General features: G+C 48.2%; 7 protein-coding genes across 10 annotated transcripts; 2 read left to right on the forward strand and 5 right to left on the reverse strand.

Moving 5' to 3' along the window:
- Window positions 1-2,109: 2,109 nt before the first annotated feature.
- LOC134497470 (twisted gastrulation protein homolog 1-like) lies at window positions 2,110-8,127 on the reverse strand. The gene is made up of 5 exons (XM_063303129.1): window positions 8,074-8,127; window positions 7,004-7,132; window positions 5,090-5,183; window positions 3,520-3,735; window positions 2,110-2,633 (listed from the first exon to the last, which is right to left on the reverse strand). Exons 2-5 carry the CDS (start codon window positions 7,115-7,117, stop codon window positions 2,407-2,409), a joined length of 651 nt encoding a protein of 216 aa, XP_063159199.1. The 5' UTR covers window positions 7,118-7,132; window positions 8,074-8,127; the 3' UTR covers window positions 2,110-2,406.
- Window positions 8,128-11,864: 3,737 nt separating this feature from the next.
- On the reverse strand, window positions 11,865-15,959 carry PPP1R3E (protein phosphatase 1 regulatory subunit 3E). Its single transcript, XM_063303130.1, has 2 exons — window positions 15,319-15,959; window positions 11,865-12,360 (listed from the first exon to the last, which is right to left on the reverse strand). The coding sequence occupies exons 1-2, from the start codon at window positions 15,769-15,771 to the stop codon at window positions 11,878-11,880; spliced, it is 936 nt and encodes a 311-aa protein (XP_063159200.1). The 5' UTR covers window positions 15,772-15,959; the 3' UTR covers window positions 11,865-11,877.
- A 6,630-nt stretch (window positions 15,960-22,589) lies between these two features.
- On the forward strand, window positions 22,590-27,996 carry PABPN1 (poly(A) binding protein nuclear 1). Its single transcript, XM_063301565.1, has 7 exons — window positions 22,590-23,033; window positions 24,177-24,291; window positions 25,161-25,228; window positions 25,323-25,429; window positions 25,749-25,836; window positions 26,120-26,274; window positions 26,961-27,996. The coding sequence occupies exons 1-7, from the start codon at window positions 22,605-22,607 to the stop codon at window positions 26,998-27,000; spliced, it is 1,002 nt and encodes a 333-aa protein (XP_063157635.1). The 5' UTR covers window positions 22,590-22,604; the 3' UTR covers window positions 27,001-27,996.
- A 2,165-nt stretch (window positions 27,997-30,161) lies between these two features.
- Window positions 30,162-46,982, reverse strand: SLC22A17 (solute carrier family 22 member 17). The gene is made up of 11 exons (XM_063301566.1): window positions 46,865-46,982; window positions 45,799-46,137; window positions 40,632-40,735; window positions 39,529-39,683; window positions 37,191-37,356; window positions 35,282-35,415; window positions 34,569-34,674; window positions 33,868-34,091; window positions 32,790-32,901; window positions 30,852-32,077; window positions 30,162-30,759 (listed from the first exon to the last, which is right to left on the reverse strand). The coding sequence occupies exons 2-10, from the start codon at window positions 46,126-46,128 to the stop codon at window positions 31,762-31,764; spliced, it is 1,647 nt and encodes a 548-aa protein (XP_063157636.1). The 5' UTR covers window positions 46,129-46,137; window positions 46,865-46,982; the 3' UTR covers window positions 30,162-30,759; window positions 30,852-31,761.
- Window positions 46,983-49,247: 2,265 nt separating this feature from the next.
- On the reverse strand, window positions 49,248-63,416 carry EFS (embryonal Fyn-associated substrate). 3 transcript variants are annotated; one of them, XM_063301568.1, is made up of 6 exons: window positions 61,920-63,416; window positions 57,416-57,748; window positions 56,822-56,920; window positions 53,834-54,499; window positions 51,930-52,019; window positions 49,248-50,791 (listed from the first exon to the last, which is right to left on the reverse strand). In XM_063301568.1, exons 1-6 carry the CDS (start codon window positions 61,929-61,931, stop codon window positions 50,378-50,380), a joined length of 1,614 nt encoding a protein of 537 aa, XP_063157638.1. In that variant the 5' UTR covers window positions 61,932-63,416; the 3' UTR covers window positions 49,248-50,377. The 3 variants fall into 3 exon arrangements, with proteins under 3 accessions (XP_063157638.1, XP_063157639.1, XP_063157637.1); XM_063301569.1 differs by having other exon boundaries at window positions 49,251-50,794; window positions 61,926-63,414; XM_063301567.1 differs by having other exon boundaries at window positions 49,251-50,794; window positions 61,920-63,414.
- A 20,174-nt stretch (window positions 63,417-83,590) lies between these two features.
- CMTM5 (CKLF like MARVEL transmembrane domain containing 5) lies at window positions 83,591-86,082 on the forward strand. The gene is made up of 4 exons (XM_063302906.1): window positions 83,591-83,707; window positions 84,525-84,677; window positions 84,990-85,085; window positions 85,915-86,082. The coding sequence occupies exons 1-4, from the start codon at window positions 83,609-83,611 to the stop codon at window positions 86,080-86,082; spliced, it is 516 nt and encodes a 171-aa protein (XP_063158976.1). The 5' UTR covers window positions 83,591-83,608.
- Window positions 86,083-89,648: 3,566 nt separating this feature from the next.
- LOC134495914 (myosin-6) lies at window positions 89,649-128,790 on the reverse strand. Of its 2 annotated transcripts, none has more exons than XM_063301571.1 (39): window positions 128,590-128,790; window positions 127,469-127,612; window positions 124,742-124,898; window positions 123,975-124,002; window positions 123,725-123,833; window positions 122,472-122,564; window positions 122,142-122,205; window positions 121,485-121,583; window positions 120,146-120,249; window positions 119,837-119,975; window positions 119,395-119,513; window positions 114,829-114,978; window positions 114,550-114,720; window positions 112,847-113,156; window positions 111,864-111,931; window positions 111,354-111,441; window positions 110,063-110,180; window positions 109,278-109,401; window positions 108,072-108,208; window positions 106,647-106,773; window positions 105,933-106,061; window positions 105,584-105,826; window positions 104,824-105,000; window positions 104,242-104,387; window positions 103,686-103,776; window positions 102,602-102,991; window positions 101,783-101,909; window positions 101,545-101,663; window positions 101,242-101,438; window positions 100,224-100,407; window positions 99,049-99,214; window positions 98,790-98,914; window positions 97,497-97,805; window positions 97,089-97,292; window positions 96,390-96,515; window positions 95,346-95,621; window positions 93,845-93,940; window positions 92,183-92,317; window positions 89,649-89,773 (listed from the first exon to the last, which is right to left on the reverse strand). In XM_063301571.1, the coding sequence occupies exons 1-39, from the start codon at window positions 128,788-128,790 to the stop codon at window positions 89,753-89,755; spliced, it is 5,811 nt and encodes a 1,936-aa protein (XP_063157641.1). In that variant the 3' UTR covers window positions 89,649-89,752. The 2 variants fall into 2 exon arrangements, with proteins under 2 accessions (XP_063157641.1, XP_063157640.1); XM_063301570.1 differs by having other exon boundaries at window positions 111,864-111,937.
- Window positions 128,791-139,415: the final 10,625 nt, after the last annotated feature.

Raw genomic sequence — 139,415 nt, forward strand, 5'->3', positions numbered from 1 at the left:
CCCGCGGGAAAGCGGCAGGAGAGCCGCGGCGAGGGCGGGCGAAAGCAGCGGCGCGCTGGGGAAAGCCGGGCCGTGGCGGGAAGGGGGGCGCCGGCCGCGCCCCGGCCACTCACCCGCTCGGCCGCGCTCCGGCTCTGCGCCTGGCGAGGGGGCGCTCGCTGCCGGGGCGCTGGAGAGGTTGGGCTACCGGCGGTGCGGCCGCGGACCTGCCATTGGCTGGAGGAGCCCGGAGTCCTCGGGGGAGGAGGCTGCCCGCCGGGCTCCTGGGGGCTCCGCGGAGCGGAGGGTCCGGCCCGGACGGCTCCCTACTCTGCACGTGCTCAGAGGCCGCCCTCCGCTCATTGTGGCTTCACGCGTTCCGGAACGTTCAGGGCGGCGGCGGCGGGGGAGAGGGAGGGGGGAAGAGCGGCATCCGAGTCGGAGGCTCCGTCGCAAAGCGCCCGGATGGCGAGCTGGACGGGACGGGACGGGACGGGACGAGGCGGCGCTGCCCGCTGCGTTCCCGGCCCGTTCTCCCGAGCTGTGGCTTCCCGGTGGCGCAGGGCCAAGCTAAAGCGGGGCTGGGGAGCTCGGGGTTCTGGGGGTTGTCAGAACGTAGCCATCGTCTCAGCCTTTTGCGCGAAGCAAGTCTCTGCGACCCCGGGACGTAGGTGGTTCACCCGGGCTGTCTCAACTCACCTGCTTCATCGTAGCAGCTTTTGCGATGGAGGAGCCGGAGTTCCCCTTAGCCCGAATTCTCATGCATCCCCCAAGCCATGGTTTGCTGAGCTAGCCCCCATTGTTTGTGTTCGGATGCCCTCAGCCATAAACTATGGCTGACAAAGTCCAACAGCAGGTAAGCTTGCATATGCTCTCATTTTAACCATGGTTTGGTGCCTTTTTCCTAATCCAGTTTATCAGCATGGGAAGGCATTTTACACATGCTCAGAGGGCTCATTTAAGAATTGTACCTGTGGACAGCAGTGAAGCCAAGGGGCATCTGGTGGTGAAGCTTAGTTCGCTGTTCATGCTGCTTTTTCTTGTGCAATGTAGTGCAATGGAGACCAGCCTCCTCGTGGTGCACCCCGGGCAACGTGGCTTGTCACGGCTAAATAGTCTACACATCTGGCTGCTGGACCTCACAAGGGTTTCCCAGCGAGAAAAAAAAGCAGCATGAACACCGAACTTAGCTCTGATTAAACCTTGCTACCTTCTCACTCTTTGGGGGAAGGGCCATCTCCCTTGGCAGGGTATCCCACATCCACTTAGGAAAATATCTACTGTGGTTCTTTGGATCATGGTTTTCAAACTGGATTTATGGCTGGAGGTATATCGTGGTGGTGAAACAAGGACCACAGTGATCTCGGGCGAGTCTCTGATCTCATAGTTGTCAGCTTCGGCACCAACCCGTTGTGCTAAAAAAGGCCAATCGAGGGACATTAACCAACATCAGGAGAGCAAGCCAAGAACTGTGCAAGCCACGTGTGGAAATCTTTGAATCTAGAGCTTAGTGTTTCTGCAGCCACTGTTAGAATGAGTCCAGAAAATCAGAGATTTGCAAGCAAAAACATCCATGCAACCTGTACACCGAGTAGCTTTCAGCCATTGTCTCCTGTTCCTCCATCAAGAGCAGGGTATCTGGGGGGGAGTCAAAAAAGTCAAGCTGGCACCCTCCATTCCCCCTTCCCCATGGGCACCTCTGATCAGTAAGCTCCTTTTAACTACTGGGCTATGAACTGCACGTGGGTCAGGTTCACACAACTCACTAAACCCAAAAACACACGTGTGTTTATATACAACGCCCCAAACAACACAGGTTTACCAGTAGGATAGCCGGGTCACCCAGTAGGCTGAACCACAAGCTGCCTAACCCTCATTTAAATTAGTCTAGCAAAGCATGAACTTACCCATGCTTGGCATATGGCAGATCCTTGATCTGCGTGAGGGACCGTGCGCAGCGTCTGGACTAAAACCACCTTTGGGCCTCCAATACTGTCAGGCAAGCCTGCGTTTCCCCTGTTTTTCTTTATTACTACAAAATGCTACAGAGAGATATTTATCATTAAGACAGGGGATCTGAGAATTTGCGCATAGCATTATGAGGCAGAAGATTTGGGAGCTGAGAAGCAGGGCATCCGAGCCGATTTCGGCAAAACTTGACTGGTGGGGGGTAGGAAGGAACAATGTCCAAGGTAAGGTGCCCTGGACGGAGAGGCTTAGCTGCAGAGGGACCTCCAGCTGCAGCGCGAAGGGCTGGGCTCATCTGTGCCACCAAAGGGTCTGTTAACTCATTCTCGCTGCTGAAAATGTCTGGGCTTGGAAGAGAAAGAAGGGAAGCAACGAAGGCTGCATGCAGTTTGCAGGGAGCTGTGCAGAAAAGTGAAGGTGGGTGGGGTGCCCTGTGCCAGGGAACGAGAAGCCAGCTGCTCAGTCCTGGCAGTTGGAGCAACTGGCACGGGCACCTCCGTAGCCCTGGCAGTCAGGCCCTAGACATTGGCAACAAGCGCTGTGGAACCAGCGGTAGCGCCAGGCTCCCACTGACTGGCAGGCTGCGCGGCACCGGCTCATGGACAGACAGTCGTTGAAGTAAATGGATTGGCAAGCTGGCGCCGTAGCATTGGGGCCCTTGGCGTCGGTGTCTGGGAGTGCCAAGTCTGCCAATGAGAAGGAGAAAGGTTTGCTGTTGTTGGTCACCTGGTACCCCTACTGCCATCTCCCCATTTTTGCAAGCATTCCTCTTCCCCCATTCACGACCCCCCTCTTTTGTTTGGTAATGTGGATCAGCAGCCACAGGCAGCAGCTGACGCTGGTGAGCAGCAGCAAAGTGGGAGGCCACTGAGCTGAGCCCCCAGCCATTCCCCTTAGAGGGCCTTGGGAATTTGTTAGCAGGTGCTACAATGTTGTGTCAAGACTTGCTAATAACAGCAGTGATAGGAATTAATAGGGCCAGGGGTGGGTTATCTAACTACAGCAAAGGATTAGATGTGGGCCACCTTGAAAGAAATCTAACAATCTCAAGCCGCGTTTCTCAAACTTGCTGGCTGGAGAATTCTGGGAATTGAAGTCCACACATCTTCAAGCTGCCAAGGTTGAGAAACACTGGGTTACGGCATCAGGCTAGAAACCGGGAGATGGTGAATTCTAGTCCCGCCTTAGGCACAAAGCCAGCTGGGTGACCTTAGGCCAGCCATTGTCTCTCAGCCCTAGGAAGGAGACAATGGCAAACCACTTCTGAAAAACCTTGCCAAGAAAACTGCAGGGACTTGTCCAGGCAGTCTCCGAGAATTGGACAGGGTTGAATGGATTAAAGAATTTACTTAATAATTTCACCCTTTGAATGCATTCAACACTGCACCTTTGGGGTGGTCTTCTGGGGGTTGATGCAGAGCTTTCAGCGAGCACACGGAACTAAGGACTGAGGCCAAACCCTGGACATGCTGAGAGATTTCGATGACTCTTCCTTGAGTTTGTTGACTGGAATGGATTCCTCATTCCCCAGACCGGGGGAATCGGAGGCGATCCCTGCTGCTCCAGGCATACCTGTATGTGGTCCCAGCAGAAGGTGTCCCATCTCCACGTGGTTTTGCCGCAGTTCCTCTTCTAGTGGCAGAGTTACAATGCTCCAGCCCAGGGCGGGATTGTTGTTGGACAGGGCCAGGAGTGCCCGGAAAAGAGATGGCACGGGGGACACCAAGTCGTGCATGGAACTTCGCTGGGCAGGGCGGGGGGCGGATGAGACACGTTCATCGCACAGGCCTTGAGACGGAAAATCCAAGCGAGAAACGTTTTAGGCCCAGGCGGGGTGGCCTCTCCCTTGTTTAGCAAGGGGATTCTCTGCAAAGCCCACTTCTTAAAGTGCCCTATCAACAACGGAGAATGAAGGCAGGCAGGGCTATTCGAAAAGTGGGAAAGTCAACTGACGGGTATTCCCAAAAGTGGGAAAGTCAACTGACAGAACTTGATTTTTTTTTTTTTAATTTGGGGTATCAAGTGGAGGACAACAATGAGGAAACAACAAGGGGAAAAGGGACACTTGAATGCCAGCAGCATGGAATGGTTTGTTCTCAGCTGGTGATTGCCAACTGCCAGCAAAAAACAAACCAGCTGGACAGGCTGGTCTGTCTTTTGCTGGCAAGGGAGAAAGTAGATAGGTTTTCACAGCATCTAAGCATCCGTGGTGATGTCCCTACCCAAGCCCTGCATCACAGCGGTGTCAGAAAAGGAAGAGCTTGCCACCTCTTTTTCTGGTTTACTGGAAATACCCCACTTGGAGCCATAGGATTAAATTTTGGGATCTCTGTTCCCAAAGCAGATAGCGGTAGCCTTTTGGCCTGGGATCAGAACCCATTTCCTGCTCCAATCACTGTTTAAAATAAGAGGTAAACTTCTGGAAACTTGTATCTTCCTGCTTCCTCAAGTCTTGTAATAATATGTGGGAAAGACCTTGGGAGATGGGGCGAAGAGATGCTGCCTAGGGAACGGTCAGATAAGAGAGGGCATAGCCCACAGTTGCATAATGGACAGGACAAGAGGCTCAGAAGGGACTCTCCCTAGTTTCTCGGGCTGTAAAGGAGACTTGCAAGATGGTTGTCAGCCATCCCAGGTAGACCAGACAGGGAACATGACCAGATGAGCTAATTCTTCTTTATTGTAAAGCTACGTTGACAGAATCTTGCAAGTCTGTAAGTGCAGTTCTCCCGCCATCTCCTTTACAGCCCGAGAAACTAGGGAGGGTCCCTTCTGAGCCTCTTGCCCTGCCCATTATCCAGCTATGGGCTATGCCCTCTCTTACCAGACTGTTCCCTTGGCAGCGTCTCTTCGCCCATCTCCCAAGGTCTTCCCCACATACCATTACAGGTCTAGGACAGTTTTTCCCAGCCTGAGAGTGTTGGGAAATTCAAACACATCAGGAAGATGCCATTTTGGAGGAGCCTGGCTGGAAGTTTGAGAAAACATGGTAGGAATTCCTGCAGTTCCTGCATCCCATCTCTTCAATACTTATTTATGTATTTATTATTCACATTTCTATCACCACCCATCTCCCCGCAAAAAGGAGGGAGAAAAGAGGAAGGGAATTGGCCCGTTTCACCCAGCTGGGGAATAAGCTCACCTACGCAGTCGCAGCATGGCTCCCAGAGTTTGGCCAGGCAGAAAGCACACTCCTCACAGCAATGGGTACGGTTCGCTTTGCACTGGCACATTTCCTGCCAAGAGAGGTCGCGGGGTGTTGGTTACAGCAGCGGCAACCTTCTCCCAGAAGGACCCCACGCTTCCGTGCACACGCCACTCGCGTCCCCAAGAGGGGCGTCATAAAAAAGGGAACTGAAATACAGGTAGGTCACAATTGATGTGGGTTCGAATAATGCAATATTCGATTTAGTGCAAATTGTAAATTGATGCCAGGTCGCATTTAATGCAACCCAAAATTCGGTTAAGGCTAGCGTGTGCACAACTGGGGCTAGCCCAGGGGTTTTAGAGGCTGCTAATCTGTGTGTGTGTGCAAAACAAAGAAAAGGAAGTTCCGTCAAAGGAAAACAGTATGAGTTTAGCACGGTGACTTTGTGAACAATAAATTTAAATGGTAAGTAGATTCTTTTTATCCTTTAGTGTAACATTTCATAAATAAACGTAGAAAAATTTACACTTCAAAAACGTTCATTGCCCATTACTGTCAAGCTGGGACCAATGACCATATTTTCCATAGAAATATCAGTTTGAATAATGCAAATTTGAATAATGCGACCCTTTTGTGGGATTCATTAACCACACTAATCAAGACCCACCTGCAAGTCACATTTGGGGCTGTTTAAAAAACCCTGAAAGGTTTTCGGGTTGTGGTTTTTTTCTGGTTTTTTTTTTTTTTTGCCATAAACATAAAACCTGAGAGCTTTTGCTTATATTTATCAGGATTCACGATGTGCAAAATCTCTTGATGCAACCTTGCTTCTAATTGGCATCCAATTTCTAGAAAAGAGGGAATCTGCCACCGTCACCCCCAAACTCTCGGGGATGGGTTGACATGCTGGTGTGTCATGCAGAAACACTTAATGCGGATCAAGAAATACGATATTTTTATGTGTGATGACTGCCCTACTCAGCTCACCATTAAATTTAATTCATACTAAAGTAGAAATCTCTTTAATGGAGAGTAGTATGCAGTACAGTGAAAAAGTTGCAAATAAAGGTTCCTGCACTTTCTCCAAGTTAAACAGTCTGATGAAGCCAACCTCCTCCCCCTTCTTTGGTATGCCGCCCCCCTTCCCATGCCAGTTCGTTCAGCGCTGTGCAGCTGTCTCCAGTGGCTCGGCAGCTTGACCTTGAATGCCAGAGATAGTCCAAACAAGATGCTTTCACCCCCTCCCACTTCTGACCCATAAGTCCTGACATGTGTTGACTTCATTCATGCATGCGAGTCTGATCAGATGTTCTGGAAACGCTTGATCTGGGAGCATGACATTATGATGTCCCAAGACATGCGCTAACCTCCCCAATTATTTCTAAATTTGAGGGTCATACCAATAGATTTTACGTTTATTTCTTTTTAAGGGATGCTGACTCTACACTCACACACCAAGCGGCCAAATATTTTTATCAAGCTATACCATTCCACAAAACTTCTAATAAGATTTATTGTTTCACTGTTTTATTGTTTTTCCTTTTTCCTGACAACGAATTGTTGGATTAAACTATTTTATTGTAAAGGCTGGTCAAAGACCGTAATAAAGATATTCAGGATTCAGGATCAAGGAATAGTGGAATATTAAAAGCCAGGGGGTTGTGATTCTCCTTCCAGAAAAGGAGGTTGCCTGCTGCCTCTCTGCGTGATGCTCTGACCCAACCACAGCTCACACTATTGACTGGTAATATTGCCTCCTCTCTGCCTGGTGTGTGCTTGGAGCCCTGTCCCTTCCTGTATGGAGATAGCAAATTCACCAAAGGAAAAATAATTATTACTCATTCGTTTCCCAAATCTAAATATTTGTGCCGAGGTCACGGCCCCAGCGTGATCTTCGCAGTGCCTCACCTGCAGCAAACACTTACTGACATCGCTGGCACAAAGTGCTTTATTGCACCCCATAACGGGGGCACCCACAGCCCACGTGGCTGCCATGAAAAGCAGAGCCGTGCACCAGGGCATGGCTTCCGGAGGTACCTGGAAGAGGAGGAAAAAAAAAAATCAGAGGGTGGACCTAATGCTCATCGGTTGCAAAGGCCGCCAAAAGTTAGTAAGTAAGCTGCAAAGTCAGATACTCTCCTGCTGGCACAGGGATGCCCTTTGGAAAGTCATTTGTGCCACGAGGAAAAAGTCACCCTTTTGCTAACAGGAGGACTTTCCTCTCTATGGCAGTGTTTCCCAACCTTGCCCACTTTAAGATGGGTGGACTTCAACTCCCAAAATCCCCCAGCCGGCATGGGATGCATGCTGGCTGGGGAATTCTGGGGGTTGAAGTCCACCCATCTTAAAGTGGGCAAGGTTGGGAAACACTGCTGTATTGTACGCAAAAAGGGATGTCTTTTTAAACATCCCTTTCCTTCTTTCTTTCCAGAACGGGAGCGGGGTGAGTAACTCTGAAGGGGCCTCTGGCCTGGGGAGGAAAGATTTACTGAGTGGGGGGCAATCAGTCCCATCATCATCAACAAAAAAAATCTTGTGACATCTTAAAGAGGTCCCTGATGGTACACTGTAACGCTGTGGAGTAAAATATATATTTTAGCTGTTTGAACCCTCTGTGATTCATTGTCTCTTTAAAACTTTCTTTTCCTCTCCCCCACGCCGCCCGTTTTTCCCCCCTCTTCCTCCTTTCCTTTCCACACCTGGCCTTTTGTAAGCCCGGATTTGGGGGGAGCGGGGGTTAGTCATCTGATGTTAGGTTACAAATCCCCCCCGCCCGAAATTCTGCAAACAAAATAGCGGGAGGACTGGGACAAAGAGAGAGACCCCCACTAGAAGAATGGGCTGACCAGATGGGAAAAGACCCCCCCTATTCTCCCTATTTCCCCGGCTTAAATAGGGGGAGGGCGGTTGGAAAGAGTTGGGAAAAGTCGGTGCAGACACGATGCCCCCCCCCCCCCCGCTGCTCTGCTGCTACTCACTTCCGGGAGGAAAGATTTTGCGAAGAAGAAGAAAAGTTGCTTAAGCGCGGGCGGAGTTACCTGGGGAAGCGGGGACTCTGCGTCCGTCTTTTGGGGCGGAGGAGGGGAGAAGCTCAGTCGCCCCCCCCGTTCTTTCTCGGGGAGGAGGCGGGGCGGGGGGGGCGGGCCCGGCGCGCGCGGGATGGGATTGGGGAAGGGGGGGTGGGGAAATCTCCCCCCCTTTCCCAAATCCGGACGATCGCTTGGTGGCAGCAAAGAGGAAGCCCGATGGGAAGGTTGGGGGGTCGTCCCGCTTTTCTCAATTTTATGCTCTTTCTGCAAGGAGCGGCGGGGGGCGGATCAGTTTCACTAACCGGACAAATTTTGAAAAATATTCAGAAAGCATTAGATTCCTTCCTTCAATACCCCTTCCCTTCTTCCTTCCCTTCTTCCTTCCCTTCCATCCTTCCTTCCTTCCTTCCCTTCCATCCCTATCCTTTCATTTCTCCTTCCCTCCCTCTCTTCCTTTTCCTTTCCTTTCTCCCTCCCTCCCCTCCTCCCCTCCCTTCCTCTTTTCTATCTCCTTTCCTTTCCATTCCCCTTCCCTCCTGCCTTCCCTTCCTCTTTTCTATCTCCTTTCCTTTCCCCTTCCCTCCCTTCCATCCTCCCTTCCTTCTTCTTTTCCATCCCTTTCATTTCTCCTTCCCTCCCTCTTTTCCCTTTCCATTCCCCTTCCCTCCTGCCTTCCCTTCCTCTTTTCTATCTTCTTTCCTTTCCCCTTCCCTCCTTCTTCCCTCCCTTCTCCCAGCTGCATCATCCTTTGCTTCCTCTTTTCCTATCCTCCGCTCAACAGTTGCCCATCTCAGCTGATGCGCACACTTTTCCCTCCAGTGAGGCCTCTCTATTTGCACAGCCAGCAGCCGACAACTCTGTCTGGCAAGCCAAGATCTCACACCGGGAGTCCCCCTGGAGAGTGGGGCAATGCTGGCACTCCAGGGCAGAAAACCAGAGGGGCCACCAGTTCTGCGGGGAAAACAGGATTGCCTTGAAAATCCCCATTCTATTCCGGTCTCTTCCAGGATCCCCTTGATTCAACGAACTGCAGGTCTTTATGCCAAAAAGTTTGTTTTATGTGTATAAAATGTGAATTAGCACTCTAAGGAATCTCTGGGTTTTCCTTCCATGTTTATTTCTTTAGTTTGAGAGATTATTCATTTTTCCCTTCCTTGTTATTAACATGAATGAATGAATTTAACTTTCCTTGTTGTCTAGGCAACACTAAAAACATAACAGACCAATTCCAATCTCTGTCTTAAATTCACTGCTCTCACAGACACACAAATACACCAATAATCCAATGGTTGGGCAGGTCACCAGTTTTATATAGCCTGATAATTATTCAGGACATTTTCAGCAATTCGGCTTTTTCTGCAGGTCAGACCATGGTGGGGAAACAGCGAGGTCCGCTAAAAGATAAGGCAAACTGCTTCTGTCTTGCGTCTTTGTATGGATACGTCTCCAGGGCTTGTTTCCAGCCAGGCAGAGGTTATACACAGTCAGGGGTATCTGTGGGTGTGGGTCAAAAAAGTCAAGATGGCATCCGGAACCATGCAATTGAGCCCCTATCCCTGTTTACATATTCCGGTCACATGGTTGTGTCCACCATCTTGACTTTTTTGACCCGTAGACACCCTGTAGACAAGTTTGTGTTCCCGAGGACATGAACTTGGAGCCAAAGTCCAGAACTTCACTCAGACGACTGAGCAGGAATCACATGCACACCACAGTTTAAACCACATCAATTAATTGATACAACTCTCTAAAAGGAGAGGAAGACAACAAAATCATTAAGTAAATAATGGAATTTAACTCGTGATTTCGTGGATACGTCTGCATTATTGTCTTGGTATCAGTCTGGATGCAGTTGGCCGTTTGCCTATTCCTGGGACATTTTTTCAACTTTCCAGACTGACCTAATGCCTGAGGATTTCCTAGTGGTCTCCCATCCAAGTCCTAACCCAACTCGGCTGCCAGTTGCGGAGACCAAAACATTAAATTTGAAGCCACCCAAATTACCCACTGCCACCGGTGAGCGGATGTAGATAGAGGCTGATAATTCTTACCAAGCCTTCAGCCTTTACCCCAATAAATTTGGGGGGATTCTTTTAATATGACCTGCATTTAATTGGAAGCATTTTAAGAAAATACAGAAGCGATGTGGCTTCCACTTTGTTTGAAAGCCTCTCCTGGCCGTAAACGGGTGTTTGGTGACCAGCCAAGCAGAGCAGGGTGATGGTCTGGGCCTGTAATGGGTTCTTAGAATTCCAAATAGTGCCCCCCCAGGGAAGGGCCCCCATCCTAAGTCTCACTTTTCAAGTTACAGAGAAAAAATGCAGAAGAATCCAAAGGGTGTGGTTACCGAGTCTGCAGTTCCTAAAGATCTTCTGATGTCCATTGGGTCAAAGTGTTTATTCTACCTATGGCACCTTGGCTTTTAATTCCCAGAATTCCCTAGCCGGTATGGCTGTTGCTGAGAATTCTGGGAACTGAAGTCCACACTTCGGGAAATTGCCCATGTTGCAAACACCTGGGAAATACCTTTACACACTGTTGTGTGAGTGCCGTCCACACATTATTAGGTTCTTTTTCCAAGATGTTTTATGCTGGGGAAGAATCTGGACATCCATTAAGCATAGAACTGATTAAAATGTTAGTTCTTTTTTTCCCCACAAATGCACCGATCTGGAAGCTGTGCTAAAAGACGGCCTGCCAATTCTGCAATAACCTTTGGGGGTTTTTTAGACTTTTTCTGTGTCTAAAACACATCACACTGAACACAGACCATGATGCCTGGATGAAAATAAGGAAAACCCCATCAGGAATAACAAGGGTGAATTTTTCTTTAACCAGCCAGCACAGAAGCAACAAAATAGGATGCAAACGGAAGTGTTAATACATTCCAGGTTTCCTGTGCGTTCATGCAGAAAGATAAGGGGGGGAAACAGCATGTGTGAACGAGTCGCTTGGAAGGGGGACCCGGAATAACACCCCGGGGCAAGGAAAACAGAAAAATCGAAGAGAAGGTCTGTCCTTCATTCACCCAGATGTCGATCTTGGTCTTCTTTTTCAAAGTTCTCGTATCCGGAAGACAGAAGTCTGCTAAACTTCACTAGGGCCGTCAATTGTTTGCAACGTACAAGCTGTGTCTTTGCAAAAAGCAGGGATGGTTTTTCTTTTCCATTCTCCCAAAGGTCCAGGGTATGAATGTTAAGTTTTCGGATGGGTGAGTGGAATTCAGATCAAGTTGACATGAAGTTACTGGAACCCCTTTCAAGCTCTCGCTCCCATCGGGACCGAGGGTGGATTCCCTTGGTCTTCGTTGTCTGCAGGCTTTGAATGCATGCCTGTGGCTGCCATCTTGGACTGTTTCGACCCCTGTGGACATCTCTGCCCTTTCTAAATTTCGTAGAGACCCCGTGGGGTGACTTTCCCACTCAGCCTCCACATGGCAGGCTGGGTTGTGGTTGCAAGCCAATCAGCAAGCCTTGAGAAACGTGGGGCACATTTCCGGGTGACGGCATAACGTCAGAGGTTGTGTGAAGGGCCTGTCGGAGATCACAAAAGCTGTTTTGGCTTAGAGAAGGGCATGCTGGGGAACGGGGAGCAAATCCAGATTGTCTGAGCCAATGCTGCTGGGTGTGTGTGTGTGTGTGTGTGTGTGTGTGTGCGCGCGCGCCCAGCCTTCTGGTTTCAGACTGGATGTTCAAGCTCTAACATCAAACTTGGGTTCAGGCAAGTCTGCCCATCTTTTCTTCTCTCCTTCGCCTACAGGAAGTGTATCCAGCCCGTCTCACAGCAATCTGGAATGGGGCTGGGCAGTTCATCCCCCTCCACCACACAGGGAGGAGGCCGCAGAGCATAGTTGCGCCCCTGGTTATTGTCCCAGAACTCCTTCCCCCCAGCCAGGTAGCAGAGGGCAAACTCAAGCACGGCGTCTGCGGGTAGCGGGACCGGCTGCGGCAGGCGGAAGGCAAAGCGGTCGGCGTGGTCCCGGTCCTGCCCTGCAGGGGCAGCGTAGGACGCGCGAGCTTCATGCTCGGTGGCCCAAAAGTCCCAGGTGTATCGCACGGAGACTCTTTTCTCGTAGGCCAGGTTGAGCACGCGGATGGTGCCGGAAACGCAGGGCCCCTCGGCCCGGACCCCCTCCAGCAGCACGCACTGGGCCAGAAGGCGTGGGAGGAAATCAGGCATGCTCAGAGGATCCGGGAATGTCGGTTCCAGCAGCCGAGACTTCAGGTTCAAAGATTCCTGGAGGAAGAGAGCGCAAGGATTAAGAAGCGGACAAGCCAGGGCGTTGCCGCAGTATTAGAGGAGGGGCGGGTGCAGGGGAGGGTCAAAAAAGTCAAGATGGCAGCCACAGGCATGTGATCAAAGCCCTGCCCCTGGGATTGGAGCGGTGATTCTTAAATGGGGGTCATTTGGGCACATCCTGGCAGTAATGGAGCAATTGGAAATGCTTGTTGGTGTGTCAAGGATCCAGTTTTGGGCTGGGGCTGCTGAGACCCTTGTGTAAAACAAGCGTCTGTTTATTTGGGGAGGGGGTAATGATATTATTCAAGATATCATCGACAGCGGGGAAAGAGGTAATTGGATCAAACAGTTTAAGAACCACTGGATTAGAGGGAAATGGGGTCGGTGAAAAAAAAAAACAGAACAGTAAGGATACCACAGAGGGAAAGTTCTGTTAGTGGCCTTCGGGATGCATCAGATGAAAGCCAGTTTGGTGTAGTGATTAAGGCAGTGTTTCTCAGCCTTGGCCACTTGAAGAGGTATGGATTTCAACTCCCAGAATTCCCCAGCCAGCAAAGCTTCTGGGGAATTCTGGGAGTTGAAGCCCACACCTCCCACAAAAATTATGTGAGTTGAAGTCCACACCTCTTCAAGTGGCCAAGGTTGGGAAATACAGGGTTAAGGTACCAGGCTAGAAACTGGGAGACCGTGAGTTCTAGTCCCGCCTTAGGCACAAAGCCAGCTGGGTGACCCTGGGCCAGTCCCTCTCTCTCAGCCCTAGGAAGGAGGCAATGGCAAACCACTTCTGAAAAACCTTGCCGAGAAAGCTGCAGGGGCTTGTCCAGGCGGTCTTTGAGAATCAGAGACGATTGAATGGATAAAAGAAAAAAAAAAGATACTTCAGTTAGGAAGGGAAAAAATAGCAAGGGGGAAAACGATGAAAATAAGCCTTCTAGGAGAGATTGATGGAAAGGGAAGGAAGTGCAAAGCAAAGGGGAAAAAAGAACAAATTATCAAAATCCGGTCTAGGAAATATAGAATAAGGAAAGCAGAGAGAACCAGAGGGGGCTGCAAGGAAAGAGGAAAGATCAGGAGGAAACGTAGTGGAGAAGGATTTAAATGGAATAAGGTGATGGGGACCATCAGAGGAAATAGATGTCAGGGGGAAAGCTGGAATAAGGGGAATCTGCCTACGTTTGAGCAGGGACGCAAGCAGGAATGAAACCCACCCCACGGGAAGCATGCCTTCCAGCTGGCGCATTTGTCGGGAAGAGGATGAAAAAAGGTCTGGAGATGATGCAGGAAAGAAAAGGAGAAAAAGGGACGTGTTGGGAGAGATAAAAAGGGAGGAAAGCAGGAAAACGAAGGGAAGATGGAGGAGCTAAGAGGCATCAAGTCGGCAAAGGGAGGGAGAAGATGGAAACCTGAAAGAGAGAACATGATGGCCAGTCTTTTTCCCTGAAGCGCTGTAAAGAATTATTACATGTTACATATTTCTGTTTGGGGCAGATTTTCAGGACCTGGGAGCCTCATGTGGGGAGCAGAGAAGAGGGCATTTCTAAGCCAGCATGATAGAACAGCCATCCTCAAAGCCCAGCAGGATTGATAAAGCTTCTTGCTTTCCCACTTTAGCCAGAGTGACTGAAGATCCAGCAAGATCACCAGGGCACTGGGAGCCAAAAGAGATTGGTCCCTACCATCGGCATGGCTCAGGAGATCCTAAAATTCCAAAGCAGAGCTAAAAATCAACAGAGAAAATGTAGAATTGCTAAACCCAGGCCTTTGGTGGCCAAAACTGTGGCTGCTGGCATTGTTACAGATTTCTATTCTATTCTACTCTACTTGTCATATTTATATGGCTGCCTGTCTCACAGACAAGTGACTTTGGGCGGCGAACAACGAGGCTAAAAACAATATATACTGTTCCTTATTGCTGTTCCTAGTTGGGAAATGATCCACCCCTTTGCCTTACTGTCTGTACAACCCCCGTAACCAGAATCTGTACAGCCTTTAAATGTTCTTTGTGTATTCCTAGGAAATGACTTTGCTTTTCTTCCTAACTCACAAATCTTTTGCAACAATTCAAGGCCGGGCTTGCAGTGTTGAAATGTAGAATGACTTCTAATTAAGACACATGGTGAATGACACGTGTCTTAATTAGAAGAAAAGGAGGCTGCCTTCCTCAGAGCAAGGCTCCTGATTCAGCCGTAACTTCCGGATGGTGCATTATTCAGCAGGTTTAAATTTGCTAGCCCTTTTCCATGACTTTGTTGTTTTCTCTCTAATGGACTAATCTGGCCTCCTCTGGCCTGGCCACTATTCAGGGGCTGCAAAAACCGAGATCAGCAAAAAGATAAGAAAATTGTGGCTGTCTCGTGGATGGCTAGGTTTTTGCAGCCTACCTTCTGTTCTACACGAATTAAAGATTACTCCAACACATGTAAACTTAACCTGTAAGATTTCACAGGGGCGGCTGCAAGGTATGGTCAAAAAGGTGAAGATGAGGGCAATGTGCATAAAAAACAGGGCAGAGCTTCAACCACACCGCTGTAGCTACCATCTTGACTTTTTTGACCGTCCCCTGTGGACACCCCTGTAAGATTATTTTGATACAGGTGAACTTAATATTTTGTTGACTCAAGATTGGGCAGAAAACACCAGACCCGCTAGATCTGGAGGGACCAGCCACATGTTAATCCACCCTTTTCAGGTGGTATCTGGCCACAGCTGGCTTGCCACATCACCTCCATGTGGCCCGTGGAGGCAATGCTATTCCTGTTGCGGGAGGAGAAGGCATTTTTGACCACCCCAAGCCTGGCTAGAAAAGGGTCCTGGCTTTTCTCGAGGGAATGGACTCCCCATTCTTCTCATTGGCTGGGGAAAAGAAAACTCGGAATCGATTGCACGGTCCCAGTTTTTCTTACGACTCGCCCCAACCCACCCTGAGATGCTCCTAGGTGGGGCCAGCCCCGTTACCTTCACTGACGGGCAGAACGGCAGGCAGGGCGCAAAGTGGCTGAGCGAGTCCCGCCTCAGCTGGGTATGGACCCGCTCTGGAACCTGCGGGAGGTCGTTGGGCCAGAACTGCCGCACGCTGATGAGCTCCAGGCCCAGCGAGTCGGCGAAGCGGACCCTCTTGCGGGTCCCGGGGCTGCGGCTGCGCGACGCCCCTCGGCTCCTGCCCTGAGCCGGGGCCGAGCGAGTCCGACGCCTTCCCCTCCTTTTTGGCCCCCCGAAGAGATGGCGGCGTCTCTGGGGCCTGCCCCGCGGCTTGCCCTCGGACTCTGACTCAGAGCCTTCGGTCCCCGAGTCCTCCGCAAGGCTTGGGCGGGCGGTCCGGTAATAGGCCCGCTCATACAGGCCAGCGATGTAGCTTAGATTGCGGGGGATGTTGCTGGGGGTCAAAGGAGAGGGTGGGGCACGGGCCATGGGGGCCAAGTTGCCAACCCCCCTGTGGCCCGGCTCAGCTGTACCGTCCAGGTCGACCGTGATCTTTCAGCCAGGGAGTCCCGTCCTTTTTCTCCCCTACCCTGAGGCTCTTCCTTCTGTCACGGTGCTTGGGAGCACTGCCCTATGCCTCCTCTGTTGAGGAGGACAGTTGCCCCTTGGTTGTTGTCTTGCCCTCTTGCCCGTCTTCCGATCTTTGGAGCTCCGAGGCCCCCTCGCATCCCGTTACATCCTCCAATCCCTGCTTCTACAGTCTTCTGTCGGTATTTCCCGGAGACTCCACAGTCACTCTGCCTTTTCACGGGAATTCACAAGGGTCTGCTCTCTCCTGTCAGCATCCTCTGTTCCCCCATTGATTCTTCTGTCTGGTTCCTTTCTAGAGAAAAAAGAAGAGGAAAAGAGGGGTCGTCTGGATGGGATCTGTTGCTCCGTAGCGTTAAGATCCGTCCGTCAGGGAACGTCCCATCATCCGTCTACCCTTTTGGTCTTTCTATCATATTGGCTCTCTAACCCAAATCTTTCTTCTGCCTTTTGGTTAATCCCCTTCCTCTAGCTTCTTCGCACTGTCGCCTTGTGCAGATGCTCAGCCTCCATACTCCCTCTCTGTTGGTCTATTGATCCAATGGGGTGGGGGGCTTGTCTCTTCCCCAGGGCTCCATCACTCGTTTCTGCTTGCCGGCTGTCACTCAATCCGTCCAGCTGCCTCTCTCTCTGGCCCGAAGCGAGTCCTCTGCGGGCAAAGAAGTATTTTCCTTGATAGCTTGCAAGCTTGCTAGCTTACTGAGTGCAGCCCAGCCAAAGGTGACTCAGAAATTACTCTAACCCCTGCTCCTTGAAAGCCAGCCTTCCTTCCAGTTTCTGACAGATCGATGCTCTAGTGAGAAGCCTTGCAAGAAATCCCATAATCGCACCCAAAAAGAGAGATTTGGGAGGGTGGGGAAAAAAATGTCTCTACTACTAGGCTTCTAAAGGCTTTATTACTTCTGCAAAAAGAGCCCCAAGTGCCAGGGACAAAATGTCTCTTTAAGAGGTATCCGTGCCCAGAAATGTTTCCACAGAGATGAATAATTCAGAAGATCAAATGGAGTTAATGCACTGTCAGAGTCAGAAAAGAGAAAACCTCACACCGATCAGGGAAGTGGGTGGGCCAGGAAGTGAGGCGTTGACCAGTTTGGAAACAGGAGCTCAGAAACGGGATACTGGGATGGGTGGTCCCCACGTTGGCAAAAACAGAGCTGAGGGGTCAAGCAAAGACTCTTTTGTGGGTCCCAAAGACATCCGTGATCTCCCATGTCAAGAAGAGGTGTTGGCTTGGCTTGGTGGAGTCATGAACTGGGAGCCTTTGTTTACATATGAATCATCAAGATTTATTTGTCCGGTCATGAATAATGAATTTGGACATTTTGGAACGTCTCCTGAGCTCTTCATCACGCAGCATAAAAAGGGTTGAGCTACCTACAGTAGTTCAAAAAAGCTCTTCTTCTCTCTGATACAAATTGGCAAACTGCCTCATGCCCACTAAGACCAGGCCCTCATCTCAAACCAGGAAGAGAAAGTTCATGGCAACTTCAGAAAGATAATTGAATCCAGCCATTTCATTCAGTGCATCAAGCTCTGGAGAGATGCACATTTTCTCTTGGCCACTCTGCAATTGATAGCAATTGAACACTCTTTTGTAACAACTCCCTTCTTGGCTTCTGTTGATCACAGTGGTCATCTAGCTTGCTTAAAGATCATGGCTAAGCATATCACTGAACTTGGGTTGCCAGGCCCACGTGTAATGGAGCCCACAGATCCACTGGCATGTTCATCTTTCAATGTGCATTGCACATCGTAACGTTTCGCATGCCAAGGCGCTGACGCGCATATCTAGTTGGGAAGGAGCTGCTGAGGGACCTTGTACCAAGCTCTCTATCTGTACTCGTTAAGATGGAATGTGTTTGGGTTATCTTCTCCGTTCAAGGTCTGTTTCCCGTTGATCAGCAGAACTCGTTAGGAGCACCTGGTATTGTGAATTTGAGACGATTGTAAGGGGGCGGTGGGACTTCATTTGTATCGGGGGATATTTAGTTTGAATTTAGGCGCGCTTTTCTCATTCTCAGCTTTCTTCATGTTTGCACTCTATTCTACAATAAAACCAGATTTTATGAAGCTTTGGCTTGTGAGTCTGAGAATTATTTTGGAATAGGCATTCGTTACATCCGCACGTGTACACATTCTCAATTTTAAAAGGTCTGGCATTTGAACCCAGGGCCTCTTCTCTCTTAAGCAAGTCCTAACTACCCATAGTCCTAGCAAGCCTGGGTTGCTTTTAAGATTGCATAGAATTTCTGTAAAGTCTGTAGACCCTCAGTTGCATTTGTGACAAGTTGATCTAGAGATGTGGGATACCCAAGCAGATGGAGGGTGGATTCACAAGACATGTGACTCAGCTCAGATGGGATTGGGTAGTTTCTGGTTCAGAGAACTCAGTCATTATCTAAGCATGTTGTGTGAATCAGACCATCATGATTTGTGTGATGTTACATGAACCAATCTGAGTTTGGGTTGAGACTTCAGACTTTGGAAGGCCGTAGACCTCACCAGAGAATCCAAAGAACTCAATAGCTTTGTTCTCCTCCTGACATTAACCTACCATTAGTAGAATTTTAGGCTTTATTATTAGCATTTTAATAAAGGAGATATTAACATTTTAGCATGGCATCCGAGCCTCCTTTTGAAGATCAGGAAGCCGTGTTTTTCCTCTGAGCCAAAGCCATTTCCTTGGATGTGCAAAAACCAGCCTTTTCAGCAACCAGACAATAGGACTCTGAAGTCCTTGACTGAAGTTGCAAGCGTTAGAGAAACAAACCCGGGTGGGAAAGGAGGCAACGCATCATATTTTCAGGGCATCTGTCTTTTCTCACATCTAACCACCCCCCTCCTGACAGCACGAATCACAAGTACTTCAGGCAAAGTGAACAGTGTTTATTAAGGGGGTGTTGGAGGGAAATCTTACCAGGTCCGTTCCGAAAGTTCTCAGGCGATTGCTTGAACAGAGACAATTTTATTTTCCAAGAGCATGTACAGAGTCTGCTGGTTGGAGGTGGCCACATCTGCATTTTCCCACAAGCCCTTTATATTAAGAAAGCTTGGCTATTGCGATGCAAAATTCCAGGTAACATTCCCACCCTCTAGGATATTCTGGGAAGGCGCACTTGGCTGGTTTCTTGGCAAGGGGTGGTCTCTAGGAATCCTAGGAAAGGATAAAATGGACATTTGGAAAACACCACAAACCGGTATACTTCAAACCCACTGGGACAGAGGCTTGTACACCCTAAACATCCAACACCGAAACAGATGAGGAGCAACGTAGGGTCTGCAATCCAGGGCAGTGAGGAGTGTTCTGAGCTCTACACTGGGGAAACCAAACAGCCTTTGCAGAAGAGGATGACCCAGCACAGGAGGAGCGACGCCACAGGACCAGAATCAGCAGTTTACCTTCCTCTCAAAGAAAAAGGGCACTCATTTGAGGACTACAGTGTTCACATTTTGGACAGAGAAGAAAGGTGGTTAGAGAGAGGGGTTCAGGAATCCATTCATGCTAAAGTGGAAAATCCTTCCCTCAACAGAGGTGGAGGCCTCAGACACAGCTTGTCCCCCATTTTTCATGCTGCTCTTTCATCAGTCCCCAGGAAGGTTAAGACCACCAGGAAGGCCACTCTTAACGATCCACTTGGGGATGAACAAAGGATCGAGGAGTGAGACATCCCAAAGACAATCCACACCTCCATGGCACAATTAACAGCCATTCAGGTGTAGGGAAGATGCAGCCACCCTGGAAGACATATACGGGGTCCCCTCACCAACCTTTGCCTAGACTGAAGAAGCTGCTTGGACAAGCAGTGAAATGTTTCAACCAAAAAGGAGGAAGTCCAGTTGCCATGACTCAACCTACAGACAATTCCACCTGGAGGACTGAGAATCTTCATCGACATCTAGGAAAGTGCAGTTTACCGGAGTTTGGAGAGGGGGCGCTCTATGGCCAGGTCCCTTGCTGTTTGTGTCTCCTGTTCTGATGGTCCACCTTCCCTGCTGGGCTTGGAATGTTCACCTTGGAAGGGATCTTTTATGATTGGATTATGGAGATCTGTTTGGCTGGGGAAGAACCTTTACCTGCATGGCCTCTGCTAAAGTCTGTGAATGAGTGGCCTTTTGTGTTCCAAGGTTTCTGAATGAATCAGAAGGGAATCCTTTGTTTAAACAGTTGGGCTCGCTTTTACATATTAATCTCTGGCATCCCCTTTTGCACTGAACCCATTCTATTTTGTAACTTTTAGCCTTTTACCTAGGGACACGGTGGCGCTGCAGGTTAAACTGCTGAGCTGCTGAGCTTGCCGATCGGAAGGTCGGTGGTTCGAATCCGTGTGACGGGGTGAGCTCCCGTTGCTAGTCCCAGCTCCTGCCAACCTAGCAGTTCGAAAACATGCAATGTGAGTAGGTTAATAGGTACCGCTTCAGCGGGCAGGTAATGGCGTTCTGTTTAGTCATGCCGGCCACATGACCACGGAAGTGTCTACGGACAAACGCCGGCTCTTCGGCTTTGAAACAGAGATGAGCACCGCCCCCTAGAGTCGGACACGACTGGACTTCATGTCAAGGGAAACCTTTACTTTTACCTTTAGCCTTTTACCTTGCTCAAGGAGGGGAAGCCGTGTGGCGGGAAACAGTGTTTGAGGAGGACAGCATGGTGGGGAGGGGGAGATCTTTTAATAGAAAACATTGATCACAGGTAATATCCCAGAAGTGGCAAATTTATGGATTACCACTCCCTACTTGCAAGTGTGTTCAAGGACTTTCAGAACACGCTCCCTATTGTTTGGTTGCTGAAAAGGCTGGTTCTCACATGCCAAAAAAAAGGGCCTTGGCTCAGAAGAAACAGATGCTTTCCTAAAGACAGAAAAGAGGCCTTGCCTGCCATGCTAAAAGGCTAATATCTCCTTTCCTAAAAAGCTAACAACGAAGCCTAAAATTGCAGGCAACAGCTGAGTTCACCCATGTTATACGTATTTAAATTAATACCTTTTGTTACTTGGAATTTTTAGGCTTCATTATTAGCTTTTTAATAAAGGTGATAACTAGCATTTTAGCACGGCATCCATGCCTTCTTTTGAACTTCAGGAAACCATGTTTTCCTTTTACCCAAAACCCTTTCTTTCTTTTACGTGCAAAAACTCGCCTTTTCAGCAACCGAACAGTAGTATATTCTGAAAGTCCTTGAATACACTTGCAAGTTTTAAGATGATACAAGCCTGGCTGGGAAAGTGAGTGACATAACCCATAAATTTGCCACTTCTGGAATGTTATCTGTAACCAATGTCTTTTATCGTTTGGTTACTCACGTTATGACGTATCACAAATATGAAATGAATGTATCATTTGCCTCTGTGCCCCATAAAAGGACTTGAACCCCCCCCCCCAATAAATGCTTTTGTTTTTGCCTGAATTGCTGTGTGATTCGTGTTTTCGGGTAGGCAAAAAGCCACTTTGCAAAGTTAGTCTCTCCCCCAAATTCAGGGACCAAGTTTTTATTAGCTCCATGCCAAACTCGGGGCGTCTGCGTTTCTAGGCAACGTTTTGATTTGCCATCTTGGATTTTATATTTTATATTTACATTTTTATGAATAATTTTGTTCTTACGGTGTTTTAATCTGTAGGTATTTCAATTTTATTGTAAACCGCCCAGAGTCACTCTTAGTGAGATGGGCGGTGACAAAATAAGAAGTATAAATCAATAAATCAATGTTAAATCATAAGCCATGGTTTGTACACCATAACTGCTAGGCTAACAGAAGATTCCAGGTGTCAACCAAAGAAGGCTTCTTAAGGCCTAGAGAAGTGAATGTTTCCCCATGAAAAGGAAACCGGAAGTTGTGCGGAGGGACTCTTAAGACTGTAGCCCTGTGGCTTACACGCGGGAGGGCGGGGGACAAAAGAGCCGTTAAACGCTCTTTCCTTAGGAGCCAATCAGAAATTTCGGTTTCCAACGGTGTTGTGGAAAAGGGCAGGACCAAAAAGATAATTGACCAATTAGAATAGAAGAAAAGGAATGCCCTTCTACCCAATAGACTAAACCGTTTGCAAGATTTACATAACGTCACCCAATTATGTACCGTACTACACGTGATTGTTTGGTTGATTGGCTCAAGGCAGGAGAGGATGCCCAATGAAAATATCCGCAGATATGATTGACAGGTTTCGTTTCAGCCAATAAGCGAGAGGCCAACTATTTAAAAAAAAATCTGCTTGACAACCAATCACATGTCGAAATCCAATTGATTGACGACTAATAGTGGCGAGGAAAAGGCGGGCAAAGTCCACCTTCCTGCCTAACCACCCCGTTTCGTTCTTCTACGCGCCGATCAATCCTTTCCACTTTCCTAACAGACTGACAGCGGCCTCCTCCATTCAGCTCCACGCCACAGCAAACAAGGGTGGAAGCCTTTCCCACTTACCCAATCAGCGAGGAGCACGGTTGGGGGCGGTGCCGGGATGCCCTTCGCTCCAATCCGTCTTCCCCGGGTCCATTTTGGAGGGGGGGCCTCCCTCTCCCTCCCAATCACCGATGGACGTCTCTTGATTGACACCCGCCCTCCGCCAACGAGAGGCCAGGATGAGGGCGCGAAGAAGAGGGCCGCCTCCGGACCAATGGCCGAGGGGCCGCCGACCGCGGAGCGAGCCAATGGGAGCGGGCGCGAGCGGGTAGCCAATCCGAGCGCGGCAGCGGCGGCGGCGGCGGGCGGCTAGTGGCGGCGGCGGCGGCGGCGGCGGCGTCCATGGCGTCCGTGAAGGGCACGAGCGGCGGCGGGCGAGGCGCCGTCGCGGCCTTGGGGGGCGACGGGGAGCCGGGCGGGGGCCCGGGCGGGGGCCTGACGTCCTCGTCCCAGTACGGGAACGGGCTGGGGGGAAGCGGCCCCGGGGGGGAGCAGGGCGGGGGGCTCCGCGAGGAGGAGGAGGAGGAGGAGATGCAGGTCGAGGCCGCGGCGGGGGCGGGCGGCGGCGGCGGCGGCGGCGGCGGCGCGGGCGGCGGGAGCAGAGGCGCCGGCCCGAGGGGCGCCCTCTCTTCCTCCTCCTCCTCCTCGCTGCCCTCCCGGGTCGGCCAGGCCGGCGTGGGCGCCCCCCACCACCACCCTCACCCCGAGGAGCTGGAGGAGGAGGCCGGCCTGGGCGAGGGCGACCCCGGCGACTCCGCCATCGAGGACCCGGTGAGCATCTCCCTTTCCTGGCCGGCGGGGGAGGCGAGCGGACGGGCGTGGGCTCGGAGGGTTTCTCGCGGGGATGGATGGGTGGATGGATGGGCGAGCTCCGCGGCGGGAAGGCGGCCATCCTCACGGCTACGAATTTGGCTCCTGCTCGGCTCTTCTTCCCGGAGGAGCCCCAGATGATTGCGGGAGAACAATAGACAGAGATTTAAGGCTTTTTATTTATTTATTTTATTTTAAATTTTTAAGCGAGTCATGGCCCTTAAAAGAGCAAGGGAAGGATAGCGAAATTCGATTGGGAGGGACAAAAATAATGGGTGGAACGGCTGGGATTTTGCGGGCGGGGGAAGAAACAAAAGGAACGGGAAAGCCGCCTGGCTTCTCGGGAGGAAAGGTGCGATTTGAAAATGGGGGTAGTGAAAAACGCGGCGGGGGGAGCATTTAACATGGTGGGATCTTCTCCGGAGGGACGCCGAAGCAGATCCTGCACGGAGGGGGGGTCTGGGAGACGCGTGGCTGTTCCGGGAATGCCGGTAAGCGGAGGCTGATTTGCAAAAGAGCCTTCGTGCCGTTTTGGATGTAGGAGCTTTTCTGGCGGTGGGAGAACACGAGCCTCCATTGCGAGCTGCTTTCCTCTACAGCCGGCACGGAGACAAAGAACATTAGCCGAGGGAGGGAGCATTCCCTATTTTGGCAGTCTGTTCGGTGAAAAGACAACAACCAGCTTCTTTTAACAGCTAAGGTGTCTTCCGCAATGTGGAGCAATGGAGGAAGATGGATTGGGGGCAGCCTAGATGGAGCAGAGCGTTTGTGTGGGATGTAAAACCTTCTGAGGCAGGACGCCTGCGCCCTTTGGAAGTGAAAGAAGGCTTCTTGGGGTTACTGGGACAACTCAAACGGGGTGTCTGTTTTGGATTGATCTGGGAGGGAAGGATCGGAAGGAAGCAAATGGGAGTGGAGCAGTTTGGGATGGTGTATTATCCATGAGTGGACCCTAACTAGTAATAGTCATAAAACGTTAGTTTTGACCACTCGTAAAATGGGTAACTTCTTGAGAAGTAGCCTTTGGGTGGGAACAACTCAAAAACCACTGGAACGTTTTCTAACTTGCTTCCTGCTCATTCCTGGCCCTCTTTCCCTGCCCAGGAGCTGGAAGCCATTAAAGCCAGAGTACGGGAGATGGAGGAAGAAGCAGAGAAGTTGAAAGAGTTACAAAATGAGGTTGAGAAACAAATGAACATGAGCCCCCCACCCGGCAATGGTGAGCCCCTCCTGGAAATCTGAATTTCAGTTTCCTTCTCAGTCTGACAAGCACTGTAATTAATAAGAACTGTAATAACACAAACCCCACACACACAATTTACACACACACACACAACCATGTGTTTGTATGCGTGTGTGTGTGTGAACAGAATATACCAAAAGTCAGGCCCCACAGGCCAATCAAAATATGTTTTGATATTTTTTTTCCAGAGAAAATGTTATTGTGCTCAGAAATATTCAAAGGTCATGCTTCTGACAAAGTGTTAAGGAAGTGTTTAGAAGAAAATGGCAACCCATTTGAATATTTAACATAATTTATAAAATAAAATCTTTATGGGGCCTGGCTTCTGGTACATCCTGTATATGTCTGTGGGCATGTGTGTATGTGTTTGTGTACACACACCCATACACACACGGGCTAGATTGTCTTTGTCCCTTGGCCTCCGCTGAGGCCCTTGAATGCTGAGCTGCCTGAACCACATCTTTGCCCTTTTAGGCCAGGACAGTGGGATGGTGTTAGAGGACACTTTGTCCACTGGGAGCACAGGAAGGACTGGCTCTGCGTGACTATCCTGTGTTTGGTTAGTCCCAATAAAGAAGAAACACATACCTTCCTGAGGAGGAGTCAAAAGTTCTTGTTTGTACTTGCTAGAATCCCAAGTTTGACTGGGAATTTAGGGTCCTGAAACAGAGGAAAAAGCATTGTATTGTTGCCTTGGATGTTAGGTAGAACTGCTGCCTTCAAAGCCAGGGTATCTTGCATCAAGTCACGCTCATCTTTTCGCCAGGGCTGTTCCCAAGTACCGGTAGGCTTGGAAAATTCTTCTTTCCACATTATTTCAGCTTATTCTGCCGCTCTCTCCCTAGCTGGCCCAGTCATCATGTCTTTAGAAGAAAAGATGGAAGCTGACGCCAGATCAATATATGTAGGAAATGTGAGTTCCGCCCCCACCTCCCACCCCATTTTTCTTCAAGCAAGGACAAAAAAGGGTAGCCCTGTCTCCTTACTGGACACATCCTCCATTTCAGGTAGATTATGGGGCCACTGCGGAAGAGCTGGAATCCCACTTCCATGGCTGTGGCTCAGTCAACCGTGTGACGATCCTCTGCGACAAGTATACGGGCCATCCCAAGGGGTGAGTGAGAATCAGGGGCCCTGCCAGACACGGCGCTTTTCACGGTGACAATTTGTCTTCGTCCAGCTTGAAAGCCGCCTTAGAGCTTGGGCTGGCTCAATAGAACAGTGTTTCTCAACCATAGCAACTTGAAGGTGGGTGGACTTCAACTCCCAGAATTCCCCAGCCAGCCAAGCTGTCTGGGGAATTCTGGGAGTTAAAGTCCACCCACCTTCAAGTTGCTATGGTTGAGAAGCACTGCAATAGAATCAGCATCTAGCTAAGTAGCACAGACCTCTTGCCTTCTAATCATCGAACCTCCTTCTGCCATCCTCTCAAGGTTCGCCTACATTGAGTTTTACGACAAGGAGTCAGTGCGGACTTCCTTAGCGCTAGACGAGTCCCTCTTCAGGGGGAGACAGATCAAGGTGCGTATGCTATTTTTGGAGCCCCTCCCGCTCTGTGCCTGACTCCAACATAGCCTTTGCAGCCCACCCTTGGATTGAACCACCTAAGCCTCAAGAAGGTGAGGTTTCTGTTTCAGATCTCTCCCCTTCAGGATAATTCCAACGTGGAAGGCCCTCCCTTCATTAGGGTGAGGTTTTCCCATTCCATAGGGCACAAACCCAACAGTTAGGAACCGTCATTGTCCAGCATGTGAGTGGCCCGCCTTTTCCCCAAGCCTGACCTGCAAGATTGTCTTGTCTTTAGGTGATTCCTAAACGGACCAACCGCCCTGGGATCAGCACCACAGACCGAGGCTTCCCCCGGACCCGGTACCGAGGGAGAGGATCCGGCTACAGCAGTTTCCGGGCCCGTTTCTACGGTGGTTTCAGCAGCAGGCCGCCCCGAGGGCGTGCTTACAGGTCTGACGCAAAGGGGTTGGCGTATTGGGGGAGGGGAGGCGGGCCAATCATCCATGGGTGAGGTCCAAACTTGTAGATGGCCGGAGAGTGGATCTACTGGATTAGAGCAGCGATGCCAGGCTTAAAATGTCTGGCATCTCTAGGCCTGCAGTGTGGTACAGAAAGCGAGAAAGGGATCCTGGTAGGCAGAGTAGTCGATTTTGGAAAGAAGGGGGTCTGAAAGAGATTAAACGACAATCCCGTGAGAAAGAATGTTAATATCACATGGGGCGTTGGCTGTTGTAGAGGCTGTTTGGATTTAGGCCATGAAAAAGCAAAGAACCCAATGGATTTTTAGTGTTTCATTGTCACGTACTGACAAACCACCTCGGTCAAATTTCAGAAACTTCTGAAAGCCAAAACATTGCATTTTGACTTCAGTCAGGTTGTTCTTGAATGAAAAATTGAGTAAGCTTTAAAGTTACCTTCAGGGTGCGGGAGCCCAAAGCAAGAACAAATGTGGAAAACTCCTGGGGAGCAAGGTTGCCAGAGATTACAGCCACCCCGTTTGGAAAGGCTGAGGCTCCAGACACAGTTTTTCCAAGCTGAGGATCTCATCCACTCGGCCCCTTCTGTAGTTTTGGGTATTTAAACATGCTTTTTTTTCATACCTCTTTCATTAACCTGTTTCCTTCTTCTCTTCACAGGGGCCGGGCCAGAGCGACCTCATGGTATTCCCCTTACTAAAAACAAAAACAAAAAAAAAGTGGTTGTTTTAGGAAGGAGGAAAAAAAAAAAGAAAAAAAAATGAAGATTGTTACCATGATGGAAAAAAAAATACTGTTGGCGGGAGGAGAATGTTTCTAATGCTGTGCAGAGAAAGAGGGTTGACGTATATGGGAGGGGGGCAAAACCAACCTGTGGGGGGGCAAGCTGTTGTTAAACGCCTGGTGGTATTGTTGAAAGTTACCCCCTCCACCCTTCCCTTCCATTTGCAGATCTGGGGATATTGGGCTGTTCTTCCTCTGTGTGTTTATGAGGGGGCAGTTACGGGGAGGCTTGGGAAGATGTCCCCCCCTCCTGAATTCTGCAATTGTTTTGTTTTTCTCCTGCACCCCTGCTCCACTGTGTGTGTCTGTGTGTGTGTGTGCACATCCCTGTGCTTGGTTCCTTCTGCCTTGTTTTCTTTCTCTCTGCCCTGCTGTCCCCACCCCCAGACCCAAACAGATTAGCCGGGAAGAAGCCGGCATTTGCGGCTTCATTGCTTCCATTTCCAGGCATCGCCCCGTGTTTGTTTCTGCTCAGGACAGCCTCAAATGCCTCACCCTGGTCTGGCTGGGGGTCGCAGAAGGGACCCTTCCCCGCGTCCACCACCTCCATCGCCTCTTGGCCCTTTCCCGGAATGCCGTCCTGCACCCAAAGCGTTGCTCTAAAACAAGGCTGGGGTGACTCTTGCTAAAAATGGTTACCCCGCTGCCATTCTTGTTCTTTCCCCCCATTCAGGTCGTAGGTGCTCTGCTCCCCCCGTTTCTCCCCCGTGTCTCCCTGGGGGTATGTTACATGCCTTGTTTGAGTGTCTTTATCATTACAGGTTCCTTTACTTTTTAGCCTGAAGAGATACACCGAAACCTGAAGCTGTAGAGACCGGGGCAGGGGAAAGGACTCGCTGGAGGGTTTGGGGGGTGGCGTTGGGAACCAGATTTCCATGTGGGAGAATGACTTTAAAAAAAAAAGAAAAAAGAAAAAAAAGGGGGGGGAGGGGGGAAATTTCAGGTTTGGGGGGAGGGTACAGAGGAAGAAGCAGAATGTTATAAGGGTGGGGAAAAAAAAATAAAGATGTTTTTGGAAGAAACAGTGGGTTGTGTGTTTTGTTCGTTTGCTGCTGTTTCCGGGTGCAGAAAAGCAGAGGCTGTTCTCTACGTTGGGGGGCTGGGTGGGGAGTGGCTCTGATTTGAGAGGGTCAGGAATTTGGCCTTTAGAATGATGTGCCTGCTTGGTGACTGCTGTTACTCAGGTGGCTGAGCTGCCATTGTCATATTTCCTTGCTCCTGCTTGGAGAATGTTAAAAGATGCGTAGCTTAGTACAGGTAATCCTCGGCTTACGACCACAGCTGAGACCAGAATTTCCATCGTGAGTTGTGGTTGTAAGCCAAACCGCACCACGTGACCAAACCCAATGTTACATTTTTACGGCAGCCGTTAAGCGAATCCAGCTTCCCCAATGGGTGTTTTTTGCCAGAAAACATTGCGATTACATGGCTCAGGGATGCTGCGACTGGTCAGAAACGTGAGCCAGTTGCCAAGTGCCAAAATGCAATTGTGTGACTGCAGGGGTGGTGGTGTGATGTTTTGTGACACTCAGAAGTGCTTTACAGGCAATAAAGCACCCACTCGAAGGCTGTCGCAACTTTGGACTGCCGTTAAACAAATGGTGACACTTTGAGGACTGCCCGTTAGTGCTTATGGTTTGCGAAGTGACCAGATCCCTGTTCTAAATGCTGGGAAGGGTTTGAGTGCTGAGTTTGAGAGATGCTTGCTGGGGAATTCTGGGAGTTGATGTCCACATGTCTTAAAAGTTGCTGAGATTGGAAAGCAGTGTTCTAGTCTAACTTCCTGGTGTTATGTAGACTGCAGTGGTATCGTCTATGTTCACTCTTCAACTGGAAGATTAAAGTGGGTCTACTTGCTGGACATATATTTAACGTGCCATGGAGCAAGGATGTTGGTTTTTTGCATTTAGCCACCAACCTGTTTTCCAGGATGAAAGTATGACCAGATCCGTTGCTGGAGGGTGGCAGAATTCATACTGAAGGCAGGGATGGTCCCCTTTGCAAAATTTTACCGTTCAAAGGATCTGTTGCGTTCTGATAACGTCTGACATGCCTGGGCAGCTTCATTCGCTGTCCCTTTGCAAAAGGGCCAGGTGTTGGAAGAATGGAAAGCCCAGCCAGGACACTTCGAAATCTTGTAAGAAAACTGGATTTGTTTTTGCAGTCACTAGGAATGAGTTGAAAACATCCCCCCCCCCAAAAAAAAAACTTTACAAAACTTACGGGAAAGGTGATAAATCCTGCTAATGCTTCAAGTGGGCAGTTTTGCTGCTATCAATTCTTTAATGGGGAGGGTTTAACTTAGTTTACTGATCAGTCTAATGGCCATATTGTGGGGAGCAAGGTGGCATCACTGCCCTTTTGAATATCCCTGTTGGGAATGAGTGCCGCAGCCATACCACCTTGGGAGAAAAGCCAAGGCGACAGGTCCTTGGCAGACCCAGGAGAGCCAACCCCCTCTTGTGTCCTACTTTTTGCACCGCCCATCCCAACCCGGAAGAACTGCTGAAGGCCCCGTGCTGCGCCGGTGCCTTCCGAGGGTGGCGGTTTGCCCTTGCCTGCAGAAGGTAGCCCAGTGCCAGTTGCATCCCTCAACACAACCAGGAGCCTCGAAGCTAGAGCTCCTGAGGTCCCAGAAACGCTGGAGAGCACCAGGCCCCTGCAATTGCTCCTTGCAGGGCAGCCCACCCAAGACGGGTCAGGGCTGGCCAAGCAAAGAACCTGGGACTTGGGACCAGGAACCTTTTCACCATGAGCCCATCACATGCTTTCCCTCCCTCCTGGGGAGACAAACTCATTTCTTGACCATCTACCCTTTCGGAAAGGAGGCAGGTAAGAAGAACCTGTCCCTGGAGAGGACATCCCAGAGCACGGTTTCTCAACAACTTTTAAGATGTGTGGACTTCAACTCCCAGAATTCCCCAGCCAGCCAGGTTGGCTGGGGAATTCTGAGAGTTGAAGTCCATACGTCTTAAAAGTTGTTAAGGTTGAGAAACGCTGCCTCAGAGACTTAAGAGTGCAAAACCCTAAACTCTTGCCTGGCACTCCTAACAAAGACTCTGAAGCTTGGCTGTGGGTTTTTCCTTTTATTTAGCTTATTAACAGTCAGTGTTTTATTCCCCTTTAAGATAAAAAGCAGTCCAAAATATTGTGAGCCTCCTGGAAGGGTTGCATGTTTAACTCCTTGGGGAGAAGGGGTAGTGTGTGCGCACGCGTGTGCGTCTGCCTGAGTGGTCCCTCCCTGCGTGCCATTCCTACAGCGATCATCCCTCTCCACCTGTTGGTGGTAAAACCTGGCTTTTATTCTGAGCCCAGAAAAATTGGTTGGTAATGGACGAGAAACTGCACACGTATCCCAGAATTGGGATGGGGAGCAAATATCCGAAGCCGTCTCCCTACACGGCCATCTCTTCGTTTCTCTCTGCCGCTGCAGAGCTGAGCCAATATTGCTAGACTAAAAGATTCTTGGTTGGAGTTCTGCAGATGCTTAAATGAGAAGCTGGCCAAACGACCAGCGCCCTGACAGGATGTTTTCTGTGCCCAGACGAAAGACACTGGCTACCAAGAAAAGCACTGAAGATCAGAGCTGTCTGACCTTGTCATCGTTTGGGGGCGGTGGGGGGGGGCAATCATGCATTTGAAAGAATTCAAAGATTCCACTTTTGAATTTGGTCGCCTCTAGTGATGCAGCTCAGAGCTGAGGGAGTAGAGAACGCTCATCTGCCTGGAATGCGCTCTCTACTCCCTCAGCTCTGAGCTCCATCACACCACTGGCCCAATGTCCTGAAAGCCCTTTGCAAATGGAGGTGTGTCGTTGACACCGTTATTAGAAATGGGACAAATGCATAGGCTGAAGACTTGGATCTTGCCTCTGTAACTACTCCAGAGATTCCTGGCACTAGCTCCCCTTTCCTAGATCTGTAAAACAGGAATGAAAATGGAATTTTATATATATAATTATATCCCAGTATGATGCCCGCCCACCCCCATGGTCCCTAGAAGAACTTTAAAAATCCGTGAGGGATTTTAAAAACCGGAGGAACAGCCCTACTAGCTAAGCACTTTCAGAGACATACACAGCCCTCGTCTGAGGAAATCGGATGCCGCATCCTTCTTGGCATGCAGCAGTCCGTAAGCCCGAAAGCATTTCCGTTGCCAAGAGGTGCGTTTGTAGAAAGGGTATAAAGATCCTCTTCCGTGGAGAAAGTTTTCAGATTCCTGCAAAGCCTCTACTTCCTTGAAAGTCTGTGGGCGAGTCATCTGCGGTTCTGGCTTGGTCCTAGTTTTCAAATTTAATCACAGGCTGGAATGACGTGTGGTGGGTACCCCAACGGTCTTCACCGGGTTTCCCTGCTGCTCTCTAGACACTGTGGGAGGACCGGCTGTGAATTCTGGGAGTTGCATCCCCAAGGCATCGGGAAAGGCAGCGGATCTAGTCGGCCCGTTTAAAGAAGCGATCGGCGCTGCTCGGGTTTCTGCTAACGGTGCCGCCGAGACGGAGCTCCTGCTTTCATGCGACATCGGAAGCAGAAAAGGCGCACGCAGAGATCCCTCGGGCGTCCTTTCAGCCCTTGCGTTTGCTTGACGAGCCAACCCTCACCTCGGCCGGCCACGGCCCGGTGGGAGAGCCTCACATTAGCCCACACCGAGGCAGACCGGCATGGCCGTGGCAGCGGCATCAGCTCGCAGGGTTCGGGGTGGACAGCAAGGGCACGTCGTCACGCCGCGTCACGCCCTGGGGGTCCCGGCCCGCAGACTCCCCGGCCCGCCGGAGCAGCGAAGGCCGCCTATAGAGTTCTCCGTCCTGGAGGCCTTCGGGCAAAGGTTTCCGCTTGCTCTCCGGCAGCAGCATCAGGCAGAGGAGCGCCAGGATGTTGAGGGAAGCCAACACAATGTGTTCCAGGAAGGATCCGTGCTGCTCTCGCAAGCGGAGCAACGGGGCGCTCAGCCCTCCGAGAGAAGCCAGGCCCAGCGTTAGGCCGAGGCCCTTCCCTCTGCAGAAAAAACGGCCTTCGTTACACTAGCAGGACTCTCGCCTTGCGGCGGCGTTATCCTGAACGTAACAAGGGGCAAAGCTCGGACATATTGCTCAAGCCGAATTAACAACCTCCTTAATGGTCGTCGTGGGAGACGAAAGTTCACCCCAGGCATGAAGTTATGGACTCCCACGTTAGAAAATGTCAGTTCTCCCACCCACAGCCTCTCTCGATCCCTTCCGATGCCAGCGTTTACAGTTTCAGCACCCCTTGACCTCGTGTTTTCAAGTCTTAAGGACTGGAAACGTGTGACTTTAAGGAAAACAAAAAAAGAACCAGACATCGGATTTTCAGGTGGCTAAAATTCCATGCCGGACAAGAGAAAGGGATGAAGGAGAGGGGTTTACTTTGCAAAGCAGTGCAAACACAGGTGACTTTGTAGTCAGTGAGGAAGGAGGGAGGGGGAGAGAGAGGGAGGAAGGAGGGAGGGAGAGAAGGAATGAACAAAAACTGTAACCATGAGGACTAGAAACATGAAGACAAAATGGCATGTGTGGGGGCGATAGCTCAACTTTAACCAAATAATGTGAGAATGGGTGGACTGAAAGATAAAGAAGGAAGTGCATTTACAATAGAGATGCCCCCCACCCCCAGTTGTATCTTTCCTTTAATTCTTCATCTTTCTATCCCCAGACCCCTTTCCTACTATCTGGGCCTTTTCCTGTCTGACCTGATAACGGTGGGGATGACTTCGGCAGCAAAGAAGATGCTGAGGGAGCCGGCTGCATGGGAGGTGAAGAGGCCGAGAATGGAAAACGTTCTTCGCGCAGCGTTGTTGAGATCTGCAACAGGAGATGAAAGGGGAGGTGTGAAAGGACAAAGGGTTGCAGAAGGGAGGGAAGGGGAGGTAGCTAGACCACTGGTGCCTATTTTGATCAAGAACTTCCACAATCCCCCGACCCTTGGCTGCATTGGCTGGGGCTGCTGGGAGTTGTAGTCCAACAACTGGACAGCCACAGGTTCCCCAGCCCAGGATGAGCCACAAACAAGCCATTTGTAGTTATTCCACCTGAGAGAGAGAAGGCTTTTGATAAAGTTAACGGGCAAATTCCAGTTCCTTTCATAACTCTTTCAAAATTTTCTTTTCCTCAGGAAGGCTTAAAATAGATTTTATTTTTTTAAATTCTTCTCTTAAGATTTAAGTGAGGATTAGCGAGATGTTATCTTTGAAATAAACTTATTTTACTTATACACAGATTTATATCCTATCCTACTTCAAATAACTTAAGGTGGTTTATAATGCAAGCCTAATATAATATATATTTACGATATAAACTTGAGTTAATACAATTAATTCATGGCGTTGGAGCCTTTTTTTATTATTATTATAACTAGAAATTGGGCTCAATCTGGCACTCACTACTCTTCATTAAAATCAATTTTCTCCGGTCCATTCTAACGGTATCCGGAGACCCTAACTAACCTTCTGCAAAGAGTACCTAGAAATATGCATCTCAGACCATTAAACTGAATGTAAACATGTTATTTATCTAATACATTTGGCAGACAGGCCTCACCTAGAATTACCCAGGGCTATTTTTGGTTAAAACAAACTTCCTGGGTTTCTTGTGTGGGTCAGCTGTCTGGGTTAAGGTGTCCACATAATAAACTACACCCCACCCTCCATGGTTCAGTTAAGCCTGTTGCATGAACAGCCCCAACGAGGCTGAACTCTTTGCAATGTGTCTTAGGAACCCTAATCCAAGGAGATTCTCCTTGTAGGCTTTGAAGCCCAGCTGGGGCCTTACATTCTCCCAGGCCCAGCAGGATAAGAGAGGCGATGCCAGTCAGGGTCGTGGTGAGCAGCAGAATCCCACGACGTCCATACCGGTCTACGGTGAGGCACAGAAAGAGGCAACTTAGACCCGCACTGCCAGCAGACAACAGGAAGGGGAGGTAGAACTTGGCACGCGGATCCTCCAGGGATTCCCAAGCCAGCTGGTAGCAGTGGCAGATAGCATGGGCTATGAATCTGTGAGGCCAAGGAGAAACCGTCGTGGTTTAGCTTATGGGCTTAGTGCCTCAAAAGCACAAGACCAAACCAGGACACCCAATGAGCAATTAGAATGGGAGGAAGAAACTCATCCCCACAACAAAACCGTCAATAAGCAGCAGCAAAACTAAAGAACAGCCTTGAACATCTGGACATAGCAGGTGACACCTGAAAGTTGAACTGAAGTTTGTCCTTACCCTAAGTTTATCTTCTCCGCCAAGAGACAGGTGGTCATATCCTGTTGTTATTCGGCTTGGCATCAGACTCAAAATATACACGTTTCAAACCAAGAGCTCCCTAAAAATTTGTGCTAGCATTTTGTCTCCCCCCCCCCGCCGATATTCAGTGAGTTTCCTCCTCCTCTAAGGGTTTATATACCTTTCTCCCCACCCCCAATTCCACCCTGCCGCTCCTGCAATACTCAGATGACCCAGTAGCACACAAAGGTCAACTTACGTGGTAAAGCCAAGGATCAGAATGTTTTTCCAGATGTTTCTGCATGACAGGAGGGTGTGGAGTGAGATCTGAGCGGCTGCAGGGAGGTGACAAGCATTGTCCAGCTCTTCAGGGGTGGCGGAAGATGGAGCGACCAAATCAGATTGGGGAGAAAGGAGTTCCATCAGTGGAGACTTCATCACACCATCCTTGACATGTCCTCGTGTCAGGATGGATAGAGACAGAGGGGACCCAATAGTCTAGAGCAGTGTTTCTCCACCTTAGCAGCTTTAAGATGTGTGGACTTCAACTCCCAGAATTCCCCAGCCAGAATTCTGGCTGGGGAATTCTGGGAATTGAAGTCCACACATCTTAAAGTGCTGGTTGGGGAATTCTGGGAGTTGAAGTCCACAGATCTTAAGGCTGCTGAGCTTGAGAAACACTGCTCTAGCACTGTGATTCTGAAACTGTTTGACCGACTTACCCCTTCCCCACTCTTGAGTAAGACCACCACCCCCACAAAAAAGCCAGGCTCTGTTGTTTTACACAAGCCTCTCAGCAGCGGCTGTCCCAAACCAGATCTTCAACTCACCAAGGAGCAATTACTGATTGCTCCATTACCCCAGGAGGTGCCCCGATGACCCCCAGTTTAAGAACCATTCTTCTAGAGTAATACTGTAAGGCCTAGTCAGCCAGCTGGGATTAAGAGGTTTTGGGCAAGCTGCAAAACTCACCCTCCAGCGCCTCCCGAGTCTCGGATTCCTGGGCATTACCATCCTGGCACAGGGCTAGCAAGACATCCTTGGCCTGAGCGGTTCGACGTGTGGCCAAGAGCCAACGGGGTGATTCAGGGTACAGTCCTGGGCAGCTAGGGAGGAATTTTGAAAACAAAGGAAGGGAAAATGAAAGAGGAAAAAGGAGGAAGGAAGGAAGGAAGGAAGGAAGGAAGGAAGGAAGGAAGGAAGGAAGGAAGGAAGGAAGGAAGGAAGGAAGGAAGGAAGGAAGGAAGGAAGGAAGGAAGGAAAAATGAAAGACGGAGGGAGGGAGGGAAAAAAGACAGGGAAGGGAGGGAGGGAGGGAGGAAGGAAGGAAGTTTAAAAACAAAGGAAGGGAAAGTAGAAGAGGGAAAAGGAAGGAAGAAATTGGAGAAGGAGGAGAGGAGAGGAGAGGAGAGGAGAGGAGAGGAGAGGAAAGGAAAGGAAAGGAAAGGAAAGGAAAGGAAAGGAAAGGAAAGGAAAGGAAAATTTAATAGTACTATTAGATAGAGATCCACAGGAGAGAAGTGGGCTAAGTCAGACTCGTACCATCTGCTAAAATGTCATGCACTCAGAAGATTTCTTAACAGCTGGGGCCAAACTCAACTATATTCCAGAATACTGATGATCAATTTTTTCTTATAAAACAGAGAAATTCAGTGGACTGGCTCAACACATCTTTGTAACTTACTGTTTTTGAACGAGCACCCACATTTGTAATTTTGACGGCATCTTGTGGGCACCTTCCCAAGATGGTCGCCAGAGAAGTGGGTTACCACGCAGGCCCAAAAGACCGATTTCATAGAATCACAGGGTTGGGAGGAACCTTGGAGGTCATCCAGCCTACCCCCCTGCAATTAACTTTGGCTCACCCTGGTCCTCACGGCCAGAAGAGTCACCGAGTGGGAACCTCTTAAGTAGCCACAAAGCCGCTAGCAAAGCTGCACCCTCCCTGAACAGAAAAACAGCCGAGAGAGACTCAAGAAATGTGTTGGGTGTGGTAAGATTACAAAAAGCCTTTCCCAAGAAGCACAAAACCAGAACCAAGGAATTCTATTTACGCCTCCAATTATCACACCCTGTTCAGTGCAGGGATCCAAATGAAGCATCTTTGATCTTTTAATCTATCCTCACTCACATTTAAGCAAGCTATGCTACGTCTGTTTATCACTGGACTTTCTTTTTCTGGTGGGGGAGGGAAAGTGCTGTTTTTCTAATCTTCTGTCTCACTCTACCAAACTACCACGAAGATCTGATTATGAAAAAACTATCCCATTTTTTCACAATCTCTTTTGTAGGTCGCAATGCCATTGATTTTCGTGCCCTCAGGATGTTTCACAAAAGGGCACTGAGCTATTTACCTTTCAGCGGATTTTCTTTCCTACGCCTTTCCAGTTTATGTTATGCAGTCACTCGATAGTGTTTGCGAATTACTGTTCGATAAAAATAAAAATGAACTAAAATGGTGGGAAGGAAACTCTTGTCCCAAATAAAGAAATATCCTAATAAATGTGGAGAAACCGGTCTCATCCAACGAAGCTGAACAGATGAAGGTTAAGCATGGCAGAAGGGACTTTCTTCCCCAAGGTTTCAAGATTTGGTTGTTATATAAAATAAAGTAGCATTCCTGGGATCCTTGTGCGGTTTCCTGGCCTACCTCGAAGGACTGCCATCAATCTTGCAAGTCTCCCAGGTTCCTCTCTAACGTTTCTTATACCGAACAGAATCAAGGGGGGGTGATTTTGAAATTTTTTCTCGCACTTTCCCCTCTCCTGGGGCCGGGGTGCCGTTTCTCCTCCCTCGATGGCTCTGGCATTCCTTCCTCAAGGTTCTCTCTATGTGCCTTGACCCAGTTTGGAGAAGGTGGAGCGATGTTGCCGAAACTTACCCGTACAGCAGGCAAACCCCCAGTCCGGCTGATATCACCCCTTGCAGCACCCGCCAACTGCCGCAAGCCAACGCCAGACACAGCAGGAAGAACTGCCCTCCAATCAAAACCAGGTCTCCTGCCATGGCTACTGTTAGCCGCTGTGAAGGACAACAGAGCTCCAAGCCTAGGCAAGGACAAAAGGCAGGCAGATCATGAAACAGAGACAGAACAATCCAAGGATAAGTTTCCAAACTGCAGTTGAAAGTTTAGAGCAGTATTTTCCAAAGTTGGCCACTTTAAGATGCGCAGACTTGAACTCCCGGAATTCCCCAGCCAGCTGTGCTGGCTGGGGAATTCTGGGAGTTCAAGTCCGCGCATCTTAAAGTGGCCAACTTTGGAAAACACTGGTTTCAAATCTACCTTGAAGCAGCATTTCTGCTTTGCCACCTAGTCAATATTTTGTATTTTGTCTGTTATTTCAATTTCAGTTATTTTCAAGGCAGGCCACAGGATACCCAAGGGCAAATAACATTATCAATCCTAATGAAAAGGAACGAAAATTACCATCATTAATAATTATTAGGCTAATGAAAAAAAACACACACACACAAACAGCCCTTGGGAAAGCCACCCTGAACTTCAGCATGCAAATTTTAAAAGGGCAACGGGCAGCTAAGTGCTTCCCTGAGCTTAACAATAAAGGCAGGGGATGATGGAGGTTGTAATCCACATCTGGCGAGGCATTTCCCAAACCTGCCTGGATTTATGAGTGTGTAAAACATCCCCGTTTCGAGCCTGGACTATTTTGCGAATTGCTGTTTCAAGGTTGGACCATATTTCTGGACCACGTGGAACAGCCAGGTTTTGAGACCAGACAATCCAGGACCACCCATTTCAAGGCCAAAAGCTTCCATGACAATATTCTGCACTTTCCTGCTCAATTTTTTACCAGTGATTGAAACCTATAGGAATGGAGCATCAAACAGCCATTCCTAGAAGAGGGATTGCAAAACCAGTTCAGCATGGAGACAGCCACATTCTGAATCTGTTTCACTAAAGTAAGGTAATCCTCACTTAACAACCGTTCGTTTAGTGACAGTTCAGATGACGCTGAAAAAAATGACTTCCAACCACCCCTCACACTAAAGACCATTGCAATGTCCCGCAGGCATGTGATCACGATTCAGGCGCTTGGCAAACAGTTCGCATTTATGACCGTTGCAGCGTCCCGTGGTCACGTGACTGCCATACTCGACCTTCCCACCCAGCTTCTGGCAAGCAAAATCAATGGGGAACCACATGATTCGCTTAACGACCACATCATTTGCTTAATGCCCGTGATTTGCTTAACTACCGCTGCAAAAAAAGGTCATAAATCAGGTCAGATTCACTTAATGACCACTTCGCTAAGCAACCGAAATTCCGGTCCCAACTACAATAGTTAAACAAGGACCACGTGTACAGGTAAGTGCTTCTGAAGAAATATATTATGCTTCATGTATTGTCAACTTTTGAATGTACCAGACAACCCTGCGACCCGTTGGGCCACCCTTTGAGAGGAAGGTAGGGCAGTCTGATGTAACCAGAATGAACATTAAATTTTAGGCTGACCGTATTTTTTTTTGCCAAGGCTGGACTGTCCTTTAATCATCTAAGAAGAGTATATCTCTATTAATAAATAGAAAAATAACTGTAGTGGCAAATGAACTTCAAGAATTGTCAATTATTTCCTTACCTTGACAGATAAAAGAATGACCACGGATGGGCAAAACAGCAGCAGGTGCGGGAGCGACTTCCGATTTTCTGCCGGCTTCCCCACGGACTTTGCTTGTGGGAAGCCGGCAGGGAGCATCAGAAATCATGACCACATGACCGCGGGGATGCTGCAACGGCCACAACTTTGCAAATAAAACTGGTCTGGCACAGCGCGGAAATTTCAATTCCACAGGAGTGACGGGTCCTGGATTTTTTACGCGTTCCTTAAGTTAGCGGACTTTAGGTTCCTTGATTAAAAAATGGTTGTGGTATAACGCACCGTTTAGGGCTACAAACAGTCCAACAGATAAACACAGTGAGAGTATATAGTATATAGATATAGTATATAGATCAGTATATAGTATATAGTATATAGATCAGTGTTTCTCAGCCTTGGGCATGTGCTGGCTGGGGAATTCTGGGAGTTGAAGTCCACCCATCTTAAAGTCGCCGAGGTTGAGAAACACTGGTCGAGATTTACAGCTAACGCTTAAATTAATAAGCCTCCCTCGTTGGTCTCTTCAAGTGGGCGGTCCAACACAAATCAAAAAGTTTGTGGAAACGGGAAGTCGAGGCGTGGCGGCCCGAGGCTGATACTTACGGCTTGCGTAAAGGGCGAGCTGCATAGCTCCCAGCATCGTGCCCCAAAGGCATCGTCCCAGAATGAAGACAGAGGGGGAAGCTGCAAAGGCAGCCAGGAGGCCTGCGGGGCAGCCCAGAGCAAGAGCCAGGAGGAAAGTACTACGCCGCCCCACGCTGCAAAGAGTAACAGAAGTCGTGTGATTATTCTGCAAAGCGCTTATTCTCCTCTTCCCGTTCTGAGCTGGCCCACGTTTCCTCTCCACCTCTTTCAAGGGCACAGCTCTTCCGCAGAGAATGTCCTGCGGAAGAGGCAAGCCGCTCCGAGGAGCAAAGAGGGAGGCTATCCTTTTCAGCTGAACAAAAGTTTAATGCACTTGAATTTCTGAACTTAATAACAATAGAAAAATCAGAAGTTAGGCACGTAACTAATGTTTGGGAGAAAAAACGCTCAAGCTTTTTTTTTTTTTTTTTTCAAATTTGGTGACAGGTCACCAATAACCCTGAAATGCCACTTTCTTTCATGAGAGCCACTGGGCAAGTTGTGAGATTTAGGCCGAAATCTTAACCCCAGGAATATGCTCCATGCAACAAGGCAACACATTTCTCTGTACACACACGTGGAATGACAATGTACAGGTAGTCCTTGCTTAACAACCATTTGTTTAGTGATGGTTCAGACTTACGACGGTACTGGAAAAAACAACTTACGACTCACACTTACGACCTTTGCAGTGTCCCTGCGGTCACATGATCGCAATTTAGGCGCTTGGCAACCGGTCCACATTTATGACCGTCACAGTGTCACGTGGTTGCCATTTTCGACCTTCACGGCCAGCTTCTGGCAAGCAAAATTAATGGGGAACTGCATGATTTGCTTAATGACCACACGGGTTGCTTAACACCTGCAGTGATTTGCTTAATGACCACTGCAAAAAGGTCATAAAATCTGGTTGGATTTGCTTAGCAACTGAAATTCCGATCCTAATTGTGGTCATTAAGCGAGGACTACCTGAACATTGCCTTGAGCTCTTATACCTTAACACATAAATAAAAAACTGTTCTTCCCCTTTCCCCAAGAACTCTGATTTTTTTCCTTTTTCCCATGAAAAGCTTCTACCTTACCTGTCTGCCAGGTGACCCAGGAAAACAGCTCCTGCAGCAAAGCCCAGGAGAAAACAAATTTGCTCTAAGGGGACACTCCAGCTGCAGGAATGATCCAGGGACCACTGCGGAGAAAAAGGATAATGAGCTTTCAAAAAGCTAATCACGTCGCAGGATGAATGAGCCCATAATTTAAACCTGAAATTGGAAGAAGTCTGGTTGCATCTTTTCAGTCTAATGTGTTTTGTGGGATTGGGCAACAGTTCCTGAGAGAGAGAGAGATGCAAGCAAAGGCACTCTGCTAATGCTCAGAGGCTTCCGTTCAGATTCAAATTAAACCCAAAGCAGTAACAAAAATAAACGTGTATATGGTCTTTTATAATTAATTTCAAACAGGAGCAGAGGACAAGATACCAGCGTGCCCTGAAATTAACTATGCCTCCAGTCCAAGAGAAGAACAAATCCACTATAGATCTGCTTAGGGATCTTTTACATCCTTACCCACTGTTCGACAGAACCAAACTTTCTGGCTAAGGAACATTAGGCGGAGCACAAAGGAAGTACAGGAAATAGTAAGCCAAAAAAATTAAAGGCATGAGATAGGCCATAGAAGATGAAATATAGATAACATGGTTTTTGTTGTTGTTGTTCAGTTGTTCCGCTAATACTATTTACTGGACTTCTCCATTCAAACTATCCTGGCTTCAAGCACGCTCACATCCTGCTTCCTACCTTGCCTTTTGTTTTTTAAACTTCTCTCTCTCTTTCTGAGGATCTCATAAACTCCTTTCAACACTGGGAATGGGTGAGGTACCGATAAACAAAATCAATCAATCAATCAATCAATCAATCAATCAATCAATCCATGACTTGGACCTTCCCTTCCTTGGGACCCGTTGGCTCTTCTTGATGTCTTTGTTTTGCAATTCAATCCTTATTCTTTCTCTCACAAGGAACAATTCACCTCAACATGCTTCTTTTGTACTCTATTAAATCTTTATTCTTTTCACACCATTCATTCCTGACTCGTTTTTTCGCTGTGCATGCTTAAGTATCTCTCTTCCTTATAATAAACATGCTTCTACACCACCATTTTTGCTTCTTTTGACAGAGGTGCATTTCTCAAATACTACCAAATACCCTTCTACCAGCATTTGCTCATCTTAAAAGGTTCTCAACCTATATCCCCATCTTTAATAAATCTAAAGTGCACAAATCTATCTATCTGCTCAATAATTTGCAATTATTCACCAATTTTGCCTATTGAATACCATTACCTTAGTCTTTGATACATTTTTTTTCAGATTTATATTCCTTGTTGCATCATACAATCTATCTAATATTTACTGCAAATTTTTCAAGTGCTCAGCCAACAGTGTGGCATGGCACCACCTACATGCAAAAGTACATGTACATTCACATTCTAAGGCAACACACTCTCAAGTCAGAAGTATTCCTCTATAGATTGATCAATAAATATATTAAACAACCAAAGTGACATTACACATCCTTGTCTTACTCCCTGCTCAGTGTTGAATTATTCACTAAGCATCCCATTTATTCTCATGTATGCTTTACTTTCATCATATATCCCTTTTACCACATTCAGCAATCAAATTTCAGTTCTCTATTCATACAAAAGAGTCCATAATTTGAGCTTATACATCTTATTATAAATCAAGAAGTATGCAATAAACTTACTGTCATTCCTACATTTCTCAGTGACCTTCTGAAGAGCAAAAATCTGGTCTATTCACTTCCTGGTTGGCATAAAGCCACACTACATTTTCTAAATTGTGTTCAGTTGTCACCTCTTGTTCCTTAAGAACAGAATTCTGAAAAGTTCTTTGCTGATCACAGCTAGCAAAAAAATCGCTGTAGCTTTTTCAGTCCCCTTTCTTTTCTACAGGAAAACAATGACCACATTCTTCCCATTGTCACGCCCAGATGCAGCCTCGACACACATTTTAAGCAAGACCACAAACAAACCATATCTATATTTCAACATTTTTCAAGCTGCATCATCTATAGCAGTGTTTCTCAACCTTGGGAACTTTAAGATGTGTGGCCTTCAACTCCCAGAATTCTCCAGCCAGCCTGGCTGGCTGGAGAATTCTGGGAGTTGAAGGCCACACATCTTAAAGTTTGTTTTTCAAATTTTGCTACCGCCCATCTCCCCCAAAAGAGGGACTCTGGGCAGTTTACAATAATCTAATACTATAATAATAAACAGTTAAAATCCTAAAGTTCCCAAGGTTGAGGAACACTGATCTATAGATACAGTCCCACTGTTTTTTAACATTCTCACAGCATTTATGACTTTTCATTTGTTTTTCCTTGGACAGCCCATTTTACTTATGTATCCATTTACGTTTACAGCATACGTTTCATTTTCAATTTTCTGCACATCACACTCCTTCCCATACATTACTCCAAAATACTTCTGGCCTTTCCACCATTCAGCTTCATCCCAAATCATTTTATTGCCTTTATTTTTATTTTCATTCACTCTGCCAGACACTCATTTAGCCCTCCTTGTTTAGCCCTCAACCCATGTTGAAAACCACTTTTTATTTCCATCAAATCACTCTGAATTCCCTCACCTCTTTTAACCTTAACCATTCCTTGCTCTTGCTGACTACATTCTTGGTAGCTGTTATTTTTATTTGTATATAGACTCTTTTTTTTGGCAGCAAGACTTCTTGGAGAATTTCGTTTCCATCCACAGCCTCTTTCACTTCATCACTCTGCCAATGTTCATACTTCCCATCACTTTTTCCCCTTCCACGTCTGTTTTTCCCAAAATTTCCTTTCAACACTCCCCAGAAGTGGTCTCTCCTCCATTCTGAACATCTCACTACCCTGGTCTTCTCCAGAAACTCTCTCAGTCTTTCAGCATGAACAATCAAATCAATCACATTTTTAGATTTATATTAATTCCTTTGCCTTGTGTTCCTATAAACAGACTTATGCTAAATAAACAGGCCTTTTTCTAAGCCAACTCCTAACTCCCACTAAGCCCCATTCTCATTCATTCTTGAGTCTCCAAATGGCCCAATCTCTCTTTTTTTTTAGATTTTTTTATCCCACCTTTATTAGGTTTATAAATAACTCAAGGCGGGGAACATACCTAATACTCCTTCCTCCTCCTCTTTTCCTCACAACAACAACCCTGCGAGGTGGGTTGGGCTGAGAGAGAGCAACTGGCCCAAAGTCACCCAGCCAGCTTTCATGCCTAAGGCGGGACTAGAACTCTCATACCACGCCTGATTGGCGCTTGGGCTGAGAGGGAGGGACCGGCCCAAGGTCACCCAGCCGGCTTTCAGGCCTAAGGCGGGACTAGAACTCTCCTACTATGCCTGATTGGCTCTTGGGCTGAGAGGGAGGGACCGGCTCAAGGTCACCCAGCCGGCTTCCAGGCCTAAGGCGGGACTAGAACTCACAGTCTCCTGGTTTCTAGCCTGGTGCCTTCACCACTAGACCAAACCTGTTCTTGTGCATTCTCATCCTGTTCCCACCCACTCATATCACTCAGCAAGAGAAAAAACAATCTTCCTAAATAATATTCTTTCAAAATGCTGCCCAACTTCGCTCCAACCTTGTCTGTGGTTGCATTATCAGCACTCCCTGCAACAGAACATGCAGTTATTGCCAATCTATGGATTCTTGCTTTCATACATCCCCACAACAACTTAAGAGGACACTGATTCAGGTTTTCTGGCGCACATTCCATTCATAATTAAATCTACACCTTCACCTCCTCGGAGGCACTCCTCAGCTGCACTCAGTAAGGTCCATCTTCATTTTGGTCTATTACATAGTTCAGACCCTTTCATTTAATTTCAAATACTCAGCATATCTATTTTTTTCTTTTGTTTCATTCATCAGTTCATACTCTGAGCATGGAGTCATGGATGCCTCTATCGCTGGAGGTCTTCAAACAAAGGCTGGGACGGTCTAAGGCAGTGTTTCTCAACCTTGGCAGCTTGAAGGTACGTGGACTTCAACTCCCAGAATTCCCCAGCCAGCCTTGCTGGTCTAAGGTATCTTGCCCTGGGCAAAGAGGTGGACTAGAAGACCTCCAAGGTCCCTTCCACCCTAGGATTCTATGATTTCGGCCAGCAAAAAAGGTTTTTTTAGGTCAAGTCAGGAAACAGACAGAATAAGGAATATAGGACTTTATTGTTGAAGGGTATAACAACAGAAACCTGAAAGCCAAAGAGAATCAAAGTTGGGTTCTTTTGAGTTTCTTCCTTGGGTTTCCCATCTTCCCAGGACTTAGTCATCTTTTATTTTCTTTCAACGGCGCCTGCATATTTCCATCAAGATGATCTCTATTTTCCTCTACATCAATGCTTCTCAACTCTGGCCACTTTCAGATGTATGGACTTCAACTCCCAGAACTCCCCCGCCAGCCATAGGGAATTCTGGGAGTTCAAGTCCACACATCTCAAAGTGGCCAAGGTTGAGAAATATTGCTCTCTATCAACATACTAGGAGGTCCATATAGTCAAAGCCTAGCTTGAAATAGTCTAAGGGCTGATGAAATAACATAGACAAGGACAGAGCAAGAAGGTAAGATTGCAAGCATGTCACTCTTGTTTTTTAAAATAGGAACCAACAGTCTTTGGCCCAATAGACTACAGGTAGTCCTCGTTTAATGACCATTTGTTTAATGATGGTCCAAAGTTATGACAGCCTCAGAAAAAGCGCTTTATGACCTGTACTCACACTTATGACCATCGCATGCTGTCCTACCACCCCTGCGGTCACATGATTGCAATTCGGGCATTTGGCAGCCAGCTCGCATTTACAACCAGTTGCAGCATCCTGTGATCACAATTTGCTACCTTTTTTGCCGGTTTCTGGCAAAAATGTCCACTGGGGAAGCTGGATTCGCTTAACGGCTGCAGTGATTTGCTTAATGAACATTGTAAAAATGATCGTAAAAGTGGATCTGGTGACATGGTGACTCACTTAACGACGGTACCACTTAACAACCAATTTTCTGGTCTCTATCATGATCATTAAGTGAGGACTATCTGTACTATAGAAAGAAGACAAAACCATTTTCCCCAGTGAGGATCTGAAATGAGAAACCCAGCAGCTGGTGCAACTCTCCCTTTACACTTTGGTACTTCTGAGGAGTATCAGGATGGCAGGAAAGGCAGGAGGTGGGGAAACTCACCTCGGTCACTGGGTTGCTGGTGAGGACTGGGAGTTCTCCAGACTGGCAGTGGGGGCCGTGGCAGGTGGCGTTCTCGGGCAGCCCGGTGCCATTGGGGTCCCCGCAGTGATGCGGAGGGATGAGAGTGAAGAGGGTGTCCGAGCCCAAGGCGAGGCCCAGGAGGAGGCAGGGCAGGCAGCTGAGGGCCAGCAGAAGGCGCTGCCGGCGTTTTCCCCTCGCCCCCAGCCGCCCCAGCAGCCATTCAAAGGACGGGGGGCCCAGCTCAGAGGCCGAGGAGGCAAAATCCCTTCGGGGTCCCCCAGGATCTGGGATCGGGGGGCTGGTATCCATGGGAAGGGTCTGTGGAAAGGGGAAAAAAATGGAATTAATAAGGTATTCCAAGAAAGAACTGCAGGAGAGGAACGAGATGAAGGAGGAAAATGGAGAGGGAAGAAAGAAGGGTTTAAGCCCGCGTTGCTCAACCTTGGCCACTTGAAGCTGGGTGGACCTCAGCGGGCTGGCTGGCTGGCTAGGGAACTCTGGGAGTTGAGGTCCACCCAGCTTCAAGTGGCCAAGGTTGAGCAACGCTGGCTTAAAGGAATGGCTGCATCACTTCAACAGCCTTGCCTTGCCGACTGAACAGAGCCGTCTTCTTGGACGGCCCAACAGACGGAGCCATACCTCCGCCCAGCACCCTGCCGAGACGGGCGAACCAGGTTAAAGTGAACCCAGAGCCCGAGCGCGCGGGGAGAGCGGGCCGCGGGAAGCAGGCCGCGGGAGGACGGGCCGGGGGCCGGAGGACGGAGACGGGCCGGGGGGCGTGCGGCGGGGAAGCCGCGGCGCGGAGGGGCCCTGCCCGCGGGGTCCCGGGGCGGCGCCGAGGAGGGCGGAGCGGGCGCGCAAAGGGCGAGGGCGCGGCGGCGGAGAGCGGCGGCCGCGGGACCGGGGCCCGAAGAAGCGACGGGGAGGCAGCAGCTGAGCGCGGCCAGGGAGGGAGGGAAGGAAGGAAGGAAGGAGGGAGGGAAGGAAAGAAGGAAGGAAGGCGGGGACCAAGGAGGGCGATGCGGCGGCCGCCAAGGCTGCTCACCAGGCGCGGCTCCGCGGGCGCCCCGCGCGGGATGCGCCACCGACCGCCGGAAGAGTCCCCGAAGCCGCTCCGCCAGCGCCCGGGAGGCGCAGGCCGAGGGAGCGGGCAGTCTCCGCCCCGCGGCCGCCCCTCCGCGCGCCGCCTCCGCCCCCAGCCCGACGCAGCGCGGGGGAGCCTCGCCCGCCCTTTCGGAGGAGCGAATCCGGATCCGCAGTCCCGCCGGGGGGCGGCCCCGGGGCCGGCTCGGCTCCTGCAGGGAGCGGGGCGGCGCCGAGGATGGGGAACCGGGCGCCCGCCGGAGATCTGGCCGCCCGACCCGGCCATCCTTGCTCCGGCCCCGCTGGGCGAGGCTGCAAGTCGGTTCGGGCGACGGGTCGTCGGAAGCAGCGCTCGGGGCTTGGGAACCGTAGGGCAGAGCCTCGCGCGGTGCGAAAGCCGAGGCCGGCGTGGTTTGGGCTGAAAGGGAGCCTGGCTGGGCGCCACGCGCGACTCCCGCTTGTGAGTGATTTGGCGCGGGCGAGGGGAGACCTTGGCTCAAGCGCGCTTGGGTGGCGGAGCCCTCTCGGCTGGACGCCGCCGGCCGTCGGGGTAGGAGCTGCCTTCCGCGGTGGGTGCGCGCCGGAGGGTGGCGAACTACCCGCCCGGGCAGCCTCGGTCAGCGTGGCCAATGAGGAGGGATGCCGGGAGATGTAGTTCAGAAGATCCGGAGAGCCACATCCAATGGTATCAGACGCGGAAATTTAAATCCCCGTTTGGCCCTGACTCGCTGGCTCAGTGTTAAGGTGCACGGACTTCAACTCCCAGAATTCCCCAGCCAGCCTTGCTGGCTGGAGAACTCTGGGAGTTGAAGTCCACACATCTTAAAGTTGCCAGGGTTGAGAAACACTGCACTGGCTTAGACACACACACGCTCTCTCTCTCTCCCCCCCCCCCCAAGTGGGTTAACAAAATGCCAAGGCACCAAGCTCCCACAAGATGCTGAATCTCAAACTCCCCTCCAGGTCTTAGACCAGTGTTTCTCAAGCTCAGCCGCTTTAAGACCTGTGGACTTCATGCTGGCTGGGGAATTCTGGGAGTTGAAGTCCCCCTGTCTTAAAGCAGCTGACGTTGAGAACCATTTGCTAGGCAACAGCCTCTACTGTCCCGAAGACAGGTATGGTACCACATGAGGCTCCTGGGAAAAAGACGGCATGCAAAAAATTTTGCATAACTCAACATGCATTTTGAAAAAAGGATGGAACAGCCACCTTTTAAATGAAAAGGCGGGTAATTGTCTGAGTACTTGAGTCTGGCACATTTTTCTCAAGTGATGCAGTGCAACGCTGTCTGCCTGTCTGCTTAGTGCTACATCCCATTCACTCCATGAGACAACTGCAATCAAGCCATCTAAGGTTTGATGGCTGGTGAAATGATTCTGGGTGATCTTTCTCATGTTATATTCAAAGAGGGGCACAAACAATAGGCTTGAATTGGGGCGTTCTAAGCTAGCATTGGCAATATTGTTTGGGAAGTTATTTTTTTAACAAAATGTTACCAATCCAAGTTAATAAAATTAATAAATACATTTTGGGAACCTTCCTCCCTCTGATGTTTTGGACTTCCTTTTTCCAATTACTGTATGGTAGCAAAATCTAACTTTCTGCTTGGACTTGATAGACACAATACGCTAAACCACATGAAAACAGGCAAACACAACAATCATAACCATCTGTTTGGGTGTTCAGACTTATGATGGTGCTGAAAAAAAATTGTGATGAGTCCTCACATGACTGTTGTAGCATTTGCCCCAGTCACATGATCGCTATTTGGGCACTTGGCAACCGGTTCATATTTATGACTGTCACATTTATGACTGTCACAGTGTCCCATGATTGCCATTTTCAACCTTCCCAGCCAGCTTCTGGCAAGCGAAATCAATGGGGAACTATGTGATTTGCCAATGACCCTGTGGTTCGCTTAATGACGTGATCTGCTTAATGACCACTGCAAAAAGGTCATAAAATCAGGTCAGATTCGCTTAATGACCACTTCGCTTAGCAACCAGAATTCTGGTCCCAGTTGTGGTTGTTAAGCGAGGACTACCTGTATATAGAGGTTTGTAAAACATCCTTTTCATTTTGCAGTTGGAAAACTGAACTTCTTTTTGAATGATCAGAAGCTGTAGTAGATAAAGGGGCATTTTCCATCCCAGGCCCCAGGCCCAACCCTAACCCTAAAGCAGCCCCTTATTTTTGTGAGCCACCAAAAACCAGAATTCTGTATGCCTATGTGATTGAATTATGTCATTTAGAGATAGTTCCTGGTTTTAACAAAGAGCTATGCAATTATTTTGATTACTTGTAAAATCTGCACACTTTTTTTTTTTTTTTTTAAAGCCTCAATATTCCAATCATTAAAAATAAAGCCAAAAGCTTTACAAGAACAGTGCTGAGAGGACATCCGGATAGAGAAGGAAGGAACGCACCAGAACTTTAAAATGTTACCTTTTAACACACAGCCTTTTTTCCACCTATTTTATTATCATCAAACCTAGAGAGATTGTGGCAAATATTTCCTGAGAAAGATACTTCGGCCCCGTTTACTTCCTTGGTGAGGAAGGGCCGGGGGGTGGTGGTGGATAAATGCGACACTGGGCTGGTTATTCTCCAAAATGAGGATGACTTTCACGGGGAGGGAAGGAACAGACGTTGCTGGACAAGCCGATCAAGCTGAATAGCTTTCGAAATTTGTTCCAAGTTGTGTCTCCCTTATGGAGAAGCTGGTCTGGAGTCTGCTACTCCTGCAGTTTCGAAAAGACCCCCTCATGCTTGTGGCGAAAGTCTTTCTGGAGTTTTATCTTCTAATTACTTCGCCGCCCGGCTCACAGACTTTAATCTTGTTTCTCCTTCCAGCCTTTGACGCAACAGCTTTTATTGCAGACTACTGGGGGGCCGGGGAGGGGAGCCCCAATTTCCCAGCACTTTTCTTCTTCCTCCTTTCCTGTTAAGGCTCTGGGGGTGGCTGGGGAGAGCTGGGCCCCTCATTTCTGCCGGGGGGGGTGCATATAGAAGCAGTGAAGGCCCCCCGGCCCCACCCAGTCAGTTCACGTACCCGGGCTACGGGGTCCCCCTCCCATCCTGGATACGGAGTCCGTGCTGAAGGTGCTGCGACGGAGGCCCCGAGGGTGAGAGGGCAAAGGTCAGGGGCGTTCTTTGGCTAGAAAAGTCAAAGATTGCAGGCTATAACAAAGGAGGCAAAAATTAGGTGCTTGCATGGAAGTTCGAGGTGCGGAAGGACTTGAAGCAGAGAGCAGAGCTCAAGGATGGTTGCTTTTGGGCACGGGCATTGGCTGCCGATGACCCCAGAGCAGGTCTGGTCTTGACCGATGTAGGAACCGAGCTCAAGCTGAACTTTTGTTCCAACCTCAGGACAGGCGCTGGCCAGGATGCACCCCGCCAACGTCCTCGGGCACCCTGTGCAGAAAGAGGTCCGCCTCCTGACAGGGCGGAGTCGTGGCTGTCCCCGACTCCTGGATCAGGAGGGTGCCAGGGCGCCCAGCAAGGTGGTGAAGGCCAGGGCTTGGCGGGACAGCTCGGCCACGCAGCCCTGCATCTCCTGGGCAGCGGGAAGTGAAGGGTAACGCAGGGCAGCGCTCTTGACCGAGAGGACGGCTTCCTTCAGGGCTTGGCACAGGGCGCTGCTGGCAGCCCCCACCCTCGCCCGCACTGCCGCCGAGGATGCCAGGCGGGAGACCGTGTCGCCCACGAAGACCAGCTTGTGCGCCGTGACAATGACAAATTTGCCGTGGGGCACAAAGACGCGGGGCGGCTGGTGGGCACCGGCGCTGGCCAGAAGGGCCTCGATGGCAGAGAGGAGGGTGCAGTAATGTGTCTGGCACTGCCCCGTGTAGAACTGCAAAAGCTGGCTGTCCTCCGGGGATGGTGGCACCTGCTGAGCAGAGGGGGGACATCAAAGAGGACCTTAGGAACTTGTTGCCACTGGTGATTTTCAAAGCTATGTTTCCTGCCACTCACTGCCCTCCAGCAGTTGAATGCTCCCACGGAGCTAAGTGGGTTTTATCAAAAATATTTCAATGCGGTGGTATCCACAGTGTGTGGTCAAAAAAGTCAAGATGGCAGCTGCGACGGTGTGATCAAAGCTCGGCAGTTTTTTAATGTGCATCAAAAACACAGGCTCAGCTTTGATTGCATCCCTGCAGCCACCATCTTGACTTTTTTGACCACTTCCTGCAGGCACCCGTTTCAACAATTTGTTGGGGTCAAATACACAATAATTAGGATAAATCAGCCCAAATCCCCCTTCCCTTGTGACCATCATTTGTGGGCAGCAAACTTAAATGGTATCTTAAACTATTTCCAGGGGAAGTATGCTAAACACCAAGACCAGGAGGAAGGGGCGGCTGCGGGATGGATGTGAGTTTGATTGGGTTTTATCAAAGAGCTTTATTGTTTTAAATGATCATTTTACTTTATTCTATTTTTGTTTTGCTCCCTACCCAGAGTTCTTTTTGGTAGGTGGGCAGCTATATAAATTTGCTCAATAAATACATATATACAGACACCAAAGACTGATCTTGAAAAAATAAGAAGGGTGGAGCTGGTTAATCGCTGAATGGGAGACCACCAGGAAATCACAAAGCTGTAACGTAGACTGAGAATTTAAAAAAACCATATTCATATGGCAAAAGTCATGGGCGTGTCTGTTTAATCACCCGGCGGCAAATTTGCCTCAAAGGACAGTTGACTTTACTCAACCTTTCCAGAATAGTTTCAGGACTGGAAGTCTTATTTTTGGAGCATTTATGGGACTTTTTTTTTCTACCCTGTTTCCTTAAGACAGAACTTGTGCATTTCAAAGGAAAAAGCATTCCCTGCAGATAAAAGCATTTATCTGTAGGGGAGAAACCAAAGGCTGGCTCCTGTTTTTGCAAGGATGGCTTTGAACAAATGGCTCAGTTTCTGCTTTTTACACCGCTCTGACAAAAAGGAGGGATCCACTCACAGAGATCATAAACTCGGGGAGGACATAGTGAGAGCCATGGATTACAAAGATAAAGAAGAGGTACCATTTCTTCGGTCTGAGTTGGGTCTCCTGGGAGTGGGAGCGTGGGGCTCGCTTCGGGTGTTGTTGCCTTTGGCTGGATTTTATCGGCCCCCTAAGAAAAGGAAAGAAAAAAGAAGAGACAAGAAGAAAAATAGAAAAGAAGAAAGAAGAAAAAAAGAAAAGAGAAGAGAAGAAAAAAGAGAAGAGAAATAGAAAAGAAAAAAGAGAAGAAAAAAGAAGAGAAGAAATGAAAGAAAAGAAAAAAAAGAAACGAGAGAAGAGAGAAGAGAAGAAAAAAGAAAAGGAAAGAAAAAAAAGAAAACTGCATTTATTTGGTGAGTTTCATACAGGATAAATGAGACAGAAAACCAAATGCCTGAACACAATGAAGAAGGAAGCTATCTTGAAAAACTCAAGCAATGAACAAACAAGATTAATACAGATCAGCGCAGGGGAATTCTACGCTACACTTTGGATTCGGAACACACAGAGGTGCCCATTCCCATTTATCTCCAATTCTTTCACCAAGCTCATCTTTTCCTGCAGTGCTGCTAAATTAAGCTAATCCCAACTGAGAGGCGGAATCCCATTCCAAGGAGCTGCATCTCCAATGTTTCTCCTTGCCCTCCAAAGCACCTATTTTAAATTGCAATCCAAAAGCCACTCACTAGGATCTGTATTATTTCTGTGTATGTACACAGGGGATTGTTTCTATCGGTTAGGATATGAGATTTGAAATGACCCCCTCAGGCCACAAGGTTCCTTACCCCTTATTTGAGTTTTTGGTATGCAGCTCTTCTGCCCTGCAAATACCTTTGCTAGCTAGAACAAGCAAAACTGATCCCTGGGCTGCTTTGTGTTTTAATTGCAAAAGTTTGCTGTTTCCACCCTCTTCTCTCCTCCGCCAATAGACTGCTGGGATGCTGTCTTCCCGTAAAATGCAGTATTTGAATAACCAAAGCTATGGCTTGGTGCAATAGTCCAGCTCAGTTCACGCAACACACTAAAGTACAAACTCATTCAAAGAACATGCAGCCATTGTTTCAAGGAATGTACTCTTTACATTTAAAGTGATTCTTACAGATCGGTGCTGGGCTTCAGTCAAAGCTCTTTTCCCAAATCACGTTTCAAGTCCTGCTCAAGTGAGTTTTGCCCACTAGCCATTTTGCAACGTATAATATTGATATCATTTTTGGTTAACATTCACCTTTCTTTTGAGGATTAAAGAATGGAAATATTTTTAGGCTCAGAGCGTGTTTACAAGAATGAAAAGTTAACCTGATTTCATAATAAAATCAAACATGCTTGAAAGTCTGTTCACCTTTCGAATTTATACGAGGCACAGAGTAACAGCTTCAACGCCAGATTTAAGTGAGGATCTCATCCTTAATTACAATTTCATTTTTTTAAAAGCACATGGGTCTAGAGACAAAGAAGAGAATTGGGAAGGAGTCTGTAATGTTTGAGGAGTCAAGGGCTGCAATTTATCCAAGGTTACATGCGTGGGAGGTCAAAAAAGTCAAGATGGCGACAAGAAATGGTGAGACTGAAGCCCTGCCCCTTTTGGTGTGTTGCATGCAAAGGGGGCGGGGTTTCAGTCTCACCATTCTTTTGTCCCCACCTATAAAGGGCTGCCCCCCCATCTTCCTGAAATAATCGGAAAGAGAACTGGGTAAGCTTAATTTGGGGGGGGGGAATCACACCTGGACTGCTGAAATCCAGCTGTTCCGCAGCTGAATTTCAGCAGTGAGATTTTGGCTTGTGGGGAGGCACTTGTAGTAGGCTGCAGCCCGTGGGTCGCCTGCTCCAACACAGAAAAGCCAAAGGGCTGGGCATCCGTTCAGAATAAAAGCAAAGTGGCATCTGGATCGTGTCCCAGTGTCAACAGCTGGATCGAGACTTGCCCCGTGCTGGGGCTGCCCTTACCTTCAGATGAACATAATCGTACTCGTCGGCCAGACGGATCCCCTCGTATTCGTTCTGGACATCATCCCTGCCTTGGTCCAGCGGCTCTCCTGCCCCGAGACCCCCCAGTCGGGGCGGAGGGGGAGGCAGTGGGCGGTCCTGGATGCTGCCTTTCCGGACGATGCTGGGCGACGGAGGGGGCAGCTCCCCCGAGAGACGTTCCTCGCTAGGAAGAGCGGGCAGCGGTCGACGGGACAGGCTCTCTGCGGAAGGCAGCCGGGGGCGGGTGGGGGGCCCTGGGTCCCTCAGGCTGAGGCCTTGGAGGGCCCCCTCCAGGGGCGGGGTGCTGGGTGTCAGCAGAGGAACATCATAAATGCCTCCGTCCTCCTCTTCCTCCTCCCTTCCTTCTGCCCGGACATCCTCGGGAGACTCGTACAAGTTAAGCAAGGCAGAAGCACGGCGTAAATTGGATGGGATGGCATAGATCAGTGGCCCTTCGCGGCTCCCTTCCTCCTCCTCTTGTACCAGGGGCTTCTTGAAGGCAAGCGGCACGTCATAGGCCTCGTCCAAATTCGGGGGGGCTGTGGGCTGGGGGGCCACCCGGGCCACTTTCTTGGCACGCGGGGCAGGCGAATCGTAAGTGTCTGAGTGCGCATCTCGGAGCAAGGACGAGGGCACATCGTAAACCTGCGAGTGGAAAAAAGGATAGAGTCCCAAAAGTAAGTGCATTTGGGGTCAGATATCATGCCATAAGAGGGCTGGCCTGGTTTGGGGCCCGCATGCTGGGTGAATCCAGTTGCAGGTAGTCCTCGACTTACAACCACAATTGGGACTGGAACTTCTGTTGCTAAGCAAGGCTGTTGTTAAGTGAGTCACGCCTGATTTTACAACCTTTTTTGCTCATGGCCGTTAAGCAAATCACCGTGGTGATTAAGCAAATCCGGCTTCCCCATTGACTTTGCTTGTCGGAAGCTGGCTGGGAAGACTGCAAATGGCAATCATGTGACTCTGGAATGCTGCAACTGTTTAAGTGTGAGCCGGTTGCCAAGCTCCTGAATTTTGACCACAAGGACGCTGCGATGGTTGTAAGCGTGAGGACCAGTCGTAAGTTACTTTTCCCAGCACTGTCGTAACTTTGAATGGTCACTAAACGAATGGTCGTAAGTCAAGGACTACCTGTATTGCATTATGTGAAACACAGTTTACAGCTCAGCACGTTTGAACCATACAGCATGGCTTGATAAGCAGTTTGAGTGCTTAGCATAGAGATAAACACAGCCACTGTGGTCTGTAAAATACAGTTTATGACTTAGCATGACAAGTGATCCCTGCCACAGTGGTTTATTCCATATACCATGGTTAAAACGAACCATAGCTTACATTATGTGTGAATCTGCTCATTTTGATTAAGATAGTGCAGTGTTTCTCAAACTTGGTCACTTTAAAGTGTGTAGACTTCAACATGCAGAATTCTCCAGCCAGCCATGCTGGCTGGGGAATTCTGGGAGTTGAAGTCCACACATTTTAAAGTGGCCAAGTTTGAGAAACACTGAGGCAGTGGATGAAGACGTTAATCTATACATTCAGCTAAATCAGCATTCTCCATTCTCATGTTCTTAACCAGAACCACAAGTATAAGCCCCCATATTTTGGTCCTTCCCCATTCCATCTTCTTCCCCCCAAAAGATCAGGAATAAGGATCTAAGCCTCATCTTCTACCCAATGTTCTTGATTTCTACCTATAGGACTTCTAATGAAACATTTCGGTGGAAACATCCAAGCATTTATTGGTCCCTGCAAGATCCACCACACCGGCTCTGACTGATGGCCATCAGGCTCTGTTTGAAGAGTGGCTTGTTCAAGACTTGGCTTCTCCCTAATCTTGGCAGCCAGATGCCTCTCTTGCACTGACCGATGTCCCTGGCTTCAAGGACCTCTTCCGAAGTATTGTTCAAAGGGCACCAAAGAAGACCCAGGTCCCGGGGAGGGATGCTCTAGCTTTACATTTTAAACCTGACCAGCTGCTACCTCCAGATTCTCACCCGTCATTCCCAGCCGAGTGTTCGTCCATCTAAGGCAATCCCTGCCTTGGTGGGGGAAGGAAGAAGGCCCCTTTGCATGCAGCTGTCTCTTTATAAAGGCTCAGATACAATTACTCAGGCAGCAGGACAGGCGTAGCATCTAATCCAACAGGCGCGCCCGGTTGTCCCCCCTGGAGGCTTTGCCACCAGCCAACAGTCACACTGGCCCATTGCAACTTGCACAGAGATCAAATGTGCTCCCAACCCAGCTTGGAATACCAAAAGGGTTGTGTCCAGAAACAGACAACGCTGTTTTGGCAAGGAAGGAGAGAGAGCGCTCCCAGGCCAGATTTTAATAGAAACCAGCTGGACAGTGGGCAGGAGGCAAAAAAAAATAATAATTATGACTCCTGCCGTGCCATCTGAGTTGAGGATAATTTACAAACACAACAGGTCCCTGCCCTGAGGATTTTATTAGGAAAGAGGACAGATCCAAGAGAGATAATCTGGAAGAGGAAAGTAATGAAGGTGACAGACAGACAGACAGACGATAGACGCATGCTGGTTTTACGTCTCTGGAAGTAAGAAAAAGCGTTGGACCTTTTCCTAAATGAAAACGCAACTTTTGGTGTTTATAAATCTTGGACCAATTTGCATAAGGCAACAGAGAGGGAGTGAAATCTGGGATTAAACCCATCCTCAGCTCTGCAGGTAACCCCAGGCTGGTCACCTCTTCTTGACCCAATCATTGAATTGCAAGAATTAGCGGAAGTGGCAAGACGTTGGGTGTGACTTCCCAGAGTTCTTCAACCTGGTGCCTTCCAGATATCTTGGGTCCCAGAATTCTCCTTGGGGTCTAGGAAAGCTGAAAATTGCAGTCCCAGCATATCTAGAAAGGCCAAGGTTGGAGGAGGCTGTAACCAGCTATGGCCGTCCATGAAAACATAGTCACGGCCATCGTCTCATTTGGCTTCTCCTCTCAAAGCACCTCTGTGGTATCTTCTTCTCTTCTGGTACCCCGAGGCACCCTGTAGATCCCCTCTGGGGGCAGCGGGCAGGGCCGTGCAGGTGGTGGTACCTCATACACCTGGGGTGGAAGAAAAGGACAAGGAAAAATCAGACTTGGAGGTCAGGATTCCAAGGGAGGACAGCAGGTCCCTGGGGCACCAATCCACACCTGAGTTGAGTTCACCCAACGTGCTAGACTGGGCTAAAAGGGATGGATAGATTCTGGTTTGGTGTTCTGGGAGGAACCAGCCTTCATCTTGGGTTGGCTGGACTGGACCGCAAAAGCAAGGAAGTTTTGGGTAAATAGCTGAGAGGGTTTAGAAGAACAAGGGCTTCCTCCTCAACATTGTTCCTCTAGGCATCGTTCTCCAGCCAGGGGGCTTGTAGGTATGGTGGAGTACAAATCCCATCACCCATGCACAGCCCAAATGGAGGGGCATCTCAATGCTTCTGGAGCATGGCAGGCTGCTAAATGCGGCTCTGGTGGAAGAGGAGAAGGGGTCTCGGGATATTAGGAAGCGAGGCGACAATGTGGAGAGAAAGGAGGAGGAGGAACTCCCGGCACCCCCCTCACCTCCTGTTCTTCTTTCCTCTGATCTCTTCTTCTCCACTCATCCGTGGACCCATCAGAGATCCTTCCGACCAGAAGACCCTCCTTCTTCGGCACCTGGTAGACATCGGCTGGGGTGTGATTCGGGTGAGTGGCCGGCCCGGGGGACCCCGACTCGGGGAGGACCCTGACCCTGTTGGCGGGCACGATGCCTTGCTGGCCATGCAGCGAACACAAGTGCCAACCTTCCAGGCCTGTCCCTTCAGGCTGGAGGAGGACCATCAGGTCTCCCTTGTGGAACGAGAGTTCGTCTGGACACTCGGCTATGTTATCGTACAGAGCGCGGCACAGCTGGGCCTGCGGGGCGGAGAACAAGGCAGACGCTCAGGACTCAAGTCACACAATTCCAAAGCTCGAGTGCTTTGCTTTAAGCCAGTGTTTCTCAACCTCGGCCACTTTAAGATGTGTGGACTTCAACTCCCAGAATTCCCCAGCCAGCTTGGCTGGCTGGGGAATTCTAGGAGTTGAAGTCCACACGTCTTAAAGCCACCGAGGTTGAGAAACACTGCTTTAAGCTGTGCTCTCCAGACTACAGTATGATGCCCTGAATTCCCAGATGACAATTCCCAGAATTCCCAGACTATGAATCCCAGAATTCCCAGCCAGCATGGCTGGTTAGGTTACCCATGACCAAGATGCTGAGATGACCTTTCTGCAATACGAGTTGCAAACAACAACCTGTAAGTTTTAATGTTTGTCTGAACAAGCATTTCCCCTTCTATTGAATGGAGTACAGGTAACCCTTGGTTAGCGACTGCCTCATTTAGCGACCAGTTGCAGTTACGATGGTGATGAGAAAGTAACTTTGCAACCAATCCTCGCATTTATGACCTTCAGTCTGTAATGCAAAGGAAAGCTAAAGGATGATTATAAAATCAACTTTTGCTTAGTGACCATTTCACTTAATGACCAACTTGTCCTAATTGTGGTCACTAAATGAGGACTACCTGCTCTAGGCTTCCCAATGTGCTAGATCTCTACTTGTGGGGACATTTAAAGTTATATATGAATTTTTTACAACTACAGCTCCCATCATGCCCAGCTATCATGATCAGGAGCCTACAGAGCAGCTTTTCCCAACTGTATCCTGTAGATGTGTTGGGCAGCAACCCCATCATCATGTTCTCTGAAGAACCTAGAAGCTGTTGGCTGAAACAGCTTTGGGGACATCTGATTGAGAAAGGCTGGAGCAGGAGGAAGAAGGACTGCAAGTTTGGCCTCCCCACACATAGAAAACTAGTGCATCAGGGAGAATGTTAGCACTTCATAGGCAGGGAGTTTTGAACGGGACTCATTCCAGCCATCTTCCCTTCCCTGGTGTTCTGAAAGGGTGCGGTCCACTAAGCTGGACTGTGGGCTTTCTTAAGGCTGCACCGGTAAGCCCCATTTTTAAATGCAAGCTCTTCCATGCCTGGATTCCCCTGAAAAATACTAGGGAGGAGGTCAAAAGACTTCTTGCTGGGAACTCTGCCCAAGAACTGGGAACAGGATGAACCGGGGAGGCAAGCTTCGGCATTGCTCAGCGTCCCCATTTTCTAAGCAACCGCCAAGATTTGCAACCGAAGCTTGCGGCCTTTCACCAAAGGCCCAGTTTCTAACCATTCCCCAGACTGACCTGCAATAGTTTTTACACGTCCTGCTGGACATAAAACCCCAAGGAAAGTCTTGTCATTTCCAAAAGGAACAGGTTGGACTCAGACAGAATTCGCTGATCCTGCTAAGCCTGGGTTTCTCTTTCTGGATTCACACAACAGACTCAACCAGGGCAGTGCAACTTTAGTGCAGCGAAGAAGCTTCTCTCCCATGGAAGCCATAAGTGAATGGCTGCATTTGGGACAAAAAGAGCAGAAAACTTGGCCTGCCCACTTGGAGGGCCTTGGGGTGGGGCTTGCCTGATGGGTGATATGAGTTGCCGGGAGTTCGTGGGGCACCCATGCTCACTCCCTGAACCATGATTCACACTCCACAATACCAATTCTCAACAGAACAAACCATGTTAGTTTACTGCAGTCTACGAATCAGCCTTAGGGCAAAATTATTCCCCAAACACTTTAATTCTACTGAGTTAAAGAGGATACAGGAAGTCCTTGTTTAATGACCACAACTGGGACTGGAATTTCAGTTGCCAAGTGAAGCTGTCATTAAGCAAATCTGACCCGATTTTAGGGTTTTTTTGTGGCAGTCAATAAGCGAATCACGGTTGTTAAGCAAGCCACATGGTCATTAAGTGAATCACATGGTTCCCCATTGATTTTGCTTGCCAGAAGCTGGCCGGGAAGGTCGAAAATGGTGATCATGTGCACCTGCAATGGTCATAAACATGAACTGGTTGCCCAAATCATGATCATGTGACTGCAGGGATGCTGTGATGGTCGTAAGCATGAGGACCAGTCGCAAGTTGGTTTTTCAGCACCCTCAGTCTGGAACATCACCGAATTAATGGTTGTTAAGCAAGGACTACCTGCACCCCAAGTCTTGTTCACCAATCACACTAAATCCCAAAGTGGCTGAATGCTTTGGACTGAGCAGGACCATTTATGGGTGTCAAAAAAGTCAGGATGGCAGCCATAACCATGCAGTCAAAACCCTGCTTTTTTTACCTTTGTCTGATACCCTGTTATAAGCAAAATTATGGTCTTTTTTTTAAACCTTTCAATTAAAATTGAGCAAGATATGCGGAGGGCAAACAACCCAATCCAAAGTTAGATTTGACCATAAACCCTTCCCTATTTTTCCCAGCCTTTGCTTAGCCTTTCCCAACACTTTGCAAATATTAATAATCAGGTTAAAATACAATATACATCTTGAGCCATAACAGGCAAAGTTCTTTTTGATGGGGGGAAAATACTGTTGACGGTAATTGGCCGGTAATTTGGCCGTCAAGGAGAAAGCACAACCACCCATTTGGGTGTTGACAAATAAAGCTTTGCCAGAGATGACCTCATTTTGGGGAGTTTGGTTCACAGCCCTTGACCAGAAAACTCAGAGTTGATACATCTCAGCAGGCCAAAGGTTTTCACTATTTATGGGAAGCATTTCATCATAAATGGAAAATCTAATCTAACTTCGGGCCCCAAAGAAGCCACAATGTTTTTCAGACTGGAGAGGAGAGCCAGCTGTAACTGGGTCAAGAGATTCCTTCCCCATAAGCCATCCATTTCCCTTTAATTAGCCGTGACACCAAAGGGGTCGCCATCTGTGGACTCCCAGAAGGCCAGGTTGACTAATCTGCTTGTGGGAGAAGGCAGCGTTACGCTCACGCAGGGCCAGGGCGTGTTGGACAGTGGGATCCTCAACGTTCAGAAAGAGGCCCTTTGCCCCATTAGGATGGACATAGCTGCTAAATTTCACCTCCAGCAAAACAACTCAGGTATAACAATAGCTGCAAAGCATGTCCTGATTTGGGAGGAAAATTAAAGACATTTCAATTAGCAGAAGTATTCAGGAGAACACTGCATTTCTCTCCCCCCCATACCTTTTCCTGCACCCCTCTTAATGCAGGAGCCAATACATCAAAAGTATTCACCACCACCTTATCAGTATCCAGATAAAAATAACCCAATAACCTTGGAATGCAAATCTTTTCTCTAAGGTCAAAAGAGTTCTCAATTCCTATTTTACTACAGGACTGTGGTCATGGCAGCTAGCCTTCCCCTTCCCTTTCTTCTCTTTCCCCTTCCCTTCCTTCCCCTTCCCCTTCCCTTTCTTCTCTTTCCCCTTCCTTCCTTTTCCCCTTCCCTTTCCCTTCCTTCCCCTTCCCTTTCCCTTCCTTCCCCTTCCCCTTCTTCTCTTTCCCCTTCCCTTCCTTCCTTTTCCCCTTCCCTTTCCCTTCCTTCCCCTTCCCTTCCTTCCCCTTCCCTTCCTTCCCCTTCCCCTTCCCCTTCCCTTTCTTCTCTTTCCCCTTCCCTTCCTTCCCCTTCCCCTTCCCTTTCCCTTCCTTCCCCTTCCCTTTCTTCTCTTTCCCCTTCCCTTCCTTCCTTTTCCCCTTCCCTTTCCCTTCCTTCCCCTTCCCCTTCCCTTTCTTCTCTTTCCCCTTCCCTTCCTTCCTTTTCCCCTTCCCTTTCCCTTCCTTCCCCTTCCCTTCCTTCCCCTTCCCCTTCCCTTTCTTCTCTTTCCCCTTCCCTTCCTTCCTTTTCCCCTTCCCTTTCCCTTCCTTCCCTTTCCCTTCCTTCCCCTTCCCTTCCTTCCTTTTCCCCTTCCCTTTCCCTTCCTTCCCCTTCCCTTCCTTCCCCTTCCCCTTCCCTTTCTTCTCTTTCCCCTTCCCTTCCTTCCCCTTCCCCTTCCCCTTCCCCTTCCCCTTCCCTTTCTTCTCTTTCCCCTTCCCTTCCTTCCCCTTCCCCTTCCCTTTCCCTTCCTTCCCCTTCCCCTTCCCTTTCTTCTCTTTCCCCTTCCCTTCCTTCCTTTTCCCCTTCCCTTTCCCTTCCTTCCCCTTCCCTTCCTTCCCCTTCCCCTTCCCTTCCCTACTTACACTTACAGACATGTTTGGCCTCCAACATCAACAAAGGAGCAAAAAGTCCTGAGCAGCCCCAAAACGACACCTTAATATATTAAGACTCTTGAAAAAACAATCCCAGTCTTTAGAGGCATTCTTGTCCTCAGCTCTGTACGTTGTGCCCGGAGGAAGGAAAAAAAAAATCCTGAGAAATTTAAAATAGATTTGTCTTTATCTTAAACAAGCAAACAAACCATAAACATAAAAGAAGCTATAACTTTCTGAAGTTTTCTTGGACAACGTTGGCAAGGTGGTTCCCAGTGAATATTCCAATGCAAAGTGAAAAAAAAAATAAATCTCCAAATACAGTAAGGGGTTCCTATACTTTGGCTGCAAAGAATGTGGTTCCTCAGAAGTTCGGCCAGCTGCAATTTGCAATTCCCTATTATTATTTCCCCATCAGTTTTTGTGAGGTTTTCCAAATCTCTGGGTCAGCAAAATTAGCCTAGAAAAGTTATCTCAGTAAGTCCAACTGCTTCCAGGCTGAATGGATTGAGGGAAGAACAAGAACACAACAAGTTGGAACAGACATCCACAAAGCGAGCAGAAAGTGGAAAGGCAGCCCAAAGACATTTAGTGTTTCTTTCCAAAGCTGTTTTTTAAAAAGTGGAGAACAGCCACAGATTTTGCAATGTCATGAAATCCAAACAAGAAAAAAAAAGGAGAGAAAGAAATCTAAAGTTTCCTCTTGGCAGTGAAAAGGCCCAGATTAGGAACAGTTCACGGATTCACCTCGGCCAACAAACTTTTCCTTTTAGATCCAAAATAAAAAAGTGTCAATCCAGAAGTCCCTTTAAAAATATCCAGCAGGCAGTTTTTCTTCCTGAGAACAAACAATATTTACCAGAGATATCTTTATATTTTGCAAGTTTTCTCCACTCCTCCAGACTTTGTTAAATACTGAGGTTTGATTCAAACCTTCTCCCAACTCCAAAAGACCCTTGTGTAAATCCAGTCAACGTGCAAGAAAATTCCAGATCGCCAACTAATCTCTGATGTGTTTCAAACAAGCGTTGGCAAAATGAACTCCAGCAACTGGGATGCCCTTCCAAATACACTTAATTCTTCCAGAAAAGCCAGCTCGTTTTTCCCTTCAAGGCTAAAAGGGTGAGGTGAAGTTCCAGACAATTTTGATTCAAAGCAAGGTTGCCTGCTCCCGAAATCCAGTCCTCTGCAAGCGGTGAAAAGATTGCCACATGATCTTGTTTTCTCTCTCCCCAGCCCCAAATCAAGCACAGGCAGGAATGCCGGAGGCCGCGGTGGCACATTGCGAAAATCCCGATAAGCGCGTGTGTTGGCCCAAATATTTATTTCAGATCAGAGGCAGGGCTGCCTTCACAGCAAATTTCCCCAAACTCGCAAAGGTGGCAGAAGAGACCTGTTCCCAGGCCAAAGGCAGCAGCAGCATGGGCACCATCAGACCAGTTGCCGGTCCCCCTCCTCACCTCCTGAGAACGAAGTACAAAGAATTACCACCGCGGGGATCTGTTTCCAGCCTTAACTTAACGCCAGTGGCTTTCCCGAAACCCAGCAGGCTGCTCCGTGCCCCCGCTGGGATCCCACCCGAGGGTCGATTTCTTGCCTGCTGGAGGATGGCTAAAGGGTCTTGCCCTTTCCTCCGCTTTCTGCAGGGGGTACCTCAAGGGCTGTTTCCCGAAGTTGGCATCTGATGCCCAGTTCGGCGGGGCCGCCCGTCCCGCAGGGCTGGCTTCGGAGCCCGGCAGACATGCCCACCCACAGTCCGCCCAGCCGGCTCTCGCGGGTCCCGGGGATCCAGGCTCCCGGCGAAGCCCGTAGTCAGAGGCTCCGCCGCGCCGCTGCCTCCCCCGCGTCAGCAGATCAGCCGAGCCGGGGCGGCCGGACGGGGCTCCGCGTCAGGGAGCCGACGCGTGGCTGGCGCCGGGGTGGGGCGCGGGGTGGGTGCCTCGGCTGGGCAGCGAAGGGGCGGCGGGGCTGGAAAGACAGACGGGGGAGAGGGGAAGGAGGGATCGGGGCGGGGGAGGCTCCCGAGGCTCCCCAGCGGATTCCCCCCCCGCGCGCGCCCCCGCGATCCGGGCCGGGGATGCTTACCCCGCCGGCCCAGCAGACGCGCCCCCCGCGCCCGGCGGGCGCCCTCCGCGTCGCCTCCCGGCTGCCGAGTCGGCGGCTCAGCCTCTTCTGCGCTGGCGCTCCGGCTCCCCGCTCCCCCCCTCCTCGCGCAGGGTTGCCCGCACGCCGCTTCCCCCGGCCGGCCGGGCTCGCCCCGTCCTCCTCCCGCCCGGGGCTGCGCTCCGTCCCCGCCTCGGCGTGGCCCCCGCGTCCCCTCCGGCCTTCCTCCCGCGCCGCCCGGGAGCCCGCCGGCTCTGCGGCGCGAGGGGGGAGAGGGCGGGCGGCGGGGGCTGGCCGGCGCCCAAGCCCCCCTCCTTCTCCCCCCAGCGACCCCCCCGGCAGCCTCTTTCCCCGCCGGGCACACACGTCCCTGCCTGTCGCCTCCCTCTGGCCCACTCCTGGGTCCTAAAGGGCCTCCGCGAGCCAGGGTTTGGGGAAAGGTGGGAGAGACGCGCCAGGCGCCCTCCCGCCCCTCCCGGCCTCCGTCCCCGCCACGCGCCCGGGGCGGTCCTGCCCGGCTGGACCGAGCGGGCAGCTGGGGAAGAGCGCCTTGAGGACTAGCGCCACGGGAGGCGGACGCTTCCCCCAGCCGGCGGAAAGGCGTGTGTCCTCGCGTGGGCTGGCCCGGCTCCTGCAGGAGGCATCCCCCGATTTCCCCCTAAGGGGGACGCTGGGCTTAATTTCTGCACCGGCTGGATTCGGGCTGGAAAGGGGTCCGAGTTGATCTGCATTCGGGGGAGGGGTCGTTTGTCTCTCGACCCCCTTTTGGCCTCGCTTGTTGCTTCTGTCTTTGCCTGCGAAGGGCGAGAGAGAGATAAAGAAAGACAAAGAAGAGAGAAGACAATGCTTTCATGGGGGGGGGGGCTCCCGCAGAAGCCCCCCCCCCCACCGCCAAGCCCTTGTCCAAGATACTCCATTCCCCCACCTCCAACTGGGACTCTGAACTGTGTCTGGAAACCCACCTTCCTTTTTTCCCCACCAGCAGGTAGCTATCCAACCGGCAGAGCCCTCCCTGGCCACGCATCAGGCACCCTGGGCCACCCTAACTTCTTCCATTATTATTATTATTATTGGAAGTCCAGTGTCAGCCTCCAGCCAGATCTATTTCCTTTTTTAAAAATACACTTTTATTAAAACTTTTAAGAAAGAAGATAGAAAACTGATAGAAACTAAGATGGAGTAAGAAAAAAAGAAAAAGAGGAAGATGAAAGAAAGAGTGAAAAGTGCAAAAGAAAAGAACGAAAGAAAATACAAGGCAGTTTCCAATTTTCCTTACAGCAGTTATAAGTACAATTATAAATATACCTCTTGCTGTAACATAATTCTCTTCTTTCTATAATCTATCCCAGTGTTTCTCCACCTTGGCAGCTCTAAGATGGCTGGACTTCAACTCCCAGGATTCCCCAGCCAGTGCTGGCTGGGGAATTCTGGGAGTTGAAGTCCACCTATCTTAAAGTCGCCAAGGTTGAGAAACACCGATCGAGATTTACAGCTAAAGCTTAAATTAATAAGAATTTAACTTACCACTGGTCCTCACACTTATGACCTTTGCAGTGTCCCTGCGGTCACATGATCGCAATTTAGGCGCTTGGCAACCGGTCCACATTTATGACCGTCACAGCGTCACATGGCTGGCTGGGGAATCCTGGGAGTTGAAGTCCACCTATCTTAAAGTCGCCAAGGTTGAGAAACACCGATCGCGATTTACAGCTAAAGCTTAAATTAATAAGAATTTAACTTACCACTGGTCCTCACACTTATGACCTTTGCAGTGTCCCTGCGGTCACATGATCGCAATTTAGGCGCTTGGCAACCGGTCCACATTTATGACCGTCACAGCGTCACATGGCTGGCTGGGGAATCCTGGGAGTTGAAGTCCACACATCTTAGAGCTGCCAAGGTTGAGAAACACTGAGCCATCCTGTCTAACCATCAGATCCATCACTCCTAAATTCATATTTTTTTCTAATTCACGCAAAAAGTCTGTAAGGGGTTTCCAGTCAGCAATAAACAAAGATACTGTTTTTTTCTCTAACCATAAAAGTCAGTTGGGCCATTTCCACAAGTCCAGTCATCTTCGCCAACCATTCCTCCATTGTTCTTTCCATGTTTGCGCGTACAGTATAATAATCTCGCTGCAGCAGCCCGATCTATTTCCAGTGAAGCAGCTGGATCCCAGAAGAGTAACTGGGAAATGAAAAAGACGCCAGGCTGCAAACTGACTCTTTGGTGGGAATTCTGCCCAGAAAAAAAGTTAACTGAGAAAAGGGGGGCATCCTGCAAGGAGGGGATAGGGTTGGGTGGGAGTGACAATACAGGTAGTCCTTGCTTAACAACCGTTCGTTTAGTGACGGTTTGGACTTACAACGGTGCAGAAAAAAACGACTTGCAACTGGTCCTCAGGGCTGTTGCGGCATCCCTGTGGTTACGTGATCATGATATGGGTGCTTGGCAACCGGTTTGCATTTATGACCGTCACAGCATCCTGTGGTCACGTGATCGCCATTTTTGACCTTCCTGGCCAGCTTCTGGCAAGCAAAATCAATGGGAAACCACGTGATTTGCTTAATGACCACATTGTTTGCTTAATGCCCGCTTGATTTGCTTAACGACTGCTGCAAGTTGTAAAACCGGGTCAGGTTTGCTTAATGACCGCTTTGCTTAGCAACCTAAATTCTGGTTCCAATTGTGGTCATTAAGTGAGGACTACCTGTAGCATGCTGGCATATCATGGATTATTTTCCCCATGGACACTGCAGGTGGCAGCACTGAGCCAATTTTGAACTTGGGAACTAAACAGCATTAAAGTTAGTTGGCACTTGGAGGGGAGACCACTAAGAAATCCTGGGGTTGTTACATTCTGGAAGAAGGCCCTGGAAAAGCAATTCTACATTCTTGCTAAGAAAACTATATAATTGTGCCTAAGAGCCACCAGTAGCCAAGTGTGACTTGAGGGCACCTTTACTTTATGGCTCCTATAAGACCGCCTATGGGCAAGCCCATCCCTGGCAGCCATTTTGTGAAGGCGCCCAAAAGAACTACCAATGTATAATTCCTTGCATTTAGACAATGCAGCTTTGGTTTCCCAACCTTCTGTTTATTTTATTTATTACATTATCCATTACTTTATTCAACTGTAACGTAGCCCTGATTTACTGCTGAACAGATTGGGTTTTTTTTGTATCCCTAACATGTAATCATTTTAAATTTAACTTCCTTTTGGAATTAGCGAACCACAGTCTTAAAAGAGAGAACATGATGCTTACTGCATTTTTTATGGTCTTGCAAATGTTCCAGCAGCCTCAGGTTTTTAAAGGATACTTTGTGGATTCGGAAAATTTTGGCATATTTGTCTGCAAATCTCCATAGATTTAATTAACTAACAATGAGATCCAGTGAAGAAAAAAGGCCTACTGAATTACAAGTAAGCATTCATAGAACTGCAGTCTTGAACTCGTATTTTTCATTATTTAAGTTTTTTTTCAGACACATATTAGATCTAACCTAGTTAAAGGCATAGTCGTTGCATTCACACATACAAAAGTTGTATAGTTTTAAATTTGGTGGTTTCGTTTTGTTTTGTTTGAGGCTTTGTGTGTTGGGCACACCGGGCCTGTTTGATTCTCTGTATTGTGTGAATCCAGAAAATGAGTCAGGCCAGTAACTAAATTAAGCTTTGAGTGCTGCATCTCCAGGGACCACAAATAAATGAGTTATAATTCAACCTACAGTGAAATTTACTGGGGTCTGAGTGCAACAGAGCAAATGCTGGCTTGCATGCCTGAGGGTGTATGCATGAGGTTCTGCTGTTTCCAAAGATTATCTGGACAATTGACATCATTTGTGAAATGACACGGTTGATATCTTTACACATTACAACATTTCTCTTCAGCAAAGGATCGTTACCTTGCCGTGGTGCGGGAGCTTGAGCACCTCAATGATGCCATGAGCTAAACCGTGAAGGGCCACCCAAGACGGGAAGGTCGTGACAGAGAGGTCAGACTAAATGCGATCCCTGGGGAAGGTCATGGCAACCCACCCCAGTATTCTTGCCATGAACACTAAATGGATCAGTACAACCAGAGATATGTTGGTATACCATCAGAAGATGAGACCCCCAGGCCGGAAGATGGTCAAAATGCTACTGGGGAGGAGCAGAGGATGAGTTCAACTAGCCCCAGATGTGATGACGCAGCTAGCTCAAAGCCGAAAGGACGGCTAGCGGCCGACGGTGCTGGTGGTGAACGGCGAATCTGATGTTCTAAGGATCAACACACCATTGGAACCTGGAATGTAAGATCTATGAGCCAGGGCAAATTGGATGTGGTTATTGGTGAGATGTCAAGATTAAAGATAGACATTCTGGGCGTCAGTGAACTGAAATGGACTGGAATGGGCCACTTCACATCAAATGACCACCAGATCTACTACTGTGGACAAGAGGGCCACAGAAGAAATGGAGTAGCCTTCATAATTAATAGTCAAGTGGCTAAAGCAGTGCTTGGATACAATCCAAAAAACGACAGAATGACCTCAATTCGAATTCAGGGCAAGCCATCTAACATCACAGTGATCCAAATATACACCCCAACCACAGATGCTGAAGAAACTGAAGTAGAGCAGTTCTATGAGGATCTGCAGCACCTACTGGACAACACGCCTAAAAGAGATGTTATTTTCATCACGGGAGACTGAAATGCTAAGGTGGGCAGTCAAATGACACCTGGAATTACAGGTAAGCATGGCCTGGGAGAACAAAACGAAGCAGGACATAGGCTGATAGAATTTTGCCAAGACAACTCACTCTGCATAACAAACACTCTCTTCCAACAACCTAAGAGACGGCTTTATACATGGACTTCACCAGATGGACAACACCGAAATCAGATTGATGACATCCTTTGCAGCCAAAGGTGGCGGACATCTGTACAGTCGGTAAAAACAAGGCCTGGAGCTGACTGTAGTTCAGATCACAAACTTCTTCTTGCACAATTTAGGATCAGACTAAAGAGATTAGGGAAGACCCACAGATCAGCTAGATATGAGCTCACTAATATTCCTAAGGAATATGCAGTGGAGGTGAAGAATAGATTTAAGGGACTGGACTTAGTAGATAGGGTCCCGGAAGAACTCTGGACAGAAGTTCGCAATATTGTTCAGGAGGCGGCAACAAAATACATCCCAAAGAAAGAGAAAACCAAGAAGGTCAAAGGGCTGTCTGCTGAGACACTAGAAGTAGCCCAAGGAAGAAGGAAAGCAAAAGGCAACAGTGATAGGGGGAGATATGCCCAATTAAATGCAAAATTCCAGAGGTTAGCCAGAAGAGATAAGGAATTATTTTTAAACAAGCAATGCGCAGAAGTGGAAGAAGACAATAGAATAAGGACAAGAGACCTCTTCCAGAAAATTAGATACATTGGAGGTAAATTCCAGGCAAAAATGGGTATGATCAAAAACAAAGATGGCAAGGACCTAACAGAAGAAGAAGAGATCAAGAAAAGGTGGCAAGAATATACGGAAGACCTGTATAGGAAGGATAACAATATCGGGGATAGCTTTGACAGTGTGGTCGGTGAGCTAGAGCCAGACATCCTGAAGAGTGAGGTTGAGTGGGCCTTAAGAAGCATTGCTAATAACAAGGCAGCAGGAGACGACGGCATCCCAGCTGAACTGTTCAAAATCTTGCAAGATGATGCTGTCAAGGTAATGCATGCTATATGCCAGCAAATTTGGAAAACACAAGAATGGCCATCAGATTGGAAAAAATCAACTTATATCCCCATACCAAAAAAGGGAAACACTAAAGAATGTTCAAACTATCGAACAGTGGCACTCATTTCACATGCCAGTAAGGTAATGCTCAAAATCCTGCAAGGTAGACTTCAGCAGTTCATGGAGTGAGAATTGCCAGATGCACAAGCTGGGTTTAGAAAAGGCAGAGGAACTAGGGACCAAATTGCCAATATCCACTGGATAATGGAAAAAGCCAGGGAGTTTCAGAAAAACATCTATTTCTGTTTTATTGACTATTCTAAAGCCTTTGACTGTGTGGACCATAACAAATTGTGGCAAGTTCTTAGTGGTATGGGGATACCAAGTCATCTTGTCTGCCTCCTGAAGAATCTGTATAACGACCAAGTAGCAACAGTAAGAACAGACCACGGAACAACGGACAGGTTTAAGATTGGGAAAGGAGTATGGCAGGGCTGTATACTCTCACCCTACCTATTCAACTTGTATGCAGAACACATCATGCGACAAGCTGGCCTTGAGGAATCCAAGGCTGGAGTTAAAATCTCTGGAAGAAACATTAACAATCTCAGATATGCAGATGATACCACTTTGATGGCTGAAAGCGAAGAGGAACTGAGGAGCCTTATGATGAAGGTGAACGAAGAAAGTGCAAAAGCTGGCTTGCAGCTAAACCTCATAAAAACCAAGATTATGGCAACCAGCTTGATTGATAAGTGGCAAATAGAGGGAGAAAATGTAGAAGCAGTGAAAGACTTTGTATTTCTAGGTGCAAAGATTACTGCAGATGCTGACTGCAGTCAGGAAATCAGAAGACGCTTAATCCTTGGGAGAAGAGCAATGACAAATCTCAATAAAATAGTTAAGAGCAGAGACATCACACTGACAACAAAGGCCTGGATAGTTAAGGCAATGGTGTTCCCCGTAGTAACATATGGCTGTGAGAGCTGGACCATAAGGAAGGCCGAGAGAAGGAAGATTGATGCTTTTGAACTGTGGTGTTGGAGGAAAATTCTGAGAGTGCCTTGGACTGCAAGAAGATCCAACCAGTCCATCCTCCAGGAAATAAAGCCAGACTGCTCACTTGAGGGAATGATATTAAAGGCAAAACTGAAATACTTTGGCCACATAATGAGAAGTCAGGACACCCTGGAGAAGATGCTGATGCTGGGGAGAGTGGAGGGCAAAAGGAAGAGGGGCCGACCAAGGGCAAGGTGGATGGATGATATTCTAGAGGTGACGGACTCGTCCTTGGGGGAGCTGGGGGTGTTGACGACCGACAGGAAGCTCTGACCTGGGCTGGTCCATGAAGTCATGAAGAGTTGGAAGCGACTAAACGAATAAACAACAAACATTTCTATGCAGAAGACACAATTGGCACATGTGATATAGTGTAAATTTAACGTTCAGTTGGAATAAAAGGCACCCTTGCCCCCAAATTAGTTTATTAAAAAAAGTTCTTATTGTATGCAAATTACATATGTTCCAGTTTCAATGGACATATGGATTTAACTGACATCGCTTCCCTGCAAATGGTCCATTAAACTGAAGTTTTACTATATTGAAATGTAAATCACAGAAAGTTCACTCATTTAAAAAAAACATGGTCATGCTACAAATCTTGACAGTTTTGCTTTGTTTTTTTGAGTTGGAATAGAGCAGCATAGCTAACCTGCTGTTTTTGGACACATGCTTATCCTAAATTTTATATAACGTCTCTAATAGGATCACTTAAAGACAGAAAGAACAAAAAAACAGGGATAGCAAATTATTTTAAATCTGATAAATGAAAAAGAACCATAGAGGAAGAATATTTCAGAAATTCGGATATATCTTAAACTGTGAAAAGGGAAAAGTGCAGAAAGTAGCTGCTGCTGCAGTGTTTTCAACCTTGGCAGGTTTAAGTTGTGTGGACGTCAACTCCCAGAATTCCCCAGCCAGCAGGGCTGGCTGGGGAATTCTGGGAGTTGACGTCCACACAACTTAAAGTTGCTTTTGTTGAGAAACACTGCTCCAGATGGTTCATCTTGGGTTATTCCTACACATATCTGGGGTTGGAAATCTACCTTTGAAGCAGATTGCAAGGTGAGATTTGAGGGCCAGGCCTAGAAAAAATAGGATTTGATGACTATTTTTCTGTTTCCTGTCTTCTGCTGGGCCCCTCTCTGATTGCCCTATGTATACTTTGCTATGGTGACCTAGTCTGTTATCATCTAACCACACAGGCATTTTCCTCCCATTCATGCATTTCTTTTGCCCATCTAAATGAGAGGCAAATTCACCCAGGGAGATGCAAATGCCTTGCAATTCCCATGGAAAACCAGCTGCGATTTCTCTCCAAAACAAAACAAATACTCCGGGATGTAGGTACCAGGCATCTTCTGTGTACGTGCAGACTTTAGGACTAGATGGAAGAACCCCCTCCCTGTCTTCTCTATTTACAGAAACAAATGGCATAACTGCACACACACTTCCACCCTGTTGGAACATCATTGAACCCCTGAGATGGAGAAATTAAAAATATGGGGAGAGGTGCAGAAACGGGAATTTTAAAGCCTAGTTTCCACATCCGTGGGTTGCCTACAGGTAGTCCTTACTTAATGATCACAGTTGGGACTGGAATTTCGGTTGCTAGGGAGCGGTCATGAAGCAAATCAGACCTTTCTTGTGGCAGTTGTTAAGTGAATCACTGCAGGTGTTATGTGAACCACATGGTCATTAAGTGAATTACGCGGTTCCCCACTGGTTTTGCTTGCCAGAAGCCAGCCGGGAGGGTCGAAATGGCGATCAGGGGATCACGTGACCACAGGACACTGCAAAGGTCATAAATGTGAGTCAGTTGCCAAGCATCCAAATAGTGATCACGTGACCACGGGGATGTTGGGATGGTCGTGTGAGGACCGGTCGTAAGTGGGTTTTTGAGCATTGTCGTAAGTCCAAATCGTCACTAAACAAATGGTCGTTAAGCGAGGACCTGTATACGATACGCTAATATATGGAAAGTATCTGGAAATTGCATATGAATATTTGCAGATGCAATCTGGGAAATTTTAGCCATTTGGTTAGATATTTGCCAATAGTTAGACGGGGGGGTTGTGCACATGCGCCATCTTCATTTTGGACTGGCCCTCTGGCAGGCAGCTGACCTTGGGTGTTGCAAAAAGGCAGAACACGGTTGTTTAATTTATTATTATTGCTTGGCAAGAATACAAAAGTGGTTTGCAACTGTCTCTTTCAAGGATTGTTTTTTGATTTCCCAGCCTTACTGACAACCCCCAGAGCCAGTTTGGTCTAGTGGTTAAAGCTCCAGGCTAGAAACTGGGCGGCTGTGAGTTCTAGTCCCACCTTAGGCACGAAAGCCGGCTGGGTGACCTTGGGCCAGTCCCTCTCTCTCAGCCCACCCCACCTCACAGGGTTGTTGTTGTGGGGAAAATAGGAGGAGGAAGGAGTACTAGGGATGTTCCCCACCTTGAGTTATTTGTAAAAATAATAAAGGCGGGATAAAATAAATAAATCAGTCTCCTGGTGGTCTCCTATCCAAGTACTAACTAGGCTTTTTTTTTTTTGAGGGGAGATCTGCCAAGGTTGGCTAAGGGTTGCCAGGTGAGCTGGGCCAATTAACTGGTCAATTCCCAGTTTTGAAAGTCAGTATTGCAACTGAGGATCTCCCTAGCTTGCCAAGAAGTTACAACTTGCTTTGCCTTCAAACCACTTGTGCGTGAAACGCACAAAGACAAGAAAACGTCCTTTTTTTTCCTTTTTCTAGGCGGCCCAAGCAAAGGGGCGACTTCTCCCTGTTCCTCAGCCATTAGAAAAATACTTCACACTCCTACCTTGGAAACATGACCGTACATACATTGTACTTTACATATTTGCCTGAATAACTCAGCCAAATCTTGGGCTGCGGAATTCCTATTCAGGTCAGGTTGCAGCGTCTGGTAAAAGCATGGGTGGGATTCTGGCTGACTCACCCCGGCCCCTGCTGGGGGCTGCTGCTGAAAGACGCCCATTGTCTCCTGGGTGACTCAGGACAAGGGTAGACCTTGTGGAAGTGAGGAGGGAATCCTGGAAAAAACAACTAGAACTTTTTTTTTTTCCATAGCCACAAGGAAACCCCTTGCGGTGGGACGAACCCCGCCCTTCTGCCCACTTCCTGCTGAAGAGGGCAGGTGGGAACCTTGGCTACTGGATACTAGCAAACAGAATACGGTTTGCGGTTGATGTTTCTGCATTGCTGCCTGGCAGCAGCCATGCGTCCCATTATTTTATGGTGTTTGCCCTTGCTGACTTTGGTATTCTCTATCAGAGCCAGGAGGGCCCTTGGACCCTTTTCTATCTCACTCTTATCAACAACGCCTCGGCTTGTGACTGCTAAGGAATCCTGATCAATTGCTTCTTTAGAGCCATTATACTTAGAATTCGGCGTGCCCAAACGAATCTGAAAGCTCGTTTTTTTGGTGAAATAATAACTCATTTGGAATCGGGGGTAGTCAATCCTGGGGGTGGCCAGTGCCTTAAAGTGGTTCCCGCGTACTTATGAATTTAAATCAGAACTTTTAATATTGCCATCCAGGATGCTAATTTATATCTATATCTATATCCATATATCTATAGCTATAGCTATCTATATTTAAGATATCTTGTTTTTATTGTATTTTAATCTCTTTTTAGCTTTCCTGTAAACCGCCCAGAGTCCCTCTTTTGAGGGACATGGGTGGTGATGAAATTTCATAAACAAACAACAAACAAATATTCTCACACACACATACACACACACACTGGGGTTGTTGCTCTGGTCACAGTGGGTGGACTGTCTGGGAACAGCTGTCTGAAGGCATGGGCAAAGGCAGTGGCTAGGAACACAACCCTGCAGGGTAGGCCACGCTGGTTATTTTTATGTTGCAGGTAGCTTGAGCTGAGCCATGGAGGTTTTTTATTTATTTATTGATTGATTGATTGATTGATTTATTCAATTTGTATTGCCGCCCATCTCAAACCAGTGACTCTGGGCAGCTAGCAACAATAAAAACAGTCATAATGTAAAACAATGAAAACCATAACAAAAATTAAATATAAATAGATTGAACTGGCAAGGAAGAGGATTGGGCTGGGATCCACCAATACGTAGAACCAACAAGGTCTCTCTAAATGGGAAGAGAAAGTGGATCTGCCATTAAGCCTGACCAGGTTAGGCGATGTGGTGGGCAGGCCTCATCATTGCTAACAGCCTCACCAGCTTCTTGACACATCCTGCCCTTCTGCTGGGAGAAATTCATATGTGAGTGCAGATACTCCCTTGGCATCCCCAGCTGTCAGGGGCTCCCAGTTGCAATCTTAAGTTTTCCCAAGATATTTCTATTTATGGAGGTTGGCAAGCCCGCAGGGAACAGCTCCTCCGCCCTTTGCAGAAAATAAAACAGAGCTTTCCTGCCAGGCGTTGGTTTCAAAGAGGCCTCGCCCGTCCTGGGAAAGAAAAAAAGCAGCAGGGGGAATCCTTGGGGGCAACAGGGAATGGCCATTTCGTGAGTGTGCCCCCCCAACCCAGCATGGTGGCCTCGCATTGGCAGCCATGACCACCCATGGGGAGAGAGAGTGCATTTTGTGAATGGGCAAATGACGTAGCCCTTATGCAAATGAGTGGGCTGTGCCCACTCCCCAAGGGGGGCGTTTTGAGAATGGGCAAATCCCGCCTGGGGCAGCCTTTATGCAACTTGTAGGCCCTGCCCGCCCACCCATGCACCCCAGCCATCTTGGGAGAGGAAACATGTGCCCATTAGCCCCAAAAGATGGCCTATCCCAGCTCTAGCATCCTCAAGACTGCTCAATTCCCAAAGAACTGAGCAGTGTTTCTCAACCTTGCCAGCTTTAAGATGGGTGGACCTCAACTCCCAGAATTCCCCAGCCAGCCATGGGTGGAGTTGAGGTCCACCCATCTTAACGCTGGCAAGGTTGAGAAACACTGGCATTGAGATTGCAGCTCTGAGGCCTTGCAAGAAGGGAATGGGTACCATTATACTCCGCATAGCTGGGGCCCTAGGGAAGGTCCACACTTTCTGTCCTCCACCCCCTTGCTGAGTGAGCTAGGATGTGCTAAAGAGCCTCCAAGTCCAGTGGCAGCCTACCTGTCAATACCCAGCAGGGAGGTCTGTGACTCTCATGCCTTGCATTTCATTCATTCATTCATTCATTCAATTTGTATAGCTGCCCATCTCAAACCAGTTACTCTGGCTGGCAAACCATCATCAAAACAATTAAAACGGTTAAACACAGTACAAAAATAAATAAATAAATATTTATTTTTGTACTGTGAAAAGTTATAACCACAGACATCAATAGAACCAGGAAAGGGGGCCCTTAACACACTTGGGGCCCCAGGCCCGGGCACAAAGCCAGGTCTTCAAGGCCTTCCGGGTAGCCAGCAAGTCAGGGCCATCCTAATCTCAGAAGGGAGGATGTTCCCGAGGGCAGGCCCTAGGGCAGAGAAGGCCGTCTCCTGGTCCCTGTCAGCCGACATTCCTTGGCTGACAGCACCAGGAGCATGCCCAACCTGCCACACCAGACTGGATGGGTAGAAACAACTGGGAAAAGATGGTCCCTCGGGTAATTTGTCCCAAGCCATGAAGGGCTTTAAAGGAGACAACCAGCCCCTTGCGCCCAGAAACACACTGGCAACCAGCGCAGCTCACACAGTAGTGGTGTTATATGTGTTGAGTACCCAACACAATGGTGCAGCCGCATTCTGCACCAGTTGAAGCTTTTGAACATGTATCCGAACACGTTGGGTTAGGTTTATCTTCAAGGGCAGCCCCATGTAGAGCACACTGCAGTAGTCCAGTCAGGAGGTCACAAAGGCATGAGTGACAGTTGCCCACCAAAGACTGGAACTCACTGAATGAATTTGGCCTGATCCAGCCGGTTTCTTGAGTGAGATCCTGCCATGGGCTCCAGCCTCTCCATTACAGGCAGTCCTCATTTAATGACTATTCGTTTAGTGATGGTTCAGACTTATGACAGTGCTAAAAAAATGACTTACAATCGGTGCTCACACTTATGACCGTTGCAGCATCCCCGTGGTCACGCGATCATGATTTGAGCGCATGGCAACCGGTTCACATTTATGACTGCCGCAGCTTCCTGTGGCTATGTGATTGCCATTTTCGACCTTCCTGGCCAGCTTCTGGCCAGCAAAACCAATGGGGAACTGTGTGGTTCGCTTAATGATCATGTGGTTCACATAACAACTGCTGTGATTTGCTTAATGACCGCTGAAAAAGGTCGTAAAATCGGATCGGATTTGCTTAATGACCACTTCATTTAGCAACCAAAATTCCAGTCTCCATTGTGGTCATTAAGCGAGGACTACCTGTATTCACCCATGGATGGTGAGAAGGGGAAACCGGAAGCTGTTCTCACAGTTGTTGGAGAGCTGAAAATTTGCCTTCAGATACCACCTTTGAAATAATCACCTTCACCATGGCAGCAGCAGGGATTTGGGGTGGACTGGGCCCCCCTCCATGACCCTCGGTGGGGAGGGTCGCCTGCCCCCATTGGAGACATCCTGCAGTTAGAAAGCAAATTCTCTCATTTGCAAAACAAAACGTGGATTCTGCCCCTCGCCCAGAGGCCCCCCCATGGGGCTCCCCAGGCTTTCCCTCCCACCCCACACCTCAAAATCTGTCAGCGGCTGGAGGGAATCGACGGACGTTTTACTGCCTTCATCCAGGAAGGGATCTCCCGCGGCGTTTGCAAATCAGCACATGATGAGTGGAAAGTTGCCGGCAATAAAATAGGGATTCCCAGCTTGGAGCGGAAACGAACACCCGAGGTCCCCGGAGACACCGGATTGCTCACCATGGGCGCGCTCCAGCTGGTAAGTCCTGAAGCGCCTTCTTGAGCCTAGCAGACAAGCCAAGACAAGCCAAGACAAGCCAAGACAAGCCACGGTGCTCCTGAACTGGGGTTGGGTCTCGGCCTGAGCTTGGCGGGTTGCTGGGAGAGTCAGCTCAGGAGGCCAGCCCGATCCGCCTGGAACGGTCCATTCCGGACACTCCTCGGACGCACAGGAAAGATCCTGGTGGCCCTGGAGGGGGGAGAATAAAGCTCGCTCCTTCCTTCCTTCCTTCCTTCCTTCCTTCCTTCCTTCCTTCCTTCCTTCCTTCCTTCCTTCCTTCCCCCCCCCTTCCTTCCCTCCCTCCCTCCCTCCCTCCCTCCTTCCTTCCTTCCTTCCTTCCTTCCTTCCTTCCTTCCTCCTTTCCTTTTCGTTCTTTCTTTTTCTTTCTTTCTCTCTCCTTTTCTTTCTTTCTTCCCTCCCTCTCCCTCTCCCTCTCCCTCCCCTTCTGTCTTCAACTCAGCCTTGGTCTTAGCAACTGCCTGGACTAGTCCCTGCAGTTTTCTTGGCAAGGTTTTTGGAGCGGGGTTGCCCTTACCTTCTTCCTAGGGCTGAGAGAGAGGGACTATCTGAAAGTCACCCAGTTGGCTTTGTGCCCAAGGCAGGACTAGAACTCGCCTCCCGGTTTCCAGCCTGGTGTCTTAACCGTGACACCAAGCTGTCCCACCCCCCTCCTCCAGGATGACTTGACCAGCTCAGACTCTTGCGGCTGCCTTCCTGCCATGCTCGGCTCTTTCGGGGTGAAGCTTCTGCCTGTGTGGGTGTGTGTCTTAACGCCTTGCATCAAGGCGACTGAATCACCTGGAGGTTCAGCGCCATTTACGAACCCCGCAAAGAGTTCATTCGGTCTCCAAGTGAGGTGTGTGTTATGGGAACTCAGCAGCTTCCCCTCTTTTTGGGATGGAGGGAGGGGCGTTCTGGCTGGGAGAGACAGACGGTCCCCAGGGGATCCTGCCCATCATCTAAACTCAGCAGCAGTTTACTGGGGTGGGGCAGGGTGGGGCAGGGTGGGGCGGGATGCTCCCAAACCTCTGGAGGACCCTGATCTGCACCATGCAGCCCTTGCCCCATTGCCAGCCTGCCTCCTCCACCCTCTGCTCCCTCTTCCCTCTTCCAGGCTACCATCAGCATCATGTTCATAGCTTCCCTGCCAAGCCAGGCTCAGGGGTGCTTTTCAAAGTCTGATTGCTGCAGTCAGAGCAGATTCCAGGACCTTGAGAAAAGTTTCCGAATGCCTCATCCCATGTCCATGTCTCCTTCCTCTACGGATTCTGCTATGGATTGCCAAGCGTCCTCTCGAGGCCCCGTGGCCAGACGATCCATCTCTCCTTGGGGATACAAGTAAGAAAGCATTCCTTTAAACCACTTTTCTAGCTGTCCCTGCCAGCATTCCCCACCCTGGGCCCCTCTGCAGGAGCGGGACTCTGAATATTCCCATAATTCCCAGCAGTCGGGCTGGCTGGGAACGATGGGACTTGTAAACAACCTGGTCTGGAAGGCACCTGGATGGGGAAAGGTGCTCCACGCCATCCCTCCCTCCGTCAACTGGGGGTTAAGGAAAAAAAAGATTGCCTGGGTTTGCAACTAGGCACCCAGCTACAAGCTCACCAATTGTGTGTAAGCCCAGCTTGCGTTGTAGCTTCACGATTTGGTGAACTTCAGACAGTTGCTACACTTGAGTCAGCCTGGAAGGACCCAATCGTGATGAATTAATTAATCATGGATAAGCTTAGCCTGGCAGGAATGCCCTTGGGAGTTTCTTCCCTTCCAAAATTATGCGCAGACTGATAACTAACTTTTAAATGTTAACTTGGGCAAAGAGAAGCTGTCAGAAACCATGAACAGCAGCTCCCAGCTGTTGGAGCTAGGGGTCAGGGCCAGGGGTCCAGAGGGATGGAGGTCTTCCCCCCTTTTTAAAAATTCATCCAATGGAGGTGTTCATTAATAGTAAACTGGCTACAAACCAGAGGGTGCTCAACAACTAAAAAGCCCATCTTCTACTCATCTTGGTTGACTAAATGTCAGCCCTTTCAGGCAGGCCAGAGTCTCTGGGAGTTGGATGGCATAAAAATTTAAATAATAATTAAAATCATTATTATTAATAATAATGAAACAGGCACAGTGGAGATTCCAGGAATGCTCTTTAGTGTGTTAAGGTACGATCGTAGAATCTTGAAAATCTGTTGTTCTCTGTTCCACCTGATACTAAACCAAACCAAGGTGGGTTTATTTTGAATTTCTTTCTCACCTGTCCTCTTTGCTCAGAGGAGAGCCATATTAGCCTATGGCAGGCAAAAACCCACATTTTATTTAAAAGGCAGCCTCTGCCATGATCTGCAGCTCGCTTTGTCGGATGCATGGAATGGCGAGACCATGAGTTCTTAAACTGGGGAAAATCTGGGCACCTCCTGGGGGTAATGGAGCAATTTATAATTGGATGTAAATTGAGGTGAGCCAGGGTGGGGAAGACGGGTTGGTTAAGCAGATGCAATTTACACAGGAGACCGATTGCAAGTACCTAATCCATTAGCAATTGTCAGGTGCTAAAACCGCATTGTGTTTGGCCAGAGACCTTTCAAGAGATGGCCTGAAACTTTTTGATGTATGGGTAGTCCTCACTTAACAACCATTTGTTTAGTGATGGTTCGGACTTATGACGGTGCTGAAAAAACTGACTTACGACCAGTCCTTGCACTTATGACCGTCACAGTGTCCCTGCAGTCATGTGATCATGGTTTGGGAGCTTGGCAACCAGTTCACATTTACGACTGTCGCAGCATCCCATGGTCACGTGATCGCCATTTTCGACTTTCCTGGCTGGCTTCTGGCAAGCAAAATCAATGGGGCACTGTATGATTCACTTAATGACCACATGGCTCACATAACAGCTGTGGTGATTCACTTAATGACCACATGGCTCACTTAACAGCTGTGGCGATTCACTTAACAACCACTGCAAAAAGGTTGTAAAATTGGGTCAAATTCATTTAATGACTGCTTTGCTTAGCAACTGAAATTCTGGTCCCAATTGTGATCATTAAGCGAGGACTACCTGTACCTGGCAACCTCTCATTCAAGGATGCTGTTGAAATCTTGTTTTCCTGCTCCATCTGTAATGATTGCATGCTGGCTGGGGAATTCTGGGAGTTGAGGTCCACACATCTTCAGGTTGCCAGCTTTGAAAAACACTGAGCTAGCTGCACTCTAGACAATGTCATCTCTTCCCCGAGTCCCCCCTTAACAGCTTGCCCATTCCTTCCCTGTCCCCAAGGCCAGTTCCCAATTCCTCTCCAGTCAGCAAAGCTGAGCAGGATCAGACTTGGAGAGGAGACCACCAGGTTGCAGGCTGGGTTGGAAGTTTGAGGCAACAATGAAGACCAGGGCAAATCTCTTCCAGAACCACGTTGCATCCAGGTGGACAACTGGGGTCCAGGGTGGTCCTTACTTAACTGCCCTTGCCTTTTGCAGGAAAGATTTCAACAAAGAACGATATCCCCAGGACCTCTGGCAGGCTTCATGCTCCTGCGAACACTGCCTGTCCTTCAAGTCTTCTGTTCAGCGGCACCTCAGGACCTACAACACCTTGGAAGTAAAAGGCAACTCAGTTGCCATCCAGCACAATACCATTGTCTTCTATCGGCTCGAGTGCCCCGGGAGAAAGGGCTGGTTCTACCTGGAGCCCCGTACTTATGTGGTCAATGTGTCTTGCGCGTGCGTGGTGCCCAGGTACGCGAGCTAGGTGAATGAAAATGCAAGCTCTTAAAAGCAGCTATTCCTTCTCTGGGGGACTGCCCCCCACCCCCGCAAGATCATTCGGTTGGCAGGCCTGGAAATATTCCAGCCTCCCTCCGGCCAAGACTGCACTAGGTCCTGAATTTGGAGAGGCATTCTGTCCTAACAGCCAGGAACCATGCTGAGACAAGGAACAGGTCTCTAGTGTTTTATTGCTGCTACATAACAGGGAAATCCTAACAAACTGAAGAAGCGTGGGAAAAACCCAGACATATAAACCCCAAAGGCTAAGGCGGGCCCGATCGGTGTCTCTTGGAATGGCTACCTAATTCCTCAGTGCTATGCATGCACTTTACAACCTGGATGGGAGCCCCCTACTCGCCATCCTTACTCATGACACATTCAGAGACAGGAAAAAGAAGAAAAGGGCCGCTCTGATCATGTGCAAAGCTTCTTCCCTCACCAGTCAGTGATCACCCACCCACCCAGATCTGGCCACTAGGAGGGTCTGTTGGCAGGTCACTTCTAGGCAAAAGAAATGGGTGCCTCAGGACCTCTGCCACCCCTGAAAAAAAATACAGGTAGTCCTTGCTTAATGACCATAGTTGGGAGGGGAATTTTGATTGCTAAGTGAAGTGGTCATTAAGCGAATCCAACCTGATTTTACAACCTTTTTTGTGGCCGTCGTTAAGCAAATCACCGCAGGCATTAAGCAAACCACGTGGCTGTTAAGCAAATCACATGGTTCCTCATTGATTTTGCTTGCCATGTGACCATGAGACACTGCGATGGTCATAAATGTGAACCAGTTGTCAAGCCCCCAAATCGTGATCATGTGACTGTGGGAACGGTGCGACAGTTGTAATTGAAGACTGGCGGTTAAGTCGTTTTTTTCAGCCCCGTCGTAACTCTGTTGTAACTCTGAACTGTCACTAAACGAGTGGTTGTTAAGCGAGGACTACCTGTAAGCAAAGCAAGGCAAAACCTCAGGACAGCTGAATGAAGAGGCTAGGATTTGCAATAGAAGTACTGTAACAGTGTGAGTTATTTTGTGTTATATTGTATTCTATTCCATTCTACACAGGGACCGGATGTGGCTTCTTTTGTGTTTGCTTTTGTACCTTGTTTCGAAATTGTGGCTTGTTCAATAAACCATGGTTAAGCTCTGAGCACCACCATTTCAACTGGGTTGAAAACTTACATGTTAGCCTTAAAATACGGAATAAAAATAGAATGCAACTTCTTTATAATGTGCACGTTTTCTTTTTGAATGCACTTTAAACAAGAAAAAAATATCCCTCCAAATCAACCGTCTTTGGTCCTTTGGGGCGGTTAACATTTACAAGGCAGGGAGAAAATACTTTAGCAGTTTAAAAAAAAACCCTCAACCTTAGATGTCCAGGCCGTGACTGCCTCTTGCTTTTTCTTTCCGTGCGTCCCCTGCAAATACGGACGCGCAGGAGGCTTGCTCCGTCAGGACTCCGGCAGCGCTGGGTCGCCCCCTTTCTCCCCTTGCCCCCAGGCCCAGTCGCGCCCGCGGCCCGATTGCCGGCCCTTAAATAAAGTAACTTCTCCAGGTCGGGCTGCTGAACGCGTGTAAGGAAAGGGGGCAAGAAAAAAGGGGGTTGGCGAGTCCGCAGCGGCCCTGGCGAAGCAAGGAAGAACCCGTCACCCAGCGGAGGTCCTCATACTTGCAGACAGATCATTTGCGACCCGACCCAAACTTCTGGCGGGCTTCCCCGCTTCGCGACGAACCCTCGGCGCCCCCTCCTGGAAGCGGGGGGAAGCGCAGGCGCTGCGGCTTTCTCCCCGCCGCGCTCGGGCGCCCCCTGCCGGCCGGCCGCCGCCGCCGCGCCCCTGCCCCGGGGCCCCTCGCTGCCCCTCGCGCGGCCCGAGACAATCGGGCGCCTGTTCTCCGCGCTCGTCGCCTCCAGCCCCGGCCGGACAATCCCGCTTTGTCCGGCTCGGGATGCCAGCGCGAAGGGGCGGGGGGCGGCCGGAGGGGCTGCCTCGGGGGCGGGGAGAGCCGCCGTGGGGCCGGCGGCGGCAGCGGCGGCGGCTGGAGCGCGGCGGTGCCTGTGCGCCCTCGGCTCTGCTCCTCCTGCGCCCGCCCGTCTGCCCCCCAAGTCCCCCCGCCTCCCCCCCCGCGCGTGGGGACGCGGACCCCCCCGCTCCTGGCCTCCCCGCGCCCCCCGGAGGCGGTAGGATGGGCGAGCACGACCCGGCGGCCGGGGAGCTCGAGGGCTTCGCGCTCGACAAGGACTTCCTGCGCTCGCCCAAGGGGGTGCTGATGGGGGCCGAGCTGGTAACAGAAGAGACCCCCCCCGCGCGCACAGCCCCTCTCTCCGCTCCTTTGGGGGCTTCACCCTCATTCTCCACCCTCGATTTCCTTTTTGCCCTCTGCCTTCGTCCTCCCCTTCCCTCCATCCTTCCCTCCTTCTTCCCCTCTTTCGCTTCTCCTTCTTCCCCACCGTTTTTTATATCTCCGCAATCGCCAACTCTGGTTTTTTTATGAATGTAGCCTTACTGCCTTTCCCCCCCCTCTGCCTCCCCCGCCCCCCCCGCCTTCCCTTAGCCTTCCCCAATTTGGCGATTTCCTAACTACACTTCCCATCGTCCCCTCCCCATCATGGCCAGGTGGAAGAGCTGGACTCTGGAAGGCTGGGGAATGGGTGGATCTCTTTTTTTCCCAAATGTGTAGCCCAACTTGGGGGGAGGGCACAGAGAAATTGCGGAGGGGGGTGGACGGTGGGGGAAAAGGGATTCAGCCCCCCAATATCCAGAGGGGGGCGAACGGTTTTTCTTAGTGCTGAGCCAGGCTTCCCATCCTGTGGAGCGTTGGTTGATCATCTGGATGGGGCTGTGTGGAGTTTGCATCTGGAAAGCAGCAAGTTCTCCTCTTGAGCATTGGCGCGCGGGGGGGGGGGGGAGATGGAAAAATACCCGATGCAGGTAAATTGCTGCAACTAATAAACTGCCTGGTGCTTTTTTTTTGTAAAGGGTGGGTTCCCCCGGTTCATCAAAAGCCTGCAGCCCCAGACTCAGGATGTCACTGAAGAGGGGGAAGGCGCATTTCCCTTTTGAACGGGGTCCTCCTCCTCCTCCCTCCCTCTCTCTCTCAGGGTCTCTCTTTCCTGGTGTTCCTGCTGCTCACGGCCTCTGTCTCGGCCTACATGGGTGCCGCCTTGCTGGAAGTCTTGGTGACCCTGGCGTTCCTGGCCCTGCGAGCCACGCATTTCCATGAGCGCCTGACCCGGGTCAACTGGCCCTGCCTGGTGGGTAACCTCTCCCTCCATTAGGGTCAGCGATATCCCTGCGGTCCCTCAGCCCCTCCCTCCCTCCCTCCCAAACTGCATTGGAGCCAATTGAACAGCACTAAAGAGCACTGAAGTGCGTGCTCCCAAATTTCCTGCTGTTCCTGGGCTTTTCTAGCATTTTAGGTAGCATAAGGATTTTTCCTGTCTCGGTGATGGACTTTGGGCAACCCTGTGCTGGACCGACATCCGTTGGGTGTGCCGAGTGTTGCCGCAGCCCCACCGCCGCAGCCCCCACACTCACTCGGCTGTCCTTTCTGTCTTGGCCTGTAGGACTTCCTTCGGTGCGTCAGCGCAGCCATCGTCTTCATTGTCGTGGCCTTTGCGGTCATCGCAGCCAATCATGAGGGATCGGCTGTGTCGGCCTTTGTGAGTGACTGTCGTCCTTGTCCCTCCCGATCGATTTCCTTATATTGGGAGTTTGACTCCCAGAATTCCCTAGCCCACACCTAGGGAATTCTGGGAGACCTTATTCCAAATATAGGTAGTCCTCAACTTATGACTGTTTGTTTAACAATGGTCTGAAGTTACGATGGCCTGTAAAGCTCTTCCGAGCATCGCAAAATGTCACACCTTCCCGGGGTCACATGATTGCATTTCGGGCGCTTGGCAACCGACTCACATTTACAACCAGTTGCAGCGTCCCATGGTCACATGATGGCTTTTTGTGACTTTTTTGCCATTTTCTGGCAAAAGAACGCCCATTGGAGAAGCTGGATTTGCTTAACGACTGTGGTGATTCACTTAATGACCGCCATAAAAATGGTTGTAAAATCATGTCCGGTTATCTGGTGACTCAGTTTATGACCGCAATGACTTATGATGGAAATTCTGGTCCCAACTGTGGTCGTAAGTCGAGGACTACCTGTATCTGATCCGCCCACATGATGGGTCAAAAAATTCCATTTGGTGGCCACAATCTTTTTACATGCGTCTTAAATGCAATTCATATAAAAAAAGGGGGCAGAGCTTGGCTGAAACAGCTGCCATCTTGAATTTTTTAACCCCTTCCATACCAGGCTGGGAATCCACTCCCAGGTATTTTTTTTTCCTATGGGAAATCTAAGAGAATTCACCCACAATGGGAGTTAAATGCCCATGAAAAGCTGATTTTGGACTTAACTTGGAGAAAGAAAGTTTTATCTGAATCTGAGAGCCCTTCAAACCCCCAGGCCTTGCTTCCTCTGTTTCTTTCCAGGTTTTCAGCCTTATTCTGATTGGGGTTTTCTGCTTGGACGCATACAAAACCTACCAGGCGGAGATGGGATCTGACCAAGGTGAGCAGAGCAAACTAGCCTGTAGAATTCTTGCTAATTCTGCTGGTGGCAGGACTGAGCTGGGCTTGAAAGAAGCCAAGCAAGATTGAGCGCTTGGATGGGAGGCCACCAGGAGGTGTCTGGACCGTGGGCTGTGCTGGGAAGTTGGAGGGCAGCGGTGCAGAAGTGGTGGCAGCAAGCCAAGAGGGAGGCATGGATCTAGTTTGGAGAAGGTGCAGCTGCCTTGATTGATATTTAATAGTCATACGTATCAATAAAAATTGATACTCTGCAACATGGCTGGCTGGGGAATTCTGGGAGTTGAAGTCCACACACCTTAAAGTTGCTGAGGTCGAGAAACACTATTCTAACGTACCAAACAGGGACATGTGCTAGGAAGGGGTACAAAATAATCAAACTGGTGGCCCCCACCCATGAACCTGAAGCCACTCCCCTTTTTAACATGCATTATGTTGCATTTTGACTTTTTTGACCTCCAAGGTCAAAACCCACCAATCTCATCTCCCCCCGAATTGCTTTTCCTTTACAGACCCAGATCATAGCTGAATTTGGACACCCGCGTGTCCCTCCTTACTCCAGCGGTGAAAATCCCACCTCACGCCTGCAGCTTCTGTCCCTGGCCTGGTCTCCGAGCTCACTGCATTCTCCATCTTTCCTCAAAACCTGCCGCAGGCCCTCCTGGGTTGGGAAGCCAGGCAGGTCTTCGGCGCTTGTCCCTGCAGCCCCTGGAGAATCCGGACCCATGATTTCGGGTGGTTTCTAGATTTAACTTGCCGGAAAGACAAGATTAAAAATGCTTTGGATGTGGTGCAGTGGCCTTATGTCTCCAGAGTGTTGACCAGAGGCTGTGTATGCATGCCGGAATGAGCATAGATGTCTGCTCATGTGGGTGAACCTAGAATCCTAGAGTCTCAGAATCAGAGGGTACCTTAGAGGTCATCTAGTCCAGCCCCTGCAGAGTAGGATTCACTGGAATGTTCCTAACAATGCCCGTCTAGCTTCTGTTTGAAGAACTCCAGTGAAGGAAAGCTCACCACTTCGAGTGGCAACCTGTTCCCCCACTGATGGTTCCCCCATTTGGGAGTTTCCTCCTAGTTTCTAGTCTCTACGTCCTTGTTGTCATATTACCCCTGTGGCTTGAGTCCTGCCCTCTGGGGCAACAGAGAATATTGCCATTCCTTCTCCCTATTTTGTATTTCTTCAGATGGTAGAAGACTACTACAGGGAGTCCTCGACTTACGACCCAATTGGGACCAAACTTCTGTTGCTAAGCGAGACAGTTATTAAGTGAGTCGTGCATGATTTTATGCCCTTTTAGGCAAATCACAGTCATTAAGTGAATCATGTGGTCATTAAGTGAACCCAGCTTCCCCCATTGACTTGTTGGAAGCTGGCTGAGCTTGTCGGAAGCTGGCTGGGATCACAAATGGTGATCACGTGACCCTGGGATGCTGCGACCATCGTAAATACATGCTGGTTGCCAAGCACCTGAATTTTGATCATGTGACTGCGGGGATGCTGTGACGGTCGTTAAGTGCGAGCACTGGTCACAAGTCGCTTTTTTCAGCCCTGCTGTAACTTTGAACGGTCGCTACTTGAATGGTCATAAGTCGAGGACCACCTGTATTGTAAGTTGTGCACCTGTGCCACAAATGGATACAATAAGTGTACAGAAGTATGAACGTGCGTGCAAGCATGCACAAATTGAAGGTTCAAGTGCCCCTTAACCCTTGTGCAGATCAGGTGAAGCAAAGGGGGCTGAGTAAAGGCATGTCTGTGGTTGTATAATATTAAGCATACCCCAAACTCAGGGGAGCCAGAGTGGAGCATGGCTGTGAGCACATCGTATGCACATGTCTGGAGGCGTGTGATTGAGCCTGAATGGCCCTCTGTGTGAAGCAGTGGGTGCGATGCCTGGGTGTGGCCCACATAATGAGTGTGAGTTGAGGGGCAGGGGCAGTGGAAATAGGGTTTTCAAACTTTTTCAGGCTGTGGAAGCTGTTAAAAAATTCCCAGAATTTTCCCTGATGAAGAGGCAAAGCTGGCTGTGCTGGAGTGAACGTTTGAATTTCTTTTTGATGGAACTCCACCAAGTCTCATGGAACCTAAGGCTGCATGAAGCAACTTGGTCTAAAGCAGTGTTTCTCAACCTCGGCCGCTTTCAGATGGGTGGACTTCAACTCCCAGAATTCCCCTGCCAGCCTTGCCAAGGTTGAGAAACACTGCGCTACACCAGGAAATCAGAGAGAGAAGCTTTTTACCCCTTGAACTCATACATCTGAACTGCGTGGAGGCACCTCCACGCCATCGTCCCCCTTAGCCCAGCACCTGTTGGGCTGAGTGAAGCACAGTGGCCCTCTCTGTAGCAAGAACTTCCTCTGCCCTCAGGATGTGACGCAGAACCAGCGGGAGTGTTGCTTCAAAAGCAAAATCTGCAGGACAAGCTTTTCCCATTCCCTCCGGACCGATTGGTAAGCTGCCTTTCTGATGCAAGGCAAGCAAGACCTTTTCCCGCTTCTCCAGGCTGGCCGAGCGTACACGCGTCCTCAGAGCAAGCGGCCCTACAACCGCAAGTCCGTTTCTCAGTCCATCAGCACCGGTCTGTGCCAATAGAAGAGAACGTCTGTGCGTAGCAGTTAGAAAAATCCCAGAACTTAGAAAACCCCAGATCTTCACAAGTTCCTTCCTCCTCCCTCATCATGTCAGAGGCACAGCTCTATCGCAGAATGGGGACTGATTGGGGATAGTACGGTGCAAGAGAATTTGACCTCTACGTGGAAGTAGAGCCAGAGAGCCTGGGAGAGCAGAGGAGATCCAAAGTTAAAAAGGAAGACTGCAAGATCTAGGCAGTACTGTACTGCATTAGTGGACAGCTGATTGACTTAAAAAAAAAAGGAAATATTACTGGGTTAAGCCAAGGGCCCAAACGGTGCCCAAAGTGAGTTTTTCAGGAAACACGGACAGGAAAGTTATATCCCTCTTCAGTTACTACTTCCCACCAGCTCGCTCTTAAAATATTGCCTTGGATAGCTGGATCCACTGTGAATTTCTCACCTAAATTGATACCTGCCACCAATCAGAGGGCAGCAAATTTCACTGTTAAATTATGCAGGTCCCCTTCTGCCTGACTGGAAGGGGCTAACCCCACTTTTGATGCGAAATTCATTCCCCTACCCCCTCCAACGTTTCTCCCCACCTGGAAGTACGGAGAACTGGCGGCAATGCTTAATATCACCACCAGAGGGCACCATCCTATAGGGAATAACTCCTGGTGGGCTCTAATTTCGTCAGCAGGTGCCAGCTCTGAGCACCAGGGGGCACCATTGTGATTTGCACTAACTAAAGGCTACTCCATGATTCTGCAACTCGGGATTGAGAGAGATGAACCAAATTTCTAATTTTTAAGTAACAAATAAGGTAGCTGGAAATGTAGCTCAAAAGCACACTTGTTTAGCAAAGTCCCAATAAATGCATGAGCTAAATATGAATTTTGGAAATTGTTTTCTCCATGGACCAACATGATTCTGATGTGTTTTTATTTTAACAGGGATGGGGAAAATCTATGCTTGTTTGATGCTTGCTTGTTGGTTGGCTCTTAAACACACATTTCAGGTTTGAGCAATAGAAATGTTTGGCAAAGAGAGCAAAAGGAATACTAGTTGCTATTCAGATTTATTCACCACTATATTCATGTTATGGCCTCTCAAGGCGAAAATCATTGATTGCTGGTTTGGCTAAATTGAGTTTTTCCAGACTTCCTCACTCCTCATCATGAAGCTTCTGGAAAAGAGAAGCAGAAGGGAAAAGCATGAAAAAGTAAAATTGGGAAGGCAGAAATCGATCACAATTCTTTGCTACCATGATTTTTTTTCCTGTTCGTTCACTCGTGTCTGATTCTGAGAGACTGCCTGGACAAGTCCCTGCAGTTTTCTTGGCAAGGTTTTTCAGAGTGGTTTGCCATTGCCTCCTTCCTAGGGCTGAGAGAGAGGGACTGGCCCAGGGTCACCCAGCTGGCTTCATGCCCAAGGCAGGAGGACTAGAACTCACTGTCTCCTGGTTTCTAGGCTGGTACCTTAACCACGACACCAAACCGGCTCCATGAAATGCACATACATTTTTTTTTCTATTGTGTGATCACCTGGGGATGGTGAAAAGTCATAAAAGTTCCTGTGTGTTAAACAAATTCTGGTGAGAGGATGCATTGGCCAATGCCCCGGGCAACTGTCAGCCACACCATGTAGACCAAACCAAGAAGCCCATTTCACAAGGGCTAAAACTTCTTGTATTAATAATGGCTATAGTAACAGAAGGTGGGACGCGGTGGCACTGCGGGTTAAACCGCTGAGCTGCTGAGCTTGCCGATTGGAGGGTCGGCGGTTCGAATCTGCGTGACGGGGTGAGCTCCCGTTGCTAGTCCCAGCTCCTGCCAACCTAGCAGTTCGAAAACATGCAAATGTGAGTGGATTAATAGGTACCGCTTAAGCGGGCAGGTAACGGCGTTCCATTTAGTCATGCCGGCCACATGACCATGGAGGTGTCTACGGACAAACGCCGGCTCTTCGGCTTTGAAATGGAGATGAGCACCGCCCCCTAGAGTTGGACACGACTGGACTTAATGTCAAGGGAAACCTCTACCTTTACTATAGTAACAGAATCCTGCAAGTCTGACTGGGCTTTATCTCCCTGCCCCCCCCCCCAAACACCCTTATACTCATGTAAATGAAGGAGGTGTCTGTCTGAGCCACTTCTGCATACTTCCTGCTTGTTTTGGATTTAAGATATGTTTTCCCCCTTTTCCCTTTGGTAATGGATCTGGTCTATCTCTGTCAAGGTCATCTTCCTTACTCTCTACAGCAGTTTCCCCAACCTTGGCCACTTTTAGTTGTGTGGACTTCAACTCCCAGAATCCCCCTTGCTGGCTGGGGAATTCTGGGAGTTGAAGTCCACACACCTGAAAGTAGCCAAGGTTGAGAAACACCGCTCTACAGCATCCGCAGGAGAAAGAATTGGATGCAAATGTAATTGCACCACTCCAATATTTGGGACAGCCCTGCAACTTTGAAAACATGTCTGATTTGTGGGGGGCGGTGGATGACTAATGCGGAAAGGCTGCCTGGTGGAGTCATAAATATGACTTTGAATCCGAGTTCCATTTTCCAGCTAGAGAAGGGAAAGAGAAATGAAGGGCTGCCAGGACAGAGAGAGAGAAATAACACCAGCTCAGATACCCATGATCAAACTGGGAATAGAAGTGTGTGATTGTGGGGAAGAAGCAGGGATGTTCACAGGGAGGAGGTCAGAGAGGTGAAGAGGTGAAGCCACAACTATGTGATGGAAACCCTGGTCTTCGATCGCATAGCTGTGGCCTCCATCTTGACCTTTTTGACCTCCTGCCTGCGAATATTCCTGGGAAGGAGAATTCTGGACCAGGCAGGAAAATTCAGTGGGCAAATGCTACTGGTTTGGCCTCACATTTTTTTCCAGGAAGGAATAACTAATGGCGGTGAAAAGGAAGATGAAAGCATATGTATGCATGTATGTGTGTGCGTCTATCCATCTATCATCTATCTATATCTATATCATGTATCTCCTTCCTTCCTTCCTTCCTCTCTTCCCAGTGTCTCCCTCCCTCCCTCCCTCCCTCCCTCCCTCCCTTCCCAGTGTCTCCCTCCCTCTCTCCCTCCCTCCCTTCCTCCCTTCCCAGTGTCTCCCTCCCTCCCTCCCTCCCTCCCTTCCTTCCTTCCTTCCTCTCTTCCCAGTGTCTCCCTCCCTCCCTCCCTCCCTCCCTCCCTCCCTCCCTTCCCAGTGTCTCCCTCCCTCCCTCCCTCCCTCCCTCCCTTCCCAGTGTCTCTCTCCCTCCCTCCCTCCCTCCCTCCCTTCCTTCCTTCCTTCCTTCCTCTCTTCCCAGTGTCTCCCTCCCTCCCTCCCTCCCTTCCCAGTGTCTCCCTCCCTCCCTCCCTCCCTCCCTTCCCAGTGTCTCCCTCCCTCCCTCCCTCCCTCCCTCCCCTCCCAGTGTCTGTCTCCCTCCCTCCCTTCCTCCCTCCCTCCCTTCCTTCCTTCCTTCTCTGTCTGTCTCAGGAGATGGGAGAAAGCAGTGAGTAAGTTGAAACAGAAAATAAGCACAAAAAAAGAGGCTAATTTCAAGCGTTTGCTAGTTCTGTCTTTCTCCTCTGGGCCAAAGATATTCACCTTTCCTCCCACATCACGACTTTTGGCCTTCAGCTTGTTGACCTGGGACTCAGCAATGTCCGCCCGCTCCTCGGCTTCGTCCAACTCGTGCTGGACCTTCCGGAATTTGGCAAGGTTGGTGTTGGCCTGTTCCTCCTGAGGAGGGAGTGGAAGAGAATTGAGGGACGTTTGTTGAGTGCTGGTTGTTATTGTGTTATTGCTACTCTGCATCTCTTCCTTTGGAGTCCTCTGTCCAGTTGTGGGCGCTACACTCCAGAAGGGACAGGGGCAAAGGGGATCCAGTTGAGAGGGGGCTACCCGGATGGTGGAGGATCTGGAAATCCAGCCCTATGAACAACCATTTGAAGGATCTGGATGTGATTAGCCAACAGAAAAGACAACCAAGAGGAGATAGAACAGCAATTTTCAAGTATCTGAAGTCACACAGAAGACATGGCTTTGTCCTCCACAGGTAGTCCTCAATTTACGACCACAACAGGAACTGGAACTGCGAGGCAGTAGTTAAGTGAGTCACCCCTGATTTTATGACCTTTTTTGACCAGTTGTTAAGTGAATCACGTGATTATTAGGCGAATCTGGCTTCTCCTATTGACTGCTTGTCAGAAGCTGGCTGAGAAGGTCGCAAATGGTGATCATGTGACCCTGGGATGCTGCAGCCATCATAAATCCATGCTGGTTGCCAAGCACCTGAATTTTGATCACATGACTGCAGGGATGCTGCGACGATCATATGTGTGAGGACCGCAAGTCACTTTTTCCAGCACCATCGTAACTTCAAGCAGTTGCTAAATGAATGGTTGTAAGTTGAGGACTGCCTGTATTGCCCCAGAGGGCAGGACCAGAACCAACAGAGGTGGAAGGAAATTCAGGCTAGACATCTGCTGGAACTGATGCAATGGACTTCTTCAAACAGAAGCCGGACAGCCATCTGTTAGAGATGCTGTAGGTGGATCCTGCTCTAAGCAGGGTGTTGAATTAGATGACCCTGACAATCCCTTCCAACTCTCTGATTGTAAAATTCGATCCCAGGCAGGTCCCTGCCAAGATTGTAGCCCAAAGAGGGGAAGAGATCCAGATCTGGACTGGAAAAATTGCCACACAGCAAAGACTGAAGACTTTTCTGCATTTCTTGACTGCTCTCCTTACCGTGGTCAAATTAATGGCAGCCCAGATCTGGTCACCCTAAAAAGGACATCTTTTTTAAAATTTAGAGGCAAGGGAGATGGGAAAACCATCCTACAGATTGTTTCTAGAGAGAAGATTCCCTGTGTGATGAATCAAGAGACGTCTTAGAGCAGTGCTTCTCAAACCTGGTCACTTTAAGACGTGTGGACTTCAACTCCCAGAATTCCCCAGCCAGCATGTGCTGGCTGGGGAATTCTGGGAGTTGAAGTCCACACGTCTTAAAGTGGCCAGGTTTGAGAAATAGAACATGGAGTTCTTCTTTAAGTACAAGGAAAGATACCTGATATTTAGCTTGCCCAGTCTTCTGTAGTTTCAATCAAGGGTTATCCAGGGCTTAAGGGGTCATTTAAAGTCTGGTAAAGCTTACTCACAAGATTGACAAAATCTTTGCTGCTGGCTCATTTTTAAAATCCCCAGCTTGCAAGACCAAAAATCTAGGCAGTTTTGCTAAACGTTCAGCAACAGCAAAAGACTCACTGCTTCTTCGGCTTGTCTTTTATAGGCTTTGACCTTGAGTTGCAATTTATCTACCAGGTCCTGGAGTCTCAGCAAGTTTTTCTTATCCTCCTCGGTCTGCAAATGAAGAAAAATGGGGAAAGGGTGTGTGTGTGTGTGTGAAGAGCCATCACTATCCATCCACATCTCCTTCTCTACGAGTGAATGGTTTCGTCATGATGTCTGAATCGTATCATGCCCTGCGTAGTTTGCTAGCGGCTATCAAAACAGTCCATCTGAAACCGTTTGCAAAAAAGGAGTTTGTAGATCACCTTTTGTTATGGAGGTAAGCTGACAAACCAAGATGTGGGACATTATGGGAAAGGAATTATCCAGGACAAACCACAGTTTGCTTGAAGTTTGGAACCTAGATTATGACTTGGAGTGTAAAGGCAAATTTCAGGAGTTAGGTCTAAGCCAGCTCTGATTTTTTTTTATCTATCTATCTATCTATCTATCTATCTATCTATCTATCTATCTATCTATCTATCTATCTATCTATCTATCTAATTAATTTGTCCCCGCCCATCTCCTCCCATCGGGGGACTCTGGGTGGTTTACAACAATCAATTAAAACAATCATAAAATATACAGTATAAAATTACAATAATAAATAATATAAATAAGAGTAAGGTATTTACTCATAAAGAGTAAAGAATTTAACTTTTTACGGCTAAGATTATTCTTTGTACATGAATATGGGTCAAGAGCCAGTGGATCTAGACCGGTGTTTCTCAAACTTGGCCACTTTAAGACCTGTGGACTTCAACTCCCAGAATTCTGGGAGTTGAAATCCACAGGTCTTAAAGTGGCCAAGTTTGAAAGACACTGATCTAGACTTTGGCACTGAGTTCTATAGTAAAGAGGCTTGGTTTTTTTTCAGCCCTTCTTTCTCTCCAACTCTCTTTCTTGGAGGACTAAGTAGGCAAAATGGATCAGCTAATTTATTTAGATTGTGACACCATGATTGACTTGATGGAGTTAGTTAGTTTAACCTTGTGCGCTAGTGGTCTGTTTTAGGTTGAACTGACTCCCCTTGAGATTATTTGACTGGGTCAATTAGCCCATTTTTGGGGTTCCCACAGAACATTGAACACCCAATTAATTCACAGGGCTAATATTTGTTTCCTATCCACACAAACACACACACATGCACACACACAATGAAATTTCAAAAGCTCATCATAATCATAACCATTCCACATTTTGAAATCTGGAAGGTATGCACACTTTTAATGTGCCTGAAGTTTTGCACAAGGGTTGGTGATTGGTTGACCATGCTGTTTGGATGGAAGATGACCTGAAAATTTCACCTCCCCTGCTTGGAGCTCCATGATGAAATGAAACCAGGGTGTAGATGTAATAAAAACAAACTCTATGCTTCCTGAATTCAGAGAAGCCACAGTGTTTCCTTACCGGCATGCACATGTTTCCATCCCAACCACCCAAGAAACTGGCCCAGAAGAACGTAAGACCTGCTGACCTGGTAAGTGAGCTCCTTGATGCGGCGCTCACACTTGCGCATGCCCTTGATGTTCTCCGCGTTGCGCTTCTGCTCCGCCTCCAGCTCGTTCTCCAGCTCTCGCACCCGGGCCTCCAGCTTCTGCAGCTGCTTCTTGCCCCCCTTCAGGGCCAGCTGCTCCGCCTCGTCCAGGCGCATCTGCAGGTCCTTGATGGTCTGCTCCATGTTCTTCTTCATCCGCTCCAGGTGGGCGCTGGTGTCCTGCTCCTTCTTCAGCTCCTCCGCCATCATGGCCGCCTGCCCAGGTCAAGAGGACATCCGCCGGAAAGAGGGAGAAGGACGTTGGGTTGGGCAGACCTCCCACCTGCTCTACTCTTCACACCGATTGGGGACCGATCCTAAGCTCACAGGCTGCTTATTCACGTGAATATTCTGGTCGGGGTCCTCTTTTGACCCAGGAGGCCTCTGTCCACCAGCGGGACGGTGGACCAGAGCAAAGGAGAATCTTGAGATGTGTCTCATTTCACAGACTTTGGGTCTCCTTATTGAAATCAGGAGAAGGAGGAGCTATTTTTGTACTACATGGTCTGTGATGGAGAGAGAGGGAGGTCCTGCCCCATAGGGGCCGGTTGGACAGCCTCCCTGTGTCCTTCACACCCAACACTTGGCCTCTTCCTCCCTCCCAGGATCTCCTGAACCAGCTCTGTGGATGTGAGGAACAGAGAAGGGCTGGAGGATATGCATGTAAAAGGGAGAACAGAAGCCCTCATATCTAGGTCTGAAATGATGTGGTCACAAATAGTTCAGGAACGCAGAGATGACATGTTTTTTCTAGTTATGGGTCCTTTTAGAAAATATAACATTAGACCCTTGTGAGAATTATCAAATTCTCAGTTTTCAACACTCTGTTTATATTTTCTCTCTGTTTCAGAAAGAAGGAGAGAAGATAAGAGGACTTTCTTTGAAGGCCTGGGTGGCTCCATTTTGGATAATGGGATAAAAGGTAAAATTGTCACTGTGGGCCATTAGTTGCCAACCCCTGTCCATGATATCACTCTCACGCACATCTGTGATGGCCTTCTTGGCCTTCTCCTCAGCGTTTCTGCACTCCTGCACAGCTTCTTCCACTTCTGACTGAAGCTGGGTCAGATCAGTCTCCATCTTCTTCTTCTGGTTGATGAGGCTGGTATTCTGGAAAAGTGACAGTCAAAATGGTTGTGAGTCAAGCCGCTAATGGGGAGAAATGAAAGAAGCTCAACTGATTCAATGGCTCCATATGGTTGGTGTGTTCACGTAGCGTGGGACCTATGAATTTCAAGGATGGCTTGCAGCAAACATCAAGAACCTACTCTCTTCTAGGTGGGTTGGATCTAACTCCCCGAATCTCCACCTTGTGTGCAATATTGCCTGAAAGCATGAAAAAGTGCTCTGCATTGTGCACAAGCATGTTTGAATCTGTCAGCCAACGAGGTGGACCAGATCAGGAAACACGAAGATTAGAACTCTACTTTATTGAGGTGGTCTCTAATAATAGAACCTTCCAAGTCTGCCTGTACAGTATTTTCCCTTCCCTCCCTCTTATGTGCCAGGGAGTAGCCAATGTGAGTCTTCTCCTAATACTTTCCCACTTCCCCGAGCTGAGTGCATGCTTCTGCACCTGTTGTTGTCTGAACAGGCTCTGGATGGCTTCTCCAAGGTCATCTCTGGCACTCTGCAGAATCTGGTTCAAAGAATCATGAGGAAGGTCAGTTGGTTCTCCTTTACCTGGGAGTGAAGGAGCTGGACCCTCTCACTGGCCTCAGTCAGTTCCTGCTCTGCCAGTTTCCGTCCACGCTCCGTCTGCTCCAACACACTGCGTAGCTCTTCCAGCTCAGCCTGCAGCAGAGTGTTCCGCCTTTCCACAATGGCAATGTTCTCCTTCAAGTCCTCGTTGGCTCGTAGGGCGTCGTCCAGTTGAATCTGGTTGTCCTGGGCAATGAAAAACATGCAGCCTGGAGAAAACCCATGTCAGATTGGAAGCATTCCACAGGAATACCTTTTTCAAAAAATCCTTTTGTGGTTATGCTTCTCCACGCTTCTCCACTGTGTCTTGATGATTAGGGCGGTTCTACTCCTTCAGCCCCTGAAACTATGGGCTAGTGAGAAAGGGCTGAAGGCTTTGGATCTCGTTACCTTGAGGTGGGCATGAGCAATTTTGAGGTGCTTTTGAACCTCAGCGGCCACCCGATTAGCTTGGCTAAGCTGGATCTCCATATCGTTGAGGTCGCCCTCCATCTTCTTCTTGATCCTCAGTGCCTCGTTGCGGCTGCGGGTCTCGGCGTCTAAGGATGCCTGGAGCGAGTCCACCATCCTCAAGTGATTCCGCTTGGCCTGCTCCATTTCCTCGTCCTTCTCAGCCAACTTGCGCTCAATTTCAGCCTTGATTTGGTTGAACTCCAGCTGAGCTCGGAGGATCTTTCCTTCCTCGTGTTCCAGAGAGGCCTGTGGGGTCAAGGAATTATGGGTAAAGTGAAAGTATAAATGATGGAGGAGGAGGAGGAGGAGGAGAAGGTAGTACTGAGACCTGGGATCTTTCTTAGCTCACATCAGAGTTGCTTATTTTCTAATGGACCAAGGATTTATGTACTTAGTGGCTTCCTTCCTTGCCCTTTTTTCTGAAATTCCACTTTTTTTTAATGGAATCCAGACTGTGATATCAGTGTGATACCCTGCAGTGTTTTTATTTTACTTTTTTCCAGACAGTCCTGATTTGCAGTCACCGTTTTCTTTCTTTTTTCTTTTCAAAGACAATAGAAGCGCTAAACCGACAGGAAAAGCAGCGCTGAAACGTTTAGCTCTCTTGTGCCTTTAATTAAGTGCTTCCTGTTTCAGATCCTGTTCAGTTTACAGGCAGTCCTCGCTTAACAACCATTTGTTTAGTGATGGTTTGGACTTACAACGGTGCTGAAAAAAATGACTTGTGACTGGTTCTCACGCTTACAACCATCACAGCTTTCCCGCGATCACGTGATCACAATTTGGACTCTTGGCAACCAGTTTGCATTTATGACCATCGCAGTGTCCTATGGTCACATGATCACCATTTTTGACCTTCTTGGCTGGCTTCTGGCCAGCAAAGTCAATGGGGAACTATGTGATTCGCTTAATGATCATGTGGTTTGCTTAATGCCCATGGTGATTCACTTAACCACTGCAAAAAAGGTCATAAAATTGGGTCAGATTCACTTAATGACTGCTTTGCTTAGCAACCAAAATTCTGGTCCCAGTTGTGTTCATTAAGCAAGGACTACCTATATTGCCTTTTGCTGAGAGTAGGTGAAATCAGCGAATAAAGCCACCACCTGGGGACAGGAAGGGACTCTAACTACTGCTTCCCTCCGGATGTTTTAAATGCCTTTCATAGCGAAATAGGAAAGAAATGGGAAAGGGGAAGACTTGGTGTCTTAGGAAAGGTGCTTGCCTCACCTCGGCCTCCTCCAGGGCTGCCTGTAACTCCGCCTTCTCAGACTCAAGCTGCTTCTTCGCCTTCTCCAACTCATGCATGCTTTTGGCCCCTTGGCCCAGCTGTTCCGTGAGGTCCGAAATCTCCTCTGCGGATTGAGAGGAGGAAGAAAGGGGTTTGGCTCGCTCCCGGCTGAGAGGGAGGGGGAAAGGCAGGGGGGCTCCCCCGACGTCTGGGCGAGGCGGCGTTGCTGAGCCCCTTCCCCACACCGGCTCAACCCACCTTGCAAATTCTTGTTCTCCCTTTTCAGTGTCTCCAGGTGCTCCAGGGACTCCTCGTAGGCATTCTTCAGCTTGAAGAGCTCCGTGCTGAGCGAGCGGGACTCCTTCTGTGATGACTCCAGCTCTGCCTGAGATTCTTCGTTCTTCTGCTTCCATTCAGAAAGAATCTGAGGGGGCAGAGGATAAGAGAGGCAGAACATTTGGGTCCTCCTTTCCCTTTTACCCCATTACCTCCTCCCCCCCCCGCCCACTTGCACCCATCTGCCTTTCTTCCCAACTGGGAGAACCGCCACATGCAGGTAGTCCTTGACTTACGATGACAATTGGGACCGGAATTTCCATCGCTAAGCGATGCAGCCATAAAGCGTGACCACATCGCTTAGCGACAGCAATCCCTGCAGTTCTGGTTGCTGTCGTTAACTGAATCCCATGGTCGTTAGACGAGGCAACTTCCTGCTGGCTTCCCACAGCCAAAGTCAGTGGGGAAGCCGGCAGGAAGTAGCAAGTCCCAGGCCAGGAGGCAGGTAAGTGGTGCTGCTGGGTGTGGGGAGGGAGTGAGGGGGTGCATGGGGGTGGGGGGAGGGTCAGTGTGTGGGTGGGGTGTGAGTGGCCGGTGCAGTGCGAGCGCAGAGGGGCTGGGGGAGGGTGCGTGGGTGGGGAGAGTTACCCCAGTGACTTGTGACCTTCCCTGCCAGCTTCCCCATTGACTTTCTGGGGAAGCCGGCAGGGAAGTTGGCAAATGGCAATCACATGGCTGTGGGGTGCTGGGATGGCCGAAACTCCAAGGACCAGTCGTAACCACCACTCGTTCAGCACCATCGTAACTTGGAGCGGTTGCTGATCAAATGGTCGTAGGTCGAGGACTACCCGTAGCCACCAACTTCCCTCCCCAACCCTCTGAGCCAACCTCTCAATGCCGTTGATTGTTCTTATTGCGTAAATGTAGGGTTAGGGTGAAGAATGAGCCAACCATCATCAACCCTAACCCTCCCACTGACCAGTAAGGAGCTGGGAGGCAGAGATTGGCAGGGGGCCTCGCCTGCTCTGAGCCCAGATGGCATCAGTGTTTGCAATCCGAGTTGCGCTGCAGCTGAGCTGGAGCCGGATCCACTGTGGGATCTGCGAGGGGTGGTGCTGATGCCAGAGGCCGTGAGTGGATGTTCTCCGAGACCTCACCTTGTCGAAGTTCCTTTGCTTCTTGTCCAGGGCAGCTGCAGCCGCGTTTGAGCGCTCCACGTCCACCATGAGGTCTTCAATCTCGTTCTGCAGACGGTGTTTGGTCTTCTCCAGGGAGGAACATTTGGCATTCACGGCCTCCACCGCTTCCTCGGCCTCCTGCAGCCGCTGGGCCAGCTTCTTCCTGGCACAGGAGGGCAACCGAGAGAAAATTACCACCGGAAGAGGCCTGCTCCTTCCCACAGCTGATGGGGAAAGCTTATCTCCCATCCTTCTCTGGACGAAGGTCCCAAGGGTGGCCAGCCAGCTCAGGGTTGTCATCTCATGCTCTGAGAAAGGGCTTTAAATGAGTCTTAAGGTGGGACCAGCCCAGAACTGCAAGGACAGAAGTCAAAGTTTGGGGCCTAGAGGTTGCATTGCCAACCCTCGCTCATTTTGGCTTCACAGGTCACCGATAAACTGTCTGGTCCTCAGGACACCCCCCAGCGAAATGTCCCTACCCACCTACCTTGGTGCTTTTTAAGTGGGGATTTCTCCTCCAACGAACAAGCTTTTTGCTCGTCTTATACACTGCCATTTTCAAATATAACTCGAGCCAAAAGCTTCTCCATTAGAGGAAGCACCTGTGAAGAGAGATGCCAGCGGTCTTGAGGGGAGTACTACTGGGAAGTAGGAGGCACATAGCATGGGGTGCATGTTCATGCGGGAGAAGGACATGGAGGCCCGATGCTCAGAGCAGGCCCCAAATGAGGGTTTCAAGGGCTGTCCAGCCCAAATGTCCTTCCTCAGTGCCAGGAAAAAGAACAGGATATAAATATGTTGGCCTCCTTCTTGAGGTGACATCAGAACAATTTGATTGTTCTTGAGGTGACATCAGAACAAAGCTGTTTGATTGAAATACGCAAAGGATTCATTCCTTCAAGCACAAACCCCACTCTCAAACTCATGCCTGCTGGTTGTCCAGTTTATCCGTTGTGAAGGTCGGGGTGTGGCCCTTGAGTTCGGCTCCCTCACTTACTTGGCCTCCTCCAGCTCCTCCGTTCTCTGGATGGCATCAGTTTCGTACTTGGTTCTCCACTGGGCCACCTCGGAGTTGGCCTTGGAGAGCAAGCGCTGCAGCTCAGATTTGGCCTCCATCTCCTCTTCGTACTGCTCTCTCAGCAGGTCACAGTCATGGCGGGATGACTGCAGAGCGTGCGCCAGAGCGTTTTTGGCCTGAGTACGTCAATGAGGAACGTGTGTGAATTTGGAGGACTTCCGCTGCACCTCCTACCCTCATCCCTAAGCCCTGACCCACAATTCCCAAGCGACGTTCCTTCACCTTGGACTCCTCTTCCAACTGTCTTTTCAGGTCCTCCATTTGCTGGGTGTAGGACTGTTTCCCACGAGTGAGCTGAGAAATAAGCGCCTCTTTCTCTTCGAGCTGCCGAGTGAGTTCTCCTGAGGGCAGGAAAGAAGAAAAGCTCAGGTCCAGAAGCTACATGGAATAAAAGTTTCCTCCTTTGCTGACCTCACAAAGAGGAGTGGAAAAACAAGGGGGAGAAAATGATGGCAGGTACCATTTTCAGTCAGCAGCTTCGCTCTCTGCGTGTTGGTGTCATTGAGAGTCCTCTGTGTTTCTTCCAACTTGGCGCGGTAATCTGCAGACTGGTCCTCCACCGTGCGGCACATCTTCTCTAAGTTTGCCTGCCAACAAGTAGGAGGATTGAAAACAAAGAAGGCCCGGCAGCAGCTTGGAGCAAGTTCCCCAGTGAAACCACTGCACATTTGTGGTTAACTTCACTGAAAGGACCTGCGCATGGAAAGTGCCTTCAACCGCTGGAACAATCCCTGGAACTTGGAGTCAGCATGGCCAAAGAGTGAAGGAGCCAGTAGATTTACTTCCTTTCCATAACTCAGTGGCATATAAAATAAAGCCAGGCGTATCCCAAATCTGTGTCTACAAAGTACACGCTAATAATATAATGATGGATGCAAATCCCATCATAGTTGAGGGCAATAAGTATTATTATCTTACAAGAAGCCTTCCAGGGTTGGTTAGAAAAGATCAGGCTAGCTGGACCAAGAATATGGCTTTGGCCAGGTACGAGCTGAGTGGTAGAATTTCCATGTGCAGATTAACAAATCCATGGGTTCTGAGGTGGTCCTGCTGCAGGCACATCTTACTAGTCCTACATCAGCTGACCGCAGGGGCACCTATGATATTTAAGATCCTGAAGCCAGTCCACTGGCTTCTAGTGGTAACTGGCTTCTAGAGGTTATTTTCCTAACACCTCCCAGCGTGCACCTGCAGATGAAGTACCCATAGCACCAGTCTACCCAAGAATGGGTTTGTGCATCCATGGCCCTTTGGACCCTCCCCTCTTCCACTAACACACCTTGGCCTTCAGAATCTGCTCCATGTTGGAAGCAACGTCATCCAGTTCTAGCTTCAGCTCGCTCTTCTCCTTCTCCAGCTTCTGCTTCACGCGTTGCAGGTTGTCGATCTGCTCGCCCAGCTCCGCCACAGAATCAGCATGCTTCTTGCGCAAGGTGGCCGCTGTGGCCTCGTGCTGCAGTGTGGCCTCTTCCAGGTCACGCCGCATCTTCTGGAACTCGGTCTCTCGCTTCTTGTTCAGCTCAACCTGGACCGAGTTGGCTCCTCCGGCCTCCTCCAGCCGCTCACTGATCTCCTCGAGTTCTCGTGAAATGTCAGAGCGTTGTTTTTCGACCTTGGCGCGGGCCGTGCGCTCCGCCTCAATCTCCTCTTCCAGCTCCTCAATCCGTGCCTGAGCGATGGAAAAAAGATGGATCTGTATGTCCTTCCATCATTTCAACTCTTCTAGATGTATGCAAGATGGAGGGTATATATGTGAGGGGCTGACAACCTTGGCAACTTTAAGACGGGTGGACTTCAACTCCCAGAATTCCCCAGCCAGCATGGCTGGCTGGAGAATTCTAGAAGTCCACCCGTCTTAAAGTTGCCAAGGTTGAGAAACACTGCTTTAGACCATCATTAAACCTCTTCAGAGTTTGCAACCCCATCCTTAATGAGATGATCTTGCAGAGAAGTCCATCAAAATCTTGCATGGTTTAGCAGTCTCATATCCATCCATTTTCCTTAAAGTTATTTTTATTTAATTGTTGAGGCTTACAGAAGAGGTGTAGATGTATCACAGTGCCTGGTCATGTGTAGCTATCCCCATCGTAGGTCATTTGGGACAAATGTCCTGCTAATTTTTTGTCCTAGAACTTGGCCACAGCTATCAAAAGCTCCTTCACTCAATAGCAACCCTCAGAATTTTTTTGTAGGAAATTCTAAAGCTAGAACACAGAACACAGACTCTGAAATCAGGGAACTCTCTAGAGCTGAGCAGTTTTTTAGACTTTTCTTCCCATGGCTTAGGAAAGGGCAAAAAGGCTAGTCTAGACTCTGGGGAATTTCTCTCTTGCCCTGGGCAAGAGTCAAAGATCATTTGGTACCTGTAGCTCCTTCAGTTTCTTCTGCAACTGTGAGGCCAGAGCCTGTTCGTCTTCAATCTTGCTGTTCAGCTGGTTGATGTCAAACTCTTTCCTGCAAAGGGAATTCTGGAAAGTAAACACTTTTCTACCTCTAGCATCTTTCCCAGGTCCACAAGATATCCATCTGACCACTTCCTAACTTACTGGGCCTTCATAAAGCATGCTGTAGAGTCCAACCATCAGCAGCTACGGCATCCAACTTTTCAACCAGACCAACGGTCTCCACTATATTCTATATTTCTTTCATAAAACTTTAGACTCCAGAGCCCTATGAAATGTGTTCCTGGATTCCAGTAACAACCAGCCATTCTCCAATTTGAAGAAGGAAACTTTAAGCAAGCAAATTTCTTCCCAACCAGTTATGGACATGGCACCGGTTCTGTTGGGATGATAGGACCAGTTTCAGTTTCATCTTTATTTTGGAGGTAGATCTGAATGTGCCTTGAGTTTTTCTGTGCTGACCCCCAGCTACCCCTGACTGAAGAACCCAAATGCACAGAATTGCTATTTTCCTTACTTTTTAATTTTTTCTTCCAGCTGTTGTTTGTCATTCTCTAAGTCCATAATGTTCTCTTGTGCCAACTTAAAGTCTCCTTCAAGCTTCCTCTTGGACCGTTCAAGATCCATCCGCATCTTCCTCTCCTGTTCCAGAGAACCTTCCAACTGTTTAGGAAAGAAGAGAAGAGACTTCGAATGCAAACTGAATGTCACCAAGTGTGCCTTCAAATATTATGCTATGGATTGTGGAGCATGCCACTAGCCATGGCACCTTTGCCAGCTGACCTTCTCTGAATGTTCTGGGTCTACAGTCCCTAGAACTTGGAGTCAGCATGGCCAAAGCGTGAAGGAGCCAGTAGATTTACTTCCTCTCCATAACTCAATGGCATATAAAATAAAGCCAGGCATATCCCAAATCTGAGTCTACAGATGTCAAAGTACAAGCTAATAATATAATGATGGATGCAAATCCCATCATAGTTGAGGGCAATAAGTATTATTATCTTACAAGAAGCCTTCCAGGGTTGGTTAGAAAAGATCAGGCTAGCTGGACCAAGAATATGGCTTGCTGGAAGGACACCTTCTGCCTTTGTTCACTCACATCATCTGCTTGTTGTTCCAGCTTCATTTTGGCTTTGGTGAGACTGTTGACTTTGTCTTCTTCAACTTGGAAGTCATCTAATGCTTGCTGGTGGGCCTCCTGCAGTGATTTCTTCTCCTTAGTAAGTTTTGCAATGATCTCATCCAGACCAGCCATTTCTTCAGTTAGGTTTTTCACCTGAGGGGAGAACAAATTGACAAATCCTAAGATATGAGTAATTGTGGGAAGGAACAACTCTGGAGATAACTATATGTGTGTGTCCACAAGAAGATTTTAGCTTGAGATCAGTCCATTGCATAATACCCAAACTCAGCTGACTAGACTAGAGTGTGATCAATGTTGTCTTCTCAAACAGGTGAAGATACACTCAGGAAATACCCACCAGACTTTGGAGCTGTTAGTCCAATCTAGTCTTACTTAATTATTCCAGTTAAGCCATATATTGTTCTTATTGTCCACCAGCTTTGTGAACGGTCGCCCCAACACAATTAGTCATGTGACTACTCAATCCAAACTGAGTTGAATGAGATTCCAAATCCACTTGAATACAGGGATGCCAAATTTCCTTAAACACAACCACCTCTACTATTACTAATAATAATTTCAACCAAATTAATCAATTTTGGAAATGCTTGGTGGGCAACATTCAGACTCAATGCAACTTGCTCAGTTCATCTCCCCAGGTCTTGGCTTCGTTGGAGACAACCTGTCTCGCCAAGACCAGCTCGCTTCATGCCCATTCTTAATACTTTCAACGCACCTTGTTCTCCGTTGCGTGTTTCTCCTTCTCCACCTTAGCCAAGGTTAGCTCCAAATCATCTATGTCCTTCTTCAGTTCTGAACACTCATCTTCCAGCTTCCGCTTCTTAGCGGTGAGCTCGGCGTTCATTTCCTCCTCATCCTCTATCCGTTCGGTCATCTCTTTCACCTTGGCCTCCAGCTGGATCTTGTTCTTGATCAGCTGGTCGCAGCGTTCCTCAGCATCGTTCAGATTGTCCTGCTCCTGGGGGGGAAGGTAAGGATAGAAGAAAAGAAGAACTTCAGGACAGGGAGCAATGGCGTCAACTTTGGGGGAAAATGGGAGAATAAGGTGGCCTACAGGTACTCACAGCCTGAACTTGCAGCTGGAGGTCATTCTTCTCCTGCAGCAATGAAACCATCTTCTCCTCCAGTTCTTTTCTCCGGGCTTCTGACTTCTCCAGCGCTTCCTTCAGCCTCCCAAATTCCTCTTTCATCGTCTGTCAAGGATATAAAACAGTCAGACCTACAGACCTGGCAGATCAGCCATCGCTGCTTCCAGCAGAAGACAATGTTATCCCATTGGGCGGATTCATGTTGCAAAGTTGTCCCGTGTGTTTCCTGTTTTGGGTTGCAGGTGCTTAGGAAGAAATTCCCCCCCAAGATCTACTGAGTGATATACTTGTGGGATTTGGTCTTCCCTGTTAGTCTGCAGCTTGGCCAGGGAAAGGAGGAGGAGTCGCCTGGTCATTTTTAAACGAGCCAGCCGAATTCACAGATCTGGGGTTCATCGGCAGGTTGCAATGCAATTTTTCTTTTTCTCTGAGTTCTGCACTGTGGTTCTTGACAAGGTTGAGGTGGGGAAAAATTTCCATCACCCTGAGCATCTAAATGAAAGGCAGAGTGTATCTCTAATAAATGAATATAAATGCAAATATTAATGTCCAGAAGCACCTGGAAATAGCCCGGGATGGCCATTGTGCTCGGTCCACCCAGAACAACGACAAAACTCTTTAAGAACCTCTGAGGTCTCTGGATTGGTCTGGATCTCTCCCTTCAAACCACCTGCGCTCTGAGGCCGTCACCTGCATCTCCTTCTCTGTCTCCGCGCTCTTCAGCAAAGGCTTGATCTTGAAGAAGAGCTTCATCCAAGGCCAATTTTTCACTCCCATGAACGCACGGATGTTCCACTGAATAACGAGCAAGGCGTCCCTGGTGAAAGGAGCCAAGGAGGGTCACAGGGTAACCCTTCAGAAAACCCTTTTCTCCCTTCTTCACCCTCTGTTCCACGCCCATCAGCTGGCAGCACGTTGCTCCCCAAGTCCTGCCTTTATTAAACCTAGATTGACACCCATGCCAGAATTCAGTCTCCGAAAACACTCAGAATTCACAGCAGCTCAACTATCACTGCAATTCAAAGCAGAGTGTGCAAGAAGAGGGCCATTTTACAGGCAGTCCTTGTTTAGCGACCGCCTCGTTTAGCGACCACTTGCAGTTACCACGGTGATGAAAAAGTAACTTTACGACCAATACTCACGTTTATGAACTTTGCAGGTCTGTGAAGTGAAGGAAGGCTGAAGGAAGATCATAAGCACAGTCGCAGTTTGTAATGGTATGTGAGAAAGGCCTTGAAAGGTGGGCCGAAGGATGCTGCTTAGGGAACGGTCAGATAAGGGAGGGCATAGCCTGCAGCTGCATAGTGGGTGGAGAAAGAGGCTCAGAAGGAACCCACCCTGGCTTCCCAGGCTGTAAAGGTGACGGTGAGAGATTTGTACTTGCAGACTTGCAAATTTCTATTAATGTAGCCTTACAATAAAATAGAATTAGCTCATCTGGTCGTGTTTCCTGTCTGGTCTACTGGGAAGACTGACATCAATTAAAATGGCCCTCTTCTTGCACACTCTGCTTTGAATTGCAAAGATAGTTGAGCTGCTGTGAATTCTGAGTTTTTTCTAGGACTGAACTCTGGCATGTGTGTAAACAGATTCTGGTCAGGGTGTAACAAAGTCAAGACATTAAAAATCTTGCAGAGATAATAAAAACAATCCGTTAAAATCTAACACTGAATTAAGCTAATGTCAGGGCCAGAGGCTTGCTGGAGCAATGCTACTTTTATTAGTTTTCCGAACACCATAGAATAGGGACCATCCAATATGTTTCCAGGGGGACAGGGTGCCATAAAATGGGGGCCACCACTGAGAAGTCCTGGTGCTCCTTATGAGCCTCGCAAGGAGTGGGGCTGCATAATGAGCCTGTCTTTGGTGACCAGGCCAGATGGCACATCCAATTTTGGCTGATGCAGACGTCCGTCCCTCTCCTGAGTTGAAAACTTGTCACCTTTTGTCAAATCACCAGCTAGACAACAGCTGAGGAATCGGAACATCTGCAATCTGGCTAAAGGAAGACCCCCTTTCTGACAATATCCAAGAAGAGGGTCTTTCCCATATTTTTAACCTTGTCCTTCTCAGTTGGCTTCAGCTTCCATAACCTTGATCTTCTGTAGGACTCACCTCCGCTCCACAATCTTCTTGAACTCAATGCGCATGAGCTGACCCCTTGCCCGGGCCTGGATGCGTGTGATGATACGGGACAGGCGTTCATCACGCATCTCCTCCAGCTGGCCCAGCAACCCTGCCTTGAAAAATACCTGTGGGGTTGTAAGACCCAAGGGTTTTTTATTTTATTTCTTATTTTATTCACTAAATTAAAAAAAAGCAGTGAAAAAGAACACAAAGACATAGTTACAAGATCCATTTGTAAAACAGAAAGCCGTTTTGTTTGTCATTTATACCACAGAAACTTTTAAAGTTTTAAAGCAAAATGTTTCAGCTTTAAGTTCACATGGTGATTGAAGGTAAACTCCTTCAAGTTTTGGTTCACTTCTGTCTGACTTCACAGGTTCCTGCAGGGGTGTTTGCAGGGTGTGGTCAAAAAAGTCAAGATGGGGCCATGGTGGCAAGTATGATTGAAGCACCATGCTTAAAAAACAGGCATAGTTTCAACCACCCTGTTGTAGCTGCCATCTTGACTTTTTTGACCATGTGGACACTGCTGCCGGAAACAGCGTTGAAATGGCCTGCCACTTCTTTCTTCTGGACTTTTTTTTAACCTCCCAGACTTAATGTTTTCTGGTGGTCTGTCATCCAAGGCTCAATCCTACTCAGCTTTTCAAGATCAACCCAAACCAGCTAAGGGCAGCCACGAAGTGATGAACAGCCTCTAAAAATGGAGGAAGCTGCCCCTGTTGAACATCTGCCTATCATGAAGCCCTAAAAATTACAAAGCCTTCAATAATAAATATAAATATAAATATGCCACCAATCCTTAACCTGCTCAGACGGAGCACCTTCTGCAGCCAAGAGGCTGTTCCAAGACAGGACAGATGGATCATCCTTGGTGCATCGGCCTGTCCTAGAAATTTTAGGCCCCACTTATAGCACCAAAATATGCCAGTGATACTAATCCCTTTCCCTTTAAAAATACCAATTTCATTCTGGGTTGGCAAAGCATCTTTTAGAGACCCTTAAAAGGAGTGTGCAAAACGTGAACCGCTTCTTAACTCTTCGAATGTCCCTTTTCAAGGTCAGAACAGACTCGTTGAGGGCTAGAAGATTTAATCCCCAATTCCAAAGCTCCCTTTCTAGGGTCCTTGTGGGAAAAGGGATCTGGAGGGCTGGGGGGAGCCACAGGCCCCATTCCAAATTCGCTCACCTCACCTTGGTATGACCAAATTTGTACTGGTTGTGGTCAATGTCCAGGGTGCCCAAAAGTTTTTCTGCCCCCTTCCGGCTGTCTATGAACTGGCCCTCCGGGATGGCCGCAGGATTTAGGATGCGGTACCTGGCGAGAAAGGACAGATTCTGCTCAACTCTCCTGCCAAAGTTTAACTGGAAGCCTCTGAGGTTTGACAAGGACATAGAAGCAGCCCGATGGGGTTTGGGATTCTTCTCCTGAGAGCTGGTTCCTTAACTATCCAACTTCTGCATCCGATTGAGAGTACAGGGATCCGCCACCCTGCAGGTGTGTGACTCTGAATCCCCACTCCCCGTCTTCCCGTTGGCCATTTAAGAGCACTTAAACCTCTCTTATTCTCTATTGAACCACACCAAGGTAGCCCTCTGTTCACCACACCACCCAACGTCCCATTGCCTAATAATTCTAAGATTATTAAGAGAGGAATTGAGGAAGAGGTCACTGTTACAGAAAGGAAGGATGGGATGAAAAAGTTGAGCCTGGTTCCTGTTGACCCCACGGACATATCTATATGGTTGTCAGGGCAGCTATATAGGAAGAATTTGCCAGTGACTTCTTCTGGAAGGGTTTGTCAACTCTCTAGTCTAGTTTACAGCAGGATCTCCTGGTGGTCTCCCATCCAAGCCCTGGCCCTGCTTACTTTCCAAGGACAGACAAGGCTGGCCAGCTGTTGCCACCATTAAAGTAAGAGGGAGTCTGATGTGATTCCCCCAAATGGTGCTTTTGAATGCCAGAGGAGTGGGTTCACCTTTGCCTGAAGTCCCCGTAGAGAATCCGGTTGGGGAATCCCTTCCGGCAGATTCGGATCCCCTCCAGGACTCCATTGCAGCGTAATTGGTGCATGACCAAGGGGTTGTCCATTACACCTGAAAAAGGAAATGAGAGAGAGAGGGATGAAGAGGGCAAGAACATTGCCCCTTTAGAAACGTGCATCCCATGTCCACTGTCTGGATTCACACAACACACTAAACTCTGAGGGCATAAAAAACACAAATGATGGGTTCAGGTAATACGTAATGCTCAAGAAATGCAATAGTATATCCTAGATTATGCAACCTGCTGTAATGGTCTGTGAGAACGACCTTGAGGGACGGGAGGAGGAGGAATAGGAGCAGCAGACTAGGCAACGGTGAGATAAGAGGCAGCTGAGCCCACAGAAGCAATGGGAGTGTGGAAAACGTCTCCAAAGGGACCCTCCCTAGTTTCTTGGATTGCAAAGGCGAGGGGGGAGAGATGTACTTTCAGACTTGCAAGTTATTGTAACCTTAGGGCTGATATCAAGCTTGCAAGTCTGAAAGTACATCTCTCCCCCCTCGCCTTTGCAGTCCAAGAAACTAGGGAGGGTCCCTTCGGAGATGCTTCCCACACCCCTTTTCCTTCTGTGGGCTCAGCTGCCTCTTATCTCACCGTTGCCTAGTCTGCTGCTCTTCCTCCTGTCTCCCAAGGTCACTCCCACAGACCATTACCCCTGCTCAGATAATGGGCTGGTTCCTTTCACCAGGTGCCTAACCTCCCTTTTAGATGATTGCAGCATGCTATGCAAACTCAGTTACTGAATCTTAGCCAGTCTTAAACTCCATTGCTTCTTGTCAGAACCATACTGGCTGGGAGCAATTCACAATCTCTAGAAGTCTAGTACTTCCCTGCCAGAGGTAGCCTTCCACCGTGCCCTAGGATGCTTCTAATACATGCAGATTTTCTGAGCTTTGCACAAGGATCCAATCTGCAGCTGCCTAATGCAGGAAGAGCCATCAGTGCAACCCTGTCTGCCGCCTTTTGCAGCAAAGACGAGGCCAGGGGTCAGCCGATTTGGCCCATGCCCAAGTCTTGGCCCATGATGAAGACTAGCACCTCCTTACTGGCTTTCTGCCTGCCATTAAGCAGGATATGAAGAACCAGAGAAGCAGCAGTAATTCCCGACTAACTACAGCAAGGATATAGATGCAGGCCGACTGAAGGAATCTTGTGCCAAGGGTTTCCCAAACTGAATGTCTGGCCGTCCCATCCCTAGTGGATCAATTTTGTTCCTGCTGGATTACCAGGTGCCTTTCGTTCATTGGGGATGATGCACCGCACAAAATGAGGGTGGGTGGTTTTGAGGTTGGCCATCAACTTGTTCAGATTCTCCTGCCAGAGATGGAGAGGAGAGGAGAGAAGGAAAGAGAGATGAAATGTTCCATTTGTTTCTCCTTGCAGACCCCAGCAAGTGATAAGCCATGTTTTTCAGACTTGGCCACTAAGATGTGTGGACCACAACTCCCAGAATTCCCCAGCTAGCATGCACAAGGTGTTCAAGTTTGAAAAACACTGCTATAAACAAGGTTCAAAAAACCAGTTTTGGATTCTAGACAGCTCAGAAGCCCTGACCATCTGCCCCTGGGAGGTTCTGTTCCTCAGAGAGGAGAGGACCTCTGACAGATGTGTCCAAGTTTCTGGTTCTCCCCAAACTCAAGGATTCCCCCCACCGTCAAGACTGACACATAGCTCCTCCTCCTCAACAAGGCCAGGTAGAACCCATCCTTCTCATCCCCAGGGCTTCAGCCTCATACCCGGTGAAGTGCTGAGACAGTCTGGAAAGATGACCCTTTCTTCTTGGAGCCTTTTCCTTTCCCGCCTTCTCCACCTGGGGGAAAAAGAGAGGGTTTAGGCATGAAGATCATTGCAGAACTAGATCATCTGCGCAAGTGTCCAAGTCAGTGCTTCTCAACCTTGGTGGCTTTAAGATGTGTGGACTACAACTCCCAGAATTCCCCAGCCAGCCATGCTGGCTGAGGAATTCTGGGAGTTGAAGTCCACCATTTTAAAGATTGAGAAACACTGATCTAAGCTGACAGGAGATGGAAAGTTGAAAGACCAGTGCCTTTTCTCTACCACCCAACCCTTCACTTGTTCTCCATTTTTCATGCATTCCATTCCAGCTTCTGGCAGCGTCTGTTAATCGCATTCATCCATCTTTGGCTACCCATCCTGGATCCATATCTTTGTATACTGTCATTGGGTGATCTTCCCCTCTTTCCCATCCTCTCTTTACGAGTTTGTTCCTCCAGATGAATCCTCATCCTCATCCTCACCTGCACACAGAAAATCCATGTGTCAAAGAGAGAGGGCCAATTGGACTCTCTCTCTGAAGCACTCATGGTTTCGGTGCCTTACGTAATTATGTGTTATCCCATCTGTAGCTTTCTAAGTCAGATCCTGCCACTTTCTGTGTTTTGTCTCTCCCAATTCTCCTCTTTGCCTTCTCCAGGCCATCTCCAAGATTGGGAAGGCCCTCAACATTGGGAGGTAAGACCCATCCTACTTCAACTGTAGAAGATGGTGGGGAAAGAGTACCCTCATTAATATTGACTGTCAGGGGCCCCAACTCTTATTTTCCTGAGTGGCATTAATGTTGAGTCTCCAAGAGGCCTTTGGGGTCATCAGGTGGTGGTTCCTGGAGCATCCTCAGGTCAGGAGCATCCTGGAGATGCCGAGTGTTTATGCCAGTCATGACATACCCAATGCCCTCTTCCTTGTTCTCTCCCTGTCTCACCAGCCTCACTGCCAGCATAAGTAGAGAAGAGTGTAGCCAGGAGCTTCAGGGCCGATTTCTGGTAGAGCCCCACCACAGTCTCATTGAGGGGGTCCTTGTTCTTCTCCAGCCACCCATTGATGTTGTAGTCAACGGTGCCAGCGTAGTGGACGAGGGCAAAATGTGCCTCTGGCTTGCCCTTGGTGTTGCGGGCTTTCCCAAAGTTGGCCGACTTGCCCAGGTGGTTATCGTACAGCTTGGCCTTGAAGGTCATGTCGGTGGCTTTGGGGAACATGCACTCTTCTTCCAGGATGGACATTATGCCTAGAGGCTGTTCCAGGAGATGGAGAGCAGAGGGATAGCAATGAGGATAGAAATGACAGAGAAATTCCCCGGGAGAGTGTTGAATCTGGTACAAAATTGGAAAGATGCCAATTCTACAAGTCACAACCCCAGAATGTCTGTCTGCAGGATGGGGCTACTCAACATTCCAAAGAGAATTCTGGAAATTATGGAGTGCACCAGTGAGGACTCAGAAAACCATATTCCACTTTTCTTTTTCAAAAGCAAAGGTCTAGCCTAGCTTTCCCCAGTATTTTGCCCTTTGGTGTGCTGAATGGTAGCCCCTTAATTATCAGAAAGTGCAACAGTTTTATCAAGAAATTCCTTTTCAGGATGACCTAGATATAAAGAGATATAAAAAGAGTTCATTGGGTTAAGACAATGTTTTTCAAATTTGGCAACTTTAAGATGTGTGGACTTCAACTCCTTCATGGCTGGCTGGGGAATTCTGGGAGCTGAAGTCCACATACAGTATCTTAAAGTTGCCAAGTTTGAAAAACACTGGGTTAAGAAAATATGTGCATATACAGGTTGGGATGTAATGCAACAATCATAGAAAGTTCCAGTTTGAATCAATACAGTACAGGTAGTCCTCACTTAATGACCACAATTGGGACTGGCATTTTGGTTGCTAAGCGAAGCGGTCCTTAAATGAATCTGACCTGATTTTACGACCTTTTTGTGGCAGTTGTTAAGCGAATCACCATAGGTGTTAAGCAAACCATGTGGTTGTTAAGTGAATCACGCAGTTCCCCATTGATTTTGCTTGCCAGAAGCCAGCTGGGAAGTCAAAAATGGTGATCACGTGACCATGGGACTGCAACGGTCATAAATGCAAACTGGTTGCCAAGCACCCAAATTGTGATCACATGACCACAAGGACACTGAAATGGTTATAAGTATGAGAACCAGTCATAAGTTGATTTTTTCAGCACCGTCGTAAGTCTGAACCATCACTAAACAAATGGTTGTTAAGTGAGGACTACCTGTATACTCATTCTAACTTAGCTAGAATGTTACCTGACTGAGTGAGCCCTTAGGATCGAAGCATAGGTAGACAATGGTCTGAGAGACACACCATCTTGGTTTTCTGGTTACACATTGTTATGGAAGTTCAGACTAAGGACAAGTGACCCAAGGCTTCATAAGAATCTGAAAGAATATCCATCCTCTTATGGAGAATGATGGATTGTTTTGGTCCAACGGTGCATTACCATCCTCTTCTAATATCAACAGTCTAACCAGTAAAATCAGATATTCCTAGAAACTGGAACTCTCTTCTTGCTAACTGTACCCTACTGTCAAGTTATCAAAGGAAGCTCAGTCTGGGATATGTTTTGGAGAGCAAATGATATGAGGTCCACACAGCTCCAAAAGCCTACCTTCTCAATGAGGTCAATGCAGGCCTGCAGGTCCATGCCAAAGTCAATGAACACCCATTCAATGCCCTCCTTCTTGTACTCTTCTTGTTCCAGCACAAACATGTGATGGTTGAAGAACTGCTGTAGCTTCTCATTGGTGAAGTTGATGCAGAGTTGCTCAAAGCTGTTGAACTGGATGGGTGAGGGAAAATGAAATTAAAGATGGTGCAAACTCAGCCCATCAGCGTAGGTACAAGGCTGCCTCACTGCTCCCTGTGGTTCCTGTTGTAACGGACTTACATCAAAGATCTCAAATCCTGCAATGTCCAGCACTCCAATGAAATACTGCCGAGGCTGCTTGGTCTCCAAAGTGTTATTGATCCTGACCACCATCCAGCTGAACATTTTCTCATACACAGACTTAGCCAGGGCACCAATGGAATAATACACCTGAGTGGACAGGAGAGATCATGGATTTGTGTAAAGAAACAAGGCAGCCATTGTTTCATCCAAGCACCCCTCAAAAAAAAAAATTAAAAAACTGTCCCATGAAGGTCCTCTCCATTCCTCTCCTCCCCACCCACAAGACTCTTCATGCATGACTAGCACTTCTCCAGCTGACCAACAGGAAGTACAAGAATCAGTGTCCAGCCAGGGCCTTGTTCTCTGTCCCTCTCTGCAGCAAGGAAAAGAAAGGTTACCTCTTCGTTCTATTTAAGGCTGGTGTGAGTGGGATGTGATGCCCTGGCATCTTGACATTGTCTTCATAAGTGAAAGATCAGGAAATGGTCACAAGGCATCACAAGGCCTTGACTTCAGCAGGAAAGAGGGAGGTGGGGGGACTGGGAGGGATGATCCTGCAGGATGCCCAAGGGAGACCATTGACTCTGGAGCTGAGGTGTTCTCCCTATGCAGAACTGTTTTCCTGTTCCACAGCTAAGCTGGAAGTTTATTGGTTCACACATAAGTCGGAACATGCTTTGTTTCTGGCTTAGCCTAATATATGAATCCCGTCATCTTGCTAGTCATCATGGCTAAGGGGTTGGTGTGAAGCTAGCTATCTTGGTTTGTTCCACAAACAATGGTTGAAAACAAAGCACAACCTTGGTAACTTCATGCGGTTGTTATGAGAAATAAAAGGGGCAAGGAACCAGTTATGCTGCTTGGATAATAGATAATCTTAACATAGTATTTTTATTTAAGTAGTCATTTTAATTAGATTGCTTTGGATCTCTGCTTAGCCCCTTTCTGATGGATTGGGTTTTATTTTATTTCTACTAGCTATTCTTAAAAAATATTTTTACTGAAGATTTTGAGAGAAAGTATGGAAACAGAAAAAGAAAAGAAGAAGAAATGGATTTTAAAAAATCAAGCGAATAAACAAGTGATTCTCAAGTATCAGTAGCCTTTTAAAAAGGTTTCACTTTCTTTTAAACTGACAGTGTGCATGTTTTCCCTTTTGAGTACCTGGGAAATACGTTGAGGCTGGGAGTGGTCATGGTGGGGAATCAAATTCCTAAATTAAAGAAATGACAAAGTACTTAATCAGAAATAATATCAAGACTGGAGAAGTTCAGATGCCCGGAGGCACGATGCAACTTCTCAGAGGCCAGGGAAGAGAACAAAATGACCGGTCATCTCCCCTTGCATATGGAGAACAAGCTCCATGGTTGAGTCAAGCCATCCTCTAATATCCCACAAGGCTATAGGACGCTGCTACACCAGGAGCATTGTGGGACATGAAGAAGGCTACATCCATCTGTCTTAGGCTCCTTCAAGGGTCAAGCCCTCAAATGGCATTGATTTAGGAATCCCGCTGGCATTTCCATCCCTGATCTCTTCTTTATCTTCTGAAAGAACACAAGAGCCAGACTGGATCACACCAAACTTTGCTTAGCCCCACAACAGCCGGGCAGCTGCCTCATAAAGCCCATAATCCGGACATAAGGGCAGCAGAGCCAAATGTCCCTAACACTGAAAGAATACCTTAATTTTGTGACCGATACCTTGATCTAAACTCCTAGACCGCAAGCCATGCAGAGGAGTCAAACCTGTCAAGGTGTCGTCTGGGACCATGTGATCAAAGGAATCACGGAATCAAGGCTACCAGTCTGACTTTTTTGACCCTGCTCCACAGATGCCCCTGTAGAATGGCATTTTTGGAAACCTGAGAGTGCTTTAAAATAATAGCACGGCCGTAACTTATGCCCATTTTTCTCAGGTTTATGACGCCTGAGATAAGAAATATCCCAGTACCATCCATTCCCTCAATTCAGCTTTATGATCCCAGTTCCTCATTTCCTTCTGGCTGATGCCCAGGCTTTGATGCAGAGCCGAGCGTGCAAGATTGAATCCTGCCTTAGAAGGAGATAAAGCCACCCGCCAGGATCTGCAAGCCGCTGTGTATTTGCGCCCCGTGAAATCTTTGTCTTTTTGGTTCCAGCTGTCACGGACATAGCTGAAGGCCGTTGGTGGGACAGGTGTTCCCCAAGCCTGGCTCCCCCGCCCCCGAGTCCGGAGCGCCAGCCCTTCTCCTGAGCCTGTTTTTTCCAAAGCAAGGAAAAATTCCTACGCTGCATTTTTTACAAGCAAAATTCTCTCTTTATCAGATAGCCCTGGACATAACAACGAACTTTTGAGTGTTTATTAAGGTTGTTCTCTCACTCTTAACGAAAGCAGAAATAAGGCTCAGCAATAATTTTATTTCTACCCTGCCCCATAACATGGTCTTGAGTCCCCTTTTTGGGAGAGATGGGCGGTGATAGAAATTTGAAGATAAATACGATAAATACATAAATGGTCTTCCTTTAGTCCCCAGCTATGAGTGAAGCAGCCTCAGCTGGACTGTAAAATAATAAAATAAAATAAGTTATTGAAATGTCAATAACTTGCACAATGCTGATGACACTCTTTAATAGCTGAAAATGCAAAGGGTCTACTAATAGAAGTCAAGGAGCATAGTGAAAAAAATGGGACTAAAATTAAATATAAAGAAGACCAAACTAACGACAACAGAGAGAATGGCCAGCCTTAGAAGTGGCAATGAAGATACAGAAGAGGTGGATAGATTTTGCTTTTTAGGATCAACTATCCAACAGTAAAGGAACCAGCAATCAAGAAAATGCTCCACAGATTAGTACTTGATAGAGCAACAAGAAAGACCTTGGAAAAGATGTTCAGATGCCAGGCTGTGTCCATACCTACAAAGATCAGAATCATGCAGGCTATGTGGGTTTCCCCATGACACTCTATGGAAGTGAAAGTTGGACTTTGAAGGACTTCCTATCCTGAAGAAGCAAGATAGGAAGAATTCTGAACTTTGGTGGGGAAAACCGAGAATATCATGGACATCCAAGAAAACAAACCACAGGATTATCAAACCAACCAACCCAGAGTTCTCGCTTGAGGCACAAATGACCAGGCTCAAATTACCTTATTTCAGACACATTATGCTCTCTGGAGAAGGCTCTAAAGCTGGGAAAGGTGGAAGGGAAGAGAAGAAGATGATGACCAGCAGCAAGGGGGATGGACTCAGTTAGTGGTGATGGGTGCAACATTAGAAGACCCATGGGACCCGGTTAGGAACAGATCACTCTGAAGAAAATCTATCTATGTGGTCGCTAGTGGTTGACATTGACTTGATGGCACATCATCAACCAAAGTCAACTTGAAACCCTTTTGGTTTCAAATTTTAGTGCATGTTGATACAATATTGCGGGAAAAAATGTAGTAGTTAAAGAGGTAAATGTGATGTTGAATTCCAAATATGGAATTTGACAGTATATGACAAACTCTAGCTTTATTGATCCTGGGGCACAGCCAAAAGAATTGTTTGGTATAGATGGAGAGCACTCTACCCTCCTAATGCTAAAGAATGGATTGAGGGGATCCATTCTGAGCTTTCAAGAATATATTCGGGGTTAACCAATGCTTTTCACCTGCCATCTCACTCACATTTATTAAGTAAATGTTCGTCCATTTTTGAGCTGTTCTCGTATTTTAAAAACGAGAAGACAGAGCAATGTGTTTTCATGTAGTATTGTCTTAATAAGTACAGTATGGATTAATTTCATATTAAGATCCTATGGATCCCTTTTTATTTTTTCCTAGTTTATTGCCCCCTCCCCTTTATGTTTATATATAGATTTAAGTATAGCTTAAATAAATAAATATTTATTTTTTAATAGATTCAATATACTCAATAAATGTGAGTAAGATGGCAGGTGAAAAGCATTGGTTAACCCCGAATATATTCTTGAAAGCTCAGAATCCTCAGACTGACAGGTAACAGTGGGAATAATACAGTTATCCTCAGCAGTTTTCACCATCCCATAGCCAAGAGATCTGCAGGGGAGGTCAAAAAAATCAAGGTGGTGGCCCCAACTGTTTTTTTGTGCATCACAACACACATTAAAAAAGGACAGGGCTTCAATTGCACACATCCACACACACACACACACACGGTCCTGCGTTCACCATACATACCTTGCTCAGTTATTAAGTAAACCTATTTTCTGGGTTCACACAGTCCATTAAATCCTACACAAAATGAGTGAGCTGAGTTTGCATGTCCAGCTAAGCCACAGTCCTCCCCTAACCAAGGTTAAAGTGAATCAGCTTTAGTCTTTAGGTCAACTCAGCTGTGAGGACTTTGTTGGACCTGGTTAAGTATCATATACAGAGCTAGTAAATTCTCTACAGTGCCCTCCTTTGTGTTGAGGAAAGGTGCCATTAAGAATTACATCCCAAGCAGAAGTTCAACAGATGCTGTTTTCTCCATCGGTGCAGCTCTGGGGAAGGCTCCACCAATGCAAGGGACCTCCCTGTTGGGCAACTCCAACTGAGTCCAGGGGAACTGGTCCTCACCTGTTGGACATTTTGCCCTTTGGTGACATATTCATTGCCAACCTTCACTCGAGGGTGGCAGAGCCCCTTGACCAAGTCAGCTGAATTGAGACCCATCAAGTAGGCAGATTTATCTGCATCTGGAAAGAAAAAGAAGCAGTTTCAGCAAATTTCACTGGTTGTCTCCCATAAACAAGTGGGGCTTCCTGTGAGTTATTCATCTTCTGATGTTTCCTTCCTTCCATAGATGACCTCTTCTTCTACGACACCCAAAGGTAACCTTTCCCTACCTGTCTTCCTCCATAAGTGTTGCATTCCAGCTCCTGGAATTCCCAACCACCAAAAGAATTCTGGAAACAGTAGAGCAACACACTTGGAGGAGGACATGGAGGAAGACCCTTTCACACCATCCACAGCTTCTCCAGTCCTTTTTCCTTTGCCACAAGGTCCATCTCTTTCTCACCCTCTGTCCCATCTGGCTCAGCCTGTTCCTCACGCTGCTTCTGCTTGAACTTCATGTTCCCATAGTGCATGATGGCACCCGTTAGTTTGTAGACGCCAACTTTCTCCTCTGGGGTGAAACCCAGGACATCAAAGGCACTCTGAGTGGATCCGGGGGGTGGGGGGTGGGGGGTGGGGGGAGAGAGAGTCAATATCAATGAAAAGCAAAGAGGAAGTGGGTTACTTTTGTAGGATCAGACTTGCAAGTCTGGACTGCATGACCAGCTACCACCATGCACCCCTGAAAGGTTGGGGAGCCTGAATCACTTACATCTGTAGCCATCAGCTCCTCAGAGTCATCAATGGAGGCCACCGTTACCTCTCCTTGGGAAATGTAATGGTAGTCGTAAGGGTTATTGGTGACCAAGAGGAGGTCTGTTAGGAGAGGCAGGTGGAAAAACAGAGAAATGAGATGAGGTTATTCATAATAATAGTGCATGTTTGAAGATAAGTCTCCAGATGGAAGAACCAATGGGTTGAGTTCACACAGCATGCAAGAGGTAGTTTGTAGTTCAGGATCCTGTGGGGATACAACTGGGAAGAAACATGGTTTCTCAGTCCATCTTACTGCTGTTCCTTCATATCCACCCCAGAGACAAAGAAAGTCTGGATCACCATCTTTCACCAGCTGGTACCTCCATGGCCCAATATGATGGAGAACAGTTCCCATCATCTCAGGAGCCTGATGGAAGTAGTAGTGCAACGTATCTGAAGATAGTGGTGCTTAACAAAGATGGGGAGCCTGTGGCCCTCCAGATATCGCTGAACTACATCTCCCAATAGCCCTAGGAGGACAGCTGATGTTCCTGTTTCAACACTGGGCCAATGTTTTCTGTGGATACCGACTAGGACCATTCTATCCCAGCAACTCTATGGTGACAGGTCTTCAGATTGGCTGATGTCCATCTGAATGTTAAAAGACTATTTAATTCTGGAAAGGGGCTGATCTTTGCCCCTTGCATGGATGAAATATAGTTGGTTGGTTCATTTAGTTCTTCTTTTCATCTTCCTCCACACACCTTCTTCAATTTGCCCTTCAGTGTTATGGTCACAGAATTTTTTCCCCTACTCTCTTTCAGTGTAGACCAAGCCCAAAGAATTAAACACAACCATAACTATCAAACTAATATACAGGTGGTCCTCGTTTAATGACCACTCGTTCAGCAACTGTTCAAACTTACAACAGCATTGAACAAGTGGTAGTTATGACCGGTCCTTGGAGTTCCAACGTTCCCTGCCAGCTTCCCACAAGCATAGTCAATGGGGAAGCCAGCAGGAAGTTGTAAGTTGTGGTCATATGAGGTCCTCGCTTAACGACCTGCATAGTCTCTGCTTAACAGGACTGCTGGAACTGCTGTCACAGCGGAGTCACCTGATGTCACACTTTATGACTGCATCACATAGCAACAGCAATTCTGGCCCCAATTGCTGATGTAAACCAAGGACTACCTGTATAATGAGAACAAAATATATGGAGAACACAGCTTTTTTTCAAATGGATTTACCCAATGTCAGGACCAGGATCAGCACACAATGTGGCAGGGCCAATTTAATGATATTAATAACTTTAATATATACTCCCTTCAACCCCAAAGAAGATATGGACTTGCCTAGAAGTTCTGGCTTCTTATTGGACAAGATCTGGTAAAATATGTGGTAATTTCTCTCAGCTTTGAGCTGAAAAATAACACGAGACTTCTCCAGGAGATCTAAGGAAGAGAGAGAAAGGAGCAATAAAGAGATGCTAGGTAAAAATGAGAAAATGTAAAGAAAAAAACTGGAGTCAAAAGAGTAACTAGACTGCAATCAAATATGAAGAGGAAGTTGATTAAAAAAACATCTGTCAACAGAAGTGCCTATGGATGGATAAAAAGTCTGGAGAGAGAAGCTAAAGGTTGGATGGAAAGATGTACAGCTATGCAATTAATTAAGCTGTATTGAGTTGCAGGTGATTCCTGGTAACTGCAGAGACTAATGCTCGCCATTTTAATAGTCTCTGGGAATAATTTATAGCTCTTCCGGTAATCTCTTTGATCTCATCCATCCATCTTATCTGCTGTCTTTCCCCTTCTTTCCCGTCTTTCCATCTTATTTTTTTTTCTAGCCCCATGATATATAAGTCAGCTTTCCTCAGCTAGACTGGGGCTGTAATTGCTACAGTTCTCAACGAGTATTGGTGTGTCAGGAGGCCATTAGACTGGACGTTGGCCAAGGAGGGAAGGTGGACAGATGGACCAATAAAAGCTTTATTAACCAGGTGGACTTACAAGTCTCAATATCAGCAGATGCCAACTTCCCCGTTGCCCCGAAATGAATCCGGATGAATTTACCCTAAGTAGAAATGCAAGAGCGTAAATACGAAGAAAGGCCTGGATTTGGATCAAATCCTCCACTTATGGAGTTCACTGGATGGCCTCTGTAAGATGCTAGCTACTTCAGAGCAGAGCAGGGCATGAGTCATCTTAATTCAGAAATCAGGAAACCCTCCACATTAGATGTCTTCGCTCTTGATACCCCTCCACCGTGGCTATAATCCCAGGGGGGGCTTCTGTAGATCTTTCTTACTCAAACCTGATCGTTGGATTTGAAGCACTCACAAAACGGGAGGAGTTGTCATTCCGGACAGTCTTGGCGTTGCCGAAGGCTTCTAAGGCTGGGTTGGCCTGGATGATTTGATCTTCCAGAGTCCCCTAAAGGTGAACCAAATTGTCAAAACCCAGATGAGAAGAAGGATGGCTTGCTTTTTCACCCCGTCCCATAGCAACGTTACCTAACCCATCACCCTGAGTGAGGAAGTAGGGAATACAAGAGACACAAGGAATCAGCACCAGAATATTGGAATAGTCCACCTGGTTTTCCCCAAATAAGTTGGATGGTGGAATCCTGCTATCACATGATGGCTGGCCGTGATGTAGCTGTCATCAAACACTTCCAGAAAGAACAAGCTTGGAGAAGGCTGGCGGCATGATGTTCAAAGCGGACACATGGGGAAGCAAGCTCAGTTCTGCCATGATTTTAGTAGACGTTGGGTCATTTGTGCGATGACAACCCGAAATAGGGGACACTGCCACTTTTCTGAATTCCCATGTGATTTCTGGAAGAGTTTTGGAAGTTCTCAAGCACTGGGTCATCGGGTCATCTGGAAAGGTCTTTGCCCTTTCCAGGTCAAGATGGGTGGTTACCGTGCAAGCAAGTCCATGAATCAGATGTGGTTCCTCCTTGTCTAAGCAAAGGCCAGTTGAAGTGCATCTGGCTTCAACAAGAGTTTGTGGGGTTTTCTGGCACTAGACAACTCTGTTCTTCTTCTCCTAATTCTTAGAAATGGTAGAGGTGAGATTTTCTTCTTCAGAATGTTGATTTGAGAGGTTTTGCTTGGTTAGCTTTTGAGTGGTGCCACCACAGAATGTAGGCCCAAGAGTAATTTCCCTGCTAGTGACTTATCCCATCTCCTAACATCGCCCCACATTGTTTATATAAAGCTTGTCCTCAGTGCTGTTACTTCAGCTCAGCAATAGCTGGCTGACTCTAGGAGATGCTATGGGTCTCTAGGGGTGATCTTGCTTTAGGTTTGATTCTACACTCATTTTCAGAAGACCACACCTTGCCTTTCATCTAAGGAAGCAGAGGAAAAGGGGTGCCTGGACCTTCTCAAGATGTTACCAGCTAAACCCTAAACCCAAAGGAGAAAACACCAGGAACATGTTCTCAGGAGCATGCTATGAAAGAAGCTTCTCCGCACTGATGTTCTCCAGATGTTAGACCCTTAGTCCCATCACCCATAGCGACACACATCTGGAGGGAACCAGATTGGGGAAGACTACTGAACCCCAAAAAATGTAATAAGAACAACCTTGGTGGAGTTGGCAGCCTCTTTCTTGCGGTCCCCGATGGCAGCAATACTGGCAAAGTACTGGATGACTCGTTTAGTGTTGACCGTCTTCCCCGCACCGGATTCTCCACTGGAATGGGGACAGAATAAGGTGGAGGGGCATGGGAAAAATGTGTAGCTTTCATTTATGGCTGCTAAACCATCCACTTTTTAAAAAATGAATGCTTACAGCTTTTGAAACTGTAAACAGAACAAGCATTTTGATACTCACGTGATGAGGATAGATTGGTTTTCTCGATCTGGAAGAAAACAGGAAGCGTAAGATGGTGTTGGGGTCAGATTGGAGCTGAATTTGGCCCGGTAATTCATCTTTGACAGTAAATGGGTGGCTGACACCATCCAGGTCTACTGGATATCCTGGGTATCTGATCATCAAAGACCGAATCTTCATCAAAGTGAATGTTTCTCTATTACCCCCCTTCCCTCTGGAAGTTAATACCTGACAGGTAAAGTCGGAAAGATCCCACTTGCTAAGCATGGTGGCTCTTGCGTTCTCCACAGGACTCATGCAAGATCTGAGAATTTGGAATTAAGTTCTCCGGAGAATAAAAAGAGGGTCATGGGCCAGATGTGTCTTTTCCCAACACACAAACACACACACACACAGATTTTGTTCGTAACCAACTTTATTTGGTTACTCATTTGACTTTTCAGGGTTCACACAAAAACCAACCATTGCTTAAGCCCAGGATTATCTGTGGGGGTGTGGGGGTGAAAAAGCCAAGATGCACAACTGAAGTTTTGCTCTTTTTTTATGTGACACACGTACAAGACAGGCAGGGCTTCAACCACACAGCCCAGGCTGACATCTTGACCTTTTTGACCCCTTGTGGACCCCTGATTAATTCAGTGGCCTGTGTTTAACCAAGTGTACTAAGTCCTGAAGCAACGCATCAAGGTTAGAGTGTTATATGCTTGCTCGAAAATGACCTGGCGACATCTGCTTGGAGAATGCGGGACCCCGGGAGGCTTCCCTACCTGTCAACATGTATTGGTACGCATTGTCGGAGATTGAGAAAATATGGGGTGGGGCTTCGCTTCTTTTTTTGCCCCTGTAGGCAGCTACAACCTCAGCATTGTAGACGGGGAGCCATTTGTAAGGGTTGACCGTAACACAGAAGAGGCCTGAATACGTCTGGGAAAAAAGCAAAGAACAAAGGTATCATATAGCCGCTCAGAGTTGCTTGCTGAGATGGGCGGCTATAGAAATCGAATAAATAAAATAAAATAAAATAAAATAAAATAAAATAAAATAAAATAAAATAAAATAAAATAAAATAAAATAAAATAAAATAAAATAAAATAAAATAAAATAAAATAAAATAAAATAAAATGTATTACCCAAAATACATGATTCGAAGCAGCATCCTTCCCACCTTCTTTGGTATGTGATTGCACAGCTTTCCTCAACCTGGTGCCCTCCAGATGGGGTGAACTTCATCTCCCAGAATTCTCAGCAATGGCCACCTTCGCTGAGGAATTCTGGGAGTTGAAGTCCAAACATCTGGCGAGCAGGCATGTTGGAAAACTTTGTTTCAGCTAATTGTTTGGGGCAAGAAACCGGAAGAACAATGTGGGGGTTTGGGGTGGGGCATCGTTCCATGCGTGGCAAGCTCACAAAACCTGAGATTCCACAAAATATGTTAGTGAAAAGACCTTTCTCCCTCTTATCCAGAAAAAAATGTAATTTTTTAAAAAGCAGGGGTGACATTTGTATGGATACGTACAAGAAACACATTCTGCTTTCCGCAAAGGTCAAGAGACTGTGTGCACAGTTTGCATTTTAAAAAGCAAAGTATCCACCACGTCCTTTCTCCTTTTCCTTTGTGTACAGGTAGTCCTTGCTTAGCAACCATTTGTTTAGTGACAGTTCAGACTTACGATGATGCTGAAAAAACAACTTATGACCGATCCTCATACTTATGACCGTCGCAGCATCCCCACAATCACGTGGGGATTTGGGCACTTGACAACCAAATTCACATTTATGACCTTTGCAGCGTCCTGTGGTCACATGAGGTGCCATTTTCTACCTTCCCGGCTGGCTTCTGGCAAGCAAAATCAGTGGGGAAACCGCATGATTTGCTTAACAGCCATGTGGTCTGCTTAACACTTGCAGTGATTTGCTTAACAACCACCACAAAAAAGAGTCAGAAATTGGGTCGGAATCACTTAATGACCACTTCGCTTAGCAACCAAAATGCTGGTCCCAATTGTGGTCATTAAGTGAGGACTACCTGTAATATCTATCTATCTATCTATCTATCTATCTATCTATCTATCTATCTATCTATCTATCTATCTATCTATCATCTCTCTCTATTACAACAACTGCTAATAATAATCGATTAGATCTCTAAGACCACCAATTCAAAAAAGGGTCAAGGTGGTGTATAAAATTAAATGCAAGCAAATCCCTTGACTAAGGCTGATCTGTCCCTCGCTGTCATCAAAGTTGGCAATATGGTACAGGTTGAAGGCAATTCTCCCCTTCCTGGATTCAGAAAAGCTACCCAGCTTGGCCCTGAAAGTGGTTTGGAAAGCTAGACTGCCCTTAAGCCAACAGTTTTGGAAAGATGCAAAGACGGGTTTTCTGACAGCGGATGCAGCCAGAACCCATAACTCAGTTTGCAGAGGAAGAGAAGGGTGCTGAGCTTCACTTAATGGCCTGATTCACATTCCAGTCCCCAGCAAGCCATCTGGGCAACTTGGTGTCTGCACGACAACCTGAACCACAAAGGCATCCATTCTTGTCATGCAAATCTAGCCATGTGGTTCATCTTTGGCAGTGTTTCTCAACCTTGGTCCCTTGAAGATGGGTGGACTTCAACTCCCAGAATTCCACAGCCAGCCATGGCTGGCTGTGGAATTCTGAGAGTTGAAGTCTACCCATCTTCAAGGGGCCAAGGTTGAGAAACACTGATTTACAGCTTGGTGTGTCTGCAAACCCAGAAAACTGGACAGAGTTAACCATGAGTAAGGCCATTCTGTCCTACAGTTCATGCTTGCTTTTTCTGACTCTTTGATTTTATTTTCGACATTGTTTGGATTTACTTAATTACTACTATGCTTTCGGGGTTTTTTTTTCCTGTACACTTTGTACACTGCCCGGAGTCCTTCTAGATTGGAGCAAGTTATAAGTACTGTAAAATAAAAAAACCAACCAAATAAAATAAAATAAATAAATGCAGCCTTTTAGTTGGCCATTATCTGCCCTGCCTACTCTGCTGGGTTGTTGTGAGAATAAACTAGTGAAGAAGGAAATCCACGTATGTTACTTTGAATTCCATGGACCCAGATTAATAAATAAATGCAATGATTTTTTAGAAGAATGCAACTTTTCTGAGTTATGTTCATAAAGAAGGTGACTTAGATTCCAGGTGCCTCTTCTCTAGACCTGCAAGGTGGGGCAGGGGGGGTCTGCAGGAGGGTCAAAAAAGTCACGATGGTGGCCACGACCTTATGATCGAAGCCCTGGCCTTTTCTGCATGCAGTACAATGCACAAACAATGCATTTATGTAGAGTGGGATGCAGTTAAAAAGGGCAGGGTTTTGAATGCATGGCTGTGGCCGCCATCTTGACTTTTTTGACCCACTCCCTGCAGACACCCCTGCAAGGGGAAGTGAACAGGGATCATTGTGGTTGGGAGAAAATAAACCCCTATTTCCAGCGTGGCACCCAGAGATGAAAGTGTTTTCACTCACATAGATCATCCAGGAGGCGTAGCGCTCCTTCAGGTTGTAGAGCACGGCCGGTTCGTTCAGAAAGGTGAGCATGGCCATGTCCTCGATCTTGTCGAACTTGGGCGGGTTCTGCTGGTGGACATCGGTCTCCCTCACCGTCACCGTCTGAAAAGGGCCAGGAAGAAAATATAGGTGTTGGCTGTGCAATGGTATGTGGGAATGACCTTGGGAGACAGGAGGAAGAGCAGCAGACTAGACAATGGTTAGATAAGAGGCAGATGAGCCCACAGAAGGAATGGGGCTGTGGGAAGCATCTCAGAAGGGACCCTGCCTAGTTTCTTGGAGTGTAAAGGCGAGGAAGGAGAGATGGACTTCCAGATTTGCAAGATTCTGTTAATGTAACCTTACATTCTGTTAATGTAACCTTACAAAAAGGTAGTCTTACTACTCATAGTTTGTGCTTCTTGTCTGGACTACTCAAAGGGCTGACACTGACCCTTTTCTCAAGACTCTAGACTAGCCTTTCTCAACATTTTGACCCTGGAGGAGCCCTTGAAATACTTTTCAGGCCTCGGGGAACCCCTGCCCATTCAGGCTCAAATAGAGGCCAGAAGTAACCAAATTATTATATTCGTTTCATGGGTAGGCCTGTCTATATGCACTAACAGTGCTCTTAAACTAAAACTAAAGAATGAAATGTACCTCTTTAATGTGAAGTTGCCTGAATTTGAAATAATTTTTAAAATGAATCGTGATCTCCCCGGGAACCCCTAGGGACCTCTCCCGGAACCTGAGGGATCTACGGAACTCTGGTTGAGAAACCCTGAACTAGAAGGAAACTTTGGGAAAAGCTAGCGAGTGTGACTATCTGCCAACTCCCGGACTGGTACTTCTGCCCCTCTCGTCTCCTTGGGGGTCTCAATGCCTAGCTACCTGTCCTTCAACCTCGGTCAAGATCCCACCATGGCGTTTCCTTCATTGCTGTCCGCTCTGCACTTTCCCAAACATTCGAGTCACGATTCTCACTGGCTCTTTGGCATCCAATCCTGCCCCGCCCAAATTCCCATCTCAACCAGCTCCCCTCCGTTGCTGCCTTCCCTCTTGGACCCACCTTCCCCACAACCACCGCCGCCTCCACCCACCTTGCCGTTCTCCGTCTGCACGGTGACAGTCCCACTTTCCCGGCTCAACACTTTGGCCTTGACAAACTCCTCTTTCTCGTCGGGCACAAAACATTCATTGCGGCTATCAAAGGGCCGGGTCTGTGCTTCTAGGCGTTCCTTGTCCGATTTGCGAAGGTAGGGAGCCGCTGCTCCGAACTCGGCCATGGGTGCGTCACTCATTGTGTGCTGCAGGAGGCAGGAAAGAAAAGGCAGAGAAGGGGACTCAGAGGAGGGGATGCACAGTCACAGCCTGGATGTGTTTTGACAGTGCTGCTTGCACCTTTGCACTGCGAAAAGATTAAGCAACCCTGTAATGGTATGTGGGGAAGACCTTGGGAGACTGAGCGAAGAGACGCTGCCAAGGGAACAGTCAGATAAGAGACGGCATAGCCCGGAGCTGGATAGTGGGCCGGGCAAGAGGCTCAGAAGGGACCCCCTCTAGTTTCTCGGGCTGTAAAGGAGACGGTGGGAGAACTGTACTTCCAGACTTGCAAGATTCTGTCAGTGTAGTTTTACAATAAAGTAGAATTAGCTCATTTGGTCATGTTTCCTGTCTGGCATGCCTGGTAAGGCTGACAAACCCTCACCTGTTGATGAGCAATCCACACAGAGATTTTTTAAAGGTGGTTATTATTATTGTGGTTATTGCATTTACCTCCAGCAGCAAATCCAAATTCACACATTGTTCTGATAGATCACAGGATCTGCTAAAATTAGAGTTATTATTCTTATTGACACTATACACACACACACACAGACACACACGCTCCTTGTTATCTGTGCAGTCTGTTTCCGCGGATTCGCTGATACGCTTCTAGAAAAGCGTAATCCATTTTTTGTCAAATGTCGTCTCAAGGTGGCTATACACGGCCATGTGCGGTATGGAAAAAAACCTGAGGGCCTTACCATGCGGTGTCACTATGAGCTACACTAAGGGAAACCATGTTCCTGTTCTCACAGTGTTTGTTGTGTTAACAAGTCTCCCATTGTTCTGATAAAAAAATCACATGACCTCACTAGGATCAATGCTTCGATAACCACAGTTTCCGTTTCTGTGGCACGTTTCAAGAACGTAATCTCCGTGGATAACCAGGATTGAGTGTATATCTAATCTGTCCAGACTCAGTAAAAATGCGATTCATCCCTCGGTGAATTTAGTGTTTGAATTTTATCAATAACTTTTTCAAGAAGAACAATTGACCATCCCTTACCATTTTTCAATGGTTAAATTATCTAGAAACGTCCACCACTTGAGCAATTATTAATTTACTAATAAGTTAATAAGTAAACATGTAGTAAGTTCCTTGTTATGTAATTTAGCATTAACTCCCTCAAAAATATGAAATCCTCCCAATTTCAGAGTACATTCTTTTGGTTATAATCCTTACTTCTTCGAACATTTTCTTCCCCAAAGGCATAACGTTTTCACATACGCACCACGTATGAAAAATAATTCCTTCTATTGACATCCCTCCGACATTTTCTTGAGTAATTGTGAGATATTTGCACTATCCTTATTGGCGTGAAATGCCATCCACGTACTATTGTCTGCAGCAACGCTTGTACAAAAGCTGATAAAAAGCCACCAGATTTTCAAATGTTTGCATTTCATACCTTTCATTTCTCCCCATTGAGGTGATGCACTTGCCACACATCCCTGAGCTGGCAGAAAATTATCCTAGTGTGAGATTTTATATCCCGTTGCTGGTTTTTCTGCCAGTCCCATGAGGTGTCTGTCCCATGGTTAAGTTTAAGGGGGGACCTGGACTAAAACTCACCCCCCCCAGCCCAACTACTGTGCTACCATTCAACAGTACGGTACATTCCCATTGGTTCAGCAAAAGAGCTCCCCCCATCCATCTCCTAGTTGTAGATATTTCCAGTGAGTAACAGGATAAGACGCCCTGAAATTCTCAAGTGGTCAGCCATCCAATTACAAGTAGTCCTCACTTAGCAACCACAATTGGGACTGGCAACTCTGTTGCTAAGCAATGCAGTTACTAGGCGAAACATCATGCGACCGCAACGGATTTACAATGTCAGTTCCCATTTGGCCGTTATGCGAGTCACCACAGGACGTTAAGCGAGACATCACGTGACCACAGCTTGCGCTTTTACCGCTGGCTTCTCCATTGACTCTGCTTCTTGGAAACCAATTAAGAAGTGCTCAATGGGGATCGGGTGACTGTGGAATGCTGTGTTGGCTGTAAACACCCACTGGTTGTGAAGTGCCCGAATGTCAATCACATGACTGCGGGAGCACTGTGACGGTCATAAATGTGAGGATTGGTCTGAAAGTTACTATTTCGGCGCTGTCGTAACTTCGGCCGGTCGCTAAGCAGGGCAGTTGTTAAGCGAGGTCTACCTGTAGCGATGACCTGTGTGTAGCTGGATGGGGGAACCCCTTGGGAATTCCACTGCTACTGGTGGCTAAACCAGGAAGCCGACCAAACCTTGCAGAAAAATGCAGTGAAGAATGACTTTTGTAATATTGCCTGGAAACCTGCGCAGATGCGCCAGGCATCAGAAGTTGGTCTGAGGGCCTCCTTCTTGAACAGCTCCACGGGTCTACCCCTTTGGCATTCAGAAGAAAAGGAGATCATAACTGGGCGGCCAGAAATTAAAAACAGAGTCTTACCTTTGAGAACCTTGCAGGAGAGAGCAGTGGAAAAAAAGGAGGAGGAGAGGCTGGGAAAAGAAATCGAGAAAAGTTGAGGGGATAGAAGGAGGTTGGGCTCAAGGACCGAGGATTTGGCAAATCCAGGAATCCGTGGTTAACATCTCCCGGCTAAGTTGGAAAAAGCAGCTGGAGCCTCACGTCCGAGGGGGTGGACAGCTGCCCTTGGGAAGCTTGGACATATGGTGGAGGAAGAGGGGGGCTGTTTGCAAACCTTGGGTAGTTTTGGGGGGCTTGCTAGGGGAGAACAGCCCTTGGAAGGAAGAGCTGCTATATTATTATTATTATTATTATTATTATTATTATTATTATTATTATTTCCAAATAGCCAACGTTTCTGCCCCAAATTTCTTCCCCTCTACAAACCACTCTCTCTCTCCCGCTTCTGCTCAGCCACCCATCTCTTAATGTTTTTTATTCCAGGGTCCCCCATATTTAACTCTTCATTCTCCGTGTTTAATATCGCTTCCAACTTTCCTTCACTTCTGCCCCCTGCATGCTTACAGGTGATCTTTATTCAGTCATCTCTGTGTTCTTCTCAGGCTTTCCGGCTGTTGCTCCCACCGACCCCAAGGCTTCTACTAAAAACTTTCTCCTGGGTTGTCCCTTCCTGTAGTACCTGCTACAAATCGTCCTGCTCTCTTTGGTTCTCTGTCACTACTCCAGCTAGATCTTTAGTCAACACTGCTCCCTGTCTGTGATAACTCATGTTGGGGGGAAAACTCTGTAGAGCCCCCACGTCTGTGGTTAACTCAGGGCAAGAAGTCCTTCTGATGATGCTATGCCTCCATCTTCACAATCCCCATGTGCAGCCCTCTCTTTTTATCCTGACATACCCCCACATCAGTGTTTCTCAACCTTGGCAACTTTAAGATGCGTGGACTTCAACTCCCAGAATTCCCCAGCCAGCAAGAATTCTGGGAGTTGAAGTCCACACATCTTAAAGTTGCCAAGGTTGAGAAACATTGCCCTACATCCATGCAGGTCCTCCAAGAAATCCACATAGAAGTGTTTCCACACTGGTAGGACAGAGGTCCTTCTTCCACAAAGATGTTCATCTCGCAAATGTAGGCTTGCACCAACTCCTCTGGTGGAGGGATGGATAGAACACCCACCACCAGCCCCCAACTTGGCAGGAATTTATGAAAATAGCCACAGGATTGAGCGCATTTTAATCTTCCCAGTCCTGAGTTTGTTCCTTTCCTATCTTCACACAAAAACTCATTTAATATCTCCCCTCTTTCAACGTGTTCCTTGCCCACAACCATCCCCAAAGAATCGCATACTTACTCCCTGGAGGTATCTCAGTCTGGAGTCTAAGCAAAATCTGTGCCTTTGACGACTCCCCCTTTCTTTATATCCTTCATTCCAAAATAGCATCAGCTGCTCCCCCCTCAACCATCCTCCCCTTCCCTGCAGGCCATTACAGCTGTGAGTGACATGTTGACAAGGAAGCAATGAGATGGTCCTGGGGAAGGCCATCTCTGACCATGAATGGTGCTGCCCTTCATCTCCTCGTCTGCTGCCTTTCTCCTCTGCCTTCCTGAATCCTTTGATTCTCAGAGGAGAAATACATTCCGGGGGTGGGGGGTGGGGAGCATGCATCTCACACTCACACACACCACACACACACACACACACTTGGTGGCTGATAAGTGAGCAGAAGCCCTGCCCAGAGAGCCTGCAGCGATGGTAAACTGGAAGACGAGACATAATTCTCAGCAAGAGCCTTTTTGCAGTGGAAAAGATAATTACATATCCTTACATTTCCCTTCCTCTGAATGCTGTTTCATGGGTATTGAGTATTAGAAGCCTCTCACGCAAAAATCAAGGGGGTGTTGTGGGGTTTGGGGCCAATGCATGCCAAAGACCACACTCTTTCCTAGTCAATGTGCAGGGTTAGGGGTACACCATCTTACTCTGGAATTGAGACACCCCCCCCCCCAGTTAACAGTTAATATTGAACTGGAAAGGGTGCAAAAAAGACTTCTGTTTAGAACAGTGTTTCTCAACCTTGGCAACTTTAAGATGGGTGGACTTCAACTCCCAGACTTCCCCAGCCAGTGTGTGGACTTCAACTCCCAGAATTCTCCAGCCAGTGTGTGTGGACTTCAACCCCCAGCCTTCCCCAGCCAGTGTGTGTGCACTTCAACTCCCAGAATTCCCCAGCCAGCATGCTGGATGGGGAATTCTGGGAGTTGAAGTCCAGACATATTAAAATTGCCAAGTTTGAGAAACACTGACTAGCAGAACAAACGGGAGTGATATTGCTCCCTTTCCTTGATTGTCTGGAGCTGAACTTTCAGAGATAGAATGGGGTGGGCGGCAGACATCTCCAGTTTTAATTTTCTTTTCATTCTCCTTGTGCCCCCTGGAAGAGAGCAGTTATTGTTGCCCGTAAAAATAATCTTACAGGCTGACGCCTGGCTTTAGAATGCTTTTGCATTTATTTACGTGTTTGGAAAAGTCTTTTCAAAAAGTTCCAGCTCTGTAGGCAGCCAGGGACCCAGGGATGTCCACAGGGTGGGGTGTCCAAAAAGTCAAGATGGTGGCCACCACCATGCCATCTTGCACCACCCTTTTTTAACGTGCCTCTGCAGACTTTTAGGGCAAATCTAAATACTGTTACTGCTATGAGGACTACTACCAGCTTTTCCCCCGGAATGTGGAATCTCCTTAAGCAAATTCACTTTCTTCTAATGACCAGGAGTGGCTTGACCCTCCCAGAAGGGTTTCCAGGGACGTGGGGGGCTCTGCAGGGCACTGACGATGCATTTTTCTGCCTGCAAGTTTTTCACCCCAAGCAAGATGCCCGTGGAAAAGACATTTTGCTAGCTGCCAACGTTTTGAAATAGCAGGCTCTGCTTCTCTCTAGCTGGCCCTCACAGCCCCGGTTTCCTCCCTCCCCAAAATGCTCTGAGCAGCTTGTATCCATAAAATAGAAAACTCTCGGTGCCAAAGCCTGAAAAGGTCTGACTTCTGCAACGTCAGCACTGCCTTGGCCGGAAGGATGGGCATCATGGCGGTGAACCCCACTCCCCACTTATTCCGTGCCATTACAGCCATCCAGTCTGTCCATGGAGCATAGGTTATGGAACACTTTCCTCCCCCCCTACCCCCCAAGCCTTGGGTGCCTCCTAAGTCTAGCCACACCACCATCAACGGATGGCAAGATTTGATCCTTCCAGAGGCACAAAAGAAAGGCTTCAATTGGCTGGTTGATGTCACCCAGTTGGCATCACCCTGTTCCCTATCTCTGACCTTGGGCAGCTAAGCAGGTTGTTTAAGGGGACAAGGTCTAGCGAGGGCAGGCTAGGCTGGTAACAGGGAGCTGGAATTAGCTCTGCCCTGAAACTTTGCACATCACCTCCCGTGGTCTTTTGGATCTGGTGCCGATGCTCAGCTGCTCTTGTTGACCACCGAGGGAGGACTGGAGAATGGGGACAGGTGTTGGGATAAACCCAGGGGTGGAATTAACATGGTGGGAGAAGAGGAGGATGGAAGTCCTGGCAAAGTTTGGAGATTAACACCTCTTTTGTTTGTTACACTAGGCTGATTTTGGATCATTTCCTCAACCTTCCCCCTTTTGGGGCAGGGATGATAAATAAAGAAACATGTGAATCACTGGGGAAAAAAGTTGTTTAACTGGGAGAGCAGGACAGTGGCTCAGCTGGGATACCCAGAAAGCCCACAGACTCCAAACTGGGAAAAGGAGATGCTGTGAGTCTTTATGACTAAAACTTAAGGGACTTCATGCTGCCGTACTTGTTTGCTTGTTGTACACCTCTGTCATTGCACTTGGTGAGTCTAGAGGATGTCAGTTTCCTTTGTGTAAAAGGGCAAGCTTCTAGCCCTCATTGTGGATGAGATCCTGCTTTTCACAGCATACTTAACTAGGTGAGTTGGATTTGCACCCCATGCTTAAATTGGTTAGTTTTAACCTTGGTTAGGGTTGTGGGGGTTTTTTTTGCATGTCTTGCCAGTCAGGTCCATTGCAAGTCTGGTCTATAGCACTGTGATTGTGCAGACCCAGAATAGGGGTTAATTCCATAGCTGACTTCAGCAAAGGATCGTTACCTTGCCGTGGTGCTGGAGCTTGAGCACCTCAATGATGCCATGAGCTAAACCGTGAAGGGCCACCCAAGACGGGAAGGTCATGACAGAGAGGTCAAACTAAATGTGATCCCTGGGGGAGGTAGTGGCAACCCACCCCAGTATTCTTGCCGTGAACACTAAATGGATCAGTACAACCAGAGATATGTTGGTATGTCATCGGAAGATGAGACCCCCAGGCTGGAAGATGGTCAAAATGCTACTGGGGAGGAACAGAGGATGAGCTCAACTAGCCCCAGACGTGATGACGCAGCTAGCTCAAAGCCGAAAGGACGGCTAGCGGCCGACGGTGCTGGTGGTGAAAGGTGAATCTGATGTTCTAAGAATCAACACACCAGTGGAACCTGGAATGTAAGATCTATGAGCCAGGGCAAATTGGATGTGGTTGTTGGTGAGATGTCAAGATTAAAGATAGACATTTGGGGCATCAGTGAACTGAAATGGACTGGAATGGGCCACTTCACATCAAATGACCACCAGATCTACTACTATGGACCACAGAAGAAATGGAGTAGCCTTAATAATTAATAGTCAAGTGGCTAAAGCATTGCTTGGATACAATCCAAAAAAGGATAGAATGATCTCAATTCGAATTCAGGGCAAGCCATCTAACATCACAGTGATCCAAATATACGCCCCAACCACAGAAGCTGAAGAAGCTGAAGTAGAGCAGTTCTGTGAGGATCTGCAGCACCTACTGGACAACACGCCTAAAAGAGATGTTATTTTCATCACGGGAGACTGGAATGCTAAGGTGGGCGGTCAAATGACACCTGGCATTACAGGTAAGCATGGCCTGGGAGAACAAAACGAAGCAGGACATAGGCTGATAGAATTTTGCCAGGACAATTCACTCTGCATAACAAACACTCTCTTCCAGCAACCTAAGAGACGGCCTTATACATGGACTTCCCCAGATGGACAACACCGAAATCAGATTGACTACATCCTTTGCAGCCAAAGGTGGCGGATATCTGTACAGTCGGTAAAAACAAGGCCTGGAGCTGACTGTAGTTCAGATCACGAACTTCTTCTTGCACAATTTAGGATCAGACTAAAGAGATTAGGGAAGACCCACAGATCAGCTAGATATGAGCTCACTAATATTCCTAAGGAATATGCAGTGGAGGTGGAGAATCGATTTAAGGGACTGGGCTTAGTAGATAGGGTCCTGGAAGAACTCTGGACAGAAGTTCGCAGCATTGTTCAGGAGGCGGCAACAAAATACATCCCAAAGAAAGAGAAAACCAAGAAGGCAAAATGGCTGTCTGCTGAGACACTAGAAGTAGCCCAAGGAAGAAGGAAAGCAAAAGGCAACAGTGATAGGGGGAGATATGCCCAATTAAATGCAAAATTCCAGAGGTTAGCCAGAAGAGATAAGGAATTATTTTTAAACAAGCAATGCGTGGAAGTGGAAGAAGACAATAGAATAAGAAGGACAAGAGACCTCTTCCAGAAAATTAGAAACATTGGAGGTAAATTCCAAGCCAAAATGGGTATGATCAAAAACAAAGATGGCAAGGACCTATCAGAAGAAGAAGAGATCAAGAAGAGGTGGCAAGAATATACAGAAGACCTATAGGAAGGATAACAATATCGGGAATAGCTTTGACGGTGTGGTCAGTGAGCTAGAGCCAGACATCCTGAAGAGTGAGGTTGAGTGGGCCTTAAGAAGCATTGCTAATAACAAGGCAGCAGGAGACGACGGCATCCCAGCTGAACTGTTCAAAATCTCGCAAGAGGATGCTGTCAAGGTAATGCATGCTATATGCCAGCAAATTTGGAAAACACAAGAATGGCCAGCAGACTGGAAAAAATCAACTTATATCCCCATACCAAAAAAGGGAAACACTAAAGAATGCTCAAACTATTGAACAGTGGCACTCATTTCACATGCCAGTAAGGTAATGCTCAAGATCCTGCAAGGTAGACTTCAGCAGTTCATGGAGCGAGAATTGCCAGATGTACAAGCTGGGTTTAGAAAAGGCAGAGGAACTAGGGACCAAATTGCCAATATCCACTGGATAATGGAAAAAGCCAGGGAGTTTCAGAAAAACATCTATTTCTGTTTTATTGACTATTCTAAAGCCTTTGACTGTGTGGACCATAACACATTTTGGCAAGTTCTTAGCGGTATGGGGATACCAAGTCATCTTGTCTGCCTCCTGAAGAATCTGTATAACGACCAAGTAGCAACAGTAAGAACAGACCACGGAACAACGGACTGGTTTAAGATTGGGAAAGGAGTACGGCAGGGCTGTATACTCTCACCCTACCTATTCAACTTGTACGCAGAACAAATCATGCGACATGCTGGGCTTGAGGAATCCAAGGCTGGAGTTAAAATCTCTGGAAGAAACATTAACAATCTCAGATATGCAGATGATACCACTTTGATGGCTGAAAGCGAAGAGGAACTGAGGAGCCTTATGATGAAGGTGAAAGAAGAAAGTGCAAAAGCTGGCTTGCAGCTAAACCTCAAAAAAACCAAGATTATGACAACCAGCTTGATTGATAACTGGCAAATAGAGGGAGAAAATGTAGAAGCAGTGAAAGACTTTGTATTCCTAGGTGCAAAGATTACTGCAGATGCTGACTGCAGTCAGGAAATCAGAAGACGCTTAATCCTTGGGAGAAGAGCAATGACAAATCTTTATAAAATAGTTAAGAGCAGAGACATCACACTGACCACAAAGGCCCGCATAGTTAAAGCAATGGCGTTCCCCGTAGTAACATATGGCTGCGAGAGCTGGACCATCAGGAAGGCTGAGAGAAGGAAGATCAATGCTTTTGAACTGTGGTGTTGGAGGAAAATTCTGAGAGTGCCTTGGATTGCAAGAAGATCAAACCGGTCCATCCTCCAGGAAATAAAGCCAGACTGTTCACTTGAGGGAACGATATTAAAGGCCAAACTGAAATCCTTTGGCCACATCATGAGAAGACAGGACACCCTGGAGAAGATGCTGATGCTAGAGAGATTGGAGGGCAAAAGGAAGAGGGGCCGACCAAGGGAAAGGTGGATGGATGATATTCTAGAGGTGACGGACTCATCCCTGGGGGAGCTGGGGGTGTTGACGACCGACAGGAAGCTCTGGCGTGGGCTGGTCCATGAAGTCACGAAGAGTCGGAAGCAACTAAACGAACAAACAACAACCATAGCTGAGTCCAACGTCTTGTGTGAATCCAGCTACTGCATGGCCAAGGAGGGGGTGCAAGGAAGCTGTGATCGTAGTAATGCGCTCCCGCTTGCCGTGGGCATCAAAACCAAGGCGGGAGAAATTGCAGGGGTTTTCTGCCCAGAGAAAGTGGCATGGCCCACCCGATTTGGAAAGGGGAGATTAGAGCTCTGAGCAAAACACAAATGGGGGGGGGGTAGCCATCTAATATTCATCACAGGAGCAGAGGGGGGAGAAATGGAGATAAAGATCGGATGACAATTCAGGATCGATTCAGAGCTCTCCTACCCAAGCTCTACTAGGGGTAGCAGATCTGAATGTCGGAAAAACAGATGACCAATGGAGGGGATTAAACAATAGGTGTTTTTTCCAAGGAAGTCAGTTTTGGTTGGGCAGCAAGAAGGCTTTTCTAAAAGTAAGAACTGTTGGACCATGGAGCAGGCTGCTCTGCCGGATGAAGGTGCTTTAACAGAAGCTGTTGGGAGGCCGTAGAATTAGACTGCTGCCCTGGGTAGGGGGTTGAGCTACATGCCCTCCGTTGTCTGACCCTAGAAACTACTGGGGGCCCCAGTATACTTTCTTTGCAGCAAACTCTGGTCCACAAGGAAGGAGGAAGAAGCAGCAAGGGCCAATGAGCTTGCTAAGACAGAAGAATGTGAACAACAGCTTCAGATCAAGGCAGATGATTGCCCCACTAGCTTAGGATGGCTTGCAAAGGTTCTTCTGCCTGATGCTCTCAATGTGTTGCTGGATTGTGGTTTGTTTGCTGGGCCAATAGGTGGCCCTTCCCAACCATCAGAAGTATACTGTCAAACAAGAAGGGCGGGGTCCAGCTCTTC

This window comes from Candoia aspera, chromosome 4, assembly GCF_035149785.1.
Source record: "Candoia aspera isolate rCanAsp1 chromosome 4, rCanAsp1.hap2, whole genome shotgun sequence".
NCBI lineage: Eukaryota > Metazoa > Chordata > Lepidosauria > Squamata > Boidae > Candoia > Candoia aspera.

Bases quoted from the DNA above. Each gene is read 5' to 3' on its own strand.
- PPP1R3E (XM_063303130.1), bottom strand. From the start codon at position 15,771: ATGGCCCGTGCCCCACCCTCTCCTTTGACCCCCAGCAACATCCCCCGC. The intron at 12,361-15,318 runs GTAACGGGGCTG...CTCTTCCTCCAG, and splicing joins CGTTCTGCCCGTCAGTGAAG to GAATCTTTGAACCTGAAGTC.
- EFS (XM_063301567.1), bottom strand. The intron at 56,921-57,415 runs GTGAGGGGGGTG...CTTCCACCCCAG, and splicing joins AGAGGAAAGAAGAACAGGAG to GTGTATGAGGTACCACCACC. The intron at 54,500-56,821 runs GTGCTTTGAGAG...TTCCACTCGCAG, and splicing joins GAGAAGAAGATACCACAGAG to GTTTACGATGTGCCCTCGTC.
- LOC134497470 (XM_063303129.1), bottom strand. From the start codon at position 7,117: ATGCCCTGGTGCACGGCTCTGCTTTTCATGGCAGCCACGTGGGCTGTG. The intron at 5,184-7,003 runs GTGAGGCACTGC...CTCTCTTGGCAG, and splicing joins TCAGTAAGTGTTTGCTGCAG to GAAATGTGCCAGTGCAAAGC. The intron at 3,736-5,089 runs GTGAGCTTATTC...TTCCGTCTCAAG, and splicing joins GCCATGCTGCGACTGCGTAG to GCCTGTGCGATGAACGTGTC.
- PABPN1 (XM_063301565.1), top strand. From the start codon at position 22,605: ATGGCGTCCGTGAAGGGCACGAGCGGCGGCGGGCGAGGCGCCGTCGCG. The intron at 25,229-25,322 runs GTGAGTTCCGCC...CCTCCATTTCAG, and splicing joins GATCAATATATGTAGGAAAT to GTAGATTATGGGGCCACTGC. The intron at 26,275-26,960 runs GTCTGACGCAAA...TTCTCTTCACAG, and splicing joins CCCCGAGGGCGTGCTTACAG to GGGCCGGGCCAGAGCGACCT.
- LOC134495914 (XM_063301570.1), bottom strand. From the start codon at position 128,790: ATGAGTGACGCACCCATGGCCGAGTTCGGAGCAGCGGCTCCCTACCTT. The intron at 97,806-98,789 runs GTGAGGCAAGCA...TTGACCCCACAG, and splicing joins CAGCCCTGGAGGAGGCCGAG to GCCTCTCTGGAACACGAGGA. The intron at 92,318-93,844 runs GTGAGTCTTTTG...CTCCCTCCTCAG, and splicing joins AAAGACAAGCCGAAGAAGCA to GAGGAACAGGCCAACACCAA.
- SLC22A17 (XM_063301566.1), bottom strand. From the start codon at position 46,128: ATGGATACCAGCCCCCCGATCCCAGATCCTGGGGGACCCCGAAGGGAT. The intron at 37,357-39,528 runs GTAAGTATCAGC...GTCCTTGCCTAG, and splicing joins GCTCGCCCTTTACGCAAGCC to GCTTGGAGCTCTGTTGTCCT. The intron at 32,902-33,867 runs GTAAGGCCCCAG...CTCCTGTTGCAG, and splicing joins CCTGCTGGGCCTGGGAGAAT to ATCTCAACAACGCTGCGCGA.
- CMTM5 (XM_063302906.1), top strand. From the start codon at position 83,609: ATGGGCGAGCACGACCCGGCGGCCGGGGAGCTCGAGGGCTTCGCGCTC. The intron at 83,708-84,524 runs GTAACAGAAGAG...TCTCTCTCTCAG, and splicing joins TGCTGATGGGGGCCGAGCTG to GGTCTCTCTTTCCTGGTGTT. The intron at 84,678-84,989 runs GTGGGTAACCTC...CTTGGCCTGTAG, and splicing joins GGGTCAACTGGCCCTGCCTG to GACTTCCTTCGGTGCGTCAG.